Raw genomic sequence first — 123119 nt, forward strand, 5'->3', positions numbered from 1 at the left:
TTATTTCCTTTGGGGAAGCCTGGCCTGGTGCAGAGACAGAAACCCTGCTTCTGTGTGAGGAACACAACAGTGCTGAGAGCATCACAGTGCACTGTCTGTAGATGGACTGCAGGGCTGCTCCCTGCCAGGGATGTGCTGCTGTGTCACAGTGCCACTGGCTGAGCAGGGACCTTGCAGAGCAATGGTCTGAGAGGCTCCCATCGACTGCTCTGAGCTGATGCAGGACACGGGTGTCAAAACATCCCTGCTTCAACACAGAGGGTTAATCCTCAGTCCTGGGAAATTTCTCCAGAGACAACACCAGCTTCAGCTGCCACCAGGGGCAGTTGCATCAGTTACAGGAATCACAAGAGGGTTTTCAGTCCTGAGCATACCCCAAACAGGACAACAAAAAGCTGCTTCCTGACAACAGGCATCTCTCAGCATACAATAAATCCAAAATGTATTCTCCAAATATTTATAAATTCTACTTTTCCAGTCATGTCAGTACCACTAATCCTGTACCCCTTCTGACTGGGCTAATGGAGCAAAGTGAAGCAAGACAAACATTTTAAAGCTCCACCTCTTGAAAAAAAGAGTTCTTGAGATTTCCAAATCTTGATACCAGACATATAGACCAAAATCACATTCTTCTGATCAAAGGACAACATTCCATTGAGTTCAGACTTGCAGCCTCAAACATATTCATTTTCTAAAGTCAATGAAGACAGTGAGGCAAGAGATTTTACTTAAACTATATATTTTTACATAAAACAACTTTATGTTACAATAAAATCAGATAAAAATCACAAAGTTATATAATAAGTTCATAAAGAAAAAAATCAATTTTTCATTTTATAGATATAAAACCCAGCATTTACTGCTACTAGGAGTCTAAATATTAACATTGACTGTCTATGGTCAATTTGAAAAAAGAAAAAAAAAAGAGGATAGTACTTTTTTACAGCAGACAAAATGAGGTAAGAGATGTTTTTACAATGATCCAACTGTAGTAAACACTTCAGTTTTCATTGAAACATATACTAAATATAATAAACCCAAATAAAAATATACATTTAGAGCACTGCAGTGTTTTCCCACAGTTGTATATCAACAAATTGTCATTCACTAAACTTTACTTGAAACAGTAAAAACAGGGTGTATGTTTACCTTTAGTACTAAAATCTCATAATAATCTAAATATTTTGGTATAGCAGACCACACTAGTACACTCTCAGAACTTTCAACTACAAGGGATATACTCATGTTAAAAACAATGTGCTTTGTTTGTCATTCATGATGAGCTTTATAGAATATTATGTTTATGATCACTATTAGGCAATTAAATGAAAACATCTAAATGCTGCAAAATACTATTTTATTGAGCATAGCTTCCTCATCACATACCCAGGTTAATCAAAATCCTGCAAACTTAGAAGCTTAGTTCACAAATCTTACACATCAGTCTTTTCAGCTAGTATATGGCTAAAATAATTATTGCTGACCAGTGTTAAAAAAATAAACAAACCCAACCCAAACAAAAATACAATACCAAACATATTTTTCTCAAGTGCCTTTCTTGTATGTACCATTATTATTAGGTAACTAAATTAAATTAACTAACTTTCAAAATGTGCATATAAAATTTTTGGAGGTATAGGTACCTTCATCTGAAGACTGTATGTTCAGGCTACCTGCTTTAAAAAAAAAAAAAAAAAATCAGAGCTAGCACAAAGCAGTAGAAAATCAAAGGCTGGACATCCAACATCCCCCAGGGATGCAAGCAAAGCCCTCCTGGCCAGGACCAGCTCTGCCCACAGCCTGCAGGAGAGCCCTCCTTTGGGAAGCACCTTCATCACATTTATCATTCACCTCCTGACTGTTTCACTTCAGGTACCTTATCATTTACTGCAGAGAATGGTATTTAGGATGTGCAAACTTCATGTCAGGTTTACATTCCAGAGGTGACCCCAAAGCCCCGCTGAGCTCCTGGGGTGTGGGACTGCAGGCACAGCATCCCTGGCCAGGCTGTGGGGCCAGCAGGGCTCTCTGCTGTGCCTGGGCTCATCTTGTGCTGGCTTTTGCCCTGCCTGGCACACAGGTGCTTGTTGAACACAATCCGTGGAAAGAAAAATTACCTCAGGGTAGTTTTTGTCACAGCACTGCACACAAGCACACCCCACCAGCCCAGCCTGGGACTCCTTGCTGTCCCTCAGCCTCCCAAAATCTGGACCTGCCCTTCTGCAAGGTCCCTGCTGCTGCTGAGGCCCTGTGGGACAGGAACAGCTCTTCCTATTTTTGCCTGGAAGTGTCTGACCATAACCAGAGCCATGGCTGCAATGCTCTCTCAGCTCAGTGTATGGATTTGCCCTTCCACCCCTCACACTCCTCCCTCCTCCTGTGATATGCTGAGGACTTTTTGATATTTACAGGCTTGACAAGCCCAGAACTGCCAAGACAAAGGTGGGGAGCTGGTGGATTGGTGTGGCCATCCAGAATTTTGGCACATCCACAGCTCATGGCAGAGCACATATTTCACTGAAATCTCTGCTGAAACAATAGCCAAAAAAATTTGCTGCTGCTGCCTCCCCTTACACCTCTTCCCTTCAGATTTAGCATCAGGCACACATTAATCTGAGGGAGGCATTTCACCCTGACAGGGGGTTTATCTTTGTTAATCCATAGGCTCAGGAAGACAGCACTGTATTCCTTACAAGCCACTGCTGCTTTGAAGAGTTTTGCCGACATAACTCTTTGGAAGAGCCTAAGGAAGAGCTTGGTCTTGTGGCTGAGAAGCTCCCAGCACTGCAAGGTGGTGACAGTAACAGGGAATTTTCCTTCTGTCACTTATGACACACCCAAAGGTGGCAAAAATTAATATGGAAAAGAAATGAACTTGGGGAAAAAAATAAACAGCACAGAGAAGAGAGCAGATGTTTATGGACAATTTGTGCCCTGCTGCCAATGGGACCTGTGTTCCCTGTGCCCAAGAAGCCACTGAGCAATCACTGGACAGGGCAGGTGAGCCCCTGCCTTAGCACCACGAGTGCTTTGGCTGATACCCTTGTAAGACAATGGCAGTGGCAGGGACAGCAGGCAGAACAGCAGAAACCCTTCCTGCTCACCTTAATTCACCAAGCATCCATCTTTAAAGAACTGTTCTCCCTAAATTTCTCACATAAAAGCCAAATCAGGTGTTTGCACAGAAAAGTAAATAAAAATAACATTTGTTTTCTGGCCACAGATGCACCCAGTGTAAAATTGTTTTCAGAAAGTGCATCTTTTGAATGCTCGGATACAGAAAATGACAGGTGGTGTTGAATTTCTTAAAGAAAAGACAGTTTTTTTCCAGTGAGCTCACTTAGTAAAGAAGACACCAATTAGGTGTAGACAGAGCACTGCAAAGTACTGCATTTGCTGAAAATGCACTTCTAGGCCAAACAGAACTACTTGTGAAGTTGAGTCAAAATTGGCAAAGAAAGATCCAGCCAAATAATAAAAACCCAAGAAGGTTAACCTTCTTTATTCTGAGCTGTGCAACAAAGTTCCATCTTTTCATTTTGAAATAACTTATTCCTAATATGAGACTAGGGTATTCTTCCAAAATGTGACATAATATATCTAATGGAATATTCTTTCCCCTTGAAAATAATTCTATCCATTTTTATGTCACTTTTGCCTTTATGTAATACAAGGTATGCCTGTTTATTTCTCATTTTGTCAAAACCCCTCAAACCCTAGCGTTATTCAGCAGCTCTAACATCATCTCAAAGAAGTGTCTCACCCAGAGGCCAATAAGACACAGTCTGTCCTGGTGTCCCAGGAGGCCAGCACAGATTTTTCTTGCTGAAGCTCCTGGGCTGCTGATGCCAGGAGGGCCAGGCAGGATGGGCAGCGTGGCAGGAGCACGATGGGGCAGCTGACAGAAACCCACACGGGAAGCACCAAGCACAGGTCCTTTGTTAAGGAAAGACCTTGTGGGTGAGGTAGGAGAGATCCTGCCATAAAAACCACTTAGAGGATGTCCAGAAAGGGACCTCAGTGACCCAAGGTGAGGTACAGCCCCCTATAAACCTGTGCTCAGGTGGGTGGAAGTGGAGCGCTGACCAAGGCTTTGCTGGCAGGCACAGGGAAACAGGATTAGCACAGCACTGTGTAACAAACAAAGCCAAACTCTGCGGGTCCTCTCTTGGACAGGGATGAGTATTTCTTGGCCCTGGCAGTGGTTAGGGCCATCCCTAAGCAGCTGTCTGCTGGCTGAACTCAGGATGCCCACGGGGACAGGCGAAATTCCAACTGTGCACAAAAGGAGGCTCAGTGCACCCATAGGATGGTGTGTGCATTGTGGTGGGGGAAGGCTGGCTGCCCTGGTGCTCCCATCAGGACAGAGGAGACATTTCAGTGCTGGGATGAGTCCCAGAGGAGCAGTGTGAGGCTCTCAGTTTGGCACACAGGTTAATGCTGGGCCATCAGAGAGCACCAAGGAATAAGCAGAGCGTGACACCATGGGTCCCCCGGGGTGGGGACAGGGACAGAAACAGGGACAGGCTGGAGAGGACAGCTGCAGTTGGTGCCCAAACACTCCTGAGAGCATGCACTGCCATGATTTTTTTTTCTCTTGAAGAGGAAAAATCCAATGAAAGAGATGGAAAGCTTAAAAGAGATGGTGTTTTGGGAAGTTTAATGATTATACATAGAAGCTCTCAAATTACTGCTGTTGGGAAGGAAGAAGAAAGAAGGCAATTATAACAAGTCCTTGGAGGCTTGAAGGACAGAGCTTCCCACAGCATAAAGCTGTGTACAGGCATCCCTAACAACTCAACATCAGAGCAATAGCAGATAGGTGATACATACATCTGGGGCAAGATAGAAGAGGCAGGGCAGGGATTTCTTTAAGGACACTCCATTGTTCCTCTGGTGGGCACCAAGCACCCAGAAACGACTGCCCGTGTCAGAGCTATGCACTGCTTAACGTGCCACCATCAACTCCATCTGTTTAATCGATGCAATCCCATGGAAACACTTCTCTTGCAATTTAAGAGTGGCTTAATACATTCCTAATGAACTGGATCTGAAACAGACCTGACTAAAGTGGAAAACAAAGATCTGGGTTAAGCCAAATAATGTAATTTTTTTACAGAGTCTTTTGCATCCTTTTACCCAGTATCATGTTAAAAATGTAATTTATGTTAAAACAAAGAGAGAAGCCCTAAGATTACTCAGCAGGAAGACAGGGCAGGGTCCTTGGTGCAAAAGCAATGAACCACTGTGAGGAATGAGGGCCCTGACTGCCAGTATTGCTTGCAGCTCTTAATTGTGTTATCCTGTGCTTTCCAGCTGATGCAGGGACCAAAAAGCAGCATGGGAGGAGAGGAGACGCAGGATGAGCTGCCTGCTAAATTATGGTGTATATCTGACTTTCTATCAAATAAAAAGACTAAAAATGGAGACTACTTGTGCACAACCACACAGTTTCTGACGTCATTTTCAATTTTGAGAAGTCTGATCTAACCCCACATTATGCAACTGTTGAATCTTCCATGTTGGCAAAGTCTAATTTTCACACGCCTACGTGCTATGTACCTGACTTTTATTTTTATTTTCAAATATCAACAGCCTAAATCAATTTTTTAAAAAGAGACTTAAATGGTCATAATGGTTATGAAAGGTCCTAGCTCTACACCCATTGTTTCAAAGGAGTTAAAGCAAAAATACTCAAAGCCCATTCTAAAAAACAGGCAATGAAGATAATGTAACAGTAACAGATAAAATGAAAATTCAAGGGACAATTGCAGACAGATCCTATCTCCACCATGGGGATTATATATTCATCTGCAAAAAAGTATTCAATGCATGTTTCATCTACAACCCACCTTTCTTTTAAAGGTCACTTTAATAATCAAGATGTCCCAAAGAAAGAAAAAAGCCCTGGAATTCCAAGAAAAGCATGGCCATTTGATATCAGTCACTGCTGGAAAGCACCAACACAGTGCTTAACCAAGCTGTTGTCTGAATCAAACAAATAACAATATCATGTACACACAAGTACCTTCCTGAATTAATTAAGTTCCCATGTCAACACTCTCAAAACAGATTATGGAGAAAGAGAGAAAAGTTGAAGGAAGTTCTAGGGGAAAGAGCAAAGCTTGGGCTGGATTCTCCTCTCTGGCCCTTTTGACACCCTTGTCTGTGATGAACTGAACTTCCTCCTCACTGAAGGCCAGGGTATGACCTTGCATTTCTCAAAATACTCTTAGAGCTGCTGAATAATCAGTTCAAGAATAAAAAAGCATTTCTGCATCTCGGGTTGAGGGGGTTTTTTTGTACAATCTAGCTCGGTGACTAACTCCTACCCTAGTGCCAGAGAATGCAGAAATCAAAGGAAAGGACTTTGATTTCACATGGCCATTGCCCTGCCAGTATCCTGGGCAGAAATTGGTTTCTCAGCAACACCTTCCAGTAACTTTATGATGCTTTTCAGACCCATGTCTCCTTCCTCACTGCTGCAGAAGTCAATCAATAACAATCAAGTTGCATGCAGTGGGGCATAAGTCCTGTAGAAACCAGCAACATATCACTTTTAAAAATAAACACCCCAGACTCAGGTGGGCATTTATCAGAGTTGCACATAATGATGGAACTATATGGGTTCAAAACTGAAGGCCAGAGAGAGGTGATGCTGCTAGGCAAGAGAAGTTGCCCTCACTGACTCTAAGACACATGACTTCAAGAGCTGAAACTCATTTCTGCACTGTTGACTTTGTGCTGTATGGGTCCAGGCAAGCACATGAAACCTCTATCAGAGGTTATCTGAAATCCACTGGGGTTTTTTGGTGAATCAGGCCTGATTGGCATGGTCTCTAAAGATACTGGTAGCCGTGAGCAGTGATTCTCCTGACTGCAGCTCATCACAGGCACATTTTACAAACTGCAGGGGCTCCAGCTAATTTCTCTGCTCCACCATGGAATAAAGTCAATTCTGCTAAGAGTGCTGATAGTTCGGTCAAGAAAAAGACTTCTTTTCTGTTTCTATGGGTGCAACAGCCCTTAAGAAAGATATAAATTTCCCTGCAACAACTAACTGCATATTCATTTTAAGGTAGATCTAGTTCCAGATTCCTGAGACAGAACTCTCTACCTGTTCCCAACCCCACAAAGCCAGAGCAGCGATATAGAAAGTTTCTAATCTCAACAGAATTCAGTGAGCAGCACGATTGGTTTGGTAAATAAACAAACAAAAAAAAAAGAAACCCACCAAAAAAACCCCACAGCAAATTTTCAGCCTCTATGTACAAAACCAATGCAAACAAGTGGAATATTCTAGTTATATTTTGTAAAACACACGTTTGGGATCAACAAAACATCGAACATCCAGACCCTAGATTACAAAAAAGATCTATTGCCATCTAATTGTCAACCCCAAGTTTAGACAGTCCTTGTCGGAAATCATGTAATTCATCTATCTTCCCATCTAGTACATCTAAAAAATTCTTTAATTCAGTTTTAAGGTTGGTCTGCCTATGTTTGTTCTCTTCAACTTCTGTCCTTAGCGTTCTGACTTTCTCTTCGAGATCTTTGTTCTTTTTCTCAGCAGCCTTAAAGACAAAAGGGACAATAAAATGAATCATAGAGAAGAAGGATGAGCAGCATTTCACAGATTAAAGCAACAAATGGCAGTTGGGCTGTGAGAGTTTGCTCGAACTTCTGTAAACTGATTAATACAAGCACCTCTGAGAGCAACTGACATGAGCTTGTCAGATTAAATGCCCACGCAGGAAAGGACACAGATTAACTGGAAAAGATGCTTTGCATCAGACTTTGTCATTTGGTTGATATCTTCAAATTCAGCTGGATTTAAATTGTGCAATGTGCATACATTTCTGTCACTGCTACAGTTGCAGAACTAGATACCATGCCATCAATTACATACAGAATTATCTCTGGTGCTTTAACCTTGAAGAACAAACTTAGAAAATACCGTCTGAGGAATAAAGTTGCTTTATTCAGCGCTTTGGGATTTATTGGTATATTTTTAAAGTTCTACTTTATGTGATAGCTTATTTATTGATTGGATTTGACTTTGTTGATGAGACTGCTCATTTTTGTTCTCTTTTCATGTATCAATTTACTGCTTTTGCACAAGACCCGACTGGAGGAGGTGATGCCCAAAGTCCAGCTGCTGGCTGGGGCAGGGCTGCTGGGAAGGGATGACACAGCACACAGACACATCCCAGGTGAACTTTTACCCTGGTGGTGAGCAGCTGTGCTCAGCTGCTTCTTTCCCCAAAGCCTGCCCCGGTGCCACTGCAGCATTTAGCCCCAGGTCTAGGGCACATGTGGCAGTGGTGCAGCTCAGAGCCCAGAGCAGCAGAAACATGGGATACAGAATGGCCTGGAACTGCAGGAGATGGATGCTACTTGATCCCAGGAAAACCAATTTCTGCAATGGAGCTATTTCATCCCTCTCATGCTGGGAATGGCACTCTGTATTTTGCTTGTAATTAGTATTTTTTCTTTTTACAAACTAGAGCTCTTTTGCCTTGAAACACTGAAGTCTGAACAGGAAAATACATACAGCTAAGTGAAAAAAAAAGTAAAGGAAAGGTATCAACTATTTTGAAACTAATTTCACTGCTTAACGTACCTGTAATTGTTCAGATACAGATTCACATTCTGACATTAGCTCTGGTATAATTTCACCCTGCTTTCGGAGCTCTTCCAGTTCCTTTGAAAACAGAAAAGAAAAAATATTAGTGAAAGCTTCAATTTAAAACATAATGGAAATTTGAAAAGATGAAATGGCTTTGCATATTTTATTGTATTCTGCACAGTATTTGGATGGAAAATAATCAAAATAACCTGCCTGCATTCCAAAATTGCTAATTTTCTACAAGAATATATTTTTCACTATATTTTTTACTTTGCATTTCTAAAATAGGCATTGTAATCCAATCTCTTGCATGAATTCCATGAATTATATTAATAAAATCTTAACCTAAACCATAGACCTATGCAAAAGATGTATTAAATACCAAAGAAATCTGAATGGCTGTAATGCTACAAGCAATTTATAGATGGTAGCAAAGAGCAAATTAGACAATTTCAATGATGTATGACAGCAAAAAAAGGCCAGTGGCTTTACCAGCTGCACATATAGAGACACCATTACAGAACACAGGTGTAAAGGGCTTTCCTTCATGGTAGGGCTCTGAGAACCACCACCTACCCCCTCTCCCAAAATCTGTATTTAGTTCTGACCTCACCACCCAAGTTGAGCAGACTTGATGAATGGAGTTAATGGAAAGAGCAACAGTAGGAATGTCTCTGTTGGAAATTAAGACAACTGGAAAAAAAGTGCAAGATCCTCCTCCAGAAACTGGCCATGTAGGTGATGATCTCCAGAGAATGCAGGGGTGGACCCCTGGACTACCTGGACTTGTGCAAATCATTTGACACCATTCCACACAAGAGCCTTGTCTCAAAATCAGGGTGACATGGATTTGGTGGAGGAACCACTTGGACAAGCATCTCCTACATGAGGAGGGTATCAGCAGCTTCTCTTACATGGCAGAGCCATGAGCAGACTTCATGTGGGTTTGGATTCCAGACCATGAAAGATTACTCATGGGTAGTTTAGAGCTAATTGAGAAGATGCTAATGTAAGCATGAATTTTTAAAACAAGTTAGTATATTTTCAGAGTAAATGGAAGACAGGCTTGTAAAATTCACAAGTCAATCAATTTTCTGGTTCATTTAGTACAGTAAAAAAGTGAATCTTGAGGAGAATTCTAGGAGACAATAAGGGTTGTTATATATGCTATTGTCACAGAAAGGTTGGGAAGACAGCATTACATTTTCCTTTGAAATACAGGGCTGAAAAACACTATATTCATGACAGTGCATCAAAATCCATCTCCCTAAACTATTTCCTTGTGCCACCACAAAACCTTTTAACAGCAGTGCTTTTAAGAGCACCAGCAGAGATGCTGTAATGGCACATGGCAAACTTTACTGCACTGCTTTTCCTCTTCAGCCAGCACACAGCATTTGGTCACTGTGACATTATTTCCCCCACTGTTCTGGTGTTCCAAGCCATCATTCTCCTTGGAAAAATTAACACCCTGTAATATCAAAAATGACAAACTGGGGTACTCTAGATGAATGTGAATTTCTCACTCTTGGCATTAGTCCTGAGATCAGAGTGAGACCATAAACCAGCAAAGCTGCAAACTATGAGCCATCCAGAAAAAAACCCAGGACTTATTACACAAATGCCAAATTATTTTGTAAATGATGTCTTTTTAACTGCAATCCTGATGTATATGGGAAATTTCAGCATGGGGAGAGTCAAATGAATCTGTTCTCAGCACACATCTGTCTGGCACTGGGCACCACTGGGTACCTGGCTCTCCTACAAGGACAAGTGTTGTGTACATAAAAGCATCCTTTTCTAACCCCTGCCAAATTACAGTGAGCAGTCACAGCACATAACACATCATGAAACTTGGATGGAGAAACACCACTGAACAAGGGACTGTACATGGAAAGCCTAGAAAAAGGCAACATGCCAGGACACCAGGCTGCTTCTGGTGGTAGCTGAGCCACTCCATAAATCTACACCCAAGGACAGAAGCAGACAGCCCCACTCAAACATGAAAATGCCATTTCTGTGTTCAGGGCACTCACCAGCTCTTTGTCCTGAAGTTCTGTTTCCAGTTCCTGGAGACGTCTACTCAATTGTGCATTTCTTTCCTTCTCTTTATTTATTTCATTGCACTGTTCCTCCAATTCTTCAATCTTTAAGAAATATCAGACATTAGGTGAAAATTTTCAAATTTCTGAAAATCTGGGGCAGAACACAGCTGATGAAATGGACATGGGATCTGTTTCCTAAATCACAGCATTTGATTCACTGCAATCAAATTATCACTTCTTTTCTTCAAAAGAGTCAATTTACACATCCACTAGGAAACCCTGGGTCTGTATTTATCCTCTCTTACATTCTCTCTTAAAGATACTCAGGAATGCACAAAATACTGAGCTGCTAAAATAAGTGGAACTGGGGATAAAATCTGCACTTCACTCTTATGAAGCCAGCACAAGGCTACAAGGAATGGGTTTTCTTAACACAACAAGGAGAAGAAATCTCTTGGGGGTTGCTTATTATTCTAGCTGGTGTATGAGGAACACAACATCAAAACTTTGAGGGGAGAACCAGTTCAGAGTAACATCTGCTGCTTTGTTCTCTCAAAGCCCAGGGATGTGCTTTGCTCTCTCCAAACCTCCTGCTGCCAGCTCTGGACCCAGCTCCCAGGAGATGCACTTCCCACAGGCCAATGGACCAGCTCATTAAAGTATGTACTTTAATTCTCAGCCTCATGTTGCTTTGGGATTATAACTTCCCTCATTTGAAGGTAGAGCGATATGCAAAAAATTCTGACCCAATTAATAAAGGAGAAGGAACTTCCCAGGGCACTGCAGTGGTGCAATGTGAGCACTGAGCAAGGAACCTACTTGGGGGAAAACCTCAGACAACCTCCCTGTATAGAGAAAGGCATTATAAAGACAGCATTGCTGCACAGTCTGGCTGGTCACCAGCAGGGTGACTTTGAAGAGGCAGCAAGGTGGTGTTTTAATAATCTCTTCTTCTCTAGTACAGCTACTCAGATGTGGCATGTGTTGATGAGAACAATTTTTCCCTGCAACAGTACAGAAAGGAATTTAACATCCCTGCAAATTATGATATTTTCCCATAACATACTGATCCAGTCTCTCACTTCTCCCCTATCCACAAGAGACTGGATATAGGAACCCAAATCACGTAACAACTAATATTAATTTGTTACTGTAACATCAGTTAATGAAGCTCTGGTTTGATCTCTGTGTTACCACTGTGCACCCATAAAACGCAAGTGAATAAACAGTGAGTATCAGCCTCAGAAAAAAAGGCTGTTCCACAAGGATTTTCAGTTTCAACAAACAACCCAAACCACCCCCAACACTGAAATACTACTTGTAGCCTACTGATGTGAAATTCCTTCCCTCTTCAAAAGCAAACACTAAACAAAAAGATATCCTCACCAGACCGATACAATCTGAACTCTACTTCAAATGTCCCAGTGATCCATCTAAGCAACAGGAAAAGGATCCAGCTTTTCCAAAAATATTTAGGAAGAATAGTGTGAAAATATCCCTGCAAAAGCAGTGCTTCTGGAAAGCAGGATCCCCTGTGCCAAGGATCCCTGTGCTCATAGAGGCTATTGCAGATAACACAGTATAATTTAAGATATGATACTAATGACTACTCTGAGGAAAACAGGACACCATGAGGTGGTTTCACCTTGTATTGCTGGGAGTTGTTATTCTTTACCTGTCTGCAAAGTCCCCCACTGCAGTGTGCTCACCATTAATTTGTTGCAATATGAGGAAGAGTTGAACGGTTGTTCTCTGCTATAGCCATGGCTAACCCTCCATCTTACACAACTGACAAATGTGCTCACTAATGAAGAGGAGAAGGCTTTTGTTGATGCCTGCTGGCAGGTTTCTGGATGAGATGTGCCAGGTGTTATTACTGGAGGACCCGGCTCACAGCCCACAGTGTTGAGGAAATAACTCACATCTTCATTCCCCTGCACACTGCTGGGATCTGCTTCTAATACTGAGTGGTTCCCAGGCTGGGCTCCTGTGAATAACCCGGCCACAACCTTGCCTTCTGCTTATCCATATCTGGCAGTATTTCAGTGAGCTTTGAAAGGGATATGCAATAGCAGCCACACTTTTAGAACCTTCCTGGTTTCTCACCCCAGCCAGCAAGCCCTGCTGACACCAAGTCTCCCAAATCCCAAAGTAGGGAACTTCACGTGATGTGGCAGCTCCTCTGCTCCCTCCCTGCCCGCTGTGTGCAGAGGGGAGCAGCTGCTTCAACTCCCCATCCATGTCCCTTTCACAGACAACTCCATCTCCCAGCACAAACACTGAGAAAGCTGCAGAGATCCCAAAGAAAGAGCCATGGTGGGAGCAGCTGATGGAAGGGCAGCTCTCCCGTGGCATGTTCTGCTACCTTGCCCCTCAGCTGCTCATTCTCCTCCTTGCAGGCTGAGAACTGCTTCTTCCAGTGCTCGATGCTGGCCGCAGACTCCTGCAGCGCTGTGGACAGCCGCGCGTTGCTCTCCCGCAGAGACTGCAGCTCCGTCTCCCACTTCTTCACGTTGGATGAACTGAGGAAAACAGGACACCATGAGGTGGTTTCACCTTGTATTCCTGTGAGTTGTTCTTCTTTACCTGTCTGCAATTTCCCCCATCATGGTGTGCTCACCATTAATTTGTTGCAGTAAGAGGAAGAGCACTCAGATGTGTGTAATTGCCTTTAGCCTACGGAGAACAAAAGCCTTAATTTGACTGTCTCTGTCAAAACAAAGGCATCTACCAAGCCCAGCAGCAGTGGCCTGTGTCTGGAACAAAAGCCCTGGTGTCAGGGCAGGCTGTAGGGTCCAGCTGCCCATTTGCACACAGGGGTCTCACCCCGGCAGTGCAGGGTCCCTGTCACCTCCTGAGCTGTGTGGCTGCAGCACCCGGGGCTGGGCACCTGGCACCCCTGCAACACAGCCACTCTGCACATCTGTAGATGGCACAGCAATTCCAAATGGAAGATTTCAGGGGGTTGACATGATCTGTATTTGAATTTATTTTAATGCTGAGTCTTAACTATAAAAGTGTTACATAATGCTGCAGAATTAAACTACTCATTCCCCAAAGCTTCGAGCTGCAGCCCAGAGCTCAAGATTAGAGGGTGAACAGGAGGAAGGCTTTGAAACTCCCTGTGTGCTACTTGCTGCCTGCCTGTGGATGTGTCCTCAGCAAGAGGAATGAGCTAACATTACTATTTGAAACATGTTAAGCTATTGAAATGTCAATAAAGAGAGACGCTGTACTTCAAACATAATATATGCAACCTTGGAATTGCTCACTGGATAATGCTGCTTACATGATGCTTTGTTTTTTAAATACCTTTTTAAGAGTAGCTTGATCTTGTTAGATTTTTTTTCCATTCGCAGATACAGATTCACATGCAAGAGGCAGACAAGGCAAGATCCCAATAGAGAATTATTCTATTTTAATGTTGGAACTTTGCATATTGCAACGCCTGTATTTTCACTACAGCTGCAAATTACTCTTCTCAGCATTTTCAAATTATTTATCAAAGCAAATAGCAAAAAATGTGATTTCAAGGGGTTCTGTCCACAATTTAGAAATATCCCCTAAGACTTTCAAGCACTCTGATGAAATTATACTTCTCACTTCAACTTTGTATGGTTGAGTTCATTCCCTTTCATAATTTTAAATATCCATATCTATTTTCATCAAAGTAAGTGCAGCAAACTCAAAGAGGAAGAAAGATTGGCTTCACATGTTATCAGCAGCAATTGCTCCCCTATGGCTTTAATGTTATTTCTGTAGTTCTAAAACTTTGTGAAAGAAGATGGTTATAATAGTTGGCATCAGCAGAATAAAAGAAAGCCTATTTCTTCACAAACTACATCAGGAGTAAATGAAATGGGAAATATTTCTGGATATCAAGAGGTACTTGCTAAAATCTCTTCATTCATCCATTCTGCGGCACCATTTTAAATTAATTACAATCTGAATAATTTCTGTTAATATCATTATCCATCAGATAATTACAGCACACTTTCTAATGCAATTTCGGTTCTACAGGAACTTCACCTTTGGGCTAGAGCAATTTTTAATTTATCATTCTCAGATTTGAGATGTGCCTCAGCAGGGCCACCATGTGATGCCTTCTCGTCGTCTGTGCCATTCACACTTGAAGCTCGAGTGGAAGAGGGAGTTTCACGTCCAGACTCCTGCAGCACAACACACAAACGAACACTGGGTGTCTCCTGCATCTCCTGCAAGACCACAACACCAATTTCTTTGTAATCTTGATCCCACACCACTTGGCTGAGACCTCGGCTCTCCTGGCAGAACAGTGGTAACACACACATACCCTTTTCATCTTGGCTGCAAAGCTGGTCTGTTTAAAAAAAATGAAAAAATTACAATGATACACAAATGAAAGTTTAAAGTGTTCAAAACTTTTTAAAAGTTTTTTTTTTTTCCCTGATAAGGCTTGTGTTTTTTAAAAGTTGTTTGGGTTTTTAAGATAATGAAACAATACAACACACAAAGTGCAAACAAACATAATACTGCTCCTCCAAAGACATACTATTCACACACTGCTTGGTGCTGACCACCAACAGAGAACAAACAAAGTGAACTACAAAGACCATGACCAAAGTCTTTACAAAATGAATATCCAAAGTCAGCCACTCAGATTGATATCTGTGGGCCCACAAATGGGGGTGGTTGCAAGACTAAAACCATTCAGCAGCTTTTTCTGATCATTCATCCAAATTCCTCTCTGATCAAAATCTGTCTAACTTTCCTCCAAACATTAGCCCAGGCCAGGAACCTGCTGAGCAGGGCTCACTCTTACCTAAAGCAATGCACACGAAAATACAGCCAGCCATGTACAGAGACTGGGACAGCTCAAATTCTTCAGTTTGTAGGAAAGCCAGACCTTGCTGGACTGAGGCACTGGGTGGTACAAGGTGTGCTGTCCAGGACAGTGTGCTGAGCAGATAAACAACACAGGCTTCTTCCAACCCCCTACAGCACTGCCCTGCTCCCACAGCAGCCACCCCTCAGCAAGGGAACCCTGGGCACAGTCAGGCAAACCCCACAGAAGTGTGTTGGACAGATAACAAAAAGAAGGATATTGATGAATCTCATTTAGTGTCTGCTGAAGCACTACACTGACTGACTTCCCAGTGACTCAAACTATGTTTAGCAGTACAAATCAAAAGATGTATATCTTTCCCTGTTATTAAAAACATTGTAACAGCTCAAGGACTGCTGAAAAAATTAGATTTAAATGAAAGTAAAGGGCATGGAGAGATGAAAAATATTCCTCTGACAATGCTAATGTCCAGCAGCTGACAATTACCTTCAGCAATCTCCATTTTATATACTTTAAGCTGGCTTCCAGAAGCTGGCACAGTCCATTTGAAAATTTAACTTTAAATTATTTATCCTGTATGTGTACAGGTATTAAAGCTAAATTACAAACCTGTGAATGATTGCTTGAGGTCTCAATTTTCTCTTGAGATCTGTCTCTTGCAAGTTTGGCAGCTTCTTTTACTTCTTGGAACTTCTCTGCAAACTAGAAAAAGCATGAAAGTTATTTATTAGCATGATTTATCATCTATGAAACCATTAAGACTGCTATCTTCATATGGTATAGATGTCCAAAAATGAACAACTAATTTTATTAATTTAGAATTTTTGGCAAGAAAAAAACATTTTAATTCTTTGGCAAGATGTCTCTTCCAAAAGAAATGGGGGTGTTGTTTCTAAAAGAGGGACATCTCTGCAACTCTGGCCAACCACAGTAAAAGCCCATGGGGGAAAAGGAACATTTTGTATCTCCTGGTTTGATTTGGTCCTATTTATTTCCTCCCCCTGCTCGTTTTCCCTTGGTGTTGACAGTGTATTAAAGCCAAAAGTATTAAAGACATATGTTTGGATAAAAATATTATCAATGTCTTCTATGTCTGAGAACAAGTGAATTCAATTAAAGAATGCAAATAAGTTCATCTGCAGAAGGCAAGCAGGAGATTATCAAGACAAAAGAAAAAGGAGAAGAAGGAAGATCTCAATATATGATGGAGTCATATGAAAACATAGCTTCTCTGTTCTTATTTTCTTATTACTTTCAAAAATAAAGGTAAAAGACTTCAGATAAAGGCTTGACTGCTTCCTGTAAGAGGGATACATCAAACTGGGGGAGGTGAGAGGAAGGAAAGATAAAGATGGAAGGCAACAATCCCAACCTCTATGAGTTGCTGTAGGACATCTGCTCCAAAGCCAGCCTGGCATTTTTGAAATGCAAGTATTATCACAGCCAGTCAGGGTTGCAGGGCTTCAAACACTTTAAACAGTATTTAAAATTTTAAAAGGAGGATTACAGAGATTGGGAAAAAAAGTATAATGCATAATTTATTTTTAAAATAATGATGTATCCACTATAAGAATAGGTAACTTTATCTTTCAGGTAAAACTGCTTGGTCTTGCTTGCCTGTGTTTTGAGAAACTTAAAATGCTAGAAAGGCTAGACATTTTAAAAGTAAAGGTATAAACAGATGAATTTATTGTACAGATTATGACAAAAGGATTGCCATTATACCCTTGGGTAATTCAGAACACTTATGAAAAAACCGTAAACAAAAGCATGAAAAAATCATCCAATTTTACAGTTGAAGAATAGAAAGAAACATTATTCACTTAGTAATCTTGCCTTCTAACTTTAGATTTACAGCAGGTATTTAGCATGCTCTCCCAGTAAAATGCTGGGGCTGCAGAGACTGATTAAACAAACCTTCTCCATTTGGTCTAAAAGAAACCTGGATTTACAAGTGGAGGCACGCGTGCTTTGTGTAACACACACACATCATGGTTAAATCCCAGGGTATTCTGAAAGGACACTGACATTGTGGGTGCCCCCTGGGATGTGTGCTGATGCTGGTGAGTGGGGATGGAGCTCTGGGGCCCAGCTGCTCCCCGAACCTGGGCTGACATTGCACATGCAGAGCGCGTGCCCTTGGATGGCAGCAGTTGCCATCTGATGGCATTGCAGTCACTACACGCACAAATGGCTTGATTACCTCTCTAGCACTCCACAGATCGTTAAGAACAACCACATTACATTTGTGCTTTAGTGATTTAACTCTAACTTTACACAAAGCATCTCTCCCGCTGTGACAGAGCAGCTATAACCAGCTGATTATTTCTAAAATATTGTATCAATAGTAAGTTCCACATTTGTGCTTCTTGTGGATAGTGTAAGGCTGTTTTGAGTCTGTCTTTTATAATAAATCTTTCTCTTTTACGATAAATCTCTTCATCTTATGTATGAAAAATTTATGAGGGTTCTTCATGGATGATACAAAATATGGACAGACAAAAAGAATTGGAAGTGATCTATCAAATTTTATTTTGCAGCTCTCTTCGTAAAGCACACTGGAGACTGCTGTGAAAAATTATGTGAGCTGGGAAGAAAAGGACGTTTTTCCACATTTCCATAATAAAAAATTGCGTATGATTGAGCAATGCTAATCTTCAATACTAACCCAATAATAACCTCATTGCATAAATGATTTCAGTCGTGTCTCTAGTTCACCAACACATGTATTAAACTCATTTGCATTTAGAAAGTGATTGCTGTTCTGAGAGGGGCAGTGCCAGCCCCAGCTCTGCAGCACTGCAACACCCATTGCACAGGAGCAGAGCAGGAGGTTCTGCAGCCACCCAGAGCCCAAGGCTGTCTGAGACTGTGGCACGGCCATTGAGCCAAATTACCAGGAGAAATCAGAGCTCATTTCTCTCCAGTAACCAACTGCTTCTGCTCCAAACACAAATAATTGACAAATTGGTACCACAAAATCATGCCCCACCTCCAAGGTCTAAGTTGACTTCGAGCCATCAAACCATTACAACAAAAGAGAGTTTAATGAAAGTCTAAATACCCCAAACCAACTACAAGAATTCATAATGTTTCTTCTCCTTAGCTCCATGCTTGCCCTCTGGTAAATCTCCCAAAATCAGCAAAAAAAACCCCAAACAAAACTGGAGTAGGAGAAATGCCAACTGAACACTACCCCAACAGTCCATCATGGATTATAGGACATGTCTTCCCACAGGAAGCTGTGTGACTAAGCTGCAAGATGGAGAAGATTTGCTGCTACCAACACTTGTGAAGCCTTTTGGTCAGGCAGCTGCAGCCACGAGCACTGCCTGATTAAGAGTCTTGGCCAGTGAAATTTAATGGGGACTCGAGGATGCTGCTGTGCATTGTACAAATTATTTAAAGGCTGTTCAAATCCACAGTCAGTTTGTCACCAGGAGAAATATATATATATATATATATATATATATATATATTCAAATAGACCTCCTTAGCATTTTATACATTAAAAAGCATGATTTTGTACGCATACATTTTAAGCTCCTGGTCTGGCATTGTATTTTATGTCTCCTACTGACAAATTGTGCCAGTATCAGATGAAACAGCTGCTCCCACCCAAAGCAGGCTCATAAATATTTAATTTCCCTCTGGGTTTGCAGGAGGCTGGGTGATGTGAGGGCCCCGGGGAGCACCACTGTGCTGTGACCCACAACACACACACGCTTTTCCTGTGGTTCTCCTGGGATCAGCCCTAAGCACGGGGTACATGGGCTCCCAACAAGACTATTTAGCCCAGAAAGTGCCCAGATATTTGCTCCATCCCAGCCAGGGCGTGCCCAGCTCTGATGCCAGCTGGACCAGTGTGCTGTGTGCTGGGGCAGGGCAGACTCTGCCCCGAGCTTGCTGCCCTGCAATGCAGTGACTGGCACACATAATGTGCAAGAGTGCAGAGAAATAAAGTCCAGGGCTTCCCAGGGGCCAGAGGCAGCTGCTTTATGATGTGCAAAGTCTGGCTTTACAGGGTTTCTCACCCGTATAAATCCTTGTCCCTATGCCCTTGACTACCTGCAGCTCCTCATATATAGCACGGCTGCCTCAAAGCACCCTGAACGGCAGCAGAAATCTTCTTTAACCACTTGGTGTGCAAAATTCAGCACTACCTGTGCAGCACCAGCCCTGCCTCTCCACACCCACACTGTCAGCATGCTGTGATTCCTGCCTCAGAGTGGCTCAAGCAAGGTTTGAACAATACCTTGAGACCTTTCTGAGGCACAGAGTGGGAAGGGGGAAAGGAGGGGTCAGTGAGTCCTGCAAAACTGGAAAAGGACCCTGAGTCGGACATCAGCTTCAAGCCCTGGGATTCTCCCAATCAATGTGAATGGTAATTAGGTTACTGGGTCATGGAATGCAGTTTTCATTAATGGCTCATCTTTAATTTGAATTGCTTTTCCCTACAGGTATGGATTAATGCTTTAAGTATCTCAAGAGAAGCAAAGCATTAGAATGAGGCAGTATCTTTTATTAGGCCAAGCAATATACTTAAAAATGCAGGCATTTCTAGGCGTGCTAGCCTCTTCTCCTGCCTCATTATTTTCTGTTGCTTTCAAAAGACATTTTTCAGCTTTATTTATTTATATTTATTTTAAGCCAGGGCTATTGATCTCTGGTTTAGGGGAGTTTTAGTGTGCCCTTCCAATTCCTGACTAAGCACTTTAATTATTTCCCGTAAAATAGGCAAGCTTTAATTTATACCTTTTATAAGAGTGTAATGATATTAATATAAAATGAAACTTGATTTTACTATTCCCAATACACTTATATAGCTGTAATCTCACTCTCAACTCTGATCTTTCTTACTAATGGCTCAATAATTAAACGGAGAAGCATAGATAATAAAGGAGTATCTTTATGCCATTGCTTTGCATGATGGTAATAAACCAGGTCTTCTTATATTTTTCAGCTCGGTAACTGTCAGAGTTTTGGTTTTTTTCTTTTTGAAGAGATCATCTCAAGCTATTTTCAGAAGTGCTCCCCTTAAGCTCCCTCTCAGTATTCTGACCAGAAAAAGCCTTTCATGCAAGTAGAAGGTTGTATTTTGGGCAGTGGGATCTTCAGCAGATCATGCAGTGCAAACAAATGTGCAAAATTACTTGGAAAGAAACACAGCTGGTGCTGCTGCCCCTGGACCCACACAACTTGTAATTGGTATCACAACACGGTATCAGCTGAGCTGATACCAGCAATGCATTTCTTCTGAGCACGTGTTTGAGAAGGTCTGCAGAACATGGTAGTATTTCTCTGATTAGGGTGCAAGGTCCTCCAGATGTACCTCCTGCCTTACTATAGTGAACCCAGTGCCTTATTTTATTATTTACCTCTCTTCTTCTGAGCCAGACTCAGCACCACGTGCTCCAAGGGGTACACAGTGCATGTTTAGCCCCAGCATGGCACTGAGGCACTTTGGGGTCTCATGTCATGTTGCAGAGGCATAACTTCAGTAATCCAGGATTAAAAATTCCTATCCACAGGTGCTAATTCTCCCGTTCAGTGTTCAAAGGTTGCATTACATCATGTTTATCTGTTACTCAAAACAAATTATTCCCCTAGGTCTGTTTTAATCCTCCCCTATTCCCACACATCTGATTAGCTACTCTGAACACCTCTTTGTCCCAGGAGTGAAGAATATGCATGGGTGAAATGAGCAGTCCTGTACACCTGAGTAAGCATCATAAAACATTATCATCTCCAGCAACTCATTTTTAAACAATCTTTGCACATCATGCCTTTATCATCCCTGAAGAACAGATTAATGCCTGGCACTTTTATGGGCATCCCAAGTCCAAAAATAATTTTACATACGACAAGTAAAATAATCTTTACCTTTAAGAAACACTTACAAAAATGCAATTCTCTGGAAATTGCGAACATTTATTAAGACAGACTTACTAAAATAAATTCCTATAAGAACTTGCTTGATAGGGAAGGCCTTCTAGTGCAGTGCTCTGCCTTTGCTGCTTTAGACACCACAAGAAACACTTTTTCCTGATCCTTTTCTTATTAAAGCTCAGGAGAGGAAAGCAACCTGAGAGGCTGTGGCATGCCCAAGGACATCCTGCTGAGGTCACTTATGAAGCCCAGTGCCAAGCAGCCAATGCTTCAGGAGTCAAGTATGTGTTAGATAAGTAGGGCTTTTTACCACATGAACAATCATCTCAGCTGCTTGATAAGCACTTGTGAAGACCACTACTCCAATGACAGAGTATTTTCAGGTGCTGAAATTCAGAATAAGAAGGCTGCTCTAGCCTTTACAAGCCTGCTGATGTATCCAGCCCCTAGTCCAGGGGAGTGTTTCATTAATACCAAACTCAGGATGAGGGGTTTGGTGCTAATGCAGAGGCAGTTTTGTCACCAAGCCTGACATCAGCTCTCCCTGGCCACTCATGCCCTGCCACCAGCAGAACTCACTGCTACCCACAGACCACCACAGATAATTCCAGAGCTGAGTGACTTGCAGTGCTGAAGAGGACCTGCAGAAACACACAGGTTGGAGATGTGCTGCCCTGCATTAACAAGAAACAAGACAATTGCAGCAATGCAGTGAGCCCTGGTACCTTTGTCAGCTGCTGCTCAGAGGGGAAGCCCAGCCCGAACACGGTGTTGGCTCTGCTGTCTGCCCACTGCCCAAATTTCTGCGACGTTTTGGTGAAGGTCATGTTGGGGGTGATGGTGCTGTTTATGATCACCTGGTCACAGACAGAGCAAAAAAAAGAATTAAAATCTACAAGTCACATCGGAAATGCATATCCTAGCAACGGTATCATCCAAAGCAATTAGCGGTCTAAATTGGGAAATTGCTGCGTTCAGATGATTTTTTTTTTCCAAAACAAAACAGTTTTTTGTTGTCTTAATTCTTGCAGGAGTTCTGATGCTTTGTCTTGTTTTTCAAAGTACCATCACAGCCCTGCAGTTAAATGTGGCTGCTGGAATGTGACTGAACTCAAAGTAGGGTCAGGAGCCACAAAACTACCCTGGCAGAAATGCTGATACAAAATCTTCTTTTTTTGCATTAGGAAGCCATACAGCCACTGTCCCAACAGGCACCTGCTTGAGGCCTCCAAGCAGGGCATCCACCAGTAACACTTCAACCCAGACCTGAAGGGCAGAGACATATTTCTGCATTTTTCCATTTGTTCTCAGGCCTCCACAAGTAGGGTGCCAGAGATATATCAGAAGTTTAATACAAAACCAGACAATAAAAAACAATACAGCTTAACAATGAGTTTAACTTGTGAGGGTGGTGAAGCACATCACCAGCAATGCATATACAGTATCAAATTTGGGCCTTGGAATATTTTGCCTCTTTACACATGTTAACTAATATCTGCTTCATCACCAGCAACCCTGAAAACAACAGTGATTCTTGTAATTAAAGAAATAGCCAACAAGAGGAAAGCTTTTGGTTGGAGTCTCTGAGGAACTTAGTGGAACAAATATAAAATGTAATATTGCTAAAAGGAATGAAGTATATGTTAGTTCATTATCAAAAATCTTAACTTTATTTTCAAGAGACATCATTATATGAGTCTAGCGACTTCTTCCCCTAGAAATTAATTCATGTACAATGTTCTTTCTGCTAGCAGAATAAGAGCGTTCTTTAGTAATGCATACCATCATTTCCAAAATGCAAATTATGCAGTAATTAAGCCCAATCTGTGGGACAGTTTAATTAACATGATCAGGAAGTATCCTGGCAACATCATTTACTATGTATTCCAAGCAGTTTTTTCCTAAACTATCATTTACATTTAGTGAAAAGTGTGAATTAAATTTACCAGAGTAAGATTCCCTACTTGCTTCCATTGCCTCCCTGACTTCGGACCCCTGTGCTGACACCTTCATTTGCTTGCAAATTACTCAACTTATTTCCCTCTTTTTGCATCAACGCTTTCAAATAAACCTAATATTTTCTGCCATTCCCCACCACTGGAATGGCAGAACCCACACACAGGTTGTGGCTGCTCCATCCCTGCAGTCTCAAGGCCAGGCTGGATGGGGCTCTGAGCACACTGGTCTGATGGAAGGTGTCCCTGCCCATGGCAGGGGTGATCTTTGAGGTCCCTTCCAACCCAAACCACTCTGTGATTCTGTGATCAGTTTCCAGGGCTAACACATCTTCTTCAGAGGCTGGTGCACAGGCAGAGGAATGAGCAAAGCTGCCCAGATGTGTTCTCCTCCAGCTAAGTCGTGCCATAGGAACAGCCAACATAAAATCTAAGTGTCATTTCAGTAAGGTAAATGAAAAAAAATCGAAGATTTTATGTAGGGATTTGACAATGCAAAGGACCTGTAATAATACAAGGATTACATGGTATGAGAGTCAAAAGAACAGGAAGAAAAGCTACCACCCACCCCAAAATTCAGCATGCTTTCCAGAAACTTTAAAGAAAGTGTTATATGTATATTTCTGCTTAAAAAAAATCTTACATCAGACAGATGAACCACTTACAAATGTCTGGCTTCTCAAGTAACAGAATTTATTTAAAAGCTATAAAGTTCCCAGAAATTTCAAGTCACAGAAAGTATTATTACAGTCCTGCTGTGCCTAGCAACTTAGACATATGAAGAAAAAAAATAATAAAATGACCAGTTTGATTGAAAGGCAAAAGCTTCATTCACTAATAGCTGACCCTGAGAAGAATAAAATTCCTCCATACCTCCTACAATAATAATTGAGAAAATACAAACATTAAAAAAACCCACCCTAAAGTTATCTTTTACAACACAGTTCAGTGTTACGAGATGGGATAAAAGGAATAACAAAGGCTGCAAACTGTAAACCAAGGAACACCTTATTGAGCAATGAAAAGCACTACATAAGCTGAGCAACTTAGAAGTTAATTTTTTTCTACAGCCAGTGGAGAATCCAAGGAAAGGTTGTGGTGAGCACACAACTCCAAGAAACTGACAGTTCATCTGTTAAATTTATAATAAGCTGCTATTAGTGAAACTGCCTGGAAGCTGTCTCTACCTTTCCCCTTAAATCCTCCTCTGTCAGTCAGGCACTTCAGAAATGCTGCATTCCTACAGAGAAGTGAAAACTTAAGTAGAAGCTTAGGAGATTAAATCAGAGCTCATGTTTCTGTGAGTTCAGAGGAGATGGATGCTGTGGGTACATTGTGCTTATTCACCCGCTCTTCCTGCCCATCTCACCCCATCTGCTGTACATTCACCTCCCCACAGATCCGGCCATCATTTCAGAGCAGTGACACTCCACTGGCGAGGGAACAATCACATTGGTTGTGTTTAGGAGAAAGAAAGAGTGCTATGATTTCAAAGAACAATGAAAACACTGAGGCTTGCAGGTGTTCCTGCCAGGTAACCCAGCTTAGCCCCACTGCCGTGGCTGGCTCAGCCCTGGCTATGTGAGACCAGAAGGAGAGTGCTCCCCACCACCCCTCCATCCTCTGGGCACATGGAGGCAGGGGGAAGCATTTGTGACCACCACAACGGGAAAGGCCAAATAAAAAAGGAGAGAAGTACAAGGGCACTATTTTGCTGCAGGCAGGACGAGCCCCCCAGGCTCTTTTCCATCCTTATCTGCAATCCAGCATGATCATTCTAGAAGAAATGGGCACTCATCAATTCAAATGAGCCCTTATGAAATTCTTTGCATTTGGCCATCATTTGTATAATACATGCATGGTGAAATTCCAGCTGCATCCTAAAATGGAATCAACTTGTGGACTTTCATCCAGGATAATGGATTCAGAAGACAAACTACTCTCTAATCAAATGCAATCAGTCCCTGAAGTGGTTAAAGAGTTCTCCCCAAAGACAAAGGCAAAGAGAAGTATAATATAATAAGCACCTTACAGAATAATAAACCCATTCATCATACTCAGTTGTCTACATGTGGTAAAAAAATCTGCCTTTGCACTCACCTACATGCAAATGTATCAGATGGCAAACATTCCTGATACACCTGCATGAGCCAAGCAAAAGCTCGTACTATTTTCACTTCCTTCGGGAGAAAATCAAACCTGAGAGATCTAAATTTTTATCTGAGGATGACACAGAAGTGTGTTCGCAGCACAAGGCAGCACTACCTCACCCAGAAATGACTCCGGACATTCAAGAACACACTGGGTACATTCATCAGATAAAGGTGAATGCAAATAAACCGGTGTGGAGCAGAACATTCATCGGCTGAAACACACCCATCCTGCTGCCTTCCCACGGAGAGAAACTGCCGAATAAATCAAGAGGGAAGAGGTCACAAGACGACCGGAGCGCGTAGAAGGAGAAAAACGCGTTGGCAGCCGCCGGTGCTCATGAAGCATGAGCAGAGCCCGCAGGTGCAGATGCTGCCTCTTTGAGGGGAACACTCGCAGGATTTACAGGGCTCCACTCCCGCACCCGGCAGCGCAGGGAAGGGGAAAAGCCGATGCGGTGCTGGAAGCGCTCTCCCCGGGGTCGTACCCTCGCTGGCACAAGGGGAGCCGCGGGGGCGCAGGGCGAGCGCCGAGCGGCAGCAGCAGCCGGGCAGGGCCAGCCCCGCGGCCAGCGCTCGCCCCGACCCCAGCGGGCTCGCCACGGCCACGGCCACGGCCACGGCCACGGCCACGGCCACGGCACGGAAAGCAGCGACACAGCGAGCCCAGCTCCAAGGCCAGGACAGCAGCACTGCAGAGCCCGAGGGCGAGGAGGATGCTCACCGGCAGGAATGTGCCGGGACACGCACCCCAGGGGTGATGAGCCGTGTCAGCCAGCCCTGCCACCAGCTCCTCCACCTAGGGAAATGCTGAAATAACAGCTATCAAATAGCTAATGAATGTATTTTATTAAATGGCCAATATATTTTCAAACTGTGTTAAATTAAATCACCTTATTCCAGGACAAGAGTGCCGTATTTGGAATTATTCTGGAATTTCCCCTTTAAATTCATATTACCTGTTACTCTGAAACAACCACACCTCCAGAAAAGCCCCAAGGCTCCAAGACACAGGATCTATTCCTTAAGACTATACTAAAATCTCCCCATTTCATTTTCACACCTCTTAATATGTGCTTCCATCTTACAGCCCTCGTGAAATTTAATTTCCTCAACCCACCAGGCTGCTAATCTTCAGTAAAGATGTATCCCATTCTAAAAACAGAATTGCAGAAGGAAAGAAGCTACTAATCCTCTGGCCATAGCTATCACAGGCTCAGCAGGTTCTTCCAGCTCATCAAGTCGACATGAATCAGAAGGGCTTGTGACACAGGATGTGAAGATGAGGAGTCAGAGGTGGATTTACAGAGAAATTCCTCCTTTATCCCAAATATTCAGCAACACTTTTGTGGAATTAGCCCACCTACATTTCCATGATCTGTATTACCCTTTGCACTATCTAACACCCTTCCTACCTCTGCTTCTAGACAGGATGTAACATCTTTTCACCAGTATGTCACTGGTGATAAACTTCTCATTTCTAGTCTTAGAAAGCCAGTCCACACGCACACACACATTGTTAATCAAGACAGTGGTAAATAAAGGGAAACAAGAGAGTCCCTCGCTGAGACCACCAAGCTGAGTAAAGCCAGGGAAGCACAAAGACACACAAAACCAAAAATAGCAATAGCACTTATTCTAGCTTTGCTTTATCTGCTGCACCTTACACCTACATGGCACTTTTCCTGGGACAGGCTGAGGGTATGGAGTAACTAGATTGGGAGCACTGTAAGTGTACATTAAGAAGAGCATTGAGCTTCTCCACTTTGCTCTTCCTCCTGCTCCAGTCCCCCTTGGTGCATGATGGGGGAACTGAGCACGGGGTGGGCACAGCTGACAAGAGCCACCACCAGGCTCTTGCTCTGGTTACCCAAATTTATCCCTACAGTGCAGTGAGCCTGGCCTGCTGCTGCTTTTCAAGAATTTCTGTTCTACACAGTTAAGCAGGACAGCAGCTATTTCACCCATCACTGGACTTCAAAACCTTCCACAGCTACACCAGGTATTCCTGCAGGAGGTGGGAGTGGAAAGGGAACCACAGCAGTGCCTGCAAAGAGGGAGACACCAGGACATCCTGCAAGACACACAGGGCTCGCTGCAACCCTTGGCATTTACCTCCCATCCTGAGCTTCCTCTGCAGAGGAGACTCCTTGTATGGGTAAAGCCTCTCGTGCTGCTGCTCCTTGTTTTATGGGGAAAAGGGCCATTTCCACAGCTGCACAGAGTGCTTTTTTTTCTCTTAAATTGCCTTGCATCCCCAGGATAATTCCATGAATGATGAGGTTCATTTTTAACCCCAAAAGCTAACAAATAAAAAAAAAATCCCGTAAGATTCTTGTCCTCCTTCATAAAAAGAGATGTAAAAATAGCCCCCTCCCAATAAGAAGACTAATAACTGTTTTTCCTCTGATAAAATAACTCTGTTGTAAAGCCCTCACTAAGAACCTGTCTAAATGCAACAAAAGTGGGTCCATGATTGTGTGAATTCTATTAAGTAAATCTCCTGCTACACCTACTCCATTGCTCTCTTTTTCTTCCCAAGGTAATTAACATCTCTGCAGAGTTGGCTTCCCACCTCCTCCACCCAGTCTAAATCTCTAAAATCTCCTATTTTTGCTTTGACATCTGACTAGAATTTTTTTTCCTTTTAGGCACAGCACACACATCCACCCACCCACACGATTCAGAGCACCAGCAGCTGTTTCATGAAGAAAATCTACAGCAAGGGTTCTCAAACCCTCTGGAACAAATTGTTACCCAGGAATTTCATGCAACAATTTACAAAATATATAAAGTAAGATGCTTTTGTATTATTTTATATGAGAAATAAGATTCCTAACTTATCACAGAAAGGGAGAAGGATACAGTAGAGACTCTTTTTCCTAGCGACTAATATTGGGGTGAAGGAGAAGGCTGCTTTGGCTACAATTATAAAAAATTATAAAACTTCCCATAGACATATCATATTTTTGGAAGATTTAATAAAAGCATATCATCTTTGTGTGCATATAACCACAGCCTCAAGTTAATTATTTAAGCACTGATAATTTTCTGCATTCTTCAAGTTTATGACAACAGAACAGTTTAGTCACTGAAACTTGAAGGTCCCTTTTGAAAGGCAGAAATGGCACAACCACATAATTAAAGACTCCTCTACTCTTTAACAACCTACACACCCCAGGAGTGGTCAGCAATAGGGTAGCTTAGTCCCTCTCCAAAATCTGGAAAAACTGTCCCTTGGCATGAGCAATGGCCTTGATGGACAGGTACATTATTTTCAGGAGGTAACCGGATGTCCAGGTTTCTTTACAATAACATCACATGGTTTAAAGACCTCTCTGACACATTCAGGTCCTCCACATCACACTTGAGTCTCGTGATCAGAAACCACTCTGAGTGGGCCACTTACTGAAATACTAGTTTTGCCAGAGTTTTTCTGAGTAATTTTACAGAGGGTTTTTTAAAAGGAAAAATCTACCCAAAGTTTCCCCACTTGCTGGTAAGTGGTGCAGCAAGAAATCCTTAGCACGGATTTTCATCTTTTCTTTTTAGTGAGTACCAAATTTCATTTCTGGAAAGGTCTTTTCAATCTCCTGGATTCAGCTGTGTGTAGTCTTTCCAGAGCCAGTGACACACACAACACACATACAAGCAGGAAAATGGGCCAGATAGGAACAAACAGTGGCAGATGTGCTTCTGCTCTTCTGTCAAGGATACAGCTGTTGACAGCACTCTGGTATGTTTTCTCCTAAGCTTACTAACCAGCTTCTGAAGGATTTGCTTCCAGAAATAATCCAGGAAATTAACTGAGAATTTTTCACATTTCAAAGTTAATAACTCGGGAAAAGATTAATATAGAATCGTTTAAGTGGTATGAGTTCTACAGCTCTAGACTTCAATTTTTTTTCTAAACCAGAACACAACCTCAGGAGATGATCATGATTTCTGGTTGATTCAGTCTCAAGTGACCCACCAAATTTCCTGGCATTTACTTTGCTCTCTTTCTCAGCTTTTGACAAGCTCTTTTTCACCTGGAGTTGTAAGTCTTTTTTTGTGCAGACATTTTTAACTTTTCCTTCTATTCTTGGCTCATCTCCACCCGTATTACTAGTTCTGAAATTCCTATTGCAGCTAATCCCTAATCATTTTTTTCTCATCCCCTGAATATTCAAAGACCTGTTCACACAAGTGCACCCAATATAACCAGCTCTACCTATCTAAACTTGTCTTAGCAACTGTTGGACAATTCTCCTGCAGACACAACTCCAGGCAATGCACTATCCTCTCAGTTATTAAATCCTGCACCTCCCCTCAGCCTGAATTTCTGAATACTTGATATCACCTTAAGCAAATAAACAATGATGCAAGTGAGTAGTCTCATCCTTGGCTGACAGCTTTGCTTCTCCTTCCTGCTACACTTCTCCCTCACTGAATTCCAAAGAAAATGTTCTCAAGTTATTTGAATATTTAGAGAGAAACCAAGACTTAAGCAACTTTAATCAAACCAAGTACACCCCTAGCACAGACAACACAGTTATTTTCAGATCATCAGAGACTGTTGCTTTCCTTACTTTTATTCATTCTTACTTCAAACACGTCCTTGAGAGGAATATGAAGTCCTGGTCTATGGAGCAGAAAGATCCAGCACACACCTCAGTGTGTTCACCCCAGATACTGATCCTCATGTTAACATGTCCATCTCCTTTCCTATTTGAGTCTGTCCTACTCCAGCTTCCCCTAAGCCAAACATTCCCATTTGTCTTTGACACTCCCCAGGACCCTTTGGAGACTCTGATCGGGGCACACCCCACACCTCTGAGGTGCCTGAGCCAGCACCCCCATGCAGACCCTCCTGCCTTGTCCCCCGGCTGCTGCCCCAGCACTGCCCCAGAGAAGCAACCCCTGCCTAGGAGGCACCAGCATCACCCACTGATGGAAACTTCTCCTTAAATTGAGAGTTCTCTCTGAATCATCCCAACTGACACTAAGAAATCTGGAAGTTGTATCACCACAACTCCAACACCTTTAAACGAAATCAGAAAATAGCCATTGAAAATAATAATTATTTACTGCAAGTTGTTTCACCTTCTGAGTGAACTACAGGTTCCAGCCTAGGTTAGGCTGATGGGCTTTGCCTCAGGCCAGGACAGATATTCTGCTCTCAATCTGATCATCATACAAAATGAAGGAGAACTTCTCTACAAAAGGAGCAGCTGCATCTCAGAGAGCATTTCTATCCAGTTTCATTAGCTACAGAACAACATGACCAAAAGGCACCACAAAAAGCATCTTGAGATTACTCAAGCATCTTTTACAAAGTGTTCTGTTTAGCACTACTGGTATTAGAACGTGTCTCCAGCAGATGAGCATCATTCTCCAGCAAGGCCTGGGAAATCTGAACCAGGAAAAGTACAAAATGCACCTGGTGAGACTGATGAAATGACACCAAATTATTTCAAAGGCTTTAGTATGGATTAACAGTATATACTCACTGACACTGTTGTACACTGTTGTAGTTGTTCTGTCTCAATAGTATTTATCTATCCTATTCTTATATTATTTATTTGGGATAGTCCTGTGCAAAGCCAAGAGTTGAAATTGATGAGCCTTGTGGGTCCTTTCTAACACAGGATATTCTATGATTCTTTGATTACATAATGTATAGAGGAAATCATAAACCCACAACTAATGTTTTTACTTAATAGTCATCTCAGTTGCATAAAAGCAATGAGATGTTTATTATAACATGCACACAAACTATGCATGCTGGAAGACAGGACTATGTACTGAAATTGTATTTGATACCATATTCTGTACTCCAAAAGATACAGTATAATTTTCATATGGGGCATTAATTAGTTCCATCTGTTGACTCTGGTATCATCTACAGTGCTAAAAGGCATGCTGAAATTAGCACCAATAGTTCATGAAATAACACATTATGATAAAGAGGGAATGAAGGCCATCAAATATGCTTAAATTTCTGTATTACAATAATCAGCCAGGCCAGTACTGGAAATCTTCTTTTACAACATATGAAGGTATGGACAAGAAGGCAGAAATACTGGATCATTGAAATCAGACCTTCAGAGGTCAAAACCTGGACTCCTTTGCACTGGTTTGCCCTAAAGCAGTGTCAGCCTTAAGCTGAATGTGTCTTCTGGGCACGGTGTCACATGCTGCCTTTTGAGGAAAGGTCATCAGAGTGTCACATGCTGCCTTCAGATGAAAGGTCCTTCCCATGTTGGTTCTCAGGGTTAGACATTTAAATAATACTGAGCTTATACTCCACCCCCCATCCATGTTTTAAGGTTGGCAGACTTTCTGGGACCACCAGAAAAAATTTCCTACCCAGCCTGGAAGAAACCGGAGGGCAAAAACAGCATAGCAGAAATTTTAGGAAAAAAAAGAAATCGCTGTCTCAGTTATCCACTGGTGAAAAAAAAAGCTTTGAGAAGATGGAATAAAAAATGTTGTGTTTTCTTTTTTTTCAGATCAGATTTTACTAGCAGGGACTCTCTGGAAATCATAGTCCTGCCAGTGCTGCAGTCAGCAGAATAATTTTCAGGGTGAGGAGTGGGACCTCTTGGCATTTGAGCAGGCAAAGGGCAGCTGGCTGGGAGCCCAGCAGCACCACGCTGCCCCAGGTTAGGTTAGGGTTAGGGTTTGTGTTAGGGTGAGAGTTAGGTTAGGGTTAGGGTTAGGGTTATGGTTCTTGGGGTTAGTGTTAGGGCTGTTTCTGTTAGGGTTATGGTTAGTTGCGTTCTGGTTAGCGTTAGCTTTATTTGCCTTAGGGTTAGGGTTAGGGTTAGGGTTAGGGTTAGGGTTATTTGGGTTAGGGTTAGGGTTAGGGTTAGGGTTAGGGTTAGGGTTAGGGTTAGGGTTTGTGTTAGGGTTTGTGTGAGGGTTAGGATTAGTTAGGTTAGGGTTAGGGTTATGGTTATTTGGGTTAGTGTTAGGGCTATTTCTGTTAGGGTTAGGGTTAGTTGCGTTATGGTTAGGGTTAGTTGGTTACGGTTAGGGTTAGGGTTATGGATAGGGTTATGGTTAATTGCGTTAGGGTTAGGGTTAGGGTTACGGGTAGGTTTATGGTTAGTTGCGTAGGGTTACGGTTGGGGTTATTTGGGTTAAGGTTTGGGTTAGGGTTAGGGTTAGCGCTGGTTGGTTTAGGGTTAGGGTTATTTGGGTTAGGGTTAGGATCAGGGTTAGGGTTAGGGTTAGGGTTTGTGTTAGGGTGAGAGTTAGTTAGGTTAGGGTTATGGTTATTTGGGTTAGTGTTAGGGCTCTCTCTATTAGGGTTATGGTTAATTGCGTTATGGTTACGGTTAGGGTTAGGGTTAGGGTTAGGGTTATTTGGGTTAGGGTTAGGGTTAGGGTTAGGGTTAGGGTTAATTCGGTTAGGGTTACGGTTAGGGTTAGGGTTAGGGGTAGGGTTATAGTTAGTTGGGTTAGGGTTACGGTTGGGGTTATTTGGGTTAAGGTTAGGGTGAGGGTTACTGTTAGGTCTAATTGGTTTAGGGTTAGGGTTATTTGGGTTAGGGTTAGGGTTATGGTTAAGTTTAGGGTTTGTTTAGTTAGGGTTAGGGTTAGGGTTAGGGTTAGGGTTAGGGTTTGTGTTAGTGTTAGGATTAGTTAGTTTAGGGTTAGGGTTATGGTTATTTGGGTTAGTGTTAGGGCTATTTCTGTTAGGGTTGGGGTTAGTTGCGTTATGGTTAGGGTTAGTTGGTTATGGTTAGGGTTAGGGTTAGTTGGGTTAGGGTTACGGTTAGGGTTAGGGTTAGGGATAGGGTTATGGTTAGTTGGGTTTGGGTTAGGGTTAGGGTTATTTGGGTTAAGGTTAGGGTTAGGGTTAGTGTTAGGGCTAGTTGGTTTAGGGTTAGGGTTAGGGTTACTTGTTTTAGGGTTAGAATTAGGGTTAGGTTTAGTTTGGTTTGGGTTAGGGTTAGGGTTAGGGTTAGGGTTATAGTTATTTGGGTTAGTGTTAGGGCTATTTCTGTTAGGGTTATGGTTAGCTGCACCCTAACTGACACTCTGAATGCCAAGTGAGAAGCCAATATTTTGATTGTTGCTGCCACACATTATCACAAATCATGCCCATGAGGTCCTAGAGGCAGAGTTAAATGCTGCCACACCAACGCAGACCCCTGGTGAGGTACACACTGCCGGAAGCCTTTTATAATTCAGTGCCAAAAATTTTGTAATATATAAATTACTTGGTAGGTTTTTTCCTGCAGAAGAGTTGCTATTGGTTTAATGGTTGAATTTACGTCAGTGGAAGAAAAAAGAAGAATGAAAATATCTAGCCAGATGAAGGAATTTAATCTGTGCTACCATACCCTGTAATTGTTTTCCTTTGAAAGAAAAGATTCTGAAATCTAAGAGTCACCTTTTGGCAAAATACTCCAGGATATTTTTAACAACTATGCCTTAAAATAATTCCTTTTCCATGGGCAAAGAAAAAGATCTGTTTTGAGCCTCTGAACACATCACTGGAAGAACTCAATTTCCTCTTTGTGTGCTGAGGACACCTGCCTCCAATCATGACAACAAGAAAAGCGTGGTCATAAAAAGGTGGGCAGCTATTAAATTAAGTAGTAATTAGTTCCCTGGTACAGGAACCGAGAAAGCCAGCAATATATCAACTATTAGCAGATTTACATATCAGGCCTTCTTACCTCTCTAAATATCTGCTGCCACAGGCTGCTGGGGCTGTGTCCCTGCCAGCTTCATTGTCCTCTGTAAATCACACTGTCCCCTGCATAGATGCCACTTGATCAAACAGCTTCATCACACCATATAATGTACTGTATTCACTTTGGGGAACACTCTGTGAATACTGATTTGCAAAATTTGGCCCATATTCTTATTCTTACTAATTGCAATTTACTTCAGAAACAGACCCACTGATTTTGCTTTCCCAGCACAGCAATTTTTTTGGCTCTCTCTTCAATACTTTCACACACTTATGCCCAACTTAGCTGCTGATCTCCAATATTTGAGGTAATTATCAGGTAATAAATTCTTAAATGAACTAGTAACTGGGAATGAGTGTCAGCTGACATTTTTTCCTCTGATACACAGTCTTTATTTCTGTATGATGTATTTTCCACAATCACTCTTGCAACGTAGTAATCTTTTAAAGCCTCATTTTAATTTTTTCTAGTCATCTGTTTAAGCATCTCTCAGAGACAACTGGGGACTGGCATCTGTGATGACTCTTGCTGCGTCACTTTTCTTTGCTGCTGCCAGCTCAGGATGTCTCACTATGCACTTTATTGCTGGCTATTAATTTTTAAGCTAGCTTTATGTTCCTTATTAACGGCTCATTTCTCAAAAGAGAAAAATGATGTTGTTGCAATCACAAGTTTTATAGAAATACAACATGAACATCTGAAAAGAGGGCAGAGGCTTGTTTCTGGGGGATTATATTTCCATCTCAAATTCCTTCCCCTCTTCTCTATACTGTTTGGATAGCACGTAATTTCAGTTTATAAAAAATAAATAAACCCACCAACCAGGGTACTACTTAATCCTGAGGATGACAGAGGCTATTGGTCTGCATAATTTTCATACTGTCAAACTTCCTTTTTGCCTTCAAAAGGCAGGCCAATGTAGGTCACTTTTAATGAGGAGCCCTGTGTGTGGCTTTCCCCACACACTGCACAGCAATTGGACACTTACAAGTTCAGGTCCTGCCTGCATCATCACCATATTTGTCTTTTTTCAACAGGGTTGACTTTTGTCCACAAGACTGGGCACTTTCACATGGTGAAGTCTCTTGGCTGCCTCATTAACTCTAAATCAGTGTGTGCCCTTGCATTTTACTGTATCATTTCCTCCAGCATTCATTATGTTTCAGTTAGCCTCTGGCTAGAAACTTCTTAAAACATGATGAGATTACTTGCTTGACAACATGCAAGTCAATTATGTATGTAATTAAAAGATATACTAATCTATTCCCTTGTTTGGTCATGGTATCTTGGTTAAGATCATCCAGTGCATTCTCATTATCTGTGAAATCTTTTGCTATAAATTGTAAGCTGCTGTCCACAGCACCTGTTTTTCTGTGAAACACACAAGAATTAGAAGAGCTGTTGTCTTTATCTTTGCAAACACGATGAATTAAAGTGGTACAAGCTGTTTTGAATCTAAGGTCTCCTCTCTGCAGTGCTTCATTCCCCAGGTATTTTAATAGGTTTGTTATTGGGATGGGAGCATTTGAAAGAAACCTGGCACCTGCAGGAGGTATGCTCTCTCCTGGCTGGCCTGCATATTGGACTCCTGAATATTCCTCTGCAAGGGAAGAGTTAAGCTCCCTAGACTCTGCTTCCCATCTTTACCCTACTCTCTCTTTCTATTCCATTTTTCTCAACACCTCCATGTGCAGCATCCAGACTCTCCCATCCTTCCCCACGGGGTAAGCAAAGGCAGTGGGCAGCAGAGCCAGGCAGCTCCTCTGCCAGCCAGGCTCACAAACGGAGTTACCAATATTTACACCTTTAAACACATGGGCTCAGCAATTCCCTTAATCCCCACCTTAAGCCCACTGCTAAATCCTTCTTCTCCTCTCTGCCCTGCACCCTGGGTGAGTGGGGACAAGAGGCAAGGAGGAGATGGGGACCGGCTGTGCCTGCTGGGAGAAGAGAGGACGGACTGAAGGACAGGGCACTGCAGAGGGCCCAGACCTCTGAGGACAGCAGCAGCTGCCTGAGGAAGCCTCCCCTGCGAGGATCACAGCCCATCAGGTCAGTGCTGCATCAGGAGGAAAGGACTCATCGGGGAGACACTGCACAGCCTGCCCTGTGCTCTGCTCACGGCCTCCAGCAGCTCCCAGCTCCTCCACACACTGCAATTCAACACTGCCCAGGGGGACACGTTAAATACTACAAATAAAATCAAGCTTATGCAGGTGATGACCAGTATACAAATGAAGTACCCTGTATTCTTTACCTCTTCAAAATATTTTTATCATTAGTATGTAATGTCAACATAAGGTAAAAAAAAGAACCTCAAATGAATCCAACATCTTCATACAAGTTGGATTTAACTGCAAGTTCTCTGCAAGCGAACATGAATCATATATGTTTGTCTAAAATAAACTGTTAGAACAGCCCCTTTGCAGAGCAGACAAGGATGGAAAATTGTAAGAGAACACATCCTTCATCACTGCCTTCCTTCTAGGGCCAAGTCCCTTCATTTACTTGAGCTTCAGCTTTTTTGTCCTTAAAGCAGACATAACTTATGCCCACAGTGATGCTGTCACATTAATCCATCTGGTATTTGCCAACACACGGAAGACTATTCTAATGGGATGTACAGAAAGCAGGACACCATCATCTGAAGCTGTCTATATTCTTCCTTACAGTTCTACCCAGTTTCATTTTTGCCTGGAAAAGTAGGTCAAAATACTAAACAATAGTTGTTTGAAGGGAAAAATTCAACTTTTAACTTCTTTTGGCATAAACATCGGGATTTTTTTTCCCCAATTAGCACTCTTAAAATGGACAGGCAGGGTCACAGGACTCTCCAGAGGTGAGCATGAAGGTAGCATCTATTCTTGACCTGTTCTTTAATCAGCAAAGATTCAATACAAGAGGAATAATTCATGTGGCCAGCAATTGATTCTTGCTTGGGAAGCCCCAGGGGAGAATTTTAATCATGGCAAGTTCACCTTCCTCTGGGATATGTTAAAATGGGAGATGAGGGAAATATTCCTTCTGAGTGTCTTTTGAGCAGGTGACAAAGCAAAGCTTGGGTGCCTAGCCTGTTCCCTGCACACACTTTGCAGTTCTGGGCAGGACCTCTGGCTGTGGCCATACGCTGCCCCTGTGGCTTCCCCCGTCACATGCAGTAATTACTTTGTTTTATTAATTGGTCTTAATGCACGCATGCACACCCCCAAATCAAGTAAACCTCTGCTGTGAGTGCAGCAGTTTGGGCTTGGAAGTTGCACTTGCCTGGGTTTGTAAAGCCACCAGCCCAGCAGCAGCAGCCCCAGCACAAACATCCATGGGGTGTAAGCAAATCCAGGGGGCTCAGCTGCCCCAGCAGGTGACAGAGGCTGTGTGTGCCAGCTGCAAACTGCAGCATTCCTGGGAATGAACACACTGGCACAAACAGCATCGTGATGGGGAGATATTAATGCTGTACTGGTGTCAATGAAACATTACCATCAATTAAAGCAGGCAGTATGGCTGATTTATAAGCCAATATATAACCAAATATAGCACAGGAGATGTTTGGAAAAACAAGTATGTGAAATAGGCATAGACAAATAGAAAACTTTAATAACGGATGATTTCTGTGATCTCTATCTCCCAGAAGAGTGATATTTTAACATCCTTATCTAAACAGGAACACAGATAAACAGGCTGTAAACCCATCTACTTACCCCATGGTTTGTGCTCTGACAGAAATGACCAATCATTTTTTTACATGACCAAAATGTTTTCATTTATACCTCTGACTGGGGTCTGCTAGAGGAAAGTGGTCACCCCCCAAGCAGCTTTGGAGGGGCTAATCAGAGGGATAAACGTAGTTTGTAATAAAAACAGTTGTCTGAGCAATCTATTTAGACCGACTGATTCGGATTCTTACAGCAAATACTTGAGCACACTCTCTGGCAATTCAAAACAAATTAACAAAAAAGGTTGGGGGAAGAGCCTTCATGCCTAACTTGTCACCTAAGGCTGATGAACTCCAGTGCGAAAGCTGAAGAAATTAAGTACTAAACTGTAAATAGTTCAGCCAGGCAAAAGTGAAAATGCAGCTGACATTTACATTAAAAGCTACAGTCCACATGTATCTGTCTCCTCATTCCTTTTAGAAAGAACATTTTTATCACCAAAAAGGCCTCAGCCTTATCTACCCTAATACAGGTGGCTGTTTTTGCTACTGACTCAATTTGGACACTTAAAGTTCTTGGCTCACTTATCACGAAGTCAAATTCCTCAGAGATAAAATCAACGAAGCCGGGCAAAAATCACTTTTAGGGTGCCCTGTGTTTTTCCAATTACTACTACAAGTCTCCATAATGGATGATATAAAAAATGGAATATTCACACTGTATTTAATGCAGCCCCTGTGTGTGCTCAGCCAGGGCTGCAGTCCCACACCTCTGCACACAGAATACACCGGGCACCTCCAGCCTCCTACCTTGGCTCCATCCACACTGATAATCCGGTAACTGTTCCTCGTGCTGTCATAGAAGTAGGAAACAGTAACAGCCTGCTTGCTTGCAGGAACCCAGTTCTTCTTGGTGCTGGGGTCAATTTGGAAGACATGGGCTCTGGTGGTGAAGATGGGCTGTTCTCTGCAATAGGGAGGGACAGGAGAAATGGATGCATGAGTCTGTGGAAGGTGAAATATCCCAGCAGCCCAGCCTTGACCAGGCACGTTGAAAGCACAAGGCAGAGAGCACCTGGCAATCCCCCAAATGAAAAGACAGAGCAGTGACACTGCTGAGCCACACTCCAGCCTTGATGCCTTTTCTTGGCATCACTAAGTGACATTCAGCACCCTAAAGTTACTGCCATAGCCCGAGAAACAAGTGGCTTTTTTCTCCCCATGTTAAACTACCCATCTATGCCTCAAAATATTTATTTCCAGGAAAGGACATTCACATGCATTCTTTCTTTATTTCCCCACACACATATTTTGCCAAAAGCAACAAACCCCCACAGTTGGATTTCCTCCTGCTGACATTCCCGTGAACTGCTGCCTACAGCCAGGGCTCCTCTGTGGGTGCACCAAGGACTCCAGTGACATACAGGCATGGTATAATTATTGAAATATTAATCTCTCTCCTCAGAATCCCACTGTTCTGTGCATGTGCATGAAAATTTCATTAGATGCAAACCAGTCAATCACCCTGGGAAGTGAGGAGGGAAAAGAAACAGAACCAAACTCCAGTGCTGATACAGATACTGCCTTTTCAGCTCTCAGTGGGTGACACAGCACTCCTGACATCCTGTTCCTAAACACCAGCCTTCCTTAAATGCTTTTTCTCCTCCAGAAGACCATGCACACAATGGAGGGGTTTTGTTTTACCTTCAATGTGTGACCAAGCAAATCGCACAGAAAAGCAGAAATACTCAAGACCAAAAGAACCAAATGTGATACATATAAAGGCATCTAGGTTAAAGATCAGAATTAAGCCTTTCTTAAATGCCATAAAACTAAATTCACTGCCAACTATACCTTTAATCCAAGTTTAGCAGCAGAAGTGAACTGCAAAGCAAGCTCTACTGAGTTGTCATATTCATTTTCATGCTTTTGGTTTTTAAAAGCTACACTACATAATGTTTTCTATTAAGCATACTACTCAATATATTCTTGTCCCATACAAAATATTACATCATGAATAGGTAATTGACAGAATTACAACAGGCTCAAAACCAATGGTACTATAATAGAGCTACCACTCAGAAATTTAAATTAAAATCGGGAGGAGTAAATTTGCAAACATCTAACAGATGAAGTGATTTAAGAGTACAGTTAGCTCAGGAAACATGAGGTAAACTTGCAAAGCTCAGCAAGGCCTCAGGAGGGAGAAAATGAAAGAGTGATTTTCTCCTTGCAAAACTTACACAAAGTTTTACATTTTTCCAGCAGCTTGTAGGTTTCTGGACAGACAGCTGTACTGAACCATGTAAAATACTTATTCAAAATAAATTGAAATGACAACGGGACTGTCATATTACAGCAGTCAAAGAATAGCATTTGCTTCAGTTCTCCCTTATCAGTAACTTGCTGAAGCCAGCTCTCGTTTCACAGGCCAATATCGATGCCATCCCCATCTGGGTGGAAAGAAGGGGCAGGTTTCCTTAATATTTTAAATACTTTCATTACCCATTACACAGGATTAGCATTGTAACACCTACAGAGTCATGGAGTTTGCAACAACAAATTCAGGGAGGGGAAGTTTCCCCAAACCTGTTTACTCTTTTAAGAAATGTACATTCCCTGAGTAAAAAATAATTTTGAAATTTTTCCCGCCTTTTACAGAGTTCTTTATTTTCAGTTGACTCTACTAAAACAGGGTAATATTACCTAAATATTGTAGTCTAAATGTTAGGAATTTTCCTCCATGCAAACCTATTCCATAAACAACTTTAATTCTGTTACATTATCTTAACTACACCAGAAAACACTGTTAAAACTATGCCTGGCTGCTCTGCAGCAGGGGCAGTAAGCATATAAAGTAAATCTGGAGATAATAAAAGTAGAATGAAGGCAAAGGCCCCACAACTATCTATCTCCATTTGTTCAGCAATCTTGAAGCTGCTACTGTTGAAACAGAAGCTGTATGCACACATCCAAGTGGATAAATCAATGGATAGTGAAGCTCAGGGCTGCAAATATCCATCTACCCATTCGTTCTTTTATTAAGAAGTAAAGGCAAAAACCTCTGTTTCTAATCCTGTGATTATCAACAACAAAGAAGGCCACCTGCATTTTGCCCTTCTGTATCACAGTGATAGCGTGCTAGTTGATAAATTATTAAAAATAAGGAAATACATTGTGTAAACTTAAACATTCTAAATCATTGGAGGTAGCCCATTTGTTGACCTTTAGCTGGGACTCAGATTTGGAAGGGCCAGCTGGATGCTCCGTGCTGCCATTGGGGGCTCTACAGGTCAGCAAAGCCCCCAGACTGATTTCTGACTCCCTGAAGAAGAGGAAGCACCCCCAGAACACAACCTCCTGATTTCCTGGCATTGCCTTATAATAATTAAGAGAAGAGGATGCATTTCTGTGGCTGTGTGTGCCCTGCTGCAGTTCTGTGCTCAGCTCTTGCCCCAGAGAGCCCAGGATTCAGCACCAGGAGCTGGTGCCACCCCTTCCCAGCACAGCACAGGATGTGTTTGCAGGATGGCAAAGACAACTGCACCAACAAACTCCAGAGGCACCGCTTTAGCACAGGGCAAATGTGCACTGCATCCCAAATTCTCTGACCACTGAAGCACTCACAGGCAACTATGAAACTGTGGCACTCGGTTTTCAAGTGAAATGCTAAATTAGGTACTTTTAAAACCCTCCACCACGTCCTACAGGTCTCCAAATTGAGAACGATTATTCTGTCTTACTCACTTGTAACTTTTCAACAGTCAAGAAATCACTTTACTGGTAGAGGAATGACTTTTTTTCCCAGGGTTCCTTTCCATTTTATCAGATATTTATCAACTTTTGTGGTAAAACAGCAGCAATGCTAACTTGAAGGTCTGGCAGCACATCCTGCATGGTGTGAGCCCTGTGAGCTGGTGGTTCCATCAGTTTGCCAGGGGAAGCAGGAGCAGCAGCACTGCCAGCCCGGCTTGGACCCACACATGAAGGCAAAGAGAATTTATGAATATTTAAAATCTCATGAATTTTAACCAAAGTAGTTAATGATTGATTAAATGCTCTTTAAAAAACCCCAACTGTTTAAAAATCAATTTGACAGTAACATCCACTGCTCGGAGTAAAGCTGCTTGAAATGTCGAACATGAAAAGTAGAAAATCACACCTAGTAATTCCGTATTTGGTAATATAAGTTAAGACAGAAAATGTTTTTTATTATTAAATAGTGCAAGCGTGTTTTATAAATATAATTGCAATTTTCAAGTCATGGTTTTACACGTTTTAGTCGACCTTTAATTTCAGTCCTTGTTTTATATGAGAAAAATTTAGAGGAAAAAACAACCACTCTCCTTCAATGTCATTAACCTTTTCTGAAGAATTTAAAAAGCAAACCACAAGCTTCTGGAGCTAACTAAGTGCTGCACAGCTGTGTGAGATACAGTATCACTTTCTGGTTAATATACAACCATGCCAAATTTTACAACTGTGTGACTAGCTGCAAGCCATGCGTTTTGTATTACTCTTCTTAATCAACGGGAATGAGCTCTCACTTAGAAAAAGTTCAAATTATTTAATTCAAATTTCCTTGTTTATCACTTGAATCATGAGCACAACCAGTGATTTAAATCACTTCAGCTGTAAAGAGTCCTTGCTGAGTGGCAGCCAGCATCCTCCAGGCTGTGGGATGCTGGTGGCTGATGGAGCTGTGGCACAGTGAGCTGCAGGAGAGCCGCGGGTCCTGGATCCATGTGGAGCCAGTTCCAGACCAGGCACTGATGAGTGAACACTTCTATACTGCAGCAACCCTTTTTGCTAGTAAATAAAACGTGGTGACTCACGTGGCAGCCTGCAGGATAAGCAGCCAGACACATTCAAGTGCACAAAGTGTCCAGTGCACATCAGGTGGATGCACTGACCATGAAGTAATTGGGACAAAATAATTTTTGTAGGATCTGGAACATCAAGTACATTTGTGACAGGAGCTCTGCTACTCCACTGGAGACAAAACCACTAATTACACATTTTTTAAGACTTTCACTAGCAGATTGCTTAAAATTTCTGGGATAAGGATTCCTAGTTTATAGCACAGGATTATTTGTGCTCTCCCCACAGTAACTGTAGATAACTTTGCATTAACTGTCTAATTTATCAATTGAAATAAAAATATTTTTTAAAAGCACATGTCTCCATGTATCTACCATTTGGTGGAGGATGCACATGCCTCCAGACATCAGTGCAGAGATTTTGGAACGTGGTGCTTCCTGCTACAGCCCAGCATCATGCACACACTGATTTTATAATACCTGACAGTGCCAGCAGATCTGCAGTGATTTGCTGTAACAAGTATTAGATAATGAGGATCTCTCAAGAAAGAAGAGTAGATGCAAATGCAAAATTCTACTTTGTGACATATCCTCCATCACTGGTCACAATACACAAAACTGTATTTGCTAAACACAACATGATAACATTGGTGCCAGTAGTTATTTGGACTGAACATTGCTACTACTGCCTGACAGTGCAATGAAAAGAATTAAACCTCTATATACATACATTATAGTTTGGAGTGCCATTTGTATTTATTTAGATCATTGATGGAGATTTGTGTCCTATTTGAAATACTCATCTTGATGAAAGTCCAGGCAAGTTACAATGCCTAAAAATTAACCGTGAAAATAGTTTATCTACTTGTAACTCTGCTCACTTGTGTATACATGCACATCTCAAGCTTTGAAAAATGACCAACCCCTCTACCTGAAAAACCAAAATTGAAGTAAAGCAGGCCTGAGATGAAGACGTAAGTGCTGTGGGGAGAAGTTGCAGTTCATGGTGTCACACACAGCAATTAGCACAGTGGTTGCAGTTCATACACAATATTAATCTTTGCTCCAAGCAAAAATTAGAGTTCATTATTCTCCAACCTGTTACCTCTATGCATTCAAGGCTTGTGCCATCTTGGATCAAATCTTCTTAGGAAAAAAGAGAACCACACAAATTAGTTTCTTAATGGTGACTGAGGACGAAGTTAAAGGATTCCTTCTGACCTCACTGCACACACTCCAGTCAAGAAAAGTGCTTCCCCCTGTGCCACAAAAACAGCAAATTCAGCTGTCCCAGCACAGTGCCTGAGATCCTGTCACCCCAACACCCATCACTGCCCAGCTCATGGCTGGGGTCAGGGACCAGGACAGTGGCCTGAGCCCACTCAGCATGGACAATGCACAGAGCAGGGCAGAGGCAGACTCTAAATCTGTGCATTGTTTGGACATGGCAGCAGCAAACTGGCATTATGAGAGCAGGCAGTTCATTCCCTCCCAAATTGCCATATGCTAATTAATCCAGGTCACTCAGATCTCATCAGCTGCCACAGGCAGGTTCTGCTGTTGGCTGCCAGTGCACACAACCCACAGAGCAAATGAGAGCCTGCTTCAACTTGCAAGGGTGCAAAACTCAGCATGAGGAGAGCAGGTGGGTAATGGCTCCATTTTACACCTGAGGAAACAGCCATGGAGAGCGAGATGGCATCCCAGGATAACAAAGCCACTAGCAAGCCTGGAAATAAAATTCATCCCCTCATTTCCTCTCTGCAGCTCTGCTATCACTATCATTGCAGGGCACTTTTATACCACATCTACCCAGGGAAGTTTTTGACTATGTGAATTCAAAAGGCTAAATCAACAGCTGAATATTCACCACTCAACAAAAAAGAATTAATAGTCTGTACAGAGCAGAGAGAAGCTCTCAGTGCATTTGACAGCTGCTCCTCCACACTGTGGAGGAAGGTGGGATGGGGTGCCTGCAAACCACCCTCCTGCAGCTCCCATTGGTCCTGCAGTGCAAACAATCCTTCCTCCTCACACTTATTTCCACAGCAAAAATTACTTGTAAGGATGGAGATGTAACCCCGAGCAATACAGGGCTGAGAGAGAGGGAGGATTTACTATCAGTTGTAAAAGGGGATGGGAAAACTGGCCTGGAGTGATGGGCTGGGCTAGCAAGGGATAACTGCACCCAAGTTTTGCTGTTCTTTATTCTCAGTTAAAAAAAAAAAAAAAAAAAAAGCATTTAGGCACCTCTGGAAGTACCACTGTCAGTACTCGCAGGTGAAGCCCTGTGCTCCCAGGTGGCATTCCCTTGCAAAAGGGTGGAAAGGTACAGGGAATGACTTCTGGAAAACCCAAGGACAAAAATTACACTGCCTCTAAAAGAGAAAGAACGAGAAACAAATAGCTACTAATTTATTCAAAGTCCTTCTTTTCAGTCTTGAAATTCCTATTTTACAGGCAGACCAAGCTCCTCATGATGTGGTTGAAGTGCTGAATCTGGCAGCAGTGTTAATCAAGAGCAAGGTCATGCAACTCATTCAAATATCCAGTCATGATTCTCTGGTGCCCACTTGATATTAGATTTGATATCAACTCACCTGAAGAAATACATGAAACTTGTGAAAAAAAATTCCATCTTTTTAGCTGTCTTCATTTACAGGCATTATTATTCCAAAAGAATATAATTAGCAAAAGTGCTTCTTGCATTTTTAGGGAACATAATAGTTCCAGTTACTTAGACAGAAAAAAAAAAATAGAATAATACTAGCTAGCTAAAGAATTGTCTGTTAAAAGCACAGACATCAATTAAACTCATTTTTGATTTGCAGCTCAGTAAATCCAAAAGAATAAATCTTCAGGACAAAACCTCTCACTATGAAAATCATTGTAACATCTGTGAGGTCTCACAACACCACTGCGCCTTTATGAAGTCTATATCCAAATTAAAAGACTTAACTCAGGCACTGAGGAAGCTCACACTTTATTTTGGGGCCATCTCCAGAGGTCTATTAACCTTTCAAGACACTGTGAATAAACACCCATACACAAGTGACAGGAACCGAGAGGACCCTGAACTAATCCTCCATAGTACGGTTACTTATTGGAAAAGAACAAGTTGAGGCACATGTGTGTGAAACTGGTTGTGTAACTGATCATTTCAGAGTTTTTTTCTGAGAAGACATTTAAAGAGGATCCATAAAACTGCACCTCGGTAATGTTACCACAGCCTCCCATTTGCAAAGATGTGAATTCAAACCCTGCAAACTGGAAAAAATACCTGTACTCTGTGTACACCCAGCACCTCTCCCACCCTTGTGACAAACGAAGCTGGATCATCACGTGAACAGCCCCCCAAAATCATCCTATTGCTCTGGACTACTTCAAAATCACATCCTCTGTACTCACCCCAGCTCCAGTGGAGTTAATGCTTTCAGCACAGCCTCCTCTGTGGCACAATGTTTGCATTGTAATATTTCAGGGAGAAATGCCATTGTAAATTGAAAGTGTAAACCCTGGAGTGGAGAGAGCAGGTCTGCAGGAGCAGGAGCACATTCCCTCCCAGTGCCTTCCCTGCAGCCTCCATCCTGGCACAGACCAAGGGCACAAGGACATGTCTCAGATGCCCAGCTCTGGATCATGGACATGCCTGCACGGACCAAAGTCTATCCCATGCAGCTGGCCTTGGGAAGGAGTTTATTTTGCATTTATAAACAAGCGGAAAATTTCTTCAATGCAGTAGTGGAATCTTTATTACTACTTTTAATCCTTTGCACTTCTGTATGGCAGAAGGTTCGAGGCAATTTGAGGCTGTATGGGTTATATCATGTTTATTTACAAAATGAAGAGAGTAAATGTCAGAGGATATATGATCAAAACACCCAGTACCTGTAAACAGAAGACTGGAGTGAAATACCATGTGTGCGCATGCAAAACCCACTGACACCACCAGGGCAGCATCTTCATGACTTTTTCTCCTCCCATGCTATAGGAATTTGCATGGCTGATGAGGATATCTTCACACAAAGCAATCTGAAAAGCTGATTTCAATCAGTGGCGTAATCAAAGCCTCAGTATTGCAAAATAATATGATTAAACACTCCATTATTTCAAACGCCACAGCACTAAGCAGATCCTTGGAGGGGAGTGCTTTTGTGCACTAATCCATGCATGTAATTATCTATATGCTTTCCCATGCCCTATTCAAATGCTCTCCCCTGAGGCTTTTCTTCCACTTACACTAGGGGAGAAAAAGAAAAGCCAATCAGTTCAGTTTAAAGAACAAGTTGTATAACTCTTTTTTGATCTACTGCCTGAAGTAGCAAATAAGGAATTCTACCAGCTGTAACGTCAGAAGCAAACGAGAGGGCTCTGCTTGTCCTGGTGGCCACCACCACGTGCCAGCAGCACGGGCAGGGCACAGCTGTGCCCTGTGCTGGGACATGCTGCCACCCAGGCTGCTGCCAGAGCACCGGGGTAACCACAGCCTCAGCTTTCAGCACTCCAGGACACTGCAAGGAAAAGGGTACCAGCAGATGGTTTAATATAAGGCTGCATGTCTGCAATGAAACTTGAGGATGTAAAAATTAAAAGCAATTAAAGGATAGGCAATTTGCTCTGGAAATCAGGAAGATGCAAAGCAATGCCCACACTGGGTTTTCAGTGCATGTATTGACTTGCCTGTGCTGAGAACATCAGGCTGGCAACAGCACTACCATGTTTAACTGGATTTGATCCTACCAGCCTCCTTCTAGAGCAAATCACCCAGAAGACAAAAATCACCAGAAGTGGTCAAGAGCACCAAAGGCAGGGTAATAAAAATAGGAAAGGGAGGTTCCAGTGCAAGCACAGCCCCTGTGCTCACAGCCAGGGACCCCACAGCTGCAGCTGGGCAAGGGCAAGGTGCTGGGCACAAAGAGGCATGGCTAAAGCCAGCCTCGATCCCCACTCGATGCAGTTTGTATTAGGCAATCTGAAAAGAAGTAGATTCCCTTTTTCTGGTGATTTTAGAGAAATAGAATCAACAGGCAGAGTGCCTTGGCTGCTGCTTGCATGCAGCTCTCAGGAACTGCAGGACACGATTCCTGGCACCCATCTATTTCCCAGTAGCCAATAAGATAACAGAATGACACATTTCTTCTGCTTCAAGTTAAAAATACAAAGGAAATTTCAAACATTTAGAAACTAACATTATTCACTTTGATCTTTAAAAATATAACACCATCTGTAGCCGTCAGATTTACAGTACAGATCTCAGATATGTACATTATTTGTTGGTATAAAAAGCTGTCAGCAGCCCTGGTGCAAAAGTGAGAATCCTCTGGCAATTTCCTGAGTTTCAGAGAGAACTGGTAACCTGAAAAACTTAACCAACGGGTTATTCACGAGCAACACAGAATCTACAAAACAAGGAAACCACCACTTCCCTTGCCACAAACTCCACAAAACTAAATCCCTGCAACCTGCTTACACGGCAAAGCATAGCATGCATATGTACATACATATGCAAAGCATAGATATTTACAGGTAGTATTGGGGGAAACTTATCCCAGAACTTCCTGAAGCTCAATAGCCACCTATTTCTGATACTTATGGACCTGTTCCCTGGCACTTCTGATTTCTGCATGTCAGTGCCTCCAACATTGTAGGTTATGTACAGGGTATACAAAGTGTGGGGTATGGAAGAATTAAATTTCAAGTATCAGCATTTTTCAAGCTATGCAGGTTCTGTAACTGCAGCTAAAAAGCAAATATGCCAAAAAAATTACATTTTCCTGTCAGCAGAGTCTCAAAAATTAGTGTGGGTTGGCTGAAAATTTGTAGAATCAACAAAACATAGTACACATGCCTTTTATAAACTTATTATGCAAGAGGAGTTTGGGTAATATGCAAAACCAAATAAGACATTCAAATTATTTTCTGGATACGCATTAGCTATTCCAAATCTAATCCCAGTTTTAAGGAGGTGACAGTCCTGAGAGACCAGGCTAGGACACAGGCCAGGGGAGAGATTGGCAAGAGCAATCAAAAGTCAGAACCCTTATAATGTCAGACCATTAACAGCTTTAAAACCAAAAGGCCTTGACCTTTCAAAACATATATTCACTCTGCTGAAAAACTCTCTTCTCGTTTTTCTGAAGTCAAACAAGAAACCTTGGAAATAAATTCTTACCTGTATGATGCTAATGATGACTTTTCTCATGTTTGTAGTACTTACCTTTTTGTACTTTGGAAATTAATACAACAGGAGAGGACTTTTTTTTTTTTTTTTTTTTGCCTGTGATATACTCTGTCCTGCTGGTATTTCTTTATTGAAAGACTCCACATAAATCTGGCTTTGCCTTATGAAATTAAGGTCTACTAGACATTAAAAAATCCAATTAGTGCTACAAAAATTAAGGCATACCATTTCCTCAGTCTCATTTACACTAATATAGACTTTTTTCCCTTCTGTCAAGGGTGAAGGACACAGCTGAACGATGGGATTTTTTTCCATCTCATTTATATATTGATGTAATAAGGGCAGACAGGTAGGCCTATGCAAGTGCTGATTCTGTCAGCAGCCCAAGTTGCAGGACTGTGAATATTGTCACTTATAGATTGATAAATGGACTACACGGACTAATTGTATTCCAGCCTCTCTGGACAGATGGCAGATCTTACAGCCATATGGTGATTATTTCCACTGAGCTGAAAGTATATTAACACTTACCAAATGTTTAAAATGATGAGATGATCTAAAATATTTTTTCAGTGGACTGAGATAAAAACAAAGGGCTTGGCTGGGCAGGCAGGCTGGGCTGGGCTGTGTCCCAGGATTCCTGCTCTATGGCCTGGGGGCAGTGTGGTTATTGATGGACCCTCAGCTGGAGCTCAGGGCTTTGTGAGCACAGGGTGCCTCATTTCAGCTGTTCTGCATGGCCCCAGCTCAGTGCCACTGCTGCCAGCACTGAGACATGCACTTCCTTTTCCTGGTATTTCTCATTCCTTCTCTTCCCTCTGGTTGAAAAGATACTGAAGTTATTGTCCTACTTTTAAAGGCAGCCATATACCCAGCCCTGCTCCCTGAAAATCCAGTGGAGGACTGCCCAAAAACTGAACACAGGGTCTCTGGAGTAGGACTGACTCAGCAATGTGCACCTGCAGCCCAAAAAGCCAACCATATTCTGGGCTGCATCCCAAGAACAGGTCAAGGGAGGTGATTCTCCCCCTCTGACCTGCTCTCGTGAGACCCACCTGGACTATTGCATCCAGGTCTGGGTCCCCCAGTGTAAGAAGGACATGAAGCTGTTGGAGTGAGTCCAGAGGAGGACAAACAGATAATCAGAGGGATATAGCACCTCTCATCTGGAGACAGGCTGGGAGAGTTGGGTTTTCAGCTTTCCAGCACCTAAAGGGGCTACAGGAGAGCTGGAGAAGGATTTTTTTTACAGGGATATGTAGTGAAAGAATAAGGGGGAATGGCTTTAAACTGAAAGAGATCAGCTTTAGATTAGATAGGAAGAAATTCTTCCCTGTGAGGTTGGTGAGGCACTGGCACAAGGTGCCCAGAGAGGTCATGGATGCCCCATCCCTGCAAGTGTTCAAGGCTAGGCTGGATGGAGCTTTGAGCAACCTTGTCTAGTAGAAGGTGTCCCTGCCTGTGGCAGAGAGGTTAGAACTAGATGATCCTTCAAGTGCCTTCCAACCCAAACTATTCTATGACTATATATGCACTAAACGCATTTTGCTCTCCCCATGTCTGCTCCCAAAAGCGAAATCAACTGGGAAGGGACAGAACTACACCCCAGCAATCCTGTGAAACAAATCAAACCAGCTGAACAGTGACCAGAGGCTCATCCTGCTCACTGCCACTGTGAAGTTCTGCAGTGCTGCTCCAGCACTGAGGGGGTGGCTCAGCATGTTCACAACTGCACGTGGAACACATCAGGCTGATACACCCCTTTTATGAGATTTATGCAGCAGCAAATTCACCCTTCATTACAACGGGAGAATAGAGCAAAGAGGATCAGGTCTCCTGTATGTAAGTTACTGCTTATTTATACCAAACAAATGCGACCAAAAACAGCTCAAATTCTCCACAGATGCTTATGCTAGAATAATAAACCCATATCACACAAGTAAAATGATTTTTTTGCTTCGCTTTCAGAACAAAATTCTGAACATTTGTTTGTTTTAAAATAGGATTGAAAATATTGTTTTGTGTTCTGCAGTAATTTGTTTTGCATGCACTTTCATGATCGGAAAGTCCTTGCTAGTAGAAACAGCCACCTCCCTTGCTGGGGGTGAAAAAAGTTCACATATCAGTTTCCCCAATTTTCCATAAGTAAAATAACAGCAAGTCAAGAGCTGGAAACTGCATTCTTCACAGTCCCTGTGATCTAAAATTAATGCCTAGTGTTGGTATGCAGAATGGATCAAGTACTTGCTCAGCCACTGAGGACAAGGTGCCAACTGGTGACAAATTCTTACTATGCTTTTCACACATTCACACTTTAGCACCCAAAGTATTAAACCGACTTCATTTTTAAGGCCTGTTTTGCAGGTCTTCCTAAATACTGGGTTTTTTAAGGAAGCTTTACTACCCCTGAAAGGCAGCAAAAGAACACATCAGTTGTCCATTTCTCCCTAGACAAGGCAGACTAGCCCTGTGTTTTTCCATGTGCCTCCCAGCCAACACTGACCCGGGTCTGGAGCTGCTGCCACCCTGGGCTCTGGCCAGGCTGTCCCCCCAGGCAGCAGCAGCAGCTCCAGCGTCACTGCAGGGGAAGGAGAAGTGCCAAAAAGGAGATGGAAAAAGAAAATAAAGAGGGGAAAAGTAACTTAATTCCAAGGTGCAAAGTCTGGACCACCTGTCTAACTCATGGAAATCAGCTGTTCTTTTATGGAGTAACAGGCAGCATGGAAATATCCCAGATCGTTCCCAGTGGTTGTGTGCCTGTTTTTCCTTCTGGCCAATAATTCAGAGGTCATCCTTCAAAGGAGCTGATGAGCATAAACCTTTTCCAGTACAACCTCATGTCACTTGTGCTAATTTAACAGTTATTGGGAATGGTGTTGGAGATTACTGCAATATTACTTTGGTATTTCACAAGAGAAGCTATATAGAGTTGCTCAATATTGCTCTCCCCCAAAAGGACAAGGATGCCAATTCATAAGGCAGGGAGGAAAGACCAAGCAGGGAATGCAAAGTGGATTAGATATTTTGATTCCTTTCCAAACTCTAAGCTTAAAATATAAAAAACTTTGGCAACTTCTCCCCCATAGAATTTGAAATGCTAATTTCTCAATGGAGCAAAGTTCTTGCAAAGATCTGAACAATACGTATGCGGGATTATTGCTCTGCAGCTGAAAAATTCAGAACAGACCTTCCCTATAGAGGGAAAAGCAGGCAACCACAACCACAGGAGAAGTATTCACCCCAGGTTTAGGCCCAGCTCATGAAGGAAGTTGTCCCTACAGCTGTCTGTAAAACCATAGGCTTTGCAGAAAAGTCTGGGGAAGAAAAGAAGGGCGAGAGAGATTGCTGGGAGCATCAGGCTGCACACTACCACGTCCTTGAAAGCTGATGCATCTCCCATAATATGCAATTTTGAAGGTCTCAGAAAACACATGCTCAGAACCTTCTGTCTGGGGAAAGTCATGGAGAATCACATGGAAACTTTAAAGAAATTATTTGTCCTTCAGAGCTCTCTAAAGACAAAGTGGAATTTCACATTGTGCACAAATACTCATTCCTTTGCTCCAAAGCACACAGGAAGGTGAAAGAGGCACCCAGGGAAACATGGACACAGACACACTTCTGGATCTGCCTGGGAGATGAGCAGCCTCCCTATCTACCCCAAATAACTCCTAAACCAACAATTCCCTCACTGGAGCGTGGGATCTGGTCCTTGCTTCACAGCTATTGTGTTTCATTCTAACTGAGATTACAGACTCAAGCTTTCAACTCCATTCCCTTGAATTTGGGTGGGTGTAGTGAAGTGACAGATCCCTGTTCTCAGTCAAGCCAGTTTTTGTTCTTCTTTAAAAGGACCATAAGCCAAATTAGATGGGATTTTATGAATGAGCATTTTTAGAAGACACTTTAAATACAAGTTTATGAGGAACACCTCTATAAACAATAGGCAACAGAAAATTATCTGTATCCTGTAATGGACTATGCAAGTGACAAACAGCTGTCAAACATAAAATAAACATGAAAAGAGAGAATTCTCATTCACCTGTGTGCTGTAAAGTTTTAGGCAACTAAATCTCCTCTATTATTTCACAAAAGAATAAATGTGTCGTTATTACAGCTAGAGGAGAAGGGATTATTATGACAATCACCAAATTTAACATGAACACGAACTGAGTGCAAAGATACTTTTATCTCCTCCTTGTACACCCAAGGGCAAAAGTTGTGCCCTTGCTGTACGCTGTGCCCATGAACACTGCCCACTTTCTGTCCTGTCTGAGCAGAAACCTCCTGGCAAGTTAGGGAGGAGTATTTCAGCTTTCAGGGCTTTTTATCAGGAGTTTGGACCACATGAGGGTGTAAGAAGTAGGGACTTTAGCTGGAAGGGCAATGCTTAGGTACATCCTATGTACAGACCACGCAAGATACAGACTCAGCACAAGTAATACTAAGGGGTGGGGGGGAGTGAAAAACGGGAACTGCATATATACTGTGTTAGTGTTTAAGAGAGTGGATGAAGTGACTAGACCTCATCTTTTCTATAAAGGTGGAAGGAGATTCAACTGACCACCTTGTGGCTCTTAAGTTGTGAAATCCCACTTCCATGTCAGGACATGCTACACAGTGGAAGAATAATCTGAACTGACAGCTCTGGGAGAAAGTTAAGCTAATAGGGACTGACGACATCACCTTCAGGATTGGCATCAAATCAGCCTGCTCCATCCCAAAAGGTAGGATCCTCTAAGGGCAATTGCCATCAGCCTTCTGCAAGCCAAATCTGCCACTTGGAGGCATGGACCAAGTCTTAAATCTGTAATTCATACAAACTCATCTATGTGATTTGTAGGGCTTGAGGTGGTGGGGGACACAGGGACAGCTATGCTGTTGCCATCTTTGCACCAGTGTCTAAACTACCCACCAGAACAGAGCTCCTGCCTCTCTTCAGACACCACCATCTGTGAAATAACTGATAAAAAGGCGTCAGACTCTTCCCCCATTTTCCACACATCCTCCAAGCAGCTCAGTTCCCCAGAACAGCCCTGAGTGCTGGCTGGAGACATTCTGCACTTCTCATCTCAGAGAACTTCTCCACCTTTTATCAAATGCTCTTATTGAACATTTTCAATATCACAAAACATTGTATGCTCTCACAAACAACTGCAGAGAGACATTTTAGATGTGTGCCACAGATTCATAGTGGGAAGCTGCAATACAAAAGCCTGATAAAACCAGGGAATGAAACAAAAGCAACAATAAAGTGTTGCTGTTACAGATTACAGAGCAACTCACCAACAGCAGAGAACACAACACAATTAATATGAGGGGAGACTGTGCACCTTGAAGTACTACCTTTCAAAAAGAAATGCTTTGAGTACTCCCCAGTTCTGGCTACACTGTCCTTCTTCCAGGGATGAAACAATAAGTAACTGAACACTAAAAATAAAATGCTCACATCTCCACATATAAAATTAAGATTTCCCTTCAGAGCCAAGCAAGATTAAAATTTTGCATTTTTTCCCCCCCAAGAAATACAGTGGTTCCGTATCTGAGGAGAATCTGCTGCAAAGCATTAATCAAACAAGTATTTATTCAGTAAGCACTCATACAGCATAATTTCACAGTTCCTCAAGGAAGGGTCTCCAGTACAAGCAGAAGCATCTTTAGGAAAAAATATTTTACAAGCTGGCTACACATTTTAAAATGTATTCCACAGAGGCCTTTGCTGTCTTGCTGCACCGAGGTACTAAACGTTGCCTGATAATAATGCAGTTGCAGGATTATTATTATTATAATGAAAATGCTAATGCAGAGCAACACTGGCAGCTCTGGAGGGCTCTCCCAGGCCTCTTGATGCATAGGCAGAAAAGTGCAACTTCTACAGAAATTTCCATTCTGAATCGCAGAAGGGTTCAAGTTTCTAAATCCTGTAGGCTGCAGTGAAACTTCCAGATGGAAAGGAAACAGTTTGTCCCTTCAGGAATTCTTACAATCTTGCATTTTGAGAAGCCACGTCAAGTAAATAAAATCAGATCAGTGCATGGAGGAGGCAGGAAAGGAGGATGTGGTGCCACTGAAGGGAACAGGTTTGTACAGTAAGCAGCACTCACTGCTGCTCACACCTCCATCACCCTCTTTTCCCTCGTTCCCCTGTCTCAAATCTGCACATTCTTGCTCCATGATAAAGCCACTGTTGTTTTGCAGCTAAAGCTCTTGCTAGCCTTCATACATGAAGCCCACAAATCCTAGAACACCTACACAGCAGAGCCTCCTGCTCCCCTATGAGTCATTAAACAGGCTGTCCCGCTTGCTGATGTCAGCCAGCAACATCCTTTTTTTTTAAACAAATCCTAAAACGCCTCGAGCATCAATTATTTAAAATATTATCTTCATTTTAATCCTGACCCTAGCGGCAAAATTACCATTACTAAGCAATTCCAAGTGATGCAGAGGGTCCAACAGCCTCTAATAGTTGCTACGTCAATGAGGAGTAAGCAGGCAGCTCCTCGTGTCACACATGAGCTCAGCACAGAGCATCCGAGCCGGCAGCAGCGGGCAGATCTCTTACAAACAGGCAGACAGCAGCTAGGATGTGTCACCAAAAATACAATCAAAGATCAACTGCATCATCCAATCTCATCTCGTACATTTTGCATGAGTGTGTATTACACAAGCCCTACTCACACCATCCCTAACCTGCGCTGGGTGGTGCGTGGCTGTGGCAGCAGCAGCCTTCCCAGATACTGATTGTCTATTCCCTACCTAATTGCTCTTGCCATTAAAAGGGCTTCTTTAATGCTCAAGCTTAAACACTTCCTGTCTTCCTTTGAAGGCAGTGTCCTCGTCACATTCTGAGGTTTAAGAACAGGATCATCAGCCTTTTACAGAGTACAGCTGAATTATTGGAGAAACATAGCTGAAATACGTTCCTCTGAGCACAGTTACATTCTAAAGAGCCGTGACCAAATCACAGCATAAACAAGGCACACGCTGTATTTGCAGAGCACAGAGTGCAAAAGGCAATGGAGAGCATTCAAGGTGAAAGCAGACAGGGATTTGACCATGCAGCTACCTTGAGGAATAAGGACTTTCCCACTTTGCACACGCCCTATCACAAAGTCAACAGGAAAACCAACAGCTGATTCAAAACGCTTACGCGTCCCTAAGTGTATGTTCATGGGTGAGGCTATTTATCTTAGGCACTGCAATAACAGAGCCAAATGAATGAATAAAATGAATACACAGCACTGCAGAAAATCTAGTTGCAAAACCAGGCTGATGCCCTTGCTCTTGTGTTCTCAGCAAACTCGCTGCCCCCTGACTGGTTCAGGCACGCTGGGAATATGTTTGAACAGTTTGAGACACTTGATCACATCCTGAATCAGTTTTAAAAGTTTTAGTTTAAAGGAATTGAACTTCAAATAATTCTTTTTAACATTTCAAATTATGCCTTTGTTATCAAGAGACCTACTCGCTATTCTCTTTTCAAATAGAAAGAAGGGCTTGAGGGACGTCCCAGCTTTACGGAGAATATTTTATTTATAAGCTTTTTCTCAAGTGATAATTAAATTAACAGTGGTAATTAATTAGGTTAGCAGCTGAAAGCAACTTAACTATGATGACATCTCGGCATCAAGTTTTCTTTCGGTCCACTCTTTCTACAGCACAGTCTACATAAGCAAATGCCCCAGAAACTTGCAGCAGAACACTCAAACTAGTTGTGGTACTGGCAGACTTCTCCTCTTGTAATTTGGAGAACTTATCTCTAGCAGACCTTAAAAATTCATTCACGTGCATCTGTCTGCGGTGCTGTGAACTCTTCACACAGTTGTGAGAGGCAAAGTCACTTAGACAAAACACTGTTACAGGTTTGTTCACTTACCCCAACACAACCTCACCGAAACTCTGACCATGCACAAATCATTACAAGACCTAGCTATCTGGTCTTTTTTTTTCTCTTCCACCCACCCCACCAAGCTCCCCGCCTCTCTAACCTTACATAAATGAGTTCAACATAAGCAAGGGACTACACACTATTGAGGTCAATGGCGTTTCCCCATCATTTCAGTGAACCCAAATATTGCTCCAGAACACGAAGTTCTCAGGACCTGACTTTTGTACAGCCACCTGTATTTGTACATAGACACAGAATTCTCTAAGTCAGAATAACATCCATTTATATCTACCCTGCAAAATGGAAATAGCTATGTCAGGAACCAAGGCTGTGAAGAATCAAGCACCCCCAGTCAGCTGCTTCAAAAACCAGGAGATGAACAGCCTCAGCACATATCAGATCTGTCCCTTTCCTTGAACACCAGGACCACCAGCAGCTGGATATAATCTGACCCCCTGAGCCATGCTGGGGACCAAACTGAAGCTGCTGGCCTTAAAATCTCACAAAAAAAGAGTCCCTGAGCTCACAGTACCAGCTCAGCTGTGTTCAGGCACACTCTTGTCCCAGCCCTGCTCTGAGTGACCCCAGTGACAGCCAGGTGCCATTCTCTGCCTGCCCCTCCCAGGTCCCAGGGTCTCCCCTTCCCTGGCAGACAGATGGCCTGGCCAAACTTTGGAGGCAGTCAGCGAGAGACTCTCATGGATTTCAGCGGGAGCTGGACAAAAGCCAAGGTGAATTTCCTCTGCAACAACACTGTTCCCTGCCACAGAGCTTCTCAGGCAAAGCTTATCACCATGGTTTCTAAAGTACTGCTGGTACCAGAAAGTGAACACCCTCCAAAATTACTGTCTTCCTATAACACGAGCTTCATCACATCTTCTGCTTCATTTCTATCCTTCATTCTTCACCCTCACATTAGTTTTTTCCTTTTACTCCACAAATAAAACCACGTGTTGGCTGATGGACATTAGTACTGCTGACAGCAGAAGGGAGGAGCAAGGCAGACTTTCCTGATCTCTTAAATATCAGTGCATAATAAAACCATCACATGGCTGCACTCAGTAATACAGCTCCATGCACCTTTCCATGAATATATCACAGGGAGAACAGAGTTTTGTTCAAGAGACCAATCTACTTAAGATGAGGTTACTTCATTTGCTGATCCAGGCTTGGAAACTCGTCTTTTCCAAACTTCCTGGTGTTTGGCTCAGAGCTCACCTGGAGAGGTATGAATGGATCCCAGCTGGAGGGGACTAAATTACCCCACTAGCCCCTGAGGAAGCAGCACAGAGAAGACATCTCATGTCAGCCAAAAGAAAGGTGTGCTGTGAGCTAGCTCACTGTTAACCTCTATAGCACACACTCCTACATGATTGTGCAGCTTCTGCAATAATTTTTAACACTCAGGAGCCTGATTGTCATTTTGATATGATTTATAAAACAGAATTAAAATAAAATTTTAATGCTAAAGCATATTTAAATTGGTTGAGTTTTAATCCAACACATAATATAAATAACAGCTTCAGCAGTGAAGAGATTTACAGGTCTAATCCAAACTGGGTATTTGTCACACACCTCATCACAGAAATTATTTGTAATGGATAGATAAGGAAATACAAAGATACTAAAGAAATGAAAATAATAAAAGAATTTAGGCACAGATGAAACAGCTATCCAACATCTTCTTTAATCAGCTAATACTAAAACCTAAAGCATCCTTATAACTGTAAATTTAACTTGGACTGCTTAAACTGAGGTCACATTGAGTCAGACCACAGCTATTAGATGAGTAGGTACAGCCCACTAACATCAGAGACACTTCCTTGATTGTGTCAGCCCTTGGCTTGCAACTACAGGACACAAAGCAGGAGATATTTTCAGACACAAATTTCTACAATGTGTTACATTGTGGTTTTCAAATAGCTGAAGTTTAAGCTCTGAAAGGATTGAGGGAGCAGCAGCTATCAAATATGCTGAGTAGAATAAAGAAGTGATTTGGGAAAAGATTAATTCCCTTTAAAGTAGACATTTGTCCAGTGAGATTCTTAACAGTGGCTTGACCAAAATACAGTGGTTTCCAGTCAGCAGCAACTTTCACATTGACTTTTATGGACACTGGAGCAGATTTTTCCCCCCACTTTTTTACAACGTTGTTTTCATATCCCCTGCATTACAGGCATTAGGTTTTTTTAAAACATGTAAATTGCTTTTGCAAAACTTGACACTACCTTGCTGCCTAGTAAGTTGAACTAAACCAACAGTTTAAATAGCTCAGCTCACAGCTAATAAGCAATTTAAATAGCTTTGCTTTGCTAAGCTCAAGTAGCTGTATCAGGTTTCATAGCACCATCAGTCACTGCCAAATACATAGGCAGCATTTAAATGAATCATTAGCAATGGTTGCCCCCAGGAAAAAGAAAAAAGGAAAGTAAAAGAAAAAATATTTTAAGAGCTAAGAATCAAGTTATTGTCAAAATTTCTGAGTACATGCCCCATATGTGACACCAAAATGTACCCAGGAAGCAAATCCCACTCGAATGCCTGGGCCCAAATGTATTTGTCCAAGTAAGAATGACTGAGCTCTGTGTTCTGACCACAACCTGCTTCACAGGACACAGTGAGTACAGAGGGGCCCATTTCACAGAAGGAAAAGCTCGAGCATGCAGAGGTGAGGGATTTGCAGCACAGACGGAACCAGAAGAAAACTGGGAGGTTGCTCCTATGTCATGTGTGCTAAGCCACAGCTGCAGTAATGCTATCACAAATGTACTTCCAAGTTCTGTGGATCAGAAAGGTGAATGGCAAGATAATGATGTGAGACACTGGAAAAATGCATATTCACCAAACACCTTGTCTGAACTCTGTACAGAGTGCAAGAGAAGGTATAACCCACGCTGAAACCCGGGGAATAATGAATGGCACTGGGAGCTTGATCTCACGTGCACCAGTGTAAGACTGAAATGACTGAGAAACACATTAAATCAGGGGATTGAACTAGACTAGAGAACGTGCCTGCTCACTGTACAAGTCTGCATGATCTGACACTGCATGTAGCAGCACACACAGCAGCACAACCAGAGCTCTCTCAAGCAGCCAAAGTCCTTCGCAGCTTGAACAGCTCCGGAGGCAGAGCAGGACCACACCAAGCCCAGAACTACAACTGACTGACACAAAGGGCAGGGGACCACTATGACCTTCCACTCAATTCTCTCCAAGCAACAGCTACACTGATCTACCAGTATGGAAATGGTTAAAAATGACAGCAGCTAAAACATTTGCCTTTAGAGACACCCAGGTAGAGCGACAGAGGCAAGTTTCCCGTGGATGGATGTTTCTGATCATCCTGGACTCTGCGGGGCAGTGCTGCTCCAGACAGGTTTTGATACTTCTTTCTCTAACCCCAAGGACAATTTCTCTTTTATGTTCCAGTGAAACTTTGCATAATTAAGAAGCAGGTGAGTCCCCTGTAATCCTGAGGAGAAGCATGGGGATATACTCAGATCCTATTTCTCCCTCTGCCCCTGTACTTCTATTCAGTACTCTTGGGTATCAAATTCGGACACGTGCATGTCATTTTAATTCATTATTTATCCATATACTCTCAAATTATATCACTTCGACAACAATCAATAAATCTATAGTGGGAATTTGGACATTTGAAAGCAGCAGAGGAAGCTCAGAAACTGGAGAACGACTCCTTACCACAGGGGGGTGAGGAGAGGCAAGGAAAAGGTGTAAGGGAACATAATAGGATAAAAATAAAGTAAATTAAATGTGTGGGTTTGGAATTCCCCAAGACATTCTGGTCGAGAGGATCGCAAACCTATATATAGATCAAGCCAAAGGCACAGCCTTAACCTCTGTTCCCTGATATTTAGTTCACAAATTGCCCTAATGCCAGCATTTGGCTTTTGTCCCCTCATGTAAGTTAGAGGATAGCAAAAATGCAGGACTAATTTTTGGAAAGACCAAGCTGAATTCTCCAAGAGGTCATCACATGTGGTCAGAGACTTCTGGCATGTTAAAAAAAAAATTTTTAAGGGAAAAATATTTACACAAATTAGGGACCAGCTGGCACAATTCAGGCAAGTTTACCGTGTGGCTCCAGCAGCCAGAGCTCTCTCGGAACCAGCGCGTGAAACATCTGACAAGGAACTCGCTGCACATCCCGCAGCTGACCGGCCAGGGACTGGCCCCGGCCCCGCACCGGCCCCCGCTCCGCGACATCCCGAGCTCCTCCCCGCTCATTCCAGCGGGGATTTTGCCGCCGGTGATCTCCCTCCGCGGCGTGCCCGCTCCGCCGGCGTCTCCCGAGCGGGCGTCAATGATTAATTACGTTACAAAACGCCGGTTCTGGGGAGCGCTCACGGGCGGCCGCGCTCCCCCGGCTCCGCACCTGCGGCGGGGTCGCGGCGGGACGCGGTGCCCACGAGGGGCCGGGGCCCGGCGGACTCACCCCATGTCTCGGCACCTCTCGGCGGCGGCGGCACCCCCGGGCGGCTCCCCGCGCTCGGCGGCCAGCGGCGGCCGCGTCCCCACTTCGCACATGCGGCTGCCCCGGCCCCGGCTGGCTGCGGCTGCACGGCGGCTGCACGGCGGCGAGAGCCGTCCTGCTCCTCCTCCCGCCGCCTCCCTCCCCCCTTACATAACCTCCCTCCCGGGCGGCGGCGGCACCGAGCAGCTCCCGCGGCACCCGCCGCCCTGCCAGGCGGCAGCGCGGGGGCGGCGGGCGGGGCGGGGCGGTGGGCGCGCCCCGGGGCCGCTCCGCTCCCCGCCCCGGGCCCGGGCCGCCGGCGGTGGGCGGGCTGTGCCCCGCCGGGCAGCGAGGAGCCGCGCCGAGAGGCTGCGGGATCTCGTCCTCACGGTGCCCTCGCCGGGGAGACGGCCACCCGCCCAGCGGGGACGAGGCGGCGAGAAAACTTCGGGTGAAGTTGCGGGGTGTCCCTAGGCGGCCCCGCCCGCGGCCGGGGAGCCTCAACGGCGAGAGTGATGAGCCCGCCCCGGGGACCGGCTGTCCCGGCCCGGCTGTCCCAGACCGGTTGTTCCGGACCCGCTGTCCCGCCCCGGCTCCGCGGCGCGGGCACGGCGCGCTCCGAGCGCGGATCCCGGTATGCGTCTCCGACTGGAGGCGATGCTACGCTCGGGATGCCCGGTGAAACACGAGCGGGCGATTCTCTCCCACTGTCACGGCGTCCCCGCGTCTTTTCACGCTCCGAATCCGCGTTCCCGCGGGCCGTGAGTGCGGAGCCTGAGAGCCCCGGGGCCGTGTCGGCCCCGTTTGGCCACTGCCCCCGGCAGAGCCAGCCCCACAGCCCAGGTCAGGGGCCGCACCCAGGCAGCACCCGCCTGCTCTGCCCAGAAATGTGAATCCCGTCGAGAAGACTGGATCTCCTTTTGCCCTTCTCAGCCTCGCTGCAAATCTGTGTCACTTAGGGTCCCAAAATTATGTTGGTTTCGTGAAAATAAAAAGAGGAACGATTTCTAACTAGAGAAGGAAAAATTGGACTAGTGTGGAAGAGCTGTGTAATGGCTACCCAACCACGAGGGTGACACTGGCATCTGACTGGCAATCACAGGACACAAATCCATAGCAGAGCCGTGGACCTTCTCGTTCGGGTGTTCATAAGACTGTGTACACAAACACACTTACTCTTTCGTGGAGAAAAAACGCTCAATTCACACATGAGACAGGCTTTTAACTTCACCCACACAAAGTTATAATTAATACTCTGCCATCAAGAGTGATTATTTTCATCCCTTTTTAAAAAATCTCACATTGATTTATCCTTTCTTTCCAAGGAAGCTTAGAAGTTGTGGGAAAGGCTTTATGTTTGCTTTCGTATGTAATAACTGGGGGTGTCCCTAGTATTACCTTGGGATATTACCACGGGAATACTGAAAGGAAAGCTTATAGCCAGCAACCAAGCACCTTCCAGGTACAGACAGTGGAACCCCTTTCCTGACAGACAATTATTTCCTAATGTCCGGAACACCAAAATGGAATTTCAATCCCATACAATCAAAGTCCGTATCACTGGGGGGAAAAGGAGCAGGTTGAATTGCACAGACATTTTCACAATGCTGTGGAATGACACCTCTCCAATGTACCTGCTCTCTTTACCATGGTCAGAGGGTTACTGTGGGTGTTGAAGGACATTTAACTCCTTACCTAATCACTGATGTCAAAAGTTCCTGTGTCCTGTTCTGCCAGCTGAATGTGAGGTTCCATTTCCTCTGAGATAGCCATGGCAAAAGTGACAAACCTTTCACATTCACAATGACCTGCATCCTTGAATATTGCTTTGATGTGACCATTCCTCTCTTCTAGGGGAAAAAGTGAGGGGTAACAGTCCCTGAGGGTAAAAATAGCAGCCTAAAATCTAGAGGAAAGAACTCCCACCATGAATCTGAGAATTTTATAACACTGTTTTTACACCATTTACCTCATTTTGTTAAATTACATATTCCATTCATCAGAAAGAAATTGTCTTGGTCCTCTCTGATTAATTAGCTCATTTTGGTGAGTATCCAAAAGCTGTGTTTTATGAACCAGTGCTGCATGAGACTTACAAGTATCTAATGTAATTGGATCAAAATGGGGTAATGCACTCACTATGTGTGTCATGCTAAGATGAGAATTGGAAATTGGAATTGCTGTTGCCTTAGCATTTTCTAATTTTTTAATATTTTCCAATCTTGCATTCAAGACTGTGTTTTCATCCTCATTTATAAAAATAAAGCTTAAGTTTATGGAAGCATAATTGCCTGTGAAATTCACATGATACAAAATTTTGTATATTGCTTTTGTTCATAAGGTCTTCCCACTTCATTCATGCTCTTTGCAGAACTGTCTTCTAGGAGAGAGAGTGTTTTAGTCCCATTTCTCCAGTACCCTGCCACATTTTCCCTGGCAGACAGGTAGTTAACCCAGTTTTTTGGGTTTCTCTAAGTGCAGTCCCTTCATCTTAAATTTCGACTATTCGTCCAGATGGATGAGATACTCCTCTTTCTGAAGTATGGCACACAGTTGTGGTCCTCCTTTCTCTGTCAAAAAGAGGATGAAGCATTGTCCTCACTTCAAGCCAATGGCAAAAGTCCCATGGATTTGAGCAAGGCCCAGATCTCATGCAAACCATTTAACAATATCAAATATTTAACAATTTTTCTACAGAGAGTTCCATCTTGAACCTCTCCACCATCACTGTGTCCTAGTTCGTATGTAGTTCCCATTGATTTACATTATTTTTGTGTAATTTAGTATTCCAGTTGTTTCAGGTATTTTCAGTTCTCTGTAAATGAGGACTATAAATATCACAATTAATCAGTTCTCAAGCTTCATATGTGACATGATCTTTCATTTCCGAGCTGTCTCAGGCACAGGATGTGTAAGGGAGGGTAATGCAGTCCTCATTTAGTATTCACAAGTGTGCCCCTATTGCTGTGGCACGCTTAGGAACACCCAAAATACTAAGGCACCGATCCCTTGGTAGGATTCAAGCTGAGCAATAAAAATATCCACATTCTGTAAATGGGTCTAACTTCTTTAGATGAGAAATTTCTCCTATTCCACAGGCCTCCTAATGATATATTTTTTTGATTCCTAGATACAGGGTGAATATCCTTTTCAGAAAGCTGATCTAACAATCAGGACTATGTACCCAGCATTCTGAAAAGCGGAGAGCTCACTGGGCTCTTCCTCTCTCTCAGTGTTTCTGTTCTCTCCTTTTATTTGGTTTTCACTATTGTTGTCTTCTGCCACTCTATTTTATTTTAGGTATAATTTTATTGCAGAAAACCTGCTATTCGGTCTTTTTAAACTATTATACTTCAAGGTAGTTTTCTCTCTATTTCCCATGGCAGATAGTATTAAATAAAATATTCAGTACTGTGATTTTCTCTTTTTTCCAAGTAGACTGATGAAATCTGCATTTTAATACTCCAAAAGAGCTGTGCCATTTCTCCTTTTTTCCCCCTTTGACAAATAACCAACCATTTTCTAGATTTAAATGTTATCCAGGAGTTTAACCAAAATAAGCTTGGGGGAATTCTTGATTTTTACATTTGAAACAGAGAATTAGTTTTTTAAATCTCCTGACAAATGGAGAACTAATGTAATTATAAGATCACTGGATATAAAATGTTAAAGGTGAGCAGCTGAGAAAATGAAGGATTTAAAATAATTTTGTTGAAAACACTCTGATTTACAGTATTTGTTTTTAAAACCTACTTAATCTGATATCTAATAAATAATTAGGACAAAAGATCTATTTGCTTAAAATAATGAACACCCTTGTCCTTTTAATTAAAATGTCAGAGCTCACAATAAACATGAGACCATCAACAAGTCCTCCAGCAAGACATCTGATTTCTAAGAAAAAAAGTTTTCCTCTCCAGTCTCCTTTAGAAATAAGCCAAAATAATCAGATTACTTTCTGTGTCTTTAAAAGCAAAAAAATAGGGAGAAAGTAATTTTAAAGCAATTTGTCAATCTACTTTAAAATGGGTTGCATGTTCTCTTATTATTATTTGCAGTTTATTCTTATATTTACTTAGTGCCAGGAAGTATCTGTCTAACTGGAGTCATAGAAGATTCATGCCCAGTTTCTACCTCACTTTTTTAAGAGTTGTCCTGTGAAATTTGCAAGTACCAAATCAAAGCACATGTTTATGTAAATGCAAAGAGCTGTCATTGTCACACTGTGGTCTAAGTTGCCTTCTCAATAAAGACAAATGCACCCAACCAAAAATAATTCCAAAGAAGATCTTAGAGAGAGAAGACCTGAACACATAAAGAAAGCCAGCAAAACCAGAACAATGCCCTAAACACACGACGGGACTCCAGCCTGGATGTGAGTACCCAGCAAGATGTTGAAGACTACAAAATTGTAAAAGGCTGATGGAGTGTAAGATACTGACCAGTGGCAGAGTCAGAGAGTATCTGTCAGCATTAATACACAATGAGACAGGTCCTCTAGGCATCCTTTGTACATTGGTCTGCTAGAAATCCAGGCTGGGACACATCCAGGAGTACACACTGATCCTGAACATTTATAGAGGTGGTCTCACGCTAGGAGCAAACTCTGTTCCCTTATCAGACCTTTTCTTTGTACTTACTAGGTAAGACAACAGATAATCCCAATTCTCCTTCTTAATGTTTTCATGGATGTAGATGCTTGGATTATGTCCACTCCACTGTAAAGGAAATAAGGTTGCTCACCTGACAGTTTTTTTCTGTATGTAGTGGGTCTTGCTGCTCTGCTCTGGATTGGTGCTAATTTGAACTGGTTTGGCAGGGGACAGACTGCGACTGCAGAGCAGGTGAGGAGCGCTGCTTGTGTCCTTACAGCTTGTATTTGAGTCTATTTACTTCTTCATATGCACAAAAATACTGCCTTTTGAGCACACATGCATGAGTGAAGATCTTTATAAAGCTGCTCAAAGGCATGTACAGGTCTCCCAGATGATGAGATGGATCCTGACTTGCTCCTCAAAACTACCAAATATGTTCAATTTTTCCCTTCCAATATGCAGTGCTTTGCATTTCATATGGCACTTTAGAAGCTATCAGCTTTTTCACTCAAAATTTATTTTGGGGGTTTTCTTTTTAAATCCCCAGAGAAGAAAAAAAGTTCCATTTCATCTGCAAATACATATTTTGACTCTGGTTTCCTTCCAGGCTTATATCATAAAATTCCTTATATTTGCATTTTATAAGATGGAAGTTAGAGCAATCAGGCACCGATTATGCAAATAGGGTAGATTAGTTTTCTTTAAAACTAATTCAGATCAAAATTGTTGGTCCTGGCAGGCCAAATTATACAAGAGAAAGGAGAAGGGAAGAACTGTATGTCTTGTCTGTTAGAAACAGGACCCTCATATTGCGACTTGGCTGTCACAATGATGGTGACAGCCAAGGCTGCAGCAGAGAAGCAGATAATAGGGAAGAGAAAAGATATTCACATTTTTGGTGAAAAAAGCTTAATTTTCAAACATGCAGAATTGTATGACCATACATTTCAGCAAAACATTTTGCTCACATGTAAATTTTCTTGTAGCTTGGGAGTTTTTAATTCTCAGGCCCTTTCTACCATCTGTAACTCAATCTCTATTTTTTAAAGAAATTGCAGACATCTGTTTAAATACCCATCTCTTCCGTCAGATGGGATTTTGGATTCAAAAATCTAAGCTCAAAAATAATACTAAAGTTGGATTTCATTTCCAAGCAACCACAGAGTGGCATTTTCAATGCTGCCTTCCAATCATCCCACTGTGGTGTGCTGGCTGTGTCAGGCTCTCCAGGACAGCAGCAGTGTCTGCTGTGCATCATGAGCTGAGCAAGGAGATCCTGCTGCACGGGGGCAGAAAGAGATGGGGACATGGAAAAGATCCCCCCAGGCTCATTGCAGGAGCCAGAGAAGGGAATGAGAAGGAAATGTGGTATGTTCCTGGAGACTGTAGAAAGAAATGTGTTTTTTCAATTTTTCCATTTTTCAGCCTGTCCTTTTCGAAGTCACCCTGTTTCCCCCTTGCCATTCTCCCAGGATCTGTGTGTCCCTATTGTCTCTCTCTCAAGGAAACACTACAGAGAAAGAGAGGCTGGATCCAGACATTTCAGAGCATTTCAGTTTTCCAGAACTGCTGCCTTGGCTGCTTGTGAGAATTTGTACCTCAGGCTGCTGCAAAATACCTCAATCTTTGTGTTTCTTTGGGACTCACTCATTGGTGGACTTTAACCCACAATCATCTCCTTGCTTGCCCCACTGGGAAGGGAAGATATTGCCTGAGCACGCCAGGGGTCTGATTCATTTCCAGGAATGCCCAAAGGCTCGTGTACTTCCCTGTGGGCTGAGATGTGTGGATCCTTTGCCTGGATGAATTCTTCAAGGTCTGGGCAGCACGGACAGTGCCAGGTGGGAACAAAGCCACGCAGGATGTCAAGCCTATTTACAAAACCTGATGGTTGAGGTGTAGGGTGAGTACCCCAAACAATTCACCTGAGTTCTTAACGACACAAGTGGCACCACAGCACAAGGTTTTTCTCCTCCAGTTATAAAAAATATCTTGACTTCAGAGAAGTCAGACCTGGCTCAGAGACTGGAAGTTGGCAGGACATCAGCTATGGGTGTTTTTCACAGACAGGGATAATTTTCATTTGTGAAGAAAATTGTCACCACAAAAACTATATTTTGCACCATTCTCTGAAAAAAGTGTTGAGCTTTTCACCTTGCAGACTGTCCTATAGAAAGCAATTGAGATGCATTTAGGAAGTAGGATAATGTCCTTATGCTTCCAAAATTAGAAAAGAAAAACAATAAAACCAAACCAAACAATCCCCGAAAACATAAACAAGCAAACAAACCCTACTTGCCTTAATTTAGATCACTTTCAAATAAAGTTAAAGCAAACTTAAAGACTTTGACTTATATCAGCCTTTTTGTCTAAGTCTTGCTAAACTACAATAATTAATCAATAATAAAAGTGAGGCCAGAGGGCCACAAATCATGCTGGGTTTATTATACTAAAAACTCAGATCTCAAAAATGACAAATAGCAATTTGACAAAAGAATAACAAGATTACAGCTTGCACAGAGAAGGATACCAAGAATGCCTTGGTGAGAAAATGCATTTTAAAGGCCTCAATTGGGTTGCAAGTTGGGCTGGGTATCTTCCTGGATAGTTCAAGGAGAGTTTCTACATTCCTAATTCTACCCAATATTACTTTGTTCTGCAACAATACCTGGATGACAAAATACATAAATGCTACCAGCTAAATAAACATCATTGGTTTTTTTCTTTTTTCAGCTCAGTATTTTTCTTCTCAGAAAGTACCTACTGCCAACACTCTTAAATTCAATCTTGCAAAATTCTACATAACAGAAGTTATACAGTTCTTGTATCTAATGGTAAACACAGATTCCACTTTTCTTGGGAAATGTCATGGTCCTTGGGGGGATATATAAAATCCATACTCTTTGAAAAATCAGAGAAAAACTTCAATCAATCCAAATATTTTTGAAAAATCCCAAACATTTTAGAGACATGTTTGCAGTTCAAGCACCCAGAGGAGCACTCTCTAGATCCAGAGTCCTTTCCTTGGTTTAGAATTAAAAGGATAGCAGGCAGCAACAGCCTTGAATAATATTAAAACAACATTTTCATCCACATTTCAGTTTGGGTTTTGGAGCCAGAGGAGGGGTCACTATGCACTACCATGGGAGATGACATCAAACAATTCAGTTTAACACGGTGGGACTTGAGCAAAATGGAGCAGAACACTTATAACTTCCAGAAAAGCTTTTAACTGTGTTTTGTTTTAATTTAGTCTTTAGCCAACAGAGAAATATTAATATGCACACATCAAAATCTTTTCTACATACTTGAGAAAATGAAGTCAACTCTACAAAGTATGGATGATATCGTCTATTTTTCATTTACTGTTTCTTTTCAGAAGAGCACATGATTTATGTTGTGAATGCACCAACATTCTTCTAAGTTTAATTTGATCATTTTCCTGCAGGAATAGGCTAATCTTCATCCATTAATAGTATTTATTACTGTTCTTCTGCTCCTCTGTTTCTGACTGAATATTCTCTCTATGTCCATCTGGTGAGTACCCTTTTCCCAAAATAGTTCATGACCACTCTTTCCTATATCTGCACGAGAGATGTACTATTATTATATTTGCATGGAAGAAGTTAGGTGATCCTCCAAAAATGTTTTTCAGTGATACCATTTGTCCAACTTGTAAATGGATTTGCAGTTCTAAATGTGACATCATAAGTGGCATGTGACTGAAGATCTAAGCAACAAATATTTTCCGGCCTCCTAGAAATCTAACCAGAATTGCTTTTTTTAAGTCCTGTTTTTGCCCAAAATAATTAACACTTGGTCATAGAGAATAACCTGCAGCTATTGTTGTTCAGTATTCAGTGTTTTTCCAATATTTAAAGCTGAACTGCTGCTGGATTTAAGAACATGGCTTTTGAGATACAATTCCACAGCATAAGCTGTTCTGGGAAAGAGCAGGAGCCAGCCCTGGAAGCATAACAAAGCATGTATTGAATGCACAGAACATGCAAAGCCACAAATGCCAGGCAGCACCACATGCTTAAAGTCATATTCAACAAACCAGAATTTCCTTGAGCACAGTAAAGCCTGCTGTGACGAGTAACTAAACTCTTGAGGAAACAGCTGTTAAAATGCATTCTCCTCTCCAGCTAAAGCTAGGAATTCTCACTACACAGACACCTTCAACAAGGTGAAGCTTTGCATTTTGCTTTGTTTTTACATGCAGGCATCTCAAAGCAATAGCATCCACACAGAAGCCAGCCCTGCCCCCAATCATACCCCCCATGGAAAGAAACCTTTCTTTTGACTTCACTGATCATGATTTGGTCATAATTGATTAATCCTCATTTCATTCCTGAGACACAAGGAGAGATACACAGACGTCATTTCACACATCAGCGCAGCAAGGTGTTTCTGGAAAATATCAGCTGTTCCAAAACAGAGGAGCCCAGCATGCAGTTTGAAACAGGATGCAGTAGCCAACACTATCTCCATCTGGAACAATACAGGAAATGCTGAATGGCATCACTTAAAATAGATTTTGGCCAGTATACAGGGATTAAGAGACTTAATTTTCAAAAGGTGCACTGGGACCTTAAATTACCATAAATAGTCAGGACTTTGTATGGGTGCCTCACTGGAAGAGCAGCAGCACATGCAGTGTGGTGGCTCCTCATGCCATGGGAACACGTTGCTTCCTTGCTGGATCATCTACAGGATCAATGGGGCTTCCACCTCCAAGAGAGAGCCACCACAAAGTCTGGACCCCACAGAACACGAAATCACAACAGTACTTGGAACCGGTGGAACAAAGATTTCACTCCCTGGAAATAGTCTGTGAGATCTGGCAGCAACATTTCCCATCAGATAGCAACCAAGAGATCTTTGATACCTTATATAACTGCTATCCTTAAATAAATCGTATATCTAGTTCATCATTTTCCCCCTGATTTAATTAGAATCGTGCTTAGTTCTTCAGGTTGGTGAAGTCTTATCTTGCAATATGCTGCAGATGCTACTGCTTGGAGATTAATGTTTGCTTTTTAATTAAAGTTTTTACTTGGGAGGTTTGTGATATCCCCACACTACCATTTAAGACCAAGAAAAGAACTGTGTATTATTCTTAAAATGGGCAGCCATAGCATAATAAGAAACAATCATATTCAGCATATCACCAAGATCTACTGTGTGGGTTTTTTTTATATGTGATATTTTCTTAGCTTGTTTTTAATGAGCCTCCATCAGAAGCTCCATCAGAACTATGAATTTTCCACGATAATATCTCTATATTTTTTTAAGTTTAGATTGTCAAGTAGTGAGCAAAATCTTCTGGTCTGTTGCCCACCAGTATCAGAAAGTTCAGCTGAGCACTGCCATGCTAAGTAGCTGATTGCCCCCACAGCAGAGCTCTGCAGGTGGAGTGAGGTCAGGGGAGAAACAGCTACAGCTCAAGAAAGCAGGAAAGGGAGACCTGAAACAGGGAGAGTGAGCAGGGCCACAGGAACAACAGCACTGTGGAAAGGTTCCAGGAGAGGAAACTGCTGCAGGAGTCTGGGGCAAAGATGGAGAAGAAATGACAGCAGAACTAAGGGAGGGAAGGATGCTGTGCCTTGACATCCGAGGCAGAGGGGTGCCCTGGGAGGGTAGGAGGGGGTGCAGAGGGGTGGCAGCCAATACATAACCTCCTGAGAGATTAGGAACCTTGTTTGCTGGAAAGAATGACCTCAGGTCCTAATTTAGTAACGGGAGGGAGAGTTATTACTGCTCTGAGTAGTGTTGGCCCAGACCCTCAGAAAAACACCAAGCACCACACAGCACAGACAAACTGAAAAGACAGTCCCTTGTCAAAGAGTTTCCAGGTTTTGTGTAGGGCAAGGCACAATGCAGGGATGAACAGAGGAGTGCTCCCAACAGGGAGCAGACTGCTCAGTCAGTTTGCTCAGCTTTGCAAAATCCTGCAGGCTTCTCTGCAGTTCAGCTAATTTACTTATACCTTATTTCACTGTAGCACAGTGCAGTCTCAATGCTGATTGGTATGTCTGTAAAATTCTGATTTGCAACTTTTGAAAACAATTACTTAACACTAAAAAGACACTCTCAATTTGAGTTAGTACAAAGCTGGCTTATAGTTCAGCCCTTGCTTTTTCTAATGGCCCTTAAGAGGAGTTGCAAAGAATATTCAGGAACTCTCCATACATGTGAAGACAAGAAAGAAGGCAGACCAATTCCTGTGCTAACAGCTTCTTAGGAAAGCCATCTGGGAAGAGCCATATTTAGTATCTGATGGAGGGAGCATTACTTAGACCAGTTCCACTGACCTCAGCCTTGAGAGGGAACAAGACCCTGAAATGCTGTTCTATTTCAGTGCCTTTAGCAGAACCTGAACCTGTTCTCACACACTGCACACAGACAGGACAACACGCAGGAGCAGGGGCTTCATGGCACATCTACCAGCAGGTTTCAGACCTGGGCTTCTGGGTGAACATGAGAGCCTCAGGGCAATGCTCCAGTGCCCAGAGAATATCTGAGAAAGGAGACTCTGGGAGTAAAATAGGAGACGTAGGTGTCCTCTTTAGAGGTTGAATATTTGATTTTGTATCTGAGGCATCTGATTGGAGTGCAACAGGCAGACGGCATCAAGTGTCCATCCCAGGAGAAATACTAGACCTTTGCTGCAAGGCATAACCACTTCCCCCTGCTAGATCCTGGGCTTTGCAAGGATCTGAGTTTCTGATTTAAAGACAGCAGCAATTGCTACCAGATGTGCATGTCGGGGCCCTGAATGCATGGACAGCCCTTAATTGGCAGGACCAGCCCTGGCCCCCCTGCCCCAGGCGTGGGGGCCCTCAGTCCCTGCCCAGCTCTGCTGAGCTGCAGATCCAGCCCTGCTGTGCCTGCTCGTCTGGGCAGTGACCCAGTGCTGACCTGAATTTCTGCCTTGACTTGGACTTGTCTTATCCCCATGAACTCATCTGCCCTGCTGAGCTGTTGGCTGCCAACCCTGGCCAGCCCTGCTCGAGGGCTGTGGGATGGTCCCCTGCCCTGTTGGCCATGCTACCCTCCTGTCCCTCTCTGCTCTCTGACTGCAAAGAGGAAATGTTGTGAATTCCCCTTCCAAACTCAGATGGGTGCTACTAGTTGGTATTTAACTTACAAGTTGGTGTTTCCATACTGCAGAGGATTTGAATGTTTTAGACTGGATATGGACAAGAGAAATGAGACAAAACTGAAATTAAATATCCAACTGTAAAAGAAAATTGCGTATTAATAAAATCTATTGCTAGAAACTTCTGCAAGTACCTTCTTTATAATTTGCAACTGTCTTAACAATAGGTAATCCATGGCAGCACTGATTCATACATCCCCACTTGCAGAATTACTTGACATCTAAAAGCATCTGAGTTGGAGTTGAGACAGCCTGACGATCATGATGAGTTTGATATCTAAGCGTTTGGCTACTCCACTTTCAAGCAGTGCCTGAATATTCCTCCCACTTTTTCTCCTTTTTTTTCCCCTTCCAATTTGTACAGTACCTACATCTAGGAAATGACATAACCTGTGCACCAGATGTGCTGTGTAAAACTTCTGCCTGCCCCACAGCCCCAGCATGTGTGCCCCACGGGGTCTAGCCCACCTCCACCCCAAATGAGGAACATATGGAGCACCATGAATGGCAGAAACAAGACTGCTTTGAACTACATTCCTCTTATCAAAGGGTCCTCTGTCTTGCCTTCTTCTTCTCCACTCCCCTGGGTAATCATGAGGAAAGAACTGAACATTTGGAAAAGCCTCCTGGGGACAAATTCATTGCTAGTGTAACTCTGCTGAAGTTAATGGTGTTGCACCTTGGATTAAAATGGCACCATAATATTAAAAACCAGAGACAGCATACTACCCTGTAATTACTGTCTAAGAGAGAAAAAAATAATAAAAATGATTCATTCTTATAGACCCCAAAGGGCACTGGCTTAGTCAGTTTAAAAGGTGAAAATAAAAAAAGGCAGCTAGAATGCAGTGATTTTAAATTTGTGTATATGTATATAAAAATGGATAAATGATAGTCAGATTTTAAGAACGATATGCTAGAAATATAACTTAATGCGACTGTGAGTTTTAAAAGACAGACAACAGAAGTAGCTCTTAGGAAAATTAAAGGCCTTCTTTCACACTGGCATAAATTAGGAATAAATTCTTTCTAATCAGGCATTACCCTGTCATAAACTTAATGCAAAGGAATTGGGCCCCGCAGCACCAAATTTGTTATTCTGTAACACAATCAAGCACCAGGAGTTGCATTTCCCCCTTTTTAAAAAACGACAATGTTATTTTTTTAGCCAGTTAACATTTAAAGGTCATTGTCACGGGAAGGAAACATTTCTTGTCTTAAGTTTAGTGAAGTCGTTAGAAACGCGCAGTCTGCTCCTTTATGGACTTCACTTTACAACACCAGATGGAGGCGTGTGAAAGACACTCTGAAGCTCAGTGATACTGTACAGTGCAACAGCAGAGGCAAAGCAGAGATGTGACAGAAGAGCTGCACGGGCTTCAGAGGCATTTGTCAGCAGCAGCTGTTGTATCCCTGTCTTTCTTGTTATTTAAGCGAGGCTCATCTAGGCAATAATCCTTTCCAGCCAAAGGAATAAAATCCCATTATGAGAACTCATCTTCTGAGCACAGGAGGTCCTAGATAAAGAGCACGACCCCCAATATTTCTGCAGATTGGCTAAACAGCATCTCTGCTTACCTATCTCCCAGTGCAATGAATGATCGAGCAAACACTTGGTGCTCATTATTGCTCAGATGTCCCCTGGTGGTCTTACAGCCTCTCGTGCCAGAGAAACACAGCTTTCCTTGATTTATAATCAATAACAAGGCTACCACACATGCCCTTTGTACCTGTTGGAGCCAGAACACCAAGTCTTGCTCTCCCTAGCTGTGCCAGACATCACTATTTCCTAGAATAAATTACCTGGGGAAATCAGGTTTCCTTGTACAAACAAACCAGGCTTTCAGTTACACAGTAACTGAGACATTCAAAAATAAACGGGGGGAGAGGGAAATTGGCTGACAGGAAACCACTGAGGAGTTTCAGCAAGCTAAAAAAAAAAAAATAAATCAGAGTTTTGAAGATAAAATTTCACCAAAATATTTTCTGATATGTTGTTTTGTTATTAAAAATCCCCAGCAGGATCCATAACCATCTATGGAGGTTTCACTGCTTATTCATCTATAGACAAATATTCTCTCAATCAGACAGGCCCCAATTACAAATGATTACAAGTGATGTTAGCTTCTTAGCTGATTTCTCAAAGTAGATATTAACACTAGAGAAAAAGAATTTATCCTGTTTAAAGATATAGAAATGCCTCCCCCCACAAAATGAAGTTCTCCTTTTCTCTTGCTACTGATAGACACATGCTAACTTTTCATTAAAAATGTCACAGCTGTCAAGCTCTACTGAGACAGAGCAATGAACAGAGTCTTTAAAATAACAGAAAATTGCAAAATAGATAAGATTTTAAACAAATAAAATTGGAACAATATTTTCCTTTCATTCCTTGGTACAGGCTGGTTATCCTGTAGAGCAGGATACCTAAGAACTCTCTTTACCTAAGAACCGTCTGTAATAAGAAGGGTTAGAAATTAATTTTCAAATTAAACGTGAGTATAATGAAAATACATGAGTCCAGAAGCTGGAGATTTAGGCAAAATATCAAACACAAAGTCCTGTGACAGAACAGCAAGAGTTATCAAGGCTAAATAGCTATAAAAACCCCTGTCATTTTCCATTGTTTCAAGGCAAACAAGATTTTGCTAGTTTTAGCACATGCTCCTTTGCTCAGTCAGGAAGACCCATTCTACAAAAGCTTAATTAATTTCCAATAGGCTACAAGGAAAAAGCCTTAGTTTAAAATTTGGAAGATAAGACTTCATCTAACAGCATGTTATTTAACATAATGAAATCCACAGGAAAAAAGCAAACCCTTTGAGGCTTTATCACACTGCAGTAGACTTCAGAGATGCTGATTATGAGGTGGTGTTCACACAAAAACAACACATTAATTACCCAGAGAGCCTTGAAGTGAGCAGAAAGATTGCAAGAGTGGATTATCAATTTCTCTGTCTTGACAACACTTGGAGCTTGACCTTTTAAGCACTCAGGCACCTAGTCTGTAGGTATGTGCTATGTGAGGCATTTAGTGGGTGTTGAAAGTTCTACTCGGTGACAATATTCATTTCTGAGTGCCTTTATTCCTTTAAAAATCATCTGTCACTTGAGTTTTTTATATGCAGTTTGAATTTCAGAATAACATCTATGAGAAATCTTAGGATATTGCCTGGATCATGATCTCCTTCTTGATATAACCCAAAGCAGGCACAAAGACATGTGATGAAAGAGAACCAAAGCAAAAGTATCATGTATAAATATATATTATATATAATTATGTGCCACTCTGGTTTAGCCATTCCCTGCAAGTGTTTTTCTATGCAAAATATGCTGATGAAAACACCTTTCCAAAACTGTAATTTGTGAAATATACTGCTTATATGATTACAAGGGGCCCATGCCTTCAACGGAACTTATGTTTATGCCTAAATTATGTACATGCTTAACTGTATGGATGACTTGAGTCTATAATTAAAGGTTTCATATTAAATTTGATCTTTCAATGAAAAATGTCACCCATGAAACAGCAGACTAGAGTGTCAAAAATAAAGAAGTGTGTACCTTTTATTAAGAATCATCTCCTTAACTTTATGTATTAAATCCTCTGTAGACACACCTGAAACTGCAATATCCAGTGATCAAAATGAAACATGTCTGGAGAAGAAATAAAATCCTACTTCTGTCAATTTCAAAGAGGCAGTCGGTAGGAGAGGGGTTATAAGGGGAAAGCTTGAGCAAAAATATTATTTTTCAGCCTCAATGACAATTTCTTTGGCTTAGAACTAGCTATCCAAGCTAAGGTGTTTGCATTATGCTATTTGGATTGGGGCCATTGTTTCCTATTCTGCAAGTGACAATACACACCTGCTGTAGATCACACAGGAGAGCAGATTGCAATTATTGCTGTTTATATCAAACAAAAGGCACTTACTCGTTTTTGGAGAGTTGGATGCTGCTATTGCTGTTGCTGGGGTATTTTGTTTCAAGTGATCTACCTGATTATTATTCTCTATGCTTTGCTAGTGCCTGCGAGCAATAGAATCTCTAGCAGAGCTTGTAAAAAACCATTGCTTTCTGAAAGGGTCCTATAAAAAAAACATTTCTTATACGCAGCACAGGAGACCGTTTAAAAATCATTGGCTTAAGTGTTGTGGAAATTATCAGCACTGCAAAGACATGGGCGCTGTGGGAACAAGGCAAATTGGGGACCAGGGACACCGACACCATTTCTGCTGCCGGAAGGTCTCGATGTCACCAGTCCCAACCTCACCCGTATTAAAGGTGACAAGCCTGAAATTCTGAGGCTCACACATAACTTCATCTGTAGCCAGGGTGACAAGACTGATCGCTATCTCCAGCACTGGGTGGGAACGTAAATGTGCTGCTGGAGCAGGCGCCAGCACAGAATTATTTTGATTTACACGGAGTTATTTGCCTGCCAAAAAGCTTCATGTCATCTTACCTTCCTCACGTAGCAGTCAACACATTCCAAAGCTTTTTTATACCATTTTATACTTAAATGGCATTATAGACTCCATGCTAACTTCACCTTTTTCATTTGCACCTTTTGGTTAAAACCCAAACATTGCAGGTGTCGCCTCCTTAAAACCCGCGTGGCAGCGAAGGAAAGCGCCACACGAGCCTCAATACTACTGCTGCCAACGCGCTCTGGATCCAGCCCTAACCCCAGGGCAGCAATCGCTGCTTCCACCCCATCCCGCCCCGGTGTGTCCCGTGTCCCTCCCCGCTGTCCCGTGTCCCTCCCCGCTGTCCCGTGTCCCGCCCCGGTGTGTCCCGTGTCCCTCCCCGTTGTCCCCGTCCCTCCCCGTTGTCCCGTGTCCCGCCCCGGTGTGTCCCGTGTCCCTCCCCGTTGTCCCCAGTCCCTCCTCGCTGTCCCGTGTCCCTCCCCGCTGTCCCGTGTCTCTCCCCGTTGTCCCCAGTCCCTCCTCGCTGTCCCGTGTCCCGCCCCGCTGTCCCGTGTCCCTCCCCGTTGTCCCCTGTCCCTCCCCGTTGTCCCGTGTCCCTCCCCGTTGTCCCCTGTCCCTCCCCGCTGTCCCGTGTCCCGCCCCGGCGCGGGAAGCGGCGGGGCCCGGCCCGGAAGAGGCGGGATCGCGGCGGCGGCTCCGGCGGCTGAGGCGCGGTGAGGGCGGTGAGGGGCGGCGGGGGAGGCTGTGAGGGAGGAGGGAGCAGGAGCGACCCCCGCGTGCTCCCTCAGCTCTGTCGGGCCCGCTGTGAGGGGAGGGGGCTCCGGCAGAGCCCTCCTGTGGGAGCCGGCCCCCTCCATCGCTCTCTGCTTGGCCTTGGGTGCCGGAGGGTGCCGGGTGTCCCCGGTACGGCCCCCCCGAGATGAATGTGATATTAACAGGATAAACTGTGAGAGGAGCACTTCCAGCTGCTTAGGAGAAGCTGTAGCGGTGGGTCCCCAGGGCTGTGCTACCCCCGCCGCCCTCACCTAGACTGCTTTAGTCTTGAGAAGCGAAGTTCCTTGGAGATAGCCCGTAATAAAAAACAAACGAGGTTAGCTCCTGGCAGAGGAAAGGAGGATGCATCCTGCAGGAATAACTCCTACACTTGCCTCAGGGAGGTGTGCGCTGCATCAGCGGCGTGGGGAAGGCTGCCCAGGGCTCCGGAGGCTGCACACACCAATGCCTGAGGCTGCTCCAGGGGCGCTGGGGCCGCAGCAGCCCTGGGCTCATTCCCTGTCTGCTCATGGGTACAGCGGGCAGGAGCACCACGCTTGGTCATTGAGGATGTATATTTTGTATGTTTTAGCTCCTGGGGTCCTGCCAGCAAGTCTTTGAGAAACAGCAGAAGAGCTTATTCTGGAAGTCCAGAGCCAGATACTGTAAATTACATCGGGCTTGTTAAAACAGTAGGCTTAGATCCTTTCTGATTTGCTATTACGACCAGATTTTGCTGATGGACAGTACTAGATAACACCAACATCTGAATGGCAAAAATAAGGAAACTAAAGCCTTAAACACAAATCCCTTCACACAGGCATATTATAAGCTAATTTAGCATCCTCTTAGGTGCTGACCTTTCCCTGAATCAAGTTATTAACACATAAATTATTGTGAATAAATGTGATTATTTTTCCTGTCTTGCTGGTTATGTGTATTTGTAGGCTTTTGCATGATGTTCTACCCTAGCAAACTTTTGAAGTTGATTGTGGGAATTTTTTTCCTATCAAGTCAGTATCAGTAGATGGGGAGCAAGTTCTGAAGAACTTTTTTCTGTGAGGCATCTGCGCTATCTTCCCAAAACTCAACAGCTTTGTTAATGAGTGTAACTTTTCCTAGCTATTACGATGAGAGTCTTCATGCATTGCTAAAGCCACTTCTGTTGTGTTCATGTTTAAAGTCTTCAGAATGACTTCCGTGGCTGACATACCCCCGAATTATGAAACGATGTTTGCTCATCGATTCACATCGGATGATGAAGAATACCAAGAATATCTAAAACGCCCTGCAGATCCCCCTCCTATAGTTGAAGAATGGAGAAACAGATCAGGTGGCAACCAGAGAAACAGAGATCGGTACTGGTTTTTCTTTTTACTAATACAGTTAAATGATTTCAGAAGAAGTATGAAGAGAACAGTTTCTTCTGTTCATTGAAGTATTTCTTTGTTCTTTGTAGGTAACTATGTTTAAGAGATATAAAGTCTTCTCTGAAAAGTAATGAGGTTTTATGTTTTCTCTGTATTGACTGTCAATTTGCGTTGTGTATGAAAATTTTTGCATTGTGTATAAAAGTCCTAAATTCTTTGCTTTTTGGTAAAGAATAAGCTGGAACCACTGAATCCATTGCCGTGGGGTTTGTTATTGCTCAGCCAGAAAAAATTTTCCAGAGGGAAAAAATGAGATTTCTGCAAAACTAAGCAGCCTGTCTTATGGTGGATGATAACTGGCAGGAAGATGTGCAAAGGAACAAGCTACTAGTGTGATTATCTGTTACTAGCTGTCCAGAAAACATTTCATTTGTAAGCTAAATATTTGCTGTACTTCTTAAGATTAGCCTGTATTTCTTTTATTCAGTAGAAGTGACTGTAAAATCAATCATCCAATCTGTCTGGCAAGTACAGTGTTACCTGCCAAAGCAAAATACTTTGAATTATTTCTTCAAGATGTAATTGCAGCTTTTTACTGAATTTTGGACAGATTTTTGAGTGACTGAAAAACAACCATTACAGCATATAGTACATTTGTGAATACTAACATCAGCCTTTAATGTAAAGCAGTTAAACTTTTTTCAGCCAACAATTGAGAAAACTCCTTAGCTAAATATCTAAATAGAATGTGTGCCTTATCTGAAGAAAAGGAGGGCAACATTGTAATTTTTTCTCACCTTAGAAGCTTGTCATTAAGTTAAACAGAATTAAAGATTAAAAGCAGATGATTGTTTAAGGTGTTCTTAAAAGCTCTGTGGCTCTTTGAACTGATGAACTCTTACACCTACACTATGGTCACAAAGTGAAATTTTTGCAAATGTTTGCACCACACCATTTGCAAACAGAATGACTATGAGCCAGCTCAAGCATTGATAGGAACTGAGATAGGGCTGAAAAGAGAAAATTTAGACTGAACAATGGCTAAATAGCACTGATAAGGTACAGTGTCTTGAGTGTGGGAATCTGCAGGAGACTGTGGTAGCAGTGTTTTAGCAGTAGTATGTATTTTAGGGAATATTCAAATTCCAGGACTCACTGCTGTTAGGTAGCTGTAACTGTACTGAAGCCTGCTGTGCCAGAGCTTTCAACCTTGAAGCTGCTGGATGGAACCTGGCTTTGATGCTCTACAGATCCACCTTTGGGTTGGTTTTTAGATTTATGGGCAGAGTCTCTGTTAAAACTTACAGCAGTTCACCCAATGCCTGGGAATACTTTGTGTTAGGAAACAGACTGTCCAAATGCTGTGTTGGGTAAGAAATTCATGAGTGATCTCAGATGACTGTAGGTATGTTTTCATGAGTCTGTCATATAAACATATAAATATTTGAGTGTATGAACAGTTACATGACAGTTTCCATGAAAACTGCCAAATAAAAGAGTTCATTATAATTAAATTTTTTAGACTTTATATAATTTCTGTCAGACTTTAATATATTTTCTCATTGCAGGTTTCAAGATGGGAGATATTTTAGAGGGGACAGATACAACTGGCAAGGTGACTACAGATCTAATCAGAGGCCAGATAGAGGCTGGGGTAACAACTACCAGCAGCACAGACAAGGACAATCCTACTCATCCCACTACGGACAATATGGCTACAACTCCTACAACCCGGCGCCTCGTTACCATCCCTACTGATATCCTTGTGGTTGAAAGTCCAGTGATGCTATGTAACAAATTCACTTAGCTTTTAGTTTTCTTATTTTTTCCACCATTTATAGATAACTGAAGAACCAGTGTTACAGTCCAGTGCTGTTTTTCTGTAATGTGAAATGAAAAAGGGAACTCCTTTTATGAATAATAAAACCATATTATATGGAGTTTGTTTAGAGTCTGTAGATTTTAGATTAAATTTGTATCTCCTTCTTTTGTCTGAATATGTGTTGTGCACGTTTTTTCTTCCATCACTGATATTTCTCTGTGTTACATTTTAGAAAGCAAAACAGGTGAGGGCAGGATAGGATAGCTGTGGTTTGTATGCAGCCTGTAGCAGTGGCACATTGCCTTAAGATAGCTCTTTTTGAAAATAACATACTGTGTCTTTCTGTGGAGAGAATTTCTTAGTTCTGTTTTTGACAGTGAAAAGCTCAATTTGGTTTGAATTTCAGATGCCTTAAAACTGAGAAGAGAGATCCTATTACTGAAATATTTTATGGGGTGGCATAGTGTCTGTTAACTCAATGGCTTCAATGCATTTGCAGTATTCCTCTTAAAACATGGCCTAAAGGTTGGATAAAAAATAAGTCGTTAAATATGTATCTTATTGTAACAGTTCGGTGATATATAAGTTTTACCTGAGAAATAATATCAAACTTAGATTAATCTGTGTCATCTTCAAATAAATTTGGTGTGTACGTAATAAATTTTGGAATTCCCATTTCAGTAAAGCTGTAAAACTTCGATGCTATTGTAGTTTGTATGAAATACTTGGTGCATGTTATAGAAAAAAAAATGTGGTCAGTACTGGTCTCTATTCTGTACGGGAAAATAGCATAAACAGTGCAGAGTGTTACTCAGTTCTTAGAATTCAGGATTTATGGGGTTTTTTAAGTATTCACACAATAAAAGTATAGTTCACATGTAAAGATGTTGCTGAGTATTTCTGAAACCTACTTTTCAGACATTCAGGATTGCAACACTATCTCCTCCTGAATGTGCCCAGGTGTGCCTGGGTGTGTCTGAGTGTGTCTGGGTGTGCCTCAGTGTGTGTGACTGTGCCTGAGTGTGTCCAAGTGTCCCTTAGTGTGTCTGGGTGTGCCTGAATGTGTCCAAGTGTTCTTGCGTGTACCTGGGTGTGCCCAGGTCTGCCTGAGTGTGTGATCATCCACCATCTGATCATGGTGCTGGACTGACAGATAAGTGCTAATACTGGACAGCTGTGGGCTTAAGTTAAAAGAATGGCCTACTCAGCTGCAATCAGAAGGATGAGACACATTGTGATTAATTAGAAGTCTGGAGTGTTAATCCACTATCCACATTCTGCTTTAATAGGGTTAGAGTTCCCTGTTCCCCCAATTATGTGATCAGCCAATTTGTATCAAGGGCGTGTCTTTATATTTGACATTTTCTTCTACTGCTGCAGAAACGGGGTCCCATCCCTGCTGACTGCTGTAAAAGCCATGGCATTATGTGATAAGGAGCACAAATTAGTGCATCTTGATTTAAAGACAAAGTACAGAAGTCAGAAGCAGAGTCTCCCAGCTCATCAGATACTTTTAAGAGCGAAAAGGTGGGTTATACAGAACAGTCACTGTATGTAGCTTTACATAGGCTGTGATACACAAGTGCCTTCACCTACCTCTAAGCATTTGTTTTCTGCTTTTCTTATAATACTGTTAGCTCTGATACAGATTTTAATATCCTACTCCCTGAAGTATTTAGAATTCAGTTAGAAATCTTTTCACAAGAGGTTTGTTTTTGTCTAAGGAGAAATGCGCTCCTTTGAACCCTCATTAATACAGTGGAGCCTTTACAAAGGGAGATACAAGATCATGCAAAGTTCTTATGTCTGCTCTCTGGAGAGCCTGCAAGACGGTACCCTTGGTGGAATTCCCATTTAATTCAGAATTATGTGCAAAGTGCCAAATACCCCAGGCTCCCCCTCCAAGAAGGAAGTGCCTGATCCTGCCAGCTATGCCTCGGAAGTCAGGCTGTGCCAGGATGTTCTTCTTCCACACCATCTGGAGTAGCATCTCAGGTTGAAATGAAACCCAGCAGAAAGAACAGATCGGTTTCATCTGTTGTCTTTCCTCAAGCTCAGAAACTATTTTATTATTTTGATTATCATTCAGCTAGTGAATAGAGTCCTAGAAGAGTTGGGGTGGGAAGGGATCTCAAATATCATTTAGCTCCAGCCTCTGCCAAATCTTCCACTAGACAGGTTGCTCAAAGTCCCATCCAACTAGCCTTGAACTTTCAGGGATGTGGCATCCACAGTTTCCCTGGGCAATGTGTGCCAGTGTCTCACCATCCTTACAGGAAAGAATTTCTTCCCAATATCATCTAAAGCTGCCCTCTTTCAGTTTGAAGCCATTCCCCCTTGTCCTGACACTGCATGTCTTTGTTAAAGTCCCTGTCCAGCTCTCCTGTAGCCCCTGCAAGTACTCTATAAGGTCTCTTAGGAAGAGAGGAGAACCTCTTCAAGGAAGGTGCTCTAAGGTCTCCCCAGATTCTTTTCCAGCTCTCTCCGTCTTCATGACAGCATAATGAATCCCACATTGCTGACTGTGCAACAAAGCATGCCAAAAAAATGCCAGGTGGTGGAGTATTCCAGAAAATGGAAAATCCAATATTCAGCATTGTGGGTGAACTGTAGAAGCAGATAGATCAGGATGGTCTAGGTTGAAGTTATGAATCAGAATCACACATTTCATGGTCTTGGCTCTCTTATTCTGAATTTCTTGACTGAGATCAGGAGAGAGACAGGCCAGTGTAGCTTCCCAGTCTGTTTTTATATTCATGATTCCCATATGCCTTACCAGCAGAGCTGTCAATTCAATGTTAAAGTTATGTATTATTTACAAAACTTTCCCTTGGAACAATTATGGCAAGAGTCAAATCTGGGGAGCTGGGGGGAAAGAAATACATTGTTAATACATGCACCAGACAGAAAGATAAATGAAATTCAAAATATATTACCTCATTTTCCACTTAGATTAATTGTATTTATTATAAAGTCCAGTTTACTGACTCTGCCAAGCTAAATAAAACCAGTTGAGTATTGCCTGCAATTACAGTTTGTGCAATACAGTGTGTTACAGGTGATAAAACTGAAGCTGGAGAACTTTAATATTTGCAACTTCAAACACTACAGAAATGGTTTGCTTTAACTATGCTGGAGATTGCAGGGTAAACATTAAAATTCAGTGTCTGGAATCTGACTTTAGAAGATCTTTTTCATCTGACATTTGCTCAGACATCATTATTATCATGAATAAAACAAAGGTAAGTGTTATGTATTAAAAAATGACTGCCATGTTACCAAGTGTGTGAGTGCAAAGTTCTGAATAGGGCTTTGCAGCAGTTCTAAATCCATGCCTGAACACATTCAGCAATTTTGCATGAATTGTTAATTGATACTGAAGAATAATCATGCTAAATTACAGGTACTGTGGCAAATAACTAAGAAAAATAAATAGCTTTTATACAACTTCTTAACTAGCATTTTTAAAAATGCTAAAAGCTTTAAATCACAGCTAAGCCCCTAGAAACTGGAATGCAAAACAACGTGCACAGAAAAAAAAAAAACCAAAACACCAAAACAAAAAAAACCCCAACCAAACAAAAAACCAAAACTAATTCACTGTGGTTTGTGAGATCCAGCTTTACAAGTCTGCAGTGCTATTCAACCTCTATTTTATTCTGTCTGTGCAGCTGGGAGCAGAAATGTGCAGATGTGCTTTGAAAGGTTAGTTAGAAGCTGAACTACTTTCAAGAAGCTCTCTAGTAGAGATTTCAGACCAGGTAGACAAATGTCATTTGCAATATAAATATAATCAACATTTAAGTACTGGAACAGCAAAGATATTTTATCTACTGTTTAAATATATTTTAATGTATTGCAGCAGTTATACATTTGAATATATTTAAACTCATAGTATTAATTTGCTAATAAATATTCTGCTTAACCAAGAACATGTCCACATCTGCTTCATACTGAGATGTTGGAAGGGAAAAGCTTTTTGTATCAAAATTAGGAGAAGGTTTTATCTGCCACCACTCCTATTCCTTAGGTAAAACAAAAATTACACAACACCGGGGAATTTTTCTGGCTGGTCCACCTTCTCTAACCCTCAAACAAGAGGAGTATAACATCAAGCAAGAGGGAAGGGAAAACAGGACTGCTCCTTGCTGCAGGTGCTGACCACCTTGGGAACAATTTGGCAAAATTGCATCTCCTTAGCCTTTCATTTGTCAATCAGGAAAAATTGCTATAATCCGTCCCCTTGTCCCTGAATGTTTAGAAGAGAGCTACATAACCCCGCTTGAATTATGCACAGTGCTGATGCTCTAATGCCCAGAAGCTAAGCATGATTATAGGGCAGATCAGGTTTCCCTGAAAGCACCCAGGAAAAATGCAGCCTGATTCGAGACACACGGAGGTAAATCTAGAGATCAAAACTGAGTCCAGCAGCTCCAGCACTTCCAGGAGAGTCAATGACAACTGTGCTGTGGTGGTGCACAATGATCTTGCCTCTCAAGAGGCTTATTTTTCGATTAGGCCCTGCAGGCTGGAATGTATTTTTGTGTTTACCATGGCCTATATTTTTCTTCAGAAAGCCTGGACTGCACTTAGTGGTTGTCAGTCCTTATTTGCCTGTGTGAAACAGCAATGCCAAAGTGTTATTTCTGTACAGCTCGCCCCTAAGTACCCTGCCCTGTTAAAATGCACATTGATTACAAGAGATGATGGAAGTTGCTAATACCTATGTTTTAAAACACAGGCTTTTCCCCTCCCAAGTACGGGCTCCCTTTTATTTTGGGGGGTTTTGTTGTATATTGTATAATTCAAACTTTGCTTCATTAATAAAAGGTGTCTCAATAACAAGGATCAAAATTGCTTCTGTTCATTATTTGAAGAAAAAACCTTACCTATTCAAGTAATGAGTTAAAGTAATTAAAATAACTTAGTTATTTGTTATAAAACTACAAAAATAATGCTCAATCTCATTCATTAAAAACCAATCTTCAAGGATTCAAGCAGAATCTTCAAATGGAAACATGTTACATGTTAAAAGAATGATTAAGACACTAAGCTTTTTCTTGCTTTTGTTCTGTGTGTGGAAAGGCAAAATGGTATTTATATATCCACATAAATGAAATACTTACGGTTATAATCAGTACTGCTGAGGTAAAAGTTAAAAACCCAACTATATTGTAAGACATTTCACACAGCTTTTGGTCAGGTCTAGAATGATCAGAAAGTGAATGCTTTGTGTCTGAAGTCATGCCTGAAGTTTGTTTCTGAAGAAATCCTTGAAATGATGCATTTTTCTACTGAAAATGTGCTCAAGAAAAATAAAATTACAGTAATAATTGCCAAAAGCAGCCAGCCCCAAATGATTACATGTTCTTTTCACACAAGAAGAAAATTATTTTTTCCACAGCAAAGGCCTGGTTTTCAGTCATCATTGATTTATGAAGGCCACTGAGACTTTAAACCAAAGTACATTTAAGAGTACTGCTTCAGTGGTTTTAATGGTATGAGCATTTAAATACAGCATACAAAACCTCTGGAGTTTAGATCAGTTTAGTGCAAGAGCTCTGTGGGGACACACATTCTCCTCAGATCAAGCTCATATTACTCATTTACAAGCCACACACTTGAAACACAACTGAAGTGAGCTGAGGGAGCATCAAGCCTGGGGTACACATATGCTCCTCTAAACCCCAGCTAAACTGCTGTAAGAATGGAAAGGAGCTTTACCTTAAATTGCCAACATGGGCAAATCCTATTTCTCCAGGATTGTGGCTCAGAGGATACTTCCATCAGAAGGAGAAATTTATTATGTTCTAAGAGAAAATGGGAGTGGAGAGGTGTTGTTGCAGGGCTGGCAATGAAGGGAAGGAGCATGGCTGAGCTAAAGGATTCTTTCATGGCTGTTTCCCCGAGTATCCTCTAAGTGCTGAGATTTGACTGCTGGTCAGCAAGTGACTTTATGGCCACATCACAGCCTGGAGGGTGGGAAACAAAAAACAAACAAGAAAACCCAAACCAAATTAAAAAAAAAACCAAAACCAAAACAAATTCCTTCTTCCACAGACGCCAGGACCTTCCCCTCACAGAGCAAGCTGGCAGAATGCAGAATCTGGAAGCAGTTAACCAGCTGGCTCATTGCACTGACAGGGCTTAAGTCCTTAAGTAAGGTGGACAGATCCAAGGGACAATAAACAAATCACTGTTTATTAGGTATCCTGCAGTCTGGGTAAATCCAATTAATAGCTCTTTAGACTCCACCCAGTAGGATTTGAGTTTTTAGAGACAAAATGGATTTACTGCTAGATAATAAAAGCTAAGTCTAATCTTACTTCTCTCCACACCTGCATTAGACAAATTCTTACTACTGACAGAAAAAAGTGTTTAAAATCTGATACTGTTTTTTCTCTTGCCTTCCTATCCCTGCCACTAGGCCACTTATTTCAGATATAGCTGTTTTACTAGTTTCTGATACTCTGAGCACTTCTGAAGACAAGAACTCTTAAAGCTACTTTAAATTCTAAAAAGACAATTTTGCCATAGTTCCAGTCATTCCTCCAGAACTAAAAAGAAAGTGAAAAGGATGTTTTCAAAAATAGAACCAGACATGCGTGTTACATGCTCAGCTACAAATCATATTTAATGCTTTTGTGTCTCAGCTTCTATCTGTAAAACTGTGGTTCTCTGCCCTATTTTCATCTTCTGTGCTCTGCATTTTGGCTACAAACCTACCAGGCACCAGCTACTCCATATAAAGCAGAGGTATGGTGTATAAATCTCAGTTGGGCTCTGTATGTTGCAACTCAATGTATTAGAAACATTCTGATGAACAAATTAATTTGTTGGTTGATTTTAAAATATTTTTTTAACTAAACCCAAAGATACTATGATGGCAGTGACTTGTTTTAAACAGTGTCTTTATGCCACTCCATAATTATACAGTATATATATATTATATATACACCATAATTTTATATATATATATATATATCTGGGATTCTGCAGCCTAGGAAGCTCTCAAAGCTAGACCTGCAGTAAACACTAAGCGATTCTAATCCTATGGGTAGAAAAGGCCTTAAAAATTTAAATAGTATAAAGACAGCCTCATGATAGCTAGGAGGTGTGGATAGTCCAACTTGACAGTTAACACTGAATTATATAGCAGTGAATTAAAAACAAAGGGACAATCTACTCTAGATTTCACATCAATAAAACTTGTAACAGTTACTGTATTGAATGTGCTATTCATGTATATTTATTTGATTTTATAAACATTCTCATACACCATACAGCACAGCAAGGGTGAGCAAAATTCCAGCCTTAGAAGTATTACAGTGTTTGCTTTTTTTAAAAAATCCCAAGCAGATACAAAAATGTTAATGCAAGCAACTAAAATTATGTATTTAAACATCCGAGTTTCAAAAAATATAAAAGGTAAAGTTGTTCTTTGCACGTACAGGAAAAGAAAAGAAATTACAGTGCTGAGGGGAGGACTGATGAATGAAAAGAATAATAGACCAGCCATTGCAACAAAAGTCTCTTACCAGAAATAAATTCTAATTCTAGAAGAGTCTACTAAAAGGCCAGTGTCCTTAGCGGCTGAAAAGATGAAACCATATTACTGAAGGTAAAATAAAAATCTATTTAAAGGTCATTTGTAATTGATGAGAACTGGAAGGCAAAGATGGCATCACAGGCCATTGGCAAGAGAATTCCTCCATATGGCATCTATTTCTCATTAATGCTCTGAGGGAGGATCCTAGACATCCCAGCAGGTCCTGTTGTGACTTTGGATTCAAAGCTGTACACACACTCAGCTGCTCTCTGGTTGAACTCCACTTTTGCTGCACATAATGCACACAGCAGTGCCAGGAACATGGGCTGATGAACAGCTCCTGTCTCTTTTGATCACACCTCCCATACTACGTTTGAAAAGGTGGAAACTTGTCCCTAACCATGCCCCCCATGGCTCAGAAAATCTCAGATTCTTCACAGAATCTGCTACTACTATAGAAATTTCAGGATTCCCTCTGAAAGCTGTTCTCTGGAGCTCATTGCCGATTCCTTCTCTCAACAATAGCTCAAGCCTGAGAGCTCTTCACGCACTACACTGTTCATCATCAGCTATGGATTGGTTATTTTGGGACAGCTTCATTGTGGAACAGTGTGTGGCAGTGACTTTATAGTATTTTTGTCTGCACCACTTGGGATAAAAGCAGCTTATTCAGAGATCCCAGCTGAGTTCAGGGTCCTTACAGCACCCACCAACATCTCTACAGAGCACTCCTAACATTGTTTGTAAGGGACAAGAGGAGTTTAATATGACAATCTCAGTAAATTACACAAGAGCGTCTCAGTTTCAAAAGCTGAGAGGAGGTTATTAAACAAAGAAAATTACTGTAGGTAATAAAAATCACTGACAACTCACAGGGAGTTGCCTGGGTTAATACAGACAGAGTGGAGAACATTACAGACTTGAAAACAAGAAAAGGGTCCAAAGAGCAGAATTTATTTGAATTCCTATGGATCAAGCTGCTAAATAAAGCACGTTTTTTTCTATGAGCGTAACAGATATAAATATATAGGAGCAGTCAGTCCACTGCAGCCTGCTGAGAGGCTAAACAAATGTTATAATGCATGAAGGATCTCGTGCGTGTAACATCTGCATCACAGCCGGGTGGGGCAGTGCCACGCTGGGGCCATGCCCATGTGTCCCTGTGACACTGCCAGCCTGCGGGCAGAGCCGGGCCCTGCACAGTTTGGGAGCGGGGCTGATGATCTGCCAGCAGCTGACAAACTGCACATTCCCGTGCAGTAACAGCAGGGCCTTCTGTTTTAACTAGCAAAACACTACAGCGGAATCACTGATCTGTAGTTATGATTTTATTTAATTCATTAAATTGTTTACTCTGTGTTCACATCTTACTCCATTTCCAAGTCAAATTAACACATCGCTTCAGATTAGGATAAGCAATACATCCTGAATACTGATACAGGCCAGAAGGTGATTATACTAAACTCAGTTTATAAATCTTCTTCATTGACTCTTTGTCAGGAAACTATACACAGAAGGAAATAAAGGAATAAACCAAAGATTGTATGCTGAAGAAACAATGAAAATTAGTATTTTAATTCACATTTGTAACTTTCTAAGAACTTTCAAATTATATGGCTTTAAATAATAATGATTTTGACAAAAAAAATATTATTTCCTCTGTGAAAGGTATTAACAAGAAGTTGAAAAGCTCAAGGAAAATGAGGTTCCATTTTTCACATTTGTGATGAACCTACTCTGACAGTGCAGTGGGAGAGGTATTTATCATGCATAGCCTGTCCTCCTCCTTCGATGCTGTCTTCCAGTTTGGACTGGAAGCACTGTATGTTAAAAGGATCATTAACCAGGGTCATGTATATCATCTCTCCCTCACAAATGAACACTGTCAACACTGCAACAGCCACAGAGATACTGTATAATCAGGGCCCAATGTACACATTGTGGCTCACACACAACAAAGCAGACAAACTAAACTGCATAAAAGAAATCTGCTTTTCCCTATTACCCATCCCAAAGCAAGGGCAAGCAGTGGCCTCATAGCTGCTGCAAGGCTCCTTGGAGCTACAGGCAAAGCATAGAACCTACACAGATACCTCTGGCCCCGAGGGATCCTGCCACCAAGTTATCACAAAATTCTATTACCTGGCTTCCAGATGGACATTGTCCTTATCCCTTGGATTACACAAAGTTTCAAGCACATGACAGGAGCTTTACACTGTGAACACACTATGAAAGAAGACTGGAGATAAACACCACGTTACACTGCCTTGTACAAATCATGGTGTAGGGAAGTATTGTTTAATGGAGCAAAGATCTGGGTCATAGAGCAATAACACAGTGCTTTCACATCCACACACTCCAAGAAAACACAAGCTGTCTAGATTTATAAAGCAATCAAATTACATGATGAGAGGTACAGAGGTATATGGAAGAATTGCTTTCTTCACACTTACATTCCTGTCTCTGAGCTCTATATGCAGTTCTCTCTGACCATTACTGCACTGCTAAGATTACAGGAAGCTAATTACTGAAACTGCATTAATTTCTGTTAAGTTTTTCCCACACAATCCTGGCTCTTACACGGCACTCTTGACCCCTATCATTCCACAAATCATTTCAGGTTCCTCTTTTTGCCATAAAAGAGAGGAATGCAAATGCAGTACTGAAGAAAACTGAGTAAGATTTTCATCTCCTTTCAGGAGTCTCATGATCCACTCTTAAATCTTTTTCCATTACTATTTAATGGTACTATAATTACTGTTATTCTCCAGTGTTCAGAATAATCACAAAACAAATACAACCTTGATTATGCTCATATTATTATTTCTATTACAGGGGCAACAAGAGAATTTGAGCTTTACCAAAGGAACAAAGGAATGTGCATGTTCAAGAACCCCCGCCTAATCTAGAATGAGAATTTGTAGGTTATTCTAAACAGAAAAGACTGGAGAAAAGGGGCAAATCACAGAGGTTGCTATACCTTGTTTATATGCTCTGATTTCCTTACTTTAGAAGTCTGACATTTTTCTTTTGAAAAGACTCTTTCCTTCATGAAAATGGACACATAATATAAGACATAAAGATAGGATAATCAGCAGTCTTACTCTCTACAATTGGCTCCAAACTAATTGTATAGGACAAGTTCTTCTCTAAACCCCTTAAATATAGTTATCTCCTATGCTGCCAATCCAACATTTGTGATAGCCTTGATAGCTTATTCTCTGCTGCCAAACCTGCCTCCAGTCACACTTTTTTTTTGTTGCAACTAAGGAGTCACAGATTTATTTATCCCCTAAAACTGTGGGCTGTATTTATCCTCTAAAACTGAATAAGCATGTAGCAGTAGACCAAAGGCTCCTTTGTGGAGAAAGCATATAATCTCAAGACAGAAGGGTATCTCTTCTGCTCGATGCTGTTCACAGACAGCAGAGCAAAGCAAAATAAGTGTTTGATTCACTCTCTCACGCACTACACTATCAAGCGAGTCAGTTAATCAGAAAACCCGATTTAACCATTCTCAAGTGATTTCACTTAAACCGTGAAGTGTCATCCTCTTTTGGTATTTGCACTTTTCCCAGCAGTGACAATCCGTGCGGCAGAGGGGCTAGGTCTGAAATTCAGAGATGAAAGGTGCCAATGATGGGGATGAATTTTTCCAAGTTAACCTTTATCTTTAATTAGCGTCTTAATACTTTCTTTTCTGACACAGAAGAGCATGTCTCATATTTTGAAACATTTTTTAATACAGTCCAGAGTTCTCTTCCCCTGCAGAGCCAGTTCACCATATCCACTAACCTGACTGAGCACTTCTGGCAGCAGCTCCTCCTGGTGCAAAGAGGCTGGAGGCTGAGCTCCCAGGGCTGCCAATTCAGCATCAGGTGAACCTGTGGGAGATCTCACAACACTTTGGACAAAGCTCTGCAGATAAGACAAGCCCCAGGAGCTGCAGTTGGCCAACCCTGGTGTTAAGGAGATGTGCCAGCCTCTCACAGCAATTACAAAGTGTTAGCCCTGCCTTGCTGTGAGGGGTAATAGTTCAGCCACCAACACAAAAAAATATTGGCAAGATGTAGCTGCCTTTGTAGAATCAATTTAACTAAGATGGAAAGACAGAAGAGATGAACTACTTATGAGCAGTTGATTAACTTTTTAATCTGAATACAACTCTCAACAACAAACAAATCTTTTTATATTTCACATCAATGGTCCTCATATGAACCTATCATTTCAGAAGACGAGTCTTCCCTGTTTGAAAATTTCAGATTGGCAGGACTCAGGATTCACACTAAGAGGGCCATAGGTAATATCCTTTTACCATCTAGATTCACAGATTGCCAGTAAGAAATAACTGTGAAACTTATATTGCAAATTATTAGATTTACAGTCTTTGAAAACCTGTCAGGTTTTTTTCTCCCTTCTGACTTGAGTGCTAAACAGCAGAGGAGGTGCTATAAAACATCAAGAGTCTATCACACCCTCTATTCTGTGTATCTTCCTTCCCAGCAGTTTAGAAGGACATGCAGGACAAGTCTGAAAAGCCCATAAACCAAGTAAAATTGCTCCTAGCCCAATAAATTACCCTTTAATCAACAAAATTATTTACCTCCCCATCACATTTTATTTTTTTATTTGAGGAGTTAACCTATTACCTAAACCCAGGAGTAAAACAAATAAGGTCTGTTTCTTCAGATGGTCTGATCAAGCTAATATTGGATAATCAGAGGGCAAAGCCTAAAACCCAGCCTGAAAATCGCTAAGTCCTGAAAATGAGCTAACAGGATTTGCTTATTTAAGTTTGGAAGTCCAAGTGTGTAAAAGCTGGAGCACTTCACTAAATTCCCTCCCAGGTAAAAAGACCAAGTTGGTTCACTTGTGAGTAGGAATGATATGCAGCTGAGAAACCAAAGGTTTTCTACATGTTTCCTGTGGAGGCCTACCTTACAGCAAGATCAGTGAAAAAAAAAACACCTTTCAAATTCAGATTTGCAAAGGCGGCCCCATAAAGCTGGCAGAACAGCTTATGGCAAGCTCTGGTATTACACATTCTTTTTATCTTTAAGTTCATAAAATGTGTATCAACACCTCCTCTGACAGGGTCACTTTACTTGTTTTCGTGTATTTAGGATTTATATACTTTTCAGACTACTGAAAGTAATGTTTAATTAGATTTTACATTTTCTCTCACTTTGTACACACACAGGTACTTGACTACTGAAAGACAGACCTTGCCTCACATCCACAATTTAACAACAGCTATTGTCAAATTAATGTTTTCAGATGTTCTATTTTTGCATTTATCTTCTGCCAGAAAGGTTGTCTGGCATGGTAATAAATAAAGGAAAAAATTTACTCTAGCTGATATGTCATAGCAATCACAGCAAACAGAAGTCAGACTTTGAGAACATCATTATAAGCTGATCATATTTTTGAAATATTTAACAAAAAGTTCCTGGGTCTGCTTCAACAGCTGAACCTGAACTCAGTGAGGAAGTGACTGAACAGAATCAGACATTCTCATTAAGTAAAATTAGCCAAGTGCAATTTGCCTGGCTGGTTCCCTCTATGTATTAGCATTTATATTCAGTCAGTGATGAGCTTAATCAGGTTTTTTGAACAAAAAGGAAAGATCTCCTAAACCCCATAAACCTATCAGGTTTATTACTAACAGTTTGCACTTCCATTGTAAAAAGGCAGTTAAGAAACTGAAGAAAATTGCCTGTTCAGAATTGTATCTGAGTAGCTACCAGCAATCTTTCCTCCTAGCAGGAACATGACTTCACATATGTGCTGGCTGATTGCTGTCAGATTTACTGCAGACAAAAGGAGACATTTCATCAAAGGGCAAATGCCAGGAGGCTACAAAGAGCTGCCAAAAGGCCTCACTGGAAGGGACAGGTTTGCCCAAAAAACAGAAAGAGAAATGTGGTGGCATCTCAGGAGATAAGCATCAGCAACAAGGCTGATGTGACAAATAGAGCAGAAACAACCCCAGAGAGCCTGGTCCTGCTGGAGGGCACTTACCTGCAACAGCAGCAGCAGGTGAAGGTGAGAGGCAGCAAGAGCACCAGGATGTGGTAGGAAGGTGGCTGCTGAGGCTGACCACGTGTACTGATACCTCCATCAAATGTAACCCCACAGACCTTCTGAACATCAGAAAGGAAGCAAAAAACCTCTCAGATTTTAAGATGAGCTACGGAAAGTAGCACTGGTGAGAAACAAACAGGTTCCACACAAAAAGCTTGTTTTAAAAAATTCAACTTGGCAATGCCCCTGTCAGACAGCTGGGCACAAAGTATGTCCTAACACATGCTGAGAGCTTTGAATTTTTTTATACATTATGCCTCAGTGCACCCTGGCTTGCAAAGCATTGCAACAACAAAAGCTGGCCAAGGGAACAGCATTGTTGCAGCCCTTCCCACATGCACTGCACACCTACAAGGTATTAGGAAAAAAAAACAACTTAATGACAATCACCCCAGAATTATAGTTTGTAACATTGGTTATTCTCTTGAGGCAGATGACTGCTTTATCTGAGCACCATGAAATGAAGCTTTGACCCTCTGTTGTTTGCTCTTTTTTCCTTGGGTCCATGACTAACTGCTCTCTTTACAGCACGTTTCTATAGTGACCAACTGCTGAACTGATACTCAGTATATTTCCTTTTTCACCTGCCATATTTCAGATTTGAAAACTCAGAATGTTATTTAAACAATATTCCAAAAACTTACCCTCAGGCTGTAGTAAGATGGCACAGTGGATACTTCATCACTCTAACTTCCCCAGCTCTTGAAATAACAAATAAATGCACCGTTTATAGACGAAAGAAAATCTATCACAGCTCAGTAACAATTACTTGAGAAGCCAATATATAAGGGACTAGGAAGAAACTAATTCCCAATATCTCAGAGAAGTACCAGACTCCTCCTTTCAGGCAAGCATTTCATTTCTTCAGCAGCTTTTTTATTGTGCCTCAGTTGCATTAAGAGCACTTTGCCTCAAGTGTAGCCCCTTCCTAGAGAGTAACAACCAGAACAGGTTTTACAGAAGGATAAACCATTGTGTTCCCCAAAGAAGACAGGGGAGCCTATTTTTAAACCTGTCAATATGGCAATGAATCATCTTCCCAAGATAAAGACTAAAACATTAACAGGTGAATGCAGTAGGTAGAAGTAATGCAGAAAAAACATTTAAAACTCAGCTGGTTCAAGTTTTACACATGCAAATAAACTTTATGAGAGGGGAAACGAGATGTGAAGTACTGAGCAGGAAGATCAGGTGTATTTATCTTCCTGGAAGCAGGAAGATATTAAACTGTGCCTTCCACTAATTGCTGCTGCCAGTTATTGACAAAGTTGTCAATTATCCAGGATTATTTAAACTGATGATACCTGAAGAATTGAGGAGTTAGAAACACTTGGGACTAAAAGGGGAGACAGGAATGCGCTGCAGATGATAAATGGAGTGGATTGTAAGAAAAAGAGCAAAGAGGCAGTTTCAGAGGGTATAATTAAATATCCTTAATTAGCATATTACACTACTACAATGAAACCGACTTTCAAAGCTGGATTTTAGAAATCAAATATAACTGAGTGGATGAAAGACTAAGACCCTTCTATGCCATAAGACTGGCATAGAATTTATTCAGGTAACTTCTATTTTCCTAATGTTTAAATAACTTAATTATACTTTAAAATTGCACTGACTGCAGGTCTGCAAGCAGTCAGATATTAAATCACCATTAGATGGATTTTACTGAAATTGGTCAGACCATGCATTAGGGAAAGAGGACAGTGTTTGATTTCAATAGCTGAGTAATCATGTAGCTTAATGCATATGGATAAAGCAGGTACCAACATGTAAAAGTCATGCAGCAACTGGCACCACAGGGATTTTAAATTGGTCCAGGAATAAGAATTTATTTTGAGCAGGAATTTGTAAAGTGTTTTGAAATTTATGGAAGAAGCTTCTTACAATATCACAAAGCTCTGCTCTATTAAAATATATGCTGCTGGAGTAAGGGATATTTGCTACCACAATTTTTTCAATAGAATAAAAGACATTTTACTGTTGACAGTTGACAGGTTAGGATTTCAATACAAGACTTGCAGGAGCTAGGTCTAAATCACAGTTCTGGCATTGTTTGGTCACACAAGTTTCTTAGCTCTTCTCTACCTCTCTTTTGATACACAGTGGACCAGCAGTTCCTCCCTCCCAGGCATTTTATTACCAGGTTATTTAAATCCACAACCAAGGTATTAGGGATATAATTCTAAGACAGCACAAAAAACATTGACATAAGAGGCTGTCAGATATGATTCTATGATTCTATATGGCAACATCCCAGTGTTACTTATACAACCATTCTAAAATAATTTTACTCATACTGCATAAATTGTACGTTCCCAGCATGTAAAGGCTTTATTTGCCACACTATCAGGAATTCAAGTTACTTTAACTGATCAGGAAGAACAGATGCAGAATGGTAACTCAAGGTGTATAGAAAGGTGAAGAAGCCAAGTCAGAAGCCATCAAAGCTTAGGCAGAACATGTTGACAAGACAGAGAGGGCACTGAAAAACTAAATTGGCTATTTTAGGTGATCATCACTGAAAATGAATGTACTTCAGAGACTGTATCTGTCCACACAGCTCCTCCCTCAGACTGAGTCTGAAGTCACAGCAAAGTGTAATGAATACATGATTTAAACAGAGTATATAAGCTTTCAAAGAAATTTTTATAATGGCTGTTGCAGTATCCAATTCCAAATGTAATTTATAAATACAGAATTCCTTGGTCTTTTTATTGCTGTTTTCTACTTATGGTAAGAAGTTTAGGAAATAAGAGGAAAAACTCCCAACAACAAACCACCTACTCTTTTTCTTGGTTTGCTTTTCCTTAAATTTTCTGCAAGACACGGCACCCCTCTGCTGGGCAAGAGCAGATCTAACAACAGAGAGGGCAAACCAAAACTGATGGAACAGTAAAACAGAATCAGCTTGTGCTGACTGAAAAGATAAGTAAGGAAAGAGGACTGAGGCAATGTATGACTGCCCAAATGCCTGAGAAAATTAGGTGCAAACCATTAAACAAACATAATTCAGATTTTAGACTTACTTCCAGAAAGTAACATTTTTCATAGCATCTTTAAAATAAGTCACCTTGAAGGAACTGTCATCTTGACAAACACCAGCTCTTTAACTCCAAAAGCAACCGCTGCAATATTGAGGATAACAGGACATTGAAAGAGTTCCCTAAAGCAAAACATTTTTGCCCACGAAAAAGCTAAATTATGAGCAATGAAACCTGTACTGCATCAATATGGCAACCTTGTTTTCCAGGAGAATGTATGACAAACCTTAAGAATAGTTTATCTTTTTCCCTTCAGCCATTACTTTCTTTTTAACATGACAATACAGGACAATTTCAGACATCAACAGTGATGCAGAGGATAAAACAAAGTCCTACTGGAAACACGTGTGGAATCACACACATTTTTGGGAAATGTCAGTTAAATCTCACTCTAACCTCTGAAGCAGGATAAATAGAGAAGTTCAGCCTTTTTCTCACCAGCCCTGAAACTGGAGTTGTTGCCTGTTTTGTTTCAGACTTCTTGTTCTGTTCTACAAATGACTCTGCTCTGTTCTCTAGGGGTTGCAGTACTACTCATTTTTAGACCAAGGAAAGATTGTAAAGAACCAGCTGTTTAAAAGTAGCATTCTATGAAGAGACTTCTAGGACACAACGTTTTTCTTTGTTAAAAATATAAACACAAAACAAAGTTTGATAATACTTTTTGCCTCTTTTATTAAAACCAGTCATTACAGGTGACATACAGTTGGCAAAGATATATATGACCATATCTCTACTTTTAAGGAAACTATTACAAAGACTATTACAAAGTGATCCCATGTGTGCAATGACCAGGTTTTGCATTGGTTTTTCATACTGAAAACTGGTTTTCTTCCAGTTGTTCAGGTGATTCTACTTTCAGTTTGTCAGTGTGATCAACAACAGCACACTGGCTTCAAAAACATTTATTTTAGATATCTCTAAGTGCCCACAGTGAAAAGCTGCACACAGTACCTGCTGTGAGATACCAGAGAGAACAGTCACCTTTATGTCTCTGCCATCCAGATTTGTCCTTTTGTACCACTTCCTACACGGAAGGCTGTCACTCCAAACCTCTCACTTTGTTAATCAGTATTTGCTTCACTAAGAAAAATATTTCCTAAACCATTTGTTTAGAGACCAGGAAAAAGGACAAATCTTACCCACAGGAAACTCTCCAAGAGCAGAAGGAAGTCTGCAGTGACAGAAGCAGATACATAGATTCAGTTTTTTTAACCAAACCCACAGAAAAACTTCAATTATACAGCACCTGTATTAGCAAGGGGGTGAGGGGGGAAGAAGTATCTTCTTGTAGTCATTATCCACATTCTCAACAGCACTACATTAAGTAAGAAAGAGTATCAGTCCATATACCGAGATGCTTTTTCCTATTTCCTGCTCTTGTTTTAGGTCAGCTGGAAGCTTCTTTTTTCAGTTTTTCTAAAATCTCATCTGGTGTTGCTGATACCAAAATCTTCACCACTTTGTCACGTGATTTACCCCCCTGGTTTAGACAAACACAGAAAAAAACCTATCTTTCAGAAAATCACCCTTTAAGGTAAGAAAACAGCACTATTTATAAAATGCTCATAAACACATTAAGCAGTTTGCCCATGATTCAGGAAAAACAAGACTCACATCTTTTTGTCTCTACCTTTTCACAACACAGTGGTCCATTCCTTGGTCACCTTATGCTTTACCACTACTCTTTAAAATACTTCTACAACTACTCCATTAAACCAACAGATAAAAATAAAAGGCACCATTTTTCATTGTGCTCTTATGCTCATATACAATAAATGGAAATGGCTGGAAAGACTGACTTCAAGTACAATGAATTAATAAAACAAATTATTTATTCAGTGCAATTAATAAAACAAAGGGTTTCCACTCACTAAAGTTAAGACATGTAAATTTTAATACTGAGAAAGTCTTGAGGCCCAACTACAACCCAAGTGCTTACATATGCTCTTGCTTATGTGTGATAAATGTCAGAATCTTTTGATTCAAATACAGAAGTTATTTTTAAAAAGGTGAAAAGTTATTAATAAAATGCACATTCTCTGCAGAACACGAATTCTGTGAACTCACTTGACATGAAAACAAGAGAAGCTTTGAAGAACAAAGAAAACATGAACTAAAGATATTTGCAAAACATTATCATGCTAACTCTTCTGATTAAAAGATCTCGAGATCAGCCATAGTTCTTCCTACACTAAGTTTATTCTCAAAGAATCATTCCATTAACTCAACTAAACTTTTAAAAGTGTCTTTCAGACTGATCTTGGAGTAGCTCTCTGTACTCAATGTGTAAGTTTCAAACTCTTGAATTTCAAGTAGGGCAAAACTGAAAGGAAAAAAAGGAAGTACCTTCTCTAAAGTAACGTCACTCTTCTTCACTTCGAGCACCTTAGAGAGGTATCGACACAGCTCTGCATTTGCCTCCCCTTCTGAAGGAGGTGCAGCAATAGCTACACCTACTGCCTCAGTTGTCACATCTATAACGAACAGTTGGAGGATTTTATGCTCAAAATATTTAAAATATCTAATCGTAGTTTCCTCAAAATGAATGTTTATGCTTTCAAAAGCATTTTAATTTAAAACCAAGTAAATGTATGGATTAGCAGGTGATGGCATTTTCACATTTCAAAAACTCCCTTGACATTAGCAAGTACAAACAAATATAAACTCCTGACAATAGCAGCAGTAGCAGGGCGCAGTTTTGAGTTACCAGCCTCCTCACAACGGGGGCACCGCTCTGAGCTCCCCTCACCTGCCCGTTCTTGTGCAGCTGTTGTCCTGCTTGGCACACGACTCAAACCAGGTTACCCCTCCCACAAGCCGCTTGATAAATCAGTCTGCTCAGAGAGTTACACTGTCAGGAAATTCCCTGTGTTCCCAAGGGGCCTGGACACTGCCACAGCCCTTGGGTCCCGCACATACGGGGGATGTGAAAGCAATCCCAAAGCGTGCAGGAGCAAGCCCAGGGCTCTAGAGGGAGAACACGTTGTATTACATACAATTTTTAGGGCTTTAATTAAACCGCACAGACCCTTGAATAACAAACAGCCCGCACAAAACCACAGATGCCAAACGGAAGGATTTAGGATCAGGATTTACTCCGTGCTCACCGCGCCACCCAGCGCTATACAGGGGGGACGGAACGAGCTAATCCTGGAGAGCCGAACTCCTCCCTTTAGATTTCGGGTGGGATTTTGTGCGTTCCGTCCTTCCCTCCGGCCCTGTTCCTCAGGGTGCAGCGATGCCTGCCTGGCGCCCACAGACCCACCTGTGACGGCGCTGCAGCGGGCGCCGGGCTTGGCGCGCACCGCCACCCTCACGGAGCCGCCGCCCGCCGCCACCACCGGACCCGCGGCGGCACCCGGCTCCGCGGGACCCTTGGCGGCAGCTTTTCCCTGAAACAGAGGAACAGGCGCGGTCACCGCGGGCACCACCCGCCCCGGCCCCCCTTCCCTCTCCTGGCCCCGCCCGCACCTTCCCGGGCATGGCCCCGCCGCTCCGCACCGGCGCCGCCCGCACCCGCAGGAACCCGGAGAGGCTCGGCATGGCCGGGGCGGCCCTTCCGGCAACCGCGCCGGACCCGCCCCGAGGCGCCTGCGCGCTCCGCACGGCCTGGCCCGGCCCGGCCCTGTGCCCACAGCCACTGAACCCGCACGGCCCGGCCCGGCCCTGTGCCCACAGCGGCTGAACCCGCACGGCCCGGCCCGGCCCTGTGCCCACAGCGGCTGAACCGGCCCGGCCCGGCCCTGTGCCCACAGCCACTGAACCCGCACGGCCCGGCCCGGCATCGCCCTGTGCCCACAGCGGCTGAACCGGCACGGCCCGGCCCGGCATCACCCTGTGCCCGCAGCGGCTGAACCCGCACGGCCCGGCCCGGCATCACCCTGTGCCCGCAGCCACTGAACCCGCACGGCCCGGCCCGGCATCACCCTGTGCCCGCAGCGGCTGAACCCGCACGGCCCGGTCCCCATTCCCTGTCTCGGATGAAACAGGAGAGCGCTGGCGGAGCGCACAGAGCTGGACGTGTGACAGGCACTTGTTCCACACACAGCCTTCGGACACCCCAAACCTGCGTGACCTCCCGCTCTTCCCCCTTGAGAAAACAAATTTTCTTTTTTTTTTTTTTTTTTTCCTCCTGCATTCTCAAATTACTACTTTAGTATAATGTGGGGGAGTACAGGTCTTTGTACACGAAGCCATTCTGTTACTACACGGTACATACTGCAAGACACTGAATACTATATATACAGCAATTGCATCAAATTATTGGATGCAATCTGTAAAACTCGTTGCACACCGATAATCCTTAGGTTTATACTACTTTTTTTTAGTACTAGAATATCCAATGATAAAATAACACCATTACAAGTCTTGTATTCTCATTTTTACATTATACAGTTTTTATAGGCACATATGTATATACAGTGGCTATTTGCATAACCAGTTCTATATTCCAAAACAGCCCTTCTGAATTAAGAGAGATTCTGGAAAGATCTGTTTGTTGCTGAATTTGACTTAATATTTATTTCTTCAGTGCAGCTGCATATGTTCTCTGCAGTGCAAAGTCCATTAATTCTCCATGGCTCTTGGAAAAAGTCAAGATGATAGCAATATGATCAGCTTTGCTGATGTACTTCAAAAAAATACAGTAGCAATCCACGTCCATAGGGTCAATCCAAGGTCATTTTGGAAAGAAGTGCAAGATGGGACTACAGCAGCAGCTTTACTGTTCATTTAAGGACAGATTGGAGAAAACATACACAAGTTGTTCATAACAAGTAACGATTTTCCAGTTCAAAAAATGGATTTTACTACATGAGAAACAAAGGGGTGAAAACACAAAGTAATTAACCACAAGGTACTACTTAAAACAAACCTTTCAATATACAGAGTACTTATTCCACTTAACATTTCATTTAGAGGAAAAGCTAAATGACAATCTACCAATAGTGATGCAGAAAAAATAGCTTTTCTGGTACCCCTCAAACAAATTAGTTTTGTTTTTACACATTAAAGTAATTTAACAGAATTTTTAACTGCTGCCAATAGTGAGCTGAAGTCCACTGAGACACCAACACATTCCAGATCATCATGTGAAACTAAGTATAAAATATTATTTCTGGTATCTGTCCATCTTCTATTGATGTACCATTGTTGTTACCTGGTGAACTATAAAAGACAAAGCATGTTTTGCTAGCAGTAGGAGATTCGTGGATCACTTTCTTCAAACCTTTTGTTCCATAGTGGGAATCAGGACCCTGAAAAATATCACAAGAGATTAACAACAGAATGGAAGTGGGCAAAACCCAAAAATTGCTGATGGTCAAATACAACTGACTCGGGCTATTGTAGTAGTATAAAATTAATGTACCCATATTAAAAAATTATATACACAATCACAGGCAACAGAAGCAAGGGCCCTATGTCTAAATAATAAAAATATATTTCTTTGACAGCAGACTTAAACCAGTTGATTTTATCCAACTAGTAATAAATACTTTCTAGTATTTCTCTTCATCACACAGGTTGTCTGCATTCTCACTTAATTCCCTATACAGAAATCAGAGTTTGGTGGGTTGGAAAAAATACTGCACATTAAAAGTAGCTGAGGGAACAAAGGGAATGATATTTAGAAGAATATTGTAATTTTTTTGAGAAATAAATTTGTCCACAACACTAAGGGGAGACTTTCTAAGAACAAGTAATTCTTGCCTATTATTTAGCACTAGTATATAAAAAGAGATGAAAAAAAAGCTGTTTTCTTGAATTTAGCTAGTGATTAGACTATCCTTGATTAAAAAAAAAAATCAAACTTAAATTTTGATAGAAAGCTGCCAGATTACATTTTCTAGATAGTGCTTTTTTCCCCACACAGAACCAGTGACTTTCATTAGAACTCCTAACTCCTACATCAAGCAAAAAAGTAGGAAGGCACAAAGGATCCAGTTATGAATTCCATGCTGTGGCACAGAAGAGATGTAACAGTCTTACAAATCACAGTAAAGTTTTAACTACATCCTTCTTTAGCCCTAAACTTAAAATAAATTCAAGATCTAGAAGACACTTTCCCATCAGACGACTGATAAAATAATAACTCTTGCATCAAAGTAACACTTTCTTCTGTACTGTTAGACATTCTTACTTTCAAGGTTGCACAAGCTGTGTAGCAAACCGTGGGCAGAATCTCTATGGGCTCTTTGAACATAACTCTGAAGGTGCTGGCTGTTCCGTCACAGCTAAATCCAGTGTCGTTCTGTCCCAGAGTCTGGTTCTTCTCATAATCAATTATCTGAGAAAAGCAGGAACATTGTATTCTTATGTTTACAAGCGTGAGAAAGGCTCTGATTGTATGCACATGAGAAGGTTACAAGCCAACACTTGCCTACCCCAGCCAGTCTATCTGCAAGGACAGTGCAGTCTCAGCTGGGAAGGAGCTGTGATTTCCTGATACCACTGGAGCTGACACAGCAGCTCGGAACGATGGCTCTGAGTGTTACACGGGCTGTGGGCACTGCTCCAGCCAGGGCAAATCTCTGCTTGGGAGATGCACCGGAGCTCTCAGACCTTCAGCTCCTGACCTTCATATGCAACATCTAATCCTGTGCTTAGATTTGCTGATTTCTGTACATCTTCACAACCCACATGAGGGAATCTCATTTACTGCCTGTGGCTAGTTTAAAAAACAAGTTTTTACAGATAATGTAGGCAGTCAATGACACCTTCATAAAAGAAAACATGTTACGTTTTATACAACTTATTTTTAATTTTGTTTCACTATAAAAATTCTACTCAGATGACGCAATATTTATTTGCTTTCCATTTCAGTGGCAAGTAAGAATCACTAGTTTCAATGTAGTAATAGCAGATTCCTTCCCATTTTGGATTGCAATCCTGATTCTTGCTGCCCAATACCTCTTGCAGAAATTGGATATCAGAGCTTTAGAGCACAGCACTTCTTGTGATTACTGCACTAAAAAGAATCCTATCAGTTTTAATAGTTTCTTATTAACTTGCCATATAATTCTCAGTATTACCCATGCACGAAATGAAGCTCTATTCTAGGCAAAGTGTACTCTAGTTTCTTCCCTAGCCACAATCAATAGAAACATTAACAATTATAATGCTGAAGATTTAAGCCCTTTTCACACAACAGATATATTTGCAGTATACATTATCACTATTTTATATGGCACTATTTTATACTAAGTTTTAAATGTTTAGCTCTCTGGAGCTCTGCTAGTACTGATGCAGAGTCAAGAAGAAAGCTAGAGGTACAAGACTTAACTGTCAGAAAAGATTGTGACAAGGAAGTTTCAGATTCATCACTTATTAGGGATAATTCCAGGATAAAGAGAACCTATATAAGATGGATAGCCTCAATATGAACGATAAAGGTTTATTCAGCTTTTCAGTTTGAATCTTTGGAGGATTTTTTTCAAGTGAATCATTCCCATTTAATATGCATTGGTTTGCATTGAAAAAACCTGAATTCTTTTCAGATTAAATAAATCCAGCAAACATACTGAGGGGAACACACTGAATGCTTGCATCTGCTAACAAGAATTCAGCTGAGAGGTTCAAAAAAGGGTTTATGTGAAGTAAAAATCCTCAGGTATGTTTAGTATAGCTGCTAGGTTCCTGAGATCAACTCTTGTTCTAAAGATCCTGTCTAGTGCACTATGCTACTCATTTACACGGATGTATAGTTTGACAAAACCAAACTGAAGGTACTTCAAATAGAGGAATTTGCAGGTGAACTTTTCAAGTGAGCAATGTGGAAAAGCCAAATTTCTTCAAAAGTCATTCCAGATACATTCTGTTTGGAACATCATTAAGAAGAAAGGGACAACATTTTTTTCCTTAGGAGACAGACACAAAATCCCTATCCTTAAGTACAGAGTAGTCAGATAATAAAAATCATCAAATAGGAAGCAGAAGACAATTTGTCATTTAAACAGAATTTCCACTAATGAATTGAAAGAGCAATTCTAGCACACAGGCTGGAAGTCTAGAAAGATAGGGACAATAGAACTTCTGCCCCTATAGGAAGTCATAGACTATTTATTTCACAAAATTTCTCATGCACCTAATAAATCAATGTGACATGATAGTACCAGATTATGAAATACACAGCACAAGGTAAAACTGTGCCAGTTATGGAATCCTAATATCTTGTTAGAAAGCTTAGAATCAAAACAAAACTAATCTCTTCAAGAAAAATAATTCAAATAGACTGAAATCCCACACTCAAAAAGGAAAACAAAATATAGTGCTGGATCAATACTACTAGAAGACAACCCTGACGACAGCATGCTAAGGGATCTAACAGGCTACAGGAGCAGGAAATACAATTTTAGTGCTGTCTCCAATCACCTGCTGGGACCAGGCAAGGGTCACATCAGGAGACGAAGCAGGGAGACATTTTTAGATGCTATCACTGGCCACTTCATGAGCCTGCTAACCAATTGCTCAGCAGGAAGAAACGCAACCCTTGATTTGGTGAGCAGGATCAGATTCAAAATTTCATAATGGAAACACTATGTAACAGTGTCTATAATATACTTAGAGTCAACACTCCCACATGAACAAAAGCAAATCCCCCACAGCTGTCCTATATTTAAAAAAGAGGAAAGTGAGGAAGCTCGTTCAAAAGAAACTAAAAGGAACAATTACAAAAATCAAATCTTTGTAAGAAGTATGCAGGCTACTGAAGGACATAACATACCCAAGTAAAATATCAGTACATATTTCCTATTAGGAAAGGTTTGAGAAAGAGGGAAAAAGCTGGATTTTGGGAAACACCCACACTGAAAATGATTAAAGGACAGGAGAATACAGGAGAAAGGGAACAGAGTTCCATTGTGTTCTTTTGCCTAGTCACCCACTTACACCCACTTGTGACAAAACACAGCTTAGACTCCTGGCCTATCAATTGCTCCCTCCCAAATAAAGACAAAATCTTTTGCAAGTTCCTACAAGTGTACAAGCCTATTTAAACATAATATACTGTACCTGTATGTTAACTTGATAGTCTGTGGGTCCATGAATAGATCCATATAATCCAAATCCCACTATGGAAATTCTTCTGTTAACTGTGAACCTGGTAAGGCACAAGAAAGGAATTCAAACAACTGTGGTGAGTGTGTTACTTAATTTCAAGTAGGAAAAAGACTCCCACTGAAGACTAGGGAAGTAAACTGAGAATGACATTGCATTTTTTTTAAACAGCAATTTTTATTTAGATTTCAATACCAAGACAAATGCTTTGTCAGCTTTATAGGTTAAAGCTTTGCTAATTCTTCATGATATTCAGTATTACCAAACAAAACATAACCAGATTCTTTTCAGTATATCCAAAATAAAAACAGATTAAGACTTGGTATGTCAAAAAGAAATATACAGATAACACTCATTCTAGAATGCACCTAATCGTCCTGCACCACATTTTTTGCTAGTTTGTATTTTACGTATGTAATAGCCTAAGTTACTTTAAAAAAGGAAAAGATCAAAGGTGTGCAACGGAGCCAGCATGTCTGCTACTGTATCCTATACCAAAAAGTCAAAGTTGAATGATTCGTTCCCTTTCTCCCCACACATTTCTGTCTCTCCATCAAAGAGTTTCTCAAGTCCTACCTAATCCGATCGCTTGTTCCACTGTAGCCCCAGCGACTCTCCACCTGCTGGAACCTGTTAATGCTGCATTCTTTTCCTCGAAGGCAACACCTCGGTCGGTCAATATAATCTACTTTAGGTTTGGGATTGACAGTAAAGTGCAGAAAGAGATTTACCACTTCCCGATCCGACAAGATTCCAGATTGAGCAGGGCCTGTGAAAACATAAAACTTCTAAGATGATTTGAAGGATTACTCCAGCTGTTGTATTTAAACCACACGTATTCACAATAATATTCTCCAATGGCCAGAGCATAATCTGCAGAATGTTTTGCTTTCATTTGTGCATCATAACTCTTACTAGTACAATATTAGTAATAGAATTTAGTGTTAAGCATCCAAACACAGCACTGACAAATGGTCTAACAGTAAGACAAAGAACTCCAAAACTCACCAGCTGCAAACTCTTCAATTGTCATTAATGGAAAACGGATTAAGGAAAGAGCTCTTCCAAGGACTTTTTGTTTGTTCCCAAATGTCACAGGCAGTTGCTGTCTTTGACATTCTGCTTCTGCCCAGCGAACAACAGCTCCAAAGAGCCTACTTTCTCGAATACTGAGAGTGTCCCTCTCGAGAACTGCACATAATGTGTCTAAAAAGAAATGTTAGCAGCTTTAGATCAGTTTTCATCCAAGCCAGTAACAGTGCTACATTATGTCAGCTTAAAATACTAATTACATACTAAGAACATTCATAACAAGACTATTAGCTTTGTCTTATTATTGTGTATTCATATTACACATAATTTATCTTACATAAAAAGTAATCTCTCAATGACATGTAGATTTCAAACTAAAAAATAATTTTCCTGCTATGAAGACAGGACATGAGCTTTCTTCTTGATTCCTAAGAGTGTAACTAATCTCTGTAGTGATAGCAAATATCCTGAAGAATTTCCATTGCTAGGGTAAGATCAAAACTGAAAATGACCTAGCAGAGAATGCACACTACTAAAATACCAAGTTACTCCTGATGACACTAAAAAACCAAGTTACTCATGATGAGTGTCATATTCTCATCTGGGCAGCCACCTGCCCATCTGGATCAACTACAGCCACAAGCAGCAGTGGTACACAAAAAAACAGTTTAAAGATACATTAAAGTCATCTTAAGCATTGACATTTGCTATCCACAAAGCCTGAAGGTGAAACACAAGATCTGAGGCAAGTTACGTATTTAAAAAGCAACTTATCCTGTATTTATTACTTCTGGCCTTCTTTGAGTAAGAGGTATGTACAAATTATCACAGAATACAAGTCAAAAAATAAACGGGTTTTCATATTCTGAATCTTCTGTCTTTGGGAATTTTTATCTGCCTTGAATTTACGTAAAGCATGTTTACGTTTATAGAAAATAGCATATTGGAAAGTCAAAACAGATTCAGATTTACCAAGAATAAAGATCATTCAGTCTGAGTACAAATCCTACTGAACATGAGTTAACAATGGCTTTAAAATTTCTTTATGCAGTGAAACACCTTCCTTCATTCTGATTTTTTCCCACAATCTATCAGAATTGGAGTAAAAACTTAGATACATACAGTAGCAATGAAACTGAGTAAGCAAATTTACAAATGCAAGCTCTTGATAGAAGATTAAACAGAGAAACTCGCAGTTTATGTATGCACTTTTTAAAGCAGATTTCATTAATTGTACCTGATCTGTGCAACTTTGAATAGACAAGTACCATGCTGCAACACCTGTTGCACGTGAAAAGCAGGTATGGATGCCTCAGGGATGAGGCACACCCCTCAGCAAGTGAAAGCTTTGGCTCCAGAGAAGTGTGGGGTCACCACAGTGGGAGCCCTGGGACAGCATCACTACTCAAACAGGACACAGTGCAGTGGAACCCAGCTCAGGAGTGAGGCTAAAGGAAAGCACTGCAGGAGTGGATGGCCAGGAAGGGAAGAAGTGCTTGGGACTTGATGGGGAAAGGACAGATGGGGGAAGGAACTATCCTGGGGTACTGTCATTTCATGCTTAGGACACACAAAGTGACTCACCTATGTCGATATCTGTAAAGCCTTCTGCACTTATGGCATCCATAGTGCTTTTGTCTATTGTGTCGAGACAAAGACTAGCAAGCTGAGGTTCATCAAACAAACGAGCCTGGAAAGATAAAGAAATACATCTTAAGCATAAAGCTGACAAACTGCTGATCTTAAAAAGCAAGCCTTTTACCTCTAGTATAGACATAAATTAAAATAAGTTGATTTGTCTAAGTACTCTTTGTGTTTATACCTTGAAGAGCACTTAAAATCTCAAAGGAGTACATAATTAAGGAGAATTAGTAATTTCCCTCCAATTAGGAATTCTCTAGTAAATCAAAACTAAGCTTAAATTTACCTACTTGAGTAAGCAGCATAAAGGCATTATCTGCTCGGAGATGCTTTGTTAGGAAATCCACACAATGTGCTTCCAGGGCAGGGACTGCATACTTTTTAGCAGTGTATAAAGTAGTCATGACTGTTTCTGGACCAATTTGGACTTCATCTGAATAAAGAAACCTAAAAATCAATACACAAATACAGATCATAAAAACATATCTTTAGAGGGGCACCCAAACACAACAGTCTCTTTGCATTTAGAAAACAGGCCAAAGATTTGCACTGTGAACAATGCAACAGTTGACCTTATAGCAGTTTTGTAAATAAAGAAGGTAAGTTAAAAGGTTCAAGAAAGACTATTATGTTAGCCTAGTGGCATACATTTGTTTTGAATATGTATTACTCCCCAGGACTGATCTGGCTGTACTAGTTATACATAGCTCCCCAACTGTAAACAACAGCTGAGCTGCAGAATTACTTTACCTACGAATGCATGCTCCCAGTTCATCAGGAAAAGATCAATGCACAATCCTCTATGGCTGTACTCCTAAAATTCATTTACTGACAGTGAACACTGGCTTCCCCTCCATGAGGGAATAGTGTCAAGGACTTAAACTGTGAGAACATCCTATGCCAAAGTTACCCCTCTGTAGTAATTCAGAGAGGAAAGGGAGTACATTCTAGCAGATGACCTTGACTCTTCTATTCCTGCCACAGCAAAACACTCTGGCTTGTCTCCACTGCTTGAGGCAAGAAGATTGGTTGAGATTTTAGCATAAGCTGTGAACCAGAAGATAGGAGCCTCCACCAATACCAGGGAAAAAAAATTCCTGAGCAGTCGTTATTTGAGACTAGGCAAGGTAAGATTTATTTTAAGGTTCTGTAAGGAAAATAAAACTTTTTAAAAATAACTTTTCCTACAGGTGACATTTAAGATAATTTTACCAAAATTTCATCAGCCTTTCAGATAACAATCAAGAACAGTCTGTGATTTACAAAAAAACATTTGTCCCCAACACACACAGGTAATTAAACATAATAAACCAGGGCACACTAGCAAATGCAAGAATTCTACAATGAAAACCAAGTCTTTCCTCTATATTTCTCAATATTTGCTGTTCATAACATCCTGGAAATTAATGACACACAGAGAAAGTGTGTTTAGAAGGGTTTTTAAATGTAGCAATCAGCAGTTTGTATCTAACAAGAGAAACGTGTGAAAATAACAGACTCATTAAACTTCCTTGCAATATGGAGAAATTGAAGCAATATAAACCCAGAATTAAAGTTTCAACTGAAGTTCTTAATTGTTTATATTTCTTATATTCCAAGTAAACTCTAATTCTCAGTACTTGCTAACACACAACTAAATATGGTGTTCAACATAAAATTTGCTGCACAATACAGGTACATATTTACCATTAAAAGACTCCAGTCTACTCAGCCAGCTTGCATATCACTTTGGAGTTGTGAATGATACTCTAGATAATTTTTTTTAAACTGGATTTAAATTGAACAACATTTAAGAAGAATTAATTTAATTAAATGCTGATATTTTTAAAGTAAAAGTTTCATACAGTTCAACTAGAAGTGATTTATGAAAGCTAGGAACTATTATTAAGTGTTGATGAAAACGATGTGCTGACAAATTTAAGAAACAAAGATTACACAAGTACACTTTTGCATACTAAATTGACAAGGTCTTCATTAAAGCACTAGAACAGTGCATTTACATTTTGGTTCTAAGATTTAAAATAATCAGTTTAAAATGACATAACTTTTGCTGTGTGACTTCATAGAAGCTTAGAGTCCAAATAACAGACTGCAAAAAAAGCAATGCCATGCAAACTACACTATGTATTTTACTTAATTTAAAAAAAAAAAAAAAAGTTGGTTTTGGAACATAATTTTGGTTTTATTCCTTAAGTGAATCCAATCCAAAACCAATGAAGGGGCTCATCTGGCTTGTGCTTCACTCCCTGCTCTACCTTCTACAGAAGCAGGGTGCAGTCCTAGGTGTGTCTTCCCTGTAAAATTCCCCTGCTCACGTGAGCCAAGAGCTGTGTCTGTGTGAACTCTCCCCTCTGTGGCACGCCTGAACTAGCACAGCTTTATGTTTACACCACTGCTCCTCCACTGAACTCGGTGGGACTGATAATCCCTTCTCCTTCCCCCTTGCCTTCTTCCTTCCTCTCTTTCCCTTTGAGACAGAAACAACATAATTTTATTGGCGTCCAGGAAGGATGGGAAGCTGGGGGATGTATGTGTATAGTGGAAGAACATTTTTAGTGACCAGAACAAACAATTTTTCCAAGTGACCATTTAACATTCACTCTGTAGAAGCCTCCCATACATTTTATGCTCCCTTTCTTTACTCTCAGGTTAGCACTTCCTTCTCCCCTTGGTGAGCATCCTCTCAGCAGCTGAAATGTTTTTTGATGTTCATTTGCTATGTGTATTCAAAGATCCTGACTTAATTTCTAGCCAATATACCTCAAAGTGGAATTTGTAAACAGCAAAGAAATGTCCCGTGAAAAGTAACTCATTATCTGAGTGATTTACTAATGATAGATAAAAGAGGCCAGCAGTACAAGTTATCATTCCTGCCTCTTTCAGTCAACACCAGGAAAAGACCCCATGTTGTTTCCAGCATGGAAAAAGTCCAGTACTGGCATGTATTACACAAGTTCTCCATAGATACGTTTTTAACAAGGTATTGCAAAGTATATTTATCTCAATATAAGCTCAAAGAAGAACGTCCTAAAGAGCTGGCAGGGACAGCAAAGCTGAGATGTGTCAGCAGTCCCCAGCGTGGTGATATTCAGACAAGACACAAGCACAATCAGTTTACTGACGCACATCCCCTGGCCATTGCAGCCCTACCAACACAAGATGCTTTTGTTTGCTTCTAACAACATCTCTTCATTCACTTCAGCAGTCTTCAAATACCATCCTTCTTATCTTTCTTATCTAGAAATCTCTGTGTTTCTATTTTTACCCAAACTTCTCTTATTATATCCCCTTTTCACTGTCCAGCTTTTTTTTCCACATATATACAGACGAACACAGACATTTACTGTATGCACTGTCATTTACTTTTAACCTTTGAAACCAATTTGTCTGAAAGACACTTCCCACTACCTCTCGTTCCCCTGCACAAAAAAATCCACAAAGAACAATTCATTTGCTACAGAAAGCAACAGAATGACATTGCTGCTGCATGGGGGTTTGTTGGGTTTTGTGCACATCACTTGCTTTAACTCCTGTGCCCGTGATTACCTAAGGACCAGATGACTCTTCTAATTGTTCCTATCTCTTAGGCCTCAGCAAAACAAGAAAGTTGCCAAGACATTGGAGTTTTTCCTATTACAAAAAAACTTTGAGACACTACTTATTCATTTGCAGGCAATAATATTACTTGTTTCCCAAATGTTCATTACAGACAACTGTTTTGAATATTTTTTGCCTAGCAGAGTGGTTTCTTTGATAAAAACCTTAAGGTTATGCAGTTTAGTCATATTACCACATCACATCCTGAGGCACAAATAAACTATTAGTAATTGTTTCCATGAACACCATACATTTTATTTGTCACTACACTGAGTAGACAGAAATGGTAGGTAAAAACTTATCAGTTTTGTGAGCATGCAAACTAGCAGATCCTACTCTGCCTAAATTAGAAATCACTAACGCACTATATCCTTTTTGCTATCACTGCACTCCCAGTCTCACACGCAAATGGTCTGGGAGTAAAAATGAGCTGGTCACTGCCTTCTACTCCACGTTCCCTCTCTCCCAATTACAATGATTACAATGGGTATTATCATAGCAAAAAGATACAACAACTTATTATCATCGCTGACAAAGTGAATAGGAAGATGACTAAGACTTCAAAGTAAGTATCAAATTTCAAGGCAAGTATCAAATGGAACTAAAAGCTTGATAAAACAGCCTGTGTCCCTTCTTAGTTACCATTAGAAGATGGCTGGATAGTTGCAACACCAAGGGAACTCACTAATTCCCATCCTTTTACTTTAACAAACCAAAACACTGAATCCAAGAGCCCAACCAGACACCCACCGAGCGCTTCCCTAACCGGACAGTCAGCTGCCATGGGACTAGGGCACTTCTCTTGGGAAAACAACTTCTCTTGGGCAGGCTAAAGGGCAAGAAGGGACCCAAACACGTCGGAGGGGCGGTGTGACCTTGCGTGACCACAGGGTATTCCCGCGCCTTCCCTGCATCTCGCCCCAGGGACGGGCAGCAGGGACAGGCCGGGCTCTCTGTGGGGACAGGGCCGGGAGGGGCCGCGGAGCGAGGAGAAGGCCCCGGCGGCCAAGCGGGGCCGCGGCCGGAGCCCCCTGCGAGCGCGGCCGCCCCCGCCCCGCGCTGACCTGAGGAGCGCCAGGAAGGCGGCGGGCTCCACGTCGGGCAGCTCGATCTCGGCCGAGGTGGTGGCCATGCCGCCGTTGAACATCGCGTCAAACACGGCGCTGCCGGCCGCCAGCACGAACCGGTGGGCGGGGATGCGCTGCTGGCCGGGCCCGGGGGCCGCCGCCGCCGCCCCGCCGCGGGCGCTGCCCTTGCCCACCACGAAGTGCACGTCGCTGAGCAGCTCGTTGGAGAACAGGAAGGCGAAGCGCTCCCGCAGCGAGCCCTTGGTGGCCTGCCAGTTGTACAGCGGCTCTCGCTGCAGCACCGCGCCGGCCTCAGCGGCGGCGGCGGCAGCGGCGGCGACTCCCGCGGCGCTGGCGGGCGGCGTCTCCGCGGGCGCCCCCGGGCCGCCCCCCGCGGCCGCCATCGCCCTCGGGGCCGCGCCGGGCCAGGCCGCGCCGGGCGCTCCGTCAGCACCACCGGTACCGCCCCGGCGTCAGCGCGGGCCCCGCCCCGCCCCGCCCCGCCCCGCCCCGCGCACGCGCCGCTGCCCGCGCAGGCCCGGCCCGGACCCGCGCCGGGATGTGCCCGGGATCTGCCTCGGGACGTGCCCGGGGTGTGCCCGGGATGTGATTGGGATGTGCCCGGAATGTGCTCCGGGATGTGCCCGGGATGTGACTGGGATGTGTCCGGGATGTGCCCGGGGTGTACCTGGAGTGTGGTCAGGATGTGCCCCGGGATGTTCCCGGCATGTGCCCGGCATGTGCCCGGGATGTGCCCGGGTCTGCGCTCCTCGCCAGGCCCGTCAATGCGTCTGGGGCCGCCCTTGCTCAGGGAATGCGTTCCCGGGGCCGCGGAGAGGGAACAAGGGACGGGCAGGGCACAGAGCGGCGGGCACGGAGCTGATAACGCTGCCCGTGGGAGCGGTGAATTGCAGCGATTGTGCTTAGGCACGTGAAATGCAAATTCATTTTCATAACGCTGTGGTAACAGGGAGAACAAGGGCTGGTGACCTGATTAAAATATTTCTGAAGTGAAGTTGAAACATCGGCGGCTTTTAAGGCACATACACCATAGTCCTTCTGCACGTCCTGTGTGTCCTGACATCTCGTGTTTTAATTTCCGAGGAGTCAAAGCAGAAAGGCCGCCTGCACAATTCCCGCCCTTGGAGCAGGGCTGCGGGCAGGCGGATTAACCTTCGGGGGCTGTGCACTGCCGTGCTGGCTTTTCGGACAGAAAGGGGAAAGGAACAAGAGGTGTCTGCGTTTTCCCCGTCCTGTCAAACCGCTGCAGAACTGAGGCGATTCCTTTTGCCATCTGCTGGGGTTGTGCTGTAACCACAGCGGCGATTTCCACAGCAGCGCTCGGAGCTGTTTGTCACCGCTCCCGACTTGTCAGCATTTATGGAAGCGTGTGGCTAAAAGAGGAATAGAACATGTCACCGCTCTGCATTCAGGTTTATAATTAGGACCAAACTGAGACCAAGCAAATGTGGTCCGTTTCGCAGAACAAGTTTTTGAGAACCTTTAGCAAGATGGAAGCAATTTCAGCAGGGTAAACTATAGTGGGAAAGGGCACCAGAAGATATAGTGTACCAACCAGCAGCTAGCTTTGCACAGAGGCTATATTTAAAAATAAAACCGTACTGCTGACTTAGAAGAATGAAGGTATCATCTCTGCACTTTTCTTGTCCCAAGGTGGACAAAGAAGGGAAGGAAGGAGAGCCCCACATTCCTTCGATAGCTTAGGGACAGAGATGGGAAACACTGACACCTTGGGCACAAATGGATACTTTTCATTTTAATGAGACTTTTTTTTTTTTCCGTTAATGAGATGGCCTGGGTATTAATGAGCATTTCTGTCACTGCCGTCTTTTTGCTTTTATCATTCTGTGCTCACTCACAGGTTAGTATGTCAGCTGAGAGCCAACAGCCATGACTGCTCTGCTTAGAGAACCTTGTTTGCAAAAGGTGTCAGTAACACTCTAGAGGAAGTTAACAGGGATGGAGGAAGGCTGAGGAAAAAAAGGAAAGTATATCAGAGAAGTAAAAAGAGGTTGGCTGGGGCAGACAAAGTGTGTAAGACAGCTTCAGGGATGAGAAATCATCATAAGAAGGCAAAGCTATGCAACATAGGAATAAAATGGAAAGACCTGTGTGATGTTCTGAGAAAAAAAACAGAGAGAGAAAAAGAGGGGAAAGAAACAGAAATACAGTAAAATAAAACAAAAGTCTAAAAAAATAAAAACAGGAAAGGAGACAAAGACAAGGGAGAAAGGAAAGGAGAAATGTGACCAGGATGTCCATCTGATCTGTTTCACTAAATGCCAAATGCACTAATTGAAACAGTTTTGAAAGTGAGAACTAAGAAAATATTAGTAAAGTTTCCTTTTGACACTGAGCTTTTCTTCATGTAGACAATGAGTCTCAGACATATGTTTCACCTTGTAATCTTTGTGCTGGCTTCCTTGAAAAAATAAAACAAAAACAGCCAGCTTTTCTTTGGCATTCTCAGTGGGTGGATCACAGCCATTTTTAAATGTGATGTCATGGGATTGTATTTGCCAGTCTAGATCAGAAATAATACACAATGCTTTTCCCAAAAGGGCTACACATGAATGTCACTAAAATGTCATCCCATTATTTGCTTTCTTAGTGTGCTCAGGTTTTGTCTAGGAAATATAGCAGAAATTAGTATAGGGTTACAAAATACTTATATAAGCAGTTCAAGAAGACATTCTTTTGTTTGATCTCACGTATCAAAATGGTTACATATCAAGGGCTGCAAACAAAAGTTCAACAGTATTATATTATGTAGCTGTGAAGGTTGTCCTGATCTCTAGCCAGCAAAACAGAAGGTCAGGGAGTGTATACACTTTTGAGCAGCTAATTTTTAGGGTCTACATAATAGCCTGAGCAAGCTGATGCTGACCTGGTGCCTTTTTTTCCTGTGGAAATTCATGAAGGAACTACTCTCCAAGACTAGAGATTCCTTCACCTGTCAGCAGGCAGAGAGAGGACAAAGTGTGTTTACATGAACTGCAGAAGAAGCAGAGAATTCTGTGATCAAACTGCAGGGATTTCTGAGATACCTGTGATGCCAGGGATGTCCCAGAGACACAGGAATGCCTGCCCTGGCCTCTCCTGCCCCTGAAACGGGGCCAGTTCCCAGAGAGCCATCAAAGGGGTTTAGGTTACTGAGAGTATTGTTTTCAACCATTTGTTCCTGAAATGGTTTAAATTCTCCTCCCTTTCCTTCTTTTCCCCACATGAACTCAGCTTTGTGTATGCTCCAAGGAGCTGTTTGTTGTTATGATCAGAGTTTTTGAGCTGGCACATATTTTCACAGTGATTAGCAATTGTTCTCATAAGCAGTGAGCATCCTTTCTCTGCTTCAGGAGGGAAGGGAATAATTCAGAGTAAATCAGAGATTTGTTTCTGATTAAGCTTCCTGGCTGGGGCCATTTGACATATTTTCCTTTCCATGCTCAATTAGGCTCTTAAAATCCCCTACATCTGATCCATGCCACTGCTGTGAATGACAGACATGCATATTACTGTTCCATCACTGAATTACCAGTGGCATTACAGTTGGTCAAATGTGTAATTTTTAATAACTACAGTTAATAACAACCACAAAAACAATGTTGTATCACTGGGCTTTTTCTTGTGGTTGTTATGGTTATCTAATCTCTGGCTTGCATTAGCCTGGACTGTTGGGATATGGGGTCTGCAGATAACAAATCCAGTTTTTGGAGCACAGGACCCACTCAGGCACAGGAAACTCAATCTTAGATCTGAGAAATGCTAAGGGAGGGATTAAGTTTTATTCTTATGTCTTATAAAGTACCTGTATAATGTTGATTTTAAAAATCCATAAGAGAAACTGGTATTTATTCTCTGGTATAAGTTCACCTGTATTCTAAAACTGACAATAAGAATGCAACATTCTCAGGAATTTTAAAATTCATAATAATTCTTTGCGCTATCATTTCTACAAGTAATTCTTGTATCTGAGCATTTTATTTTATTTATTTATTTATTTTCAGCTGTACTGTCTAGTATACTGTCCTGGAGTATTAAGGTAGTTATGTATCTTGTATCCTCTATTATAGTGCTGGTTTTCTCATTTTTAGTGACAGTAATAATGATTTGTACTTTAATTTCTATTACTCTATAGTAATTATTACTTACAGTACACTGATACCATAAACATTCCTGCTAATGAAAGCACTTCTGTGAAATTTTTCAGAATTGTGGCTTAGAGATGTGTACATCTGATACAAATGTAACATGGAAGTTTTTGAGGACTCCAGTTGTGGGGTAGCTCTTTTGTCATTCAGCATATTTATGCATTTCAAAAACTTACAGCAAGAGGCAACAGCAACATTCATCACATCTTTCCTCTGAAAATAATTACAAAACAAAAACAACCATTTAAGCCATAGAAGATTCTACTCACCACATACCTATTTCACATATAATTTCAAATACTGACATGGCTGGTTCTATGAAAAATGCTATATTTTGACATATACTTTAAAGAATTTAAAATATTCTGCTACTGCATAGCTGAAGAAACAAAAGAGAGGAAATTATCTTATTTGTTATTACCATCATGTCTTTGTGACTGACCAGTGGCTATTTTGTGAAGCTATTTACGTTTCAATCCCTGCTAAATGTGTTTAGGCTCAGCAGTGTTCCAGACAGAATCCTTATTTCCTACACTTCTACCATGGCATTTAGCTAGCAGCTTAATTTCCACATAATTAACGAGATTCTTACTGAGAAATCGCACTTGCCATTTCCAGTTTAAGACAAATAGTACAATTGTCATGCTCCCTTTTAATAGAATGTCTATTAATTTTACTCTGGCATGTCTTTGTTTCCCTCTTAACATCATTGTTTGGTGAACAGGAAGTTTGTAGCACAAAAATCAGCTCTGTTTTTGAGGTACTGATACTCAAATTTGTAAGTGGAAAGGTCACGGATCACTAATTCCTCTTTGGATTCTTCTTTGATGCTGTGATGGCTGTTGGTGAATCCCCCCAAATCCTCAGCAGATCATCAGCACATGGCCTCCTGACCCCCAGTGCATGCCATGTGAGTTTCATTACGTTGTCTCTGATGCACCATGCACTGAGGTTTCCAATACAGCATCACTTTTTAATGCTCTCTCCGAAAATGAACACATTAACAAAAGACCCAAACATGAAGCTTTTAATTCATCTCTTAATTCACCTTTTAGTCCATCATCTTTATCTGGACTATTGGTTACTGACTTCTCTTGCCTTAAAAACTCACTTGCATATACAGGAAAGTAGAGCCTCCAAAATACATCAGCTTAGTTCCATAAAAATTGAATGACACAAGTTGTTTTGTAGCAGGATGGCATTTTGTAGCTGGCATCATAATGCAATGAAAGCTTGCTGCTTGGCAGAGCCCTGTGAACACATGAGCAGTGCTTCCAAGAGATATAAATAGTGTCTCTTAATCCTTGCATTGATCTTCATGAGCTTGCTTAAGGTTCAGCTACCTATGTTTGTTTAGATTTTGATTTAAAATTAAGACAACTATGTTTTAATAGAATGTTAAATCCTACAAGCAGTCATGATTTAATGGGCAGTTATTAAAGGTAAAAGCTGTTTCTCAGGCTAAAAGTAGACACAAAGACCTAATGGTCAGTTAATCTCCTACTTTGTAGCTGACCATTAATAAATTACCTATTTTTATATTCTCCACAGTATTCTTTTGCTGGTACACTTACAAATGCCTTCTCAGTCGTGACATCAGAACTGATCTGCCACCATTTAGTAGAGAGACTGGAGAGAAACAACTTCCATATGATAAGAAGTGGTTAATGTTCTAATCGAGAAGCCAACAAACATCAGCCCAAGCTCATTTCTTGCTCGTGAGCTGAGCTTTGCCAGCTGAGGGGCCACACAAGTGGAACTGGCTCCTTGCTGTGGCCAGGATTCCCAGTGAGGAATCTGACATGTGGCATAAGGCTGATACTTGTGATTTGACAGAGAGTTGAGCTGCCTTTTTTAAAATGACTATTTAGACAGAAATTATTTAGCTTCTGACACAAGAATGTTTCAGTGTGGTCAAGGATCACCAGTTTTGGCATTGTGCTGCTGGAGGGACTATCTTTCACATGAAACATAAGTTCAGAACTCCAGGAATCTATTGTTGTCAATAAATATGATCCTCTGACAATTTCTGCATGGGAAGGAGTCTCCATTTTCATGTTTTCATTACTCCATTTTGCTTTCCTAAGCTTCACTGCAGTTTGTGTAGGATATATGTATTTTTCAGTCTTATCCTGATATCTAATATTGCTAAATAGTTATATAGTTGTTTGATTTTCTACAAGTTAGGGCATTCACATGTCTCATGATGATGTTACCATTTATAGAATCTGGGGGAAAAAAAAGAAAAAAAGATTTCGCAACATCAAGAAATTAATATAATTGGGTATGTGACAGGGAGCTGGGAGGTTACATTTATTCTGGTGACAGCAGCTTATCAACACTGCTTTCATATAACACTTTGATTAGTAATTATGTTGTTAAAGACACCCTATTCCTACCTTCATTTTTATATCACTGTTCTGGTACATGTGAATAGAGGGTGGTGTTACAAGCAGTTGAAGTTGAAGTTCTTCTTTCCCCTTCCTCCCCCACAAGAACACTTAGAGTTGTCAAAAAATGCATGTGTTAGTTTTTGAGGACTCCTGGTTTTCAAGTGAGGATGTTGTTTGATCAGTGGGATTGTTTGCTCTTTGACTTAATTTCTAATTTAAGCCAAATTTTGAACTATTTGCCTTTGGGGAAGTTGGTTAGTGGTTTTGGACTGTGCCAACCGAGCAAGTTTTCCTTTTTCTCTAGAATTGGTTTCAAATAAAGTCAACAAAAATGCTGGCAGCTTTATTTTCTTCCTAAAGCCTGAAATAGAAGCCAGGATATTTTGGCACAGAGCAGGAAGGCCAGAGTTAGAAGGAACTACAGTGAGACAAAAAAAGTTTTCTGATACGGAAAGTGTGGCACACCAGAATCCAGATGTTCAGCACAATCATGGGTGGACTTGGGGGTCTCCTCTGTCAGGACATGAAAAGGAGTGATGGAGCTGGAAGGCTCACTAGTGTTTCTTTCATGGGGTTAGAGATGAAAATGAAAGGGGAAAGCATGCCCTTTGAACAAACATTTCAAATATCCCATTACAGGGGACTTTTCTGCTATCAGATGCTCATAATTATTTTTCTAATCAAAAGTGGATAGATCTCAACACAAAAGACTCAAACAATGCATCTCTACTGTTCAGTTGCTATGTGATCAGCACAGGATGTGCCTTGACATTTTCTACTCAGAAGTTTAAATAGGACTTGAGGAGCAAGCTGGATGCAAATCAGAGCTGGAATATGCTGGCAGAGTGGTAAGAAGAAGTTTCCCATATAGTGTTTGACTTCAGAGACACAGGAACTGAGAAGAGGAGCTTGAGACATGAATCTTGAGAGTGCGCCGTGGCAGCTGCATACAAATAAGCAGCCTATACATTTGAAAGCTTGAGAAGTAAACCGGCTGTGCATTGAAAGGTAGGCATTTGGAGGTGGTAAATTTAGCCCTGACTCATCCAATGGCAATTTTGACACTTGGGTGGACTAAATTACTTTTAGGAGTTGCATCATGTTTTTACTAGATAGTTTGATTGAGCATGGTTTAACCCTTTTGTATAGCTATGGCCAGATTCCAGATCTTTCTCACTTGAAATAACTATGCAAGAATTTGTTTGCATAGAAGAAATAGGACATCGATACGTTCTGGGTCACCAAGTTCCTTTCTGTGAGAGGTATTATATCAATTAGTCTATTGCTTCAACTGACCAAATTCACGGTAAAAGACTCAGAATACCCTTTATTGCTCATAGCTGTTTCTGAAAACTAGTGACAGTTTCTTCACAGCTTCATCCTTCAAATTAAAGAGTTCTTTCCTCTCGCTGGTGTTAACTCCTCAAGTATTTACAGAGAGCACTCTAAGCCAAACTCTTCAGCCTTTCCTGACAGACTGGTGCCCTGTTTCCTCAGCCGCCTTAGCAGTCCCCCTTTGGAGGACGAGGGAGTTTGAATTGCGCCCATTATTGCAAAGGGTGCTTTTTCAACGGTGTTAATTCTTCCAGAAAGAGCTTGCCTGGCACGCTAGAAGTGCATTTGCTGTTTTCTTCAGATAACACATGCTCAGTTGCCAATGTCCTGGAATTAAATACTCAGTAACTTCTAGGAACAGCGGTTTTCATTTCTGTTTGCCTTGCACACAAGGCTCGTTCCACCGCTGATACTTCAGTGTTGATATCGAGGTATAGGCAAAGTTTGAAGCCAGAAAGAAAAGGCTGATGGATAAGGTCAAACATATACCTAGTTTTTGCTCATTCTTTTTTGGCACTTAAATGGAAAATATTAACTCTTTTTTTCGCCAACATTTTTAAAACGCGAATGTCCTTGCTCTTAATAACCCAGCTACATACTTTTGCAAAACAGATGCATAATTTTTTACGGGTTTCTCAGGGAGTTCCGCACTACCCAGGCCAAGGGACCCTCTCTCCATCCACCAGCTCTCATGAGCGGACCGCTTCGCGGTGCCCCGCGCCCCGGCTGTCCCCGGTTCCTCGCCGTGCCTCCAGCCCGCAGTTAACCCGCCACGCCTCTGTCCGGCTCGGCTGTCCCCGCAGCCCTTGGCACGT

The 123119-nt window shown here is 41.9% G+C and overlaps 4 protein-coding genes across 8 annotated transcripts; 1 reads left to right on the forward strand and 3 right to left on the reverse strand.

The window, feature by feature from the left end:
* Positions 1-722: 722 nt before the first annotated feature.
* Positions 723-61433, reverse strand: HOMER2 (homer scaffold protein 2). 4 transcript variants are annotated; one of them, XM_014887742.2, is made up of 10 exons: positions 61184-61433; positions 38649-38805; positions 22114-22245; positions 16109-16201; positions 14987-15013; positions 14704-14843; positions 13040-13196; positions 10666-10776; positions 8624-8704; positions 723-7574 (listed from the first exon to the last, which is right to left on the reverse strand). In XM_014887742.2, exons 1-10 carry the CDS (start codon positions 61273-61275, stop codon positions 7386-7388), a joined length of 1179 nt encoding a protein of 392 aa, XP_014743228.2. In that variant the 5' UTR covers positions 61276-61433; the 3' UTR covers positions 723-7385. The 4 variants fall into 4 exon arrangements, with proteins under 4 accessions (XP_014743228.2, XP_014743226.2, XP_014743229.2 ...); XM_014887740.2 differs by having other exon boundaries at positions 14704-14888; XM_014887743.2 differs by lacking the exon at positions 14987-15013.
* A 17899-nt stretch (positions 61434-79332) lies between these two features.
* On the forward strand, positions 79333-82219 carry RAMAC (RNA guanine-7 methyltransferase activating subunit). The gene is made up of 2 exons (XM_014887770.2): positions 79333-79502; positions 81083-82219. The coding sequence occupies exons 1-2, from the start codon at positions 79336-79338 to the stop codon at positions 81270-81272; spliced, it is 357 nt and encodes a 118-aa protein (XP_014743256.2). The 5' UTR covers positions 79333-79335; the 3' UTR covers positions 81273-82219.
* A 16444-nt stretch (positions 82220-98663) lies between these two features.
* On the reverse strand, positions 98664-101582 carry C13H15orf40 (chromosome 13 C15orf40 homolog). 2 transcript variants are annotated; one of them, XR_015806519.1, is made up of 4 exons: positions 101488-101582; positions 101124-101408; positions 100363-100490; positions 98664-99496 (listed from the first exon to the last, which is right to left on the reverse strand). XR_015806519.1 is itself a non-coding variant. In XM_014887712.2 (4 exons), the coding sequence occupies exons 1-4, from the start codon at positions 101557-101559 to the stop codon at positions 99404-99406; spliced, it is 420 nt and encodes a 139-aa protein (XP_014743198.2). In that variant the 5' UTR covers positions 101560-101582; the 3' UTR covers positions 98664-99403. The 2 variants fall into 2 exon arrangements, 1 of the variants encoding a protein (XP_014743198.2); XM_014887712.2 differs by having other exon boundaries at positions 101282-101408.
* Positions 101583-102382: 800 nt separating this feature from the next.
* BTBD1 (BTB domain containing 1) lies at positions 102383-114860 on the reverse strand. The gene is made up of 8 exons (XM_014887775.2): positions 114405-114860; positions 110034-110190; positions 109687-109792; positions 108079-108276; positions 107647-107839; positions 107026-107113; positions 104156-104302; positions 102383-103271 (listed from the first exon to the last, which is right to left on the reverse strand). Exons 1-8 carry the CDS (start codon positions 114809-114811, stop codon positions 103113-103115), a joined length of 1455 nt encoding a protein of 484 aa, XP_014743261.2. The 5' UTR covers positions 114812-114860; the 3' UTR covers positions 102383-103112.
* Between the last annotated feature and the right edge of the window lie 8259 nt (positions 114861-123119).

The sequence above is a fragment of the Sturnus vulgaris genome, chromosome 13, assembly GCF_052056855.1.
Source record: "Sturnus vulgaris isolate bStuVul1 chromosome 13, bStuVul1.hap1, whole genome shotgun sequence".
Classification (NCBI taxonomy): domain Eukaryota; kingdom Metazoa; phylum Chordata; class Aves; order Passeriformes; family Sturnidae; genus Sturnus; species Sturnus vulgaris.

Excerpts from the sequence above, each read along its gene's own strand:
- BTBD1 (XM_014887775.2), bottom strand. The coding sequence starts at position 114,811 with ATGGCGGCCGCGGGGGGCGGCCCGGGGGCGCCCGCGGAGACGCCGCCC. Across the intron at positions 108,277-109,686 it reads CTTTACAGATATCGACATAG|ACACATTATGTGCAGTTCTC; the intron begins GTGAGTCACTTT and ends ATTTCTTTTTAG. Across the intron at positions 107,840-108,078 it reads AATTGAAGAGTTTGCAGCTG|GCCCTGCTCAATCTGGAATC; the intron begins GTGAGTTTTGGA and ends ATGTTTTCACAG.
- C13H15orf40 (XM_014887712.2), bottom strand. The coding sequence starts at position 101,559 with ATGCCGAGCCTCTCCGGGTTCCTGCGGGTGCGGGCGGCGCCGGTGCGG. Across the intron at positions 101,409-101,487 it reads GCGGGGCCATGCCCGGGAAG|GGAAAAGCTGCCGCCAAGGG; the intron begins GTGCGGGCGGGG and ends CCTCTGTTTCAG. Across the intron at positions 100,491-101,281 it reads CCGCTGCAGCGCCGTCACAG|ATGTGACAACTGAGGCAGTA; the intron begins GTGGGTCTGTGG and ends TGTTCGTTATAG.
- HOMER2 (XM_014887740.2), bottom strand. The coding sequence starts at position 61,275 with ATGTGCGAAGTGGGGACGCGGCCGCCGCTGGCCGCCGAGCGCGGGGAG. Across the intron at positions 15,014-16,108 it reads CCTCAAGCAATCATTCACAG|ACCAGCTTTGCAGCCAAGAT; the intron begins GTTTGTAATTTA and ends TTTTTTAAACAG. Across the intron at positions 14,889-14,986 it reads TTGCAGCCAAGATGAAAAGG|GAGATGCAGGAGACACCCAG; the intron begins GTATGTGTGTGT and ends GTGGTCTTGCAG.
- RAMAC (XM_014887770.2), top strand. The coding sequence starts at position 79,336 with ATGACTTCCGTGGCTGACATACCCCCGAATTATGAAACGATGTTTGCT. Across the intron at positions 79,503-81,082 it reads AACCAGAGAAACAGAGATCG|GTTTCAAGATGGGAGATATT; the intron begins GTACTGGTTTTT and ends TTCTCATTGCAG.